The sequence below is a fragment of the Theropithecus gelada genome, chromosome 2 (genome assembly GCF_003255815.1).
Source record: "Theropithecus gelada isolate Dixy chromosome 2, Tgel_1.0, whole genome shotgun sequence".
In the NCBI taxonomy this organism is placed as follows: domain Eukaryota; kingdom Metazoa; phylum Chordata; class Mammalia; order Primates; family Cercopithecidae; genus Theropithecus; species Theropithecus gelada.
The window spans coordinates 105199807-105321961 of NC_037669.1; the positions used below are offsets into that span (position 1 = coordinate 105199807).

Consider the following 122155-nt stretch of genomic DNA (forward strand, 5'->3'; position numbering starts at 1 on the left):
TTAAAAGGTCAGGAAACAACAGATGCTGGAGAGGATGTGAAGAAATAGGAACGCTTTTACACTGTTGGTGGGAGTGTAAATTAGTTCAACCATTGTGGAAGACAGTGTGGCAATTCCTCAAGGATCTAGAACTAGAAATACCATTTGACCCAACAATCCCATTACTGCGTATATACCCAAAGGATTATTAATTATGCTACTGTAAAGACACATGCACACATATGCTTATTATGGGACTATTCACAATAGCAGAGACTTGGAACCAACCCAAATGTCCATCAATGATAGACTGGATTAAGAAAATGTGGCACATATACACCGTGGAATACTATGCAGCCATAAAAAAGATGAGTTCATGTCCTTTGCAGGGACATTGATGAAACTGGAAACCATCATTCTAAGCAAACTATCACAAGGACACAAAACTAAACACCGCATATTCTCACTCATAGGTGGGAGTTGAACAACGAGAACACATGGGCACAGGGAGGGGAACATCACACAATGAGGCCTGTCGGTGGGTGATGGGCTGGGGGAGGGATAGCATTAGGAGATATACCTAATGTAAATGATGAGTTGATGGGTGCAGCAAACCAACATGGCACATGTATACCTATGTAACAAATCTGCACATTGTGCACATGTACCCTAAAACTTAAGGTATAATTAAAAAAAAAAAGGAAAGGTTATTTATGAAACAATGTAGTAAGGAACCAGTAAGTAGGGGAGAGAGATGTGAAAAAAAAAGTTTACATAATAAAATATTCCTTAAAACCTAATAGAAAATTGGAGAAATTTGGCTAATTAACATTTCATAGTGAGAGCTCTTAGTCTTAATTAAAGTAAAATAAGAAATATAAGTATATTTTTTAATATACTTAAGCATGAAGCTGGTTAAGTATGGAGCTAAGTTTCACGTACATGCATGCATTGCTTCACATCGTTTACTGTTTTGCATGGATAGTGCTGGAACTGGAGTACTTATTGGTCATGTGCCTAGAGTGAATTTCTTGATTGTACAGGATGTATGGTGATATTGGTGGACTTAAGGATATTGAATTGTGTATCAGGAATAAAATATTCATTATGTGGGTGTTTGGAGACCCTGAGTAACACTATAGCCTCCAGGGTAGATTGAGTAGGAAAAATTTAGGGTTGGGTTCCTGTTTGTTTGTTTTTGCTTCTAATTTTCATTTGTTTGCTGTTTATTCTTCTCTGGACTTTGCTTGTGGTCACATATTTATAAAACCATTTTTTTGTTTGTTTTTTAAGTTTCTAGTGGAAGGCTTTTATTTGGTTTTGTGAATAGTTATTTTATTTTCTATGCATTTCTACCAAGTCATCATTTGTTCCATTTATCTGCAATTCNTTTTTTTTTTTTTTTTTTTTTTTTTTTTTTTGAGATGGAGTCTCCCTCTGTTGCCCAGGCTGGAGTGCAGTGGCTCAATCTCAGCTCACTGCAAGCTCCACCTCCCAGGTTCACACCATTCTCCTGCCTCAGCCTCCTGAGTAGCTGGGACGACAGGCGCCCACCATCACACCCAGCTAATTTTTTTGTATTTTTAGTAGAGACGGGGTTTCACCATGTTAGCCAGGATGGTCTCGATCTCCTGACCTCGTGATCCACACGCCTTGGCCTCCCAAAGTGCTGGGATTACAGGCATGAGCTACCGCGCCTGGCCAGAGCACAGTAAGCTTTTTAACCTTAAACTAACTTTTGGATATTAGGCTTCCTGATACTTTAAGCGTATACTTTTGTAAAGAGAACTTGAGTCATATTTCTCTCTCTCTGCCCAATATCTTCAAAATTTGTGAATTATTTGTGAATATTCTTAATTCATGACAATGTGTTTGTTTGCATACAGTTGAGCAGGGTCACTAGGGCTGCTCACAGAGAGACTACTCAGAAACCTGACATGCCAGCAATAGGGTAAGAATTTCTTACCAGTTGGACTTCTGGCCCCTCTCTGTACAAACTGGTTGAATGAATGGTAAAAGATTATAAGAAGGCATGGAAATGTAAATTTTTATAAACATTTAACAAGCTTCCCAAAATCAAATTGCAGCTTCAAAATTGTCTTTTCTGACCTCAAATTTTGAGATACTACATCAGGCCCATGAACCATCCAAAAGAGAGATAAACAGGATTATTTGATATGTTTAGTTACATGGGAAGCATTGTGAAAATAAAAAATAACGTTTAATCTTCAGTTTATATGTTAGTAAATGATATTAATATATGTTCCAAAATTGTGTGGAATTTCTAAAATTCTAATATGTGTGAGTGTATGCTAGCAATCATAATTATTATGTTATTGTAGACCACAGAAAACCAAATCTCCTTGTCAATAGTGTTTTTAACTATCACTGTTTAAAGTCATTTGAACTCCATGGTCTAAGTCAAATTAGCTATGAAAACCCATTAGTTATCAGTGCTATGCACCTAAATTGGAGAAACAACTGGTATTCAAGAGGACATAAGTCTAATGTTAAGTATGGACTCATGGAGAACCAAGATGGCCACCTTGTTCTTCCTGAGTCCTTAAAGCTTTTGTTATTAAAGTTTCTGCATTCCATGACTCATCATGGAAAAGACAAAATGATCCAGATTAAATATATATTGGTGTGCCGACTTATAAATTGCTAAAATAGTTTATAATCAATGTTCGGTTTACAATCAAAGCTTCAGGTATATTTGGCTACCTGATGGGCCATTTAAACATTTAAACTGTCGTTTTCTTTTCTTTTTCTTTTTTCCTTTTTTTTTTTTGATGGAGTCTTGCTCTGTTGTCAGGCTGGAGAGCAGTGGTACGATCTCAGCTTACCGCAACCTCCCCCTCCTGGGTTCAAGTGATTCTCTTGCCTCAGCCTCCTGAGTAGCTAGAATTACAGGCACGTGCCACCATGCCGGGCTAATTTTTGTATTTTTATTAGAGATGGGGTTTCACCATGTTGGTCAGGCTGGTCTCGAACTCCTGAACTCGTGATCTGCCCACATTGGCCTCCCAAAGTGGTGGGATTACAGGTGTGAGCCACCACATCCAACCATCATCCTTTATTTACATAGGGCATACACCAAGTAACTAATGGAAAATTCTAGAGGGTATTGAAATCCCAGAAAATTCTGTAACTGGGCCACTGAGCCACTTGCTCAGGCCTGCTCCCACCCTGTGGAGTGTGTTTTCATTTTCAATAAATCTCCGCTTTTGTTACTTCATTCTTTCCTTGTTTTGTTTTTGCATTTTCTTTTTTTTTTTTTTTTTGAGACGGAGTCTCGCTCTGTTGCCCGGGCTGGAGTGCAGTGGCCGGATCTCAGCTCACTGCAAGTTCTGCCTCCCGGGTTCACGCCATTCTCCTGCCTCAGCCTCCCGAGTAGCTGGGACTACAGGCGCCCGCCACCTCGCACGGCTAGTTTTTTGTAGTTTTTGGTAGAGACGGGGTTTCACCGTGTTAGCCAGGATGGTCTCGATCTCCTGACCTCGTGATCCGCCCGTCTCGGCCTCCCAAAGTGCTGGGATTACAGGCGTGAGCCACCGCGCCCGGCGGTGTTTTTGCATTTTCAATTCTTTGGTCAAAACGCCAAGAACCTGGACACCCTCCACCCGTAACAGTTTCACTAGTTGCATGTGATTGTAAGACAAATAAAAATGATGTTGAGGGCCAGGTGCGGTGGCTTACACCTGTAATCCCAGCACTTTGGGAGGCTAAGGCGGGCGGATCACAAGGTCAGGAGATCAAGACCATCCTGGCTAACACTGTGAAACCCCATCTCTACGAAAAATACAAAAAGTAGCCACGCATGGTGGCAGGCGCCTGTAGTCCCAGCTACTCGGGAGGTTGACGCAGGAGAATGGCATGAATCTGGGAGGCGGAGCTTGCGGTGAGCCAAGATCGTACCACTGTACTCCAGGCTGGGTGACAGAGCGAGACTCTGTCTCAAAAAAAAAAAAAAAAAAAAGTGATGTTGAGGCAGGAGAATATGGCCTGGAGGCAGGGAACATAAAGACTTCCTAGAACTAAATCAAATGATGGAAACACTTCAGCTATGACAGGAAATGTTCTCTTCATTTACATAGGGTGTACACTGAGTAAATGACTTTGAAACTTTACTTGGTCCTCTTCATTTACATAGGGCGTACACCCAGTAACTAATGGGAAACCTCTAGAGGGTATTGAAACCCCAGAAAATTCTGTAACAAGGTCCCTTGAACCTCTTTCTCCAGCCCACTCCCACCCTGTGGAGTGTCTTTTCATTTTCAATAAATATACGCTTCTGTTGCTTTGTTTTTTCCTTGCTTTGTTTGTGTGTTTTGTCCAATTCTTTGTTCAAAACACCAAGAACCTGGACAACTTGCAGTCCAGACCCTCCTCTAGTAACAATGTTATATAAGTATTTAGTTGATGTTAATCACTGGATGAGTTCTTCCTGCCTGCTGCACAAACAAAATCAATTCAGGAAGTCTACAGTATTGCAGTAAGGAAATAATTTAATTGATGTGAGGCTGGCCACGCCACATGGGAGATGGAGTTATTACTCAAATCAATCTCATCGAAGGCTAGTAGGTTAGGGGTTTTTCAAAGGTAGTTTGGTGGGCAGGGGCTACAGTATGGAAAGTGCTGACTGATTGGGTTGGAAATGAAATCATAGGGGGTTGAAGTTATCCTCTTGTGCTGAGTTGCTTATGGGTGGGGCCACAGGAGAGGTGGACTGGTCCAGGTGGAGCCATCAGTGTCAGGCATGCAAAAATCCTGAAAAAATGCCTCAAAAGGCCAAACTTAGGTTCTACAATAGCGATGTTATCTGCAGGAGTAAATGGGGGTTGTCTGTTTGGTGGCCTCCGGAGTAATGGCTGGCAATGGTCTCTGTCTACACCTTAGCAGACAGAATTCACACTCCTCTATCCTCCTAGCCTGGTGGTCTCTCAGTTAGCTTTACAGAGGCAGTCGAGTTTTGGGGAATAGCTATTATCATTTAAACTATAAACTAAATGTCTCCCAAAGTTAACTTGGCCTGAGCTCAGGAATAATTAAGGGCAGCTAAAGGCAAGATGGAGTTGGTTAAATCAGATCTCTTTCACTGCCATAATTTTCTCAGTGTTAGAATTTTTGCAAAGGCTGTTTCATTAGTACCCTACTCATTTAGGTGAAATGAACAATGTGTATTTTATGTGTTCCAGATGTGTATCAATATCACATAACTGTCAGGGCCCCAGGTATCTGTCCCTGGTTCAGAAAGATCATGAAGATGAATACCGCGATGCGGACAGCTTGCCCGACTCAGCGAACTCAGAACTTGTCCTCAGTAGCCAGCCCCTATGGGCCAAGGGGTTGCAAACTTCCACTTGCCGGCAATTACACCTGTTTCCATCATTCTCCTTGCTGTACCTTGTGGTGGGAGCAGCTTGGGAGTCAATAAAGAGAAAGCGACAAGCGTCTGGAGAGCGCGGGGTGGGGTCTCTGGAGAGGAGGGCTGGGTGGAAAGAGGAGCGGCGGGAGGCGGCGCCCCGGCTCGCATTGGCCCAGTCGGCGTCCCTCCTCTGGGGGCGGCCGGGCGCGCCCGGAAAAGTGGCTTTGCCTGGCGGCGAGAGGCAGAGGTGCCCTCGGTGATAGAAGAAACATGGCCGAGTATACGCGGCTGCACAACGCCTTGGCGCTGATCCGCCTCCGAAACCCGCCGGTCAACGCGATCAGGTAACGTGCTCGGGCGCCTCCAGCCCGGGGACCGTGCGGGCCTTACCCGCCCTCCGGCTCCGGAGGCTTTGACTCTCCCCCGCTGGTTTAAACCGAGAAGGACACTCAGAGTTGAGCAACTGGTACATGCCAGGAGCCCTTTTTTTTCTTTTTCTTTTTCTTTCTTTTTTTCTTTCTTTTTTTTTTTTTTTAACCTAGATTAGCTTGGTTAATCTTCGTAGAGAACTCTCGTCCCCGTTTTGCTGATAAAGAAACTGAGGCTGAGACAGATCAGCACTCAGGGAGTTGGCCTCGATCTGTTCCTTCATGCAGAGTCCTCCTGGTTACTTGCAACTTTGGCTTTGCAAGTCGACTTTCTAATCCAAAGGTCTTAACTTAGTTCGATGTTGAACTTTGATCCAACTTCACTCCCCAACTTTGAGTCCAGGCTGCCCTTACAATGTTTGGCTAAAGGCTTTAGGAATAGGGCAGTAAAACGGTATAACATTTAAAAATAATAATAAAAGTCCCACTAATGCCAGCGCAGTGATTAAAGCAGAATTGTGCCCTGGTCCAGAAACGCAAAATTATTTCTCCTGATTTGTTTGAACCTCAGGACTTTGGTGCTTCTGAGGAAGACTCACATCAGACTAAGCCTATGTAATAGCATTTTCTGAAAAACTGCACCTTGTCTTCTTTTTCTCACTGGGAAGTATTTGCCTTGTGTGGTGCACTTAAAACATTGAAAAGTGAGATCAATGTTGCTTTTTTGAAAAGTAATGAAGTTATTCGGTTTGGTCATTCTACATCTCTTTAAAAAAGTAGTTATACATCAGCCTTGAAAAAGAATTACCTATCCACAGGGAATAAGATTAGTGGAAATCATAATTTACCAAGAATATATAAAGCATAGAGAGAAAGGTCTTTAGTCAAAATTCTTATCACATACTGCTGAAGCAAAGAGACTGAAATGAGAAGACCTGCTAATTTTAATACAATTTAAAAATCCTACTGTCATCAGATTTGATTTATCATTAGTATTAATATTAATTCAATGTGAATTACTACATTTAATAATGCCAAAAAAATGCAGGACTAAAATCACATAAGGATGACATGTCTACTAACTTGCCATTCCCAGAATAAAAAGCAAAATATCTGTTATGTTGGTTTTGACAAAGAAAAATGTAAGTAATTTGATTACTTGTCCATTTTGGACTGGTCTATATACTGATTAGAATTGCTAGATACTAGGACCTTAGGGGGAAAAGTTCCATACTCTAATACCCATGACTAGGAATGTTTTCTGACAACCGTTCTTTTTTTTTTTTTTTAGTTTGTTTGTTTGTTTTGGACGGAGTCTTGCTCTGTCACCAGGCTGGAGTGCAGTGGCGTGATCTCGGCTCACTGCAACCTCTGCCTCCCAGGTTCAAGTGATTCCCCTGCCTCAGCGTACTGAGTAGCTGGGCCTACAGGTGTGCACCACCAGACCCAGCTAATTTTTTGTATTTTAGTAGAGACAGGGTTTCACCATGTTGGCCAGGATGGTCTCAATCTCCTGACCTCGTGATCCACCCACCTCGGCCTCCCAAAGTGCCGGGATTACAGGCGTGAGCCACGTGCCCAGCCTCTGACAACTGTTTTAAATGTTTCTGGAATTTAACCTGCTCTCCCTGCCCACCCATGCAACTGCCTGTGCCACCCCCAGCCCCTTTGCAGGAGAAATGTTAGGGCCTACCTCATAAAGTTGTGAAGTTTAAATCAGCTGGAAATTATAAAGTGGCATTTAATAGATGTTAGTTATCATTCCTATTAGTCAGAAGACCTATTCAAGCCCCTGACAACAGGCCCTGCTACTCAGGACCCACTTCAGTTTCATCAAGAAGATATTCTCCACTTGGGAATAAGTACTTCTCTGCCCTTTTTCGTCTGTCTTCTGAACTTTTTTTAGGTAGAAATGTACATCCTAGGAGTTCCTCAAGTTTAACAGATTTCTCAATTTTTTTTATTACACTTTTCTTTCTTTCCTCCCTTTCTTCCTTTTCCCCTTCCTATTTCTAATTTTATATGGGAAGTTGTATCTTCCTAGCTGATTGAGAGATTCTTACTTGAGTGTAACACACACACGTACACACACACATATATGTAAATTTTTTCCCCAAAACAAATAGTTTAAATCCTTCATTGCTAGTTTAGCAGCCATGTTTGCTTCCATTCAGATAAACACCAGCCCCCTTTATAAGCGTAGGACAGGCCTGATTAATAGGCCTGTCTCCCAGAACAATGGCTTTCACACTATTGCTTTACTGTAATCCACAGACTAAGAAAGCTCACGTTTTTACATAGCAATTCAAGATACACTTACATACAAACACGTAACTGAAAACAGTTTTCTAAAACAAAACCTATCCTTACTTGGTGTATTGTTTGATATAGTCTTTTTTCTCTTCTTTTCCTTTGAAAAAATCCTGGTCACAAGCCACAAACTTGATTGGATGACGTTTGGTTAAAAAAAAAAAAAACTGTCTGAAAAAAAAAGAAAGACCTCCTATAGTTAAAGAAGCTGAAGAGTTTTGGTCAGTAGTCATGAAATGCTGTCTCTACTCCAGATTCTATTTCCTTATGCCTGACAGTATTAACAGGAAAAATAATTTCGTAACCTCTGCGGCCTTTACATTGCTGTGACTCTCTCTGTCAGCCTGAATCTAGTAAAGTGTGTATCTGTTATAGCTATTTTCATTTTTTTCCTGTTTTTGATATTTGCAAAATTATGAGCATAAATAAAAAAGGAAGATTGGTTGAAATAGGAAAAGCTGGTTTCTTCTCCTCAGTGGCACTGATTGAGTTAATTTTGGCTAGTTTTGTAGGCATTGTTTATTCAGAAGGAAATGTGTGCCTTTTGGATTTTTTTATTATATAATGGTTCTGAATTTGCTTTTCGTGATCAGATTTGGCTTCTAATTAACCAGCTGAAGGCAAGAGGTTTTGTCTGATTTCATCTAGGTTAAGAGGTGAAAAGTAATTAGGTGAAAGGGAACCATTATATACAAGGGCAAGTATCCTTTTTATTGCTTGGGTTTTTAGCTCATAGTTATTGGTCTTAACAATATGGCCTTTACAGAAGTTTGTTGTTGTTTGTTTTGTTTTAAAATTTATTTTTAACCCTGTATACTAAAGAACAGAGATTTTACCCAGAATACTTGGAATTCCAAGGCAAAACTGATTGGAATCTGGTTCTGTGATTTTTCTTTTAAGCAGTTCCTCACCACTTGCCCTAGATTCTCTTCGGTTGCTTGGTACTTATTAATCCCCTCCTTCTTCACGAATTTTCTCTCTTGGTCTTTGTGACTTTGAGCTCACTTGCTGAATCACGCTGCTGAGCTTCTCCCACTTCTTAAATGAAGATATATCCAGAGGATCTGCCCTCAGCTCTCTTTTCCATTGGTAGACTCATTCAGTCTTGGTTTTAGCTATCTCTTTTGTGGATTACTTCCTCATATACTAAAACTTGGCAAAATCTGCTACATGCCCTATCTTTCCACGATCTTGCCTTTATCTCTTATCTAAGATTATGCTTGGCTGTCACTGACAGAATACTCAAGATAATAGTAAATTAGACAATAAAAAGCTAATTTCTCTCGTGGCAGTGTCCTGGAATGATACAGCTGCTCCACAATCAACAAGGGCCTCAATTATTTATTCTGTCTATCTCTTGCTCTACCATCCTCAATACATAGCTTCCGTCTCCTGATCCAAGCTGGCTGCTCCTGATCTAACCATCATTGGTGCCAGGAGTAGGGAGGAAAGAAAAAGGGAAAAGCATACCCAAATCTTTCAGAACTCTTCCCAAAAGTTGCACATACCAAATATGCTTCCATCCCATTGGCTAGAACTTAGTTCCTTGTGCGGACCTTACTGTAAAGCAGGCTGGAAAATGTAGTCTTTATTTTGGGCAACCGTATTTTTGTATTAGTCCATTTTCACATTGCTATAAAGACATACCCAAGATTGGGTAATTTATAAAGGAGGGAGGTTTAATTGACTGCCAGTTCCACATGGCTGGGGAAGCCTGGGGAAACTTACAATCATGGCGGAAGGCAAAGGAGAAGCAAGTACCTTCTTCACAAGGTGGCAGGAGAGAGGCGTGAGTGCAGGGGAGACTGCCACTTACAAACCACTAGATCTCCTGAGAATTCCCTCACAGAACAACAGCATAGGGCAAACCATTGGTATGATCCAGTCACCTCCCGCCAGATCTTTCCCTGATATGTGGGGATTGCAATTCAAAATGAAGTTTTGATGGGGATTAAGAGCCAAAACCATATCACATATATTCAAGTAAAAACCAGGTGTTTTAATACTATGAAGAAGACGGAGAGGAATGGATATTTGAGGTAACTCACAGCCCCTGCCACAGCTCCTAGACTGTTTCTCATTTAATTTTCTTATATTTTACCAATATGAAAAATTGAAAGTCATTTCACCCTTCTCGACTTCAACATCACTTTTTCTTTGTACCTTTGTTACAGCACTCATCTTAGAGCACCTTACATGATAAATTATGTACAAGTATTGGATAACTCCTTGTACAGTATATAGAAGCCATGTAATAATATTTTTAAATTGGTTGGTGCCAATTTTAAGTGGTCAAAGTGAAAGCACAGGGCAGGAAAATTACAGTTTTAAAAAGTGGATTAATTTAATCTGTTCAGTGCTTAATTAATCATAGGCACATATATTATTTGTAGAACAAATATAATAGTCATAGTAGACACATATATTATTTGTTGGAAGCTTTATTGAGAAGTATCTGTAGTTCTTATCCATTATGTGTGTGTTTAATTTTTCATTGGTAGGAAAGGAAAACACTCTGAATGGTAGGAATTTAATTCTGACTAATTTAGTTAGTGTATTTTGTTTTCTTTTAGTACGGCTGTACTCCGTGATGTAAAAGAAGGACTACAGAAAGCTGTAATAGACCATACAATAAAAGCCATTGTGATTTGTGGAGCAGAGGGCAAATTTTCTGCAGGTAACTTAAGTCTAACCCTTTCCCACTATCTCTGGAATCCAACCACAGACTGAGACCAATACTATATTAGCTGTGCTTGTGAGTAATAACTTAGTGTAGGTAATGGAAATGACAGACTTGAGTGAGAATGAGAAACATTGTGGAGAAAGGGACCGGAATTACAAGAGAGACCCAGAGAAGACTTTGGGCTTAGTCTCTTTTATAGTGGATTGGGGTTTTAGAGTATATTTAGTTTCAGACTTGATGGCTGTTATACACTTACTGATATATACCTGCATTGCATGTATCTCCACCACATATGGGCTTGGGCAAATCTCTTTAACCTCCTGAACCTCAATTTCTCTATCTATAAAGTAGGAACAATAATATCTATTTTAAGGGGTTTTTGTGACATTAAATGAGATAACATATCTGAAAGCCTCTACTACAGTACCTATACACAGAAGATGGTCAATAAATGTTACTGTTTAATTCACACAGAGTCTTATAATAGAATTCATTTTTCTTCTGATAGTCACCCATCTCAGTGACAATGGCACTGTTTTATTGGGTTATTGTGTGAAGATGCAAAATTATTGACAAAATATGGCAAAAGTATTTTGAAATGGTGATTTATTCAATGGTATATATGGCATCTTTTCCTTAATGAATACATTATACCCTTTAACAAAAGTCACATGGATATGGGGGCCTATTCAACCTTACTGTAGCCAGAGAAATTTAATGTGTGTTAATGGTAGCCTGAAAAGACACAGATGTTAGAATCATGGCAATAAATAAATATAAAAATGTGAATCATTATAATATTACCATTTATCTTGCCTGTTATGTGCTAGTACCATGTAGCTTATTTATTAATAATAATAAAAGTAATAGTATTTTTAAACACATTCTATTTTAATTCTCAGTTAGTCCTACAATCCTCATTTACAGGTAAGAAGAGATTTTGAGCCTGGAAGAGATTAATATAATGTCCCAAACCTTAACCAGTTATTAAATAGCTTACTCACTGTTTGGAAACTTAAGGTTTGGCACCCAAGATGATGACAATGATGCAGGGAAAGAGTGATCAGAATGATAAAGAACTTGATATTTCTTTGTAAGAAAGAAGGTAGATGAGAGAATGCAATTAGAGTTCGGAGGCAGAAAAAATTATTCTTCTAAAAAAGTATTAGGGATTATGAAACTTGGCCTAATGCGTGTACATAGAACAATGCACCCCAAAATGGGAGAATATAGATTCTTCTGAAATACATCTGGAACATTTACAAAAATTGACTAGATACTGAATTATAAAATCTTATCTAAATAAATTTCATTAAGAATGTATTATCTGACAACAATACAATTAAGCTACAAATCAATAACAAAATATAACTAGTAATTCTCATATGTTTGGAAGTTAATTTCCAATATCCTCTGAGTAAAAACAGAAATAATGGAATTTAGAAAAAATTGGGAACTGAATGGCAGTGAAAACATAATATAAAACTTGAGGGATGCAGCTCAAATAAAACTTATCAGGAAATTTATAGCTTTAAAAATATATATTAGAAAAGAAAAAAGGCTGAAATGTAATGAGTTAAGTATTTATATAAAGGAACTGACTAACAGTAAAATATACCCTAATCAAGTAGAAGAAAGGAAATAATAAAGAGGAGAAATTAATGAAATAGAAAACATTTGAATCAAGAGGAACAACAATGTCAGTTTTTTGAGACTAATACAATTCACAAACTCTGGAGAGATTGAAGGAGAAGATAAGGCACAAACAATGCATATGAAGAATGATGAAAGGGATATCATTGCAGATACTATAGCCTTTAAGAAAGATAATGGCCCTTTGTCTGATGCAAGAGCCTAGTGCAGTGGTGGGAGAGGTATTGGCAGGAGCAGTGCTGCTGTGGGGCCTGGGGGTGACCTGTCTGACTTCTCGTCCATGCTGAGCCCACTGGAGCCGCATCCATGTCTGGGGACAAGATGATTTTTGATCCTACTATGAGCAAGAAGAAAAGATGAAGAAGAAGCCTTTTATGTCAGATGAGGAAGGGGATACCCAAACAGAGGAAATGCAGCCTTCAGAAACAAAATCTGCAGCCAGAGCCAACTGAGGACAAAAATTTGGAAGCTGATGATGAGGACAGTAGGAAAAAAGATGCTTCTGATGATCTAGATGACTAGAACTTCTTTAATCAAAAGAAAAAAGAAAAAAACAAAAAAGATGTTTGATATTGATGACGCTGAAGAAGATGTAAAGGATCTTAAGATTGAAAGTGATGTTCAAGGACCAGCTGAACCAGAGCATGACCTTGACATTATGCTTGGCAAGAAAAAGAAGAATGTCAAGTACCCAGATGAGGATGAGATGCTAGAAAAAGATGAAGCTCTAGAAGATGAAGACAGCAAAAAAGATGATGGTATCTCATTCAGTAATCAGACAGGCCCTGCTTGGGTAGGCTCAGAAGGAGACTACACGTAAGAGGAGCTGGTGAATCATGTGTTCAACATCATAAGGGAAAAGAATTCAGATACGGTTGCTGGGGAGAAAAAGAAATTCATTATGAAACCTCCGCAGGTCATCCGAGTAGGAACCAAGAAAAGTTCTTTTGTCAACTTTACAGATATCTGTAAACTATTACATCATCAGCACACTTGCATTTTTGTTGGCTGAATTGGGTACAAGTGGTTCTATAGGTGGTAATAACCAACTTGTAAAGGAAGATTCCAACAGAAACATATAGAAAATGTCTTATGAAGATTTATCAAGGAATGTGTTGTTTGTCACACATGCAGATCACTGGACACAATCCTGCAGAAGGACATGCAACTCTTATTTCCTACAGTGTGAAACTTGTCATTCTAGATGTTCTGTTGCCAGTATCAAAACTGGCTTTCAGACTGTCATGAGCAAGCGAGCACAGCTCCGTGCCAAAGCTAACTAATTTGCTAATCACTGATTTTTCAAAGCATGTTGTAGAGATGTGGCTAGACTGGTTTGCCATCCGAGTGGATATACCATTGTATTAAAAACAAGATTAAAAAGCTGCCAAGTTCTTTGGCTAGTGGTTGGTTGGTCTGAAATCCTTGCAAGACACTGATGCTCAAGCTGTTGACATACTTATAGCCTACTTTAACACCTGTCAGAGAAACGTGATATGGGGTAATGAGGTACTTTTAAAAAATCGTTCATAGACTTCTGTAAAATGCAAGATAAATCAAAGTTATCATAACAGTGAAAAAAGAAAGATAATGAAAATATTATGAACATGTAAAAAATGACTTCTCAAAATTAGCTCAAGAAGAAATAGAAGGCCGGGCGCGGTGGCTCAAGCCTGTAATCCCAGCACTTTGGGAGGCCGAGGCGGGTGGATCACAAGGTCAGGAGATCGAGACTATCCTGGCTAACATGGTGAAACCCCGTCTCTACTAAAAATACAAAAAACTAGCCGGGCGCGGTAGCGGGCGCCTGTAGTCCCAGCTACTTGGGAGGCTGAGGCGGGAGAATGGCGTGAACCCGGGGGGCGGAGCTTGCAGTGAGCCGAGATCGCGCCACTGCACTCCAGCCTGGGAGCACAGCGAGACTCCGTCTCAAAAAAAAAAAAAAAAAAAAAAAAAAAAAAAAAGAAGAAATAGAAAACCCAAATAGTTCTGTAATTGTTTAAGAAATTCAATCAGTAATCGAAAATCTCACCAAGTAAATACTTGACCCAGAAGACTCCATTGGCAAGGTCTACTGTAAAGTCAAGGAAAACATTCCAATTTTACATAAACATTTTAGAGAATCAAAAAAGTGGGAACAGTTTCTCTATTCGTTTCCTAGAGCACCATAACAAATTGCCACAAACTAAATGGCTTAAAACAACAGAAATCTATTCTCTTATAGCTCTGAGGATAGAAGTTTGTAATCAAGATATCAGCAGGGTCATTCTTCCTCTGTTTTCTTTAGGGAAGAATCCTTCCTTGCCTCTTCTAGCTTCTTATGGTTGTTGGCAATCCTTGGCCTATGGATGCATCACTCCAGTCTCACTTTAATCACATGGCTTGCTTTCCTCCACGTCTAAATTTTCCTGATCTTCAATAGGCCTACCCTAACCTAGCATGACCTTATCTTAATTTGATGACATCTGCAAAAACCTTATTTCCAAATGTCACACTCACATCTTCTGGGTGAACACTATTCAACTCAGTACCCTTCCCAACTCATTTCTTGAGGCAGCATACCCTTGATACTAACACCTGACAAGGACAGTATGGAAAAGAAAAATTACAGGCTAATTTCATTTATAAATGTAGATATAAAAATCTTAGTGTAAATTGAGACAACAAAGCAACTAGGCAACAACATTATGACGGGAACAAAACCTCATATATCAATATTAACCTTGAACATAAATGGCCTGAATACTCCTCTTAAAGATATAGACTGGCAAATTGGATTAAAAAAAAAAAAACTAATCGTTTTCTGCCCACAAGTGATACCCTTTGGTAAAGACACACATAAAGGAGTGGAAAAAGATACATCATGCAAACAGAAAACAAAAATGAGCAGTAGTAGCTATACTTATGTTAGATAAAGCAGATTTTAAATCAACAACAATTATTTATTATATAATGATAAAGGGTTCGATACAAGAAAAAGGTATAGCTGTCTTAAAAATATATGCATCCCAAAATGGACAACCCAGATTTATAAAACAAATACTACTTAACCTAAGAAAAGAGATAGAGGGGCGGAGCAAGATGGCCGAATAGGAGCAGCTCCAGTCTTCAACTCCCAGCGCCAGCGACACAGAAGACCGGTGATTTCGGCATTTTCAACTGAGGTACTGGGTTCATCTCACTGGGGAGTGCCGGACGATCGGTACTGGTCAGCTGCTGCAGCCCGACCAGCGAGAGCTGAAGCAGGGCGAGGCATTGCCTCACCTGAGAAGCGCAAGGGGGAAGGGAATCCCTTTTCCTAGCCAGGGGAACTGAGACACACAACACCTGGAGAATCGGGTAACTCCCACCCCAATACTGCGCTTTGAGCAAACAGGCACACCAGGAGATCATATCCCACACCTGGCCGGGAGGGTCCCACACCCACGGACCCTCCCTCATTGCTATTACAGCAGTCTGTGATCTACCGGCAAGGCAGCAGCGAGGCTGGGGGAGGGGCGCCCGCCATTGCTGAGGCTTAAGTAGGTAAACAAAGCTGCTGGGAAGCTCGAACTGGGTGGAGCTCACAGCAGCTCAAGGAAACCTGCCTGTCTCTGTAGACTCCACCTCTGGGGGCAGGGCACAGAAAACAATAACAAAGCAGCAGACACCTCTGCAGACGCAAACGACTCTGTCTGACAGCTTTGAAGAGAGCAGTGGATCTCCCAACACGGAGGTTGAGATCTGAGAAGGGACAGACTCCCTGCTCAAGCGGGTCCCTGACCCCTGAGTAGCCTAACTGGGAGACATCCCCCACTAGGGGCAGTCTGACACCCCACACCTCACAGGGTGGAGTACACCCCTGAGAGGAAGCTTCCAAAGCAAGAATCAGACAGGTACACTTGCTGTTCAGAAATATTCTATCTTCTGCAGCCTCTGCTGCTGTTACCCAGGCAAACAGGGTCTGGAGTGGACCTCAAGCAATCTCCAACAGACCTACAGCTGAGGGTCCTGACTGTTAGAAGGAAAACTATCAAACAGGAAGGACACCTACACCAAAACCCCATCAGTACATCACCATCATCAAAGACCAGAGGCAGATAAAACCACAAAGATGGGGAAAAAGCAGGGCAGAAAAGCTGGAAATTCAAAAAACAAGAGCGCATCTCCCCCGGCAAAGGAGCGCAGCTCATCGCCAGCAACGGATCAAAGCTGGACGGAGAATGACTTTGACGAGATGAGAGAAGAAGGCTTCAGTCCATCAAATTTCTCAGACCTAAAGGAGGAATTACGTACCCAGCGCAAAGAAACTAAAAATCTTGAAAAAAAAGTGGAAGAATTGACGGCTAGACTAATTAATGCAGAGAAGGTCATAAACGAAATGAAAGAGATGAAAACCATGACACGAGAAATACGTGACAAATGCACAAGCTTCAGTAACCGACTCGATCAACTGGAAGAAAGAGTATCAGCGATTGAGGATCAAATGAATGAAATGAAGCGAGAAGAGAAACCAAAAGAAAAAAGAAGAAAAAGAAATGAACAAAGCCTGCAAGAAGTATGGGATTATGTAAAAAGACCAAATCTCCGTCTGATTGGGGTGCCTGAAAGTGAGGGGGAAAATGGAACCAAGTTGGAAAACACTCTTCAGGATATCATCCAGGAGAACTTTCCCAACCTAGTAGGGCAGGCCAACATTCAAATCCAGGAAATACAGAGAACGCCACAAAGATACTCCTCGAGAAGAGCAACTCCAAGACACATAATTGCCAGATTCACCAAAGTTGAAATGAAGGAAAAAATCTTAAGGGCAGCCAGAGAGAAAGGTCGGGTTACCCACAAAGGGAAGCCCATCAGACTCACAGCAGATCTCTCGGCAGAAACTCTCCAAGCCAGAAGAGAGTGGGGGCCAATATTCAACATTCTTAAAGAAAAGAATTTTAAACCCAGAATTTCATATCCAGCCAAACTAAGTTTCATAAGTGAAGGAGAAATAAAATCCTTTACAGATAAGCAAATGCTTAGAGATTTTGTCACCACTAGGCCTGCCTTACAAGAGACCCTGAAGGAAGCACTCAACATGGAAAGGAACAACCGGTACCAGCCATCTCAAAAACATGCCAAAATGTAAAGACCATCGAGGCTAGGAAGAAACTGCATCAACTAATGAGCAAAATAACCAGTTAATATCATAATGGCAGGATCAAGTTCACACATAACAATCTTAACCTTAAATGTAAATGGACTAAATGCTCCAATTAAGAGACACAGACTGGCAAACTGGATAAAGAGTCAAGACCCATCAGTCTGCTGTATTCAGGAGACCCATCTCACACGCAGAGACATACATAGGCTCAAAATAAAGGGATGGAGGAAGATTTACCAAGCAAATGGAGAACAAAAAAAAGCGGGGGTTGCAATACTAGTCTCTGATAAAACAGACTTTAAACCATCAAAGATCAAAAGAGACAAAGAAGGCCATTACATAATGGTAAAGGGATCAATTCAACAGGAAGAGCTAACTATCCTAAATATATATGCACCCAATACAGGAGCACCCAGATTCATAAAGCAAGTCCTTAGAGACTTACAAAGAGACTTAGACTCCCATACAATAATAATGGGAGACTTCAACACTCCATTGTCAACATTAGACAGATCAACGAGACAGAAAGTTAACAAGGATATCCAGGAATTGAACTCATCTCTGCAGCAAGCAGACCTAATAGACATCTATAGAACTCTCCACCCCAAATCAACAGAATATACATTCTTCTCAGCACCACATCGTACTTATTCCAAAATTGACCACGTAATTGGAAGTAAAGCACTCCTCAGCAAATGTACAAGAACAGAAATTATAACAAACTGTCTCTCAGACCACAGTGCAATCAAACTAGAACTCAGGACTAAGAAACTCAATCAAAACCGCTCAACTACATGGAAACTGAACAACCTGCTCCTGAATGACTACTGGGTACATAACGAAATGAAGGCAGAAATAAAGATGTTCTTTGAAACCAATGAGAACAAAGATACAACATACCAGAATCTCTGGGACACATTTAAAGCAGTGTGTAGAGGGAAATTTATAGCACTAAATGCCCACAAGAGAAAGCAGGAAAGATCTAAAATTGACACTCTAACATCGCAATTAAAAGAACTAGAGAAGCAAGAGCAAACACATTCGAAAGCTAGCAGAAGGCTAGAAATAACTAAGATCAGAGCAGAACTGAAAGAGATAGAGACACAAAAAACCCTCCAAAAAATCAATGAATCCAGGAGTTGGTTTTTTGAAAAGATCAACAAAATTGACAGACCACTAGCAAGACTAATAAAGAAGAAAAGAGAGAAGAATCAAATCGACGCAATTAAAAATGAAAAAGGGGATATCACCACCGACCCCACAGAAATACAAACTACCATCAGAGAATACTATAAACACCTCTACGCAAATAAACTGGAAAATCTAGAAGAAATGGATAATTTCCTGGACACTTACACTCTTCCAAGACTAAACCAGGAAGAAGTTGAATCCCTGAATAGACCAATAGCAGGCTCTGAAATTGAGGCAACAATTAATAGCCTACCAACCAAAAAAAGTCCAGGACCAGATGGATTCACAGCTGAATTCTACCAGAGGTACAAGGAGGAGTTGGTACCATTCCTTCTGAAACTATTCCAATCAATAGAAAAAGAGGGAATCCTCCCTAACTCATTTTATGAGGCCAACATCATCCTGATACCAAAGCCTGGCAGAGATACAACAAAAAAAGAGAATTTTAGACCAATATCCCTGATGAACATCGATGCAAAAATCCTCAATAAAATACTGGCAAACCGGATTCAGCAACACATCAAAAAGCTTATCCACCATGATCAAGTGGGCTTCATCCCTGGGATGCAAGGCTGGTTCAACATTCGCAAATCAATAAACATAATCCAGCATATAAACAGAACCAAAGACAAGAACCACATGATTATTTCAATAGATGCAGAAAAGGCTTTTGACAAAATTCAACAGCCCTTCATGCTAAAAACGCTCAATAAATTCGGTATTGATGGAACGTACCTCAAAATAATAAGAGCTATTTATGACAAACCCACAGCCAATATCATACTGAATGGGCAAAAACTGGAAAAATTCCCTTTGAAAACTGGCACAAGACAGGGATGCCCTCTCTCACCACTCCTATTCAACATAGTGTTGGAAGTTCTGGCTAGGGCAATCAGGCAAGAGAAAGAAATCAAGGGTATTCAGTTAGGAAAAGAAGAAGTCAAATTGTCCCTCTTTGCAGATGACATGATTGTATATTTAGAAAACCCCATTGTCTCAGCCCAAAATCTCCTTAAGCTGATAAGCAACTTCAGCAAAGTCTCAGGATACAAAATTAATGTGCAAAAATCACAAGCATTCTTATACACTAGTAACAGACAAACAGAGAGCCAAATCATGAATGAACTTCCATTCACAATTGCTTCAAAGAGAATCAAATACCTAGGAATCCAACTTACAAGGGATGTAAAGGACCTCTTCAAGGAGAACTACAAACCACTGCTCAGTGAAATAAAAGAGGACACAAACAAATGGAAGAACATACCATGCTCATGGATAGGAAGAATCAATATCGTGAAAATGGCCATACTGCCCAAGGTAATTTATAGATTCAATGCCATCCCCATCAAGCTACCAATGAGTTTCTTCACAGAATTGGAAAAAACTGCTTTAAAGTTCATATGGAACCAAAAAAGAGCCCGCATCTCCAAGACAATCCTAAGTCAAAAGAACAAATCTGGAGGCATCACGCTACCTGACTTCAAACTATACTACAAGGCTACAGTAACCAAAACAGCATGGTACTGGTACCAAAACAGAGATATAGACCAATGGAACAGAACAGAGTCCTCAGAAATAATACCACACATCTACAGCCATCTGATCTTTGACAAACCTGAGAGAAACAAGAAATGGGGAAAGGATTCCCTATTTAATAAATGGTGCTGGGAAAATTGGCTAGCCATAAGTAGAAAGCTGAAACTGGATCCTTTCCTTACTCCTTATACGAAAATTAATTCAAGATGGATTAGAGACTTAAATGTTAGACCTAATACCATAAAAATCCTAGAGGAAAATCTAGGTAGTACCATTCAGGACATAGGCATGGGCAAAGACTTCATGTCTAAAACACCAAAAGCAACGGCAGCAAAAGCCAAAATTGACAAATGGGATCTCATTAAACTAAAGAGCTTCTGCACAGCAAAAGAAACTACCATCAGAGTGAACAGGCAACCTACAGAATGGGAGAAAATTTTTGCAATCTACTCATCTGACAAAGGGCTAATATCCAGAACCTACAAAGAACTCCAACAAATTTACAAGAAAAAAACAAACAACCCCATCAAAAAGTGGGCAAAGGATATGAATAGACATTTCTCAAAAGAAGACATTCATACAGCCAACAGACACATGAAAAAATGCTCATCATCACTGGCCATCAGAGAAATGCAAATCAAAACCACAATGAGATACCATCTCACACCAGTTAGAATGGCGATCATTCAAAAGTCAGGAAACAACAGGTGCTGGAGAGGATGTGGAGAAATAGGAACACTTTTACACTGTTGGTGGGATTGTAAACTAGTTCAACCATTATGGAAAACAGTATGGCGATTCCTCAAGGATCTAGAACTAGATGTACCATATGACCCAGCCATCCCATTACTGGGTATATACCCAAAGGATTATAAATTATGCTGCTATAAAGACACATGCACACGTATGTTTATTGCAGCACTATTCACAATAGCAAAGACTTGGAATCAACCCAAATGTCCATCAGTGACAGATTGGATTAAGAAAATGTGGCACATATACACCATGGAATACTATGCAGCCATAAAAAAGGATGAGTTTGTGTCCTTTGTAGGGACATGGATGCAGCTGGAATCCATCATTCTTAGCAAACTATCACAAGAACAGAAAACCAAACACCGCATGTTCTCACTCATAGGTGGGAACTGAACAATGAGATCACTTGGACTCGGGAAGGGGAACATCACACACCGGGGCCTATCATGGGGAGGGGGGCGGGGGGAGGGAATGCATTGGGAGTTATACCTGATGTAAATGACGAGTTGATGGGTGCAGCACACCAACAAGGCACAAGTATACATATGTAACAAACCTGCACGTTATGCACATGTACCCTACAACTTACAGTATAATAATAATAAATAAATTAAAAAAAAAAAAAAAAAAAAAAAAAAAAAAAAAAAAAAAAAAGAAAAGAGATAGACAGCAATACAATAATAAGGGAAGACTTCAAAACCCCACTGACAGCACTAGACAGATGATTAAGGCAGAAAATCAGCAAATAAACTATGGACTTAAACTAGACTTCAGACCAAGTGGACCTAATATACATTTATAGAACATTCTATGCAACAACTGCAAAATACACATTTTTCTCATTTGTGCATGGGACATTCTGTGCATAGAACATTCTCCAAAATAAATCATATGTTTGGCCATAAATCTCAACAAATTCAAAAAAATCTAAATCATATCAAATATCTTTTCATATTATAGTGGAATAAAAGTAGAAATCAGTAGCAAGAGGAACTCTCAAAACTCTACAAATATATGGGAACTAAACAACTTGCTCCTGAGTGTTCATTAGGTAAATGAGGAAATCAAGGCAGAAATTTTTTTAAAATATAGAAAGATCTTAAAGTTGCAACCTGATGTTGCACCTCAAGGAACTGGAAAAACAAGAACAAACCAAACCCAGAGCTAGCAGAAGAAAAGAAATAACAAAGATCTCAGCAGAACTGAATGAGATTGAGACAAAAAAAAAAATAATGAGGATTAAGGATCATCATGGTGGACGGGAGGCAGGACTAGATTGCAGCTCTGACTTGGATGGACAGAGCAGCATGCAGAGGCTCACATTGTGAATTTTAGCTCCAGAATGACTACAGGAATAAATCAGGAATCCCAAGAGGACCCACAGACCCTCTGAAGGAAGCAGACTGCTCCTGCAGGACACAGGAGACATCCCAAATACTGTGAGTGCCCAAACTGCAGAAATGGGAAAGGGAGATCCTCCATTCCCGAACACACACCCCCCACTGGGAAACTGAAGGTCTAGTTTGTGGGAGAACATCCTTACCTTACCTGGAGCTGAGTCAATTTAGAGAGCCTTATGAAATACAGGGGTAGAGGATGCAGCGGGAAAGGCCCTCGGAGCTTGCTGGGTCCCTAAGCAGGCTGTTCCTGCCTGACATCATAGAGATCCTTTGAGAGGGTGGCCAGAGTCATGGGGAAAACACCACAGAGAGAAGGAAGTCTCCAGCCGAATTTTGTAACAATTTGAACTAGTCTAGAAGCCTCCCGGCCAGAACTTGGGGGAGGATGTGAATCTGGAGTGCAGACTCCACAGGCAGGGGAAAAACTAAAGCCCTTATGCAGCTTGGAGGTGGGTAGCCTGGGGCAAGTTCTTAGCCCTGCTTGCCCACTGCCTGGAAACAGACTTGGTGCTGTTATATGGGGAGTGAGACCGGCTCTTGGATTGTGTGGGAGCTGGGTGAGGCCTGAGACTGCCAACTTTCCTCCACTTCCCTTACAACCTACATGACTCAGCAGAGGCAGCCATAATCCTTTTAGGTACATGACTCCAGTGACTGGGGAATCTCACCTCAATCCCCCACAGCAGCCACAGAAAGACCCGCCTAAGGAGAGTCTCAGCTCAGGACGCCTAGCTCTGCCCCCACCTGATGGGCCTTCCTTTTCTACCCTGGTAGCTGAAGACAAAGGGCATATACTCTTGGGAGTTCTAGGGCCCCATCCACTACCAGTTCCTCTCCATAATACCACAGCTGATGCTCTCTGGAAAGTGCCACCTCCCAGCAGGAGGCCAACCAGCACAAAAATAGAGCATCAAACCACCGAAGCTAAGAACCCTCACAGAGTCCATTTCACCCCCTCTGCCACCTCCACCAGAACAGGTGCTGGTATCCATGGCTGAGGGATATCCACAGACAGTTCACATCACAGGACTCTGTGCAGACAACCCCCAATACCAGCCCAGAGCCTGGTAGATTTTCTGGGTGGCTAGATCCAGAAGAGTGATGACAATCTCCAGCTCAGCTCTCAGGAAGCCACATCTGTAGGAAAAGGGGGAGAATACTACATCAAGAGAACACCCCATGGGACAAAAGAATCTGAACAACAGCCTTTAGCCCTAGACCTTCCCTCTGACAGAGCCTACCCTAATGAAAAGGAACCAGAAAACCAACTCTGGTAATATGACAAAACAAGGCTCTGTAACACACCCCAAAATCACATTAACTCACCAGCAACGGATCCAAACAAAGAAGAAATCCCTGATTTACCTGAAAAAGAATTCAGGAGGTTAGTTATTACGCTGATCAGGGAGGCACCAGAGAAAGGTAAAGCCCAATGCAAGGAAATACAAAAAACAATACAAGAAGTGAAGGGAGAAATATTCAAGGAAATGGATAGCATGAAGAAAAAACAATCAAAAATTCAGGAAACACTGGATGCACTTATAGAAATGCAAAATGCTATGGAAAGTCTCAGCAATAGAATTGAGCAAGTAGAAGGAAGAAATTCAGAGCTTGAAGACAAGGTCTTTGAATTAATCCAATCCAACAAGACAAAAAAGAATAAGAAAATATGAACAAAGTCTCCAAGAAGTTTTGGATTATGTTAAACAACCAAACCTAAGAATAATGAGTGTCATGGAGGAAGAACAGAAATCTAGAAGTTTGGAAGATGTATTTGGGGGAATAATTGAGGAAAACTTGCCTGGGCTTGCTAGAAATCTAGACATCCAAATACAAGAAGCACAAAGAACACCTGGGAAATTCATTGCAAAAAGTTCATCACCTGGGCATATTGTCTTCAGGTTATCTAAAGTTAAGACAGAGGAAAGAGTTTTAAGAGCTGTGAGACAAAAGTACCAGGTAACCTATAAAGGAAAACCTATCATATTAACAGCAGGTTTGTCAGCAGAAACCTTACAAGCTAGAAGGGTGTGGGGCTCTCTATCTTCAGCCCCATCAAACAAAACAATTGTCAGTCAAGAATTTTTTATTCAGCAAAACTAAGCATCCTATATGAAGGAAAGATACAGTCTTTTTCAGACAAACAAATGCTGAGGGAATTCACCATTACCAAGCCACCACTGTAAGAACTGCTAAAAGGAGCTCTAAATCTTGAAACAAATCCTGGAAACACATCAAAATAGAACCTCTTTAAAACATAAATTACACGGGACCTATAAAACAAAAATACAAGTTAAAAAGCAAAAAACAAAACACCAAAGAAACCAAGGTACACAGGTGACAAATAGCATGATGAATGCAACGGTACCTCACATCTCAATACTAACATTGAATGTAAATGGCCTAAATACTCCACTTGAGATATCCAGAACTGCAGGATGGATAAGAACTCACCAACCAACTATCTGCTGCCTTCAGGAGACTCACCTAACACATAAGCACTCACATAAACTTAAAGGGGTGGAAAAAGGCATTTCATGCAAATGGATACTAAAAGCAAGCAGGGGTAGCTATTCTTATATCAGACAAAACAAACTTTAAAGCAACAGCTGTTAAAAGAGACAAAGAGGAACATGATATAATAGTAAAAGGCATTGTCCAACAGGAAGATGTCACAATCCTATTGTACATCTAACACTGGAGCTCCCAAATTTATAAAACAATTACTAATAGACCTAAGAAATGAGATAGACAGCAACACAATAATAGTGGGGGACTTCAGTACTCCACTGACAGCACTAGACAGGTCATCAAGACAGAAAGTCAACAAAGAAACAATGGATTCAGACTATACCTTGGAACAAATGGACTTAACAGATTTACACAGAACATTTCATCCAACAACCACAGAATACACATTCTATTCAACTGTGCATAGAACTTTCTCCAAGATAGACCGTATTATAGGCCACAAAATGAGCCTCAATACATTTAAGAAAATTGAAATTATATCAAGCACTCTCTCAGACCACAGTGGAATAAAACAGGGAATCAACTCTAAAAGGAACCTTCAACCATGCTAATATATGGAAATTAAATAACCTGCTCCTGAATGGTCATTGGGTCAAAAACAAAATCAAGATGGAAATGAAAACATTCTTTGAACTGAATGACAATAATGATACAACATATCAATACCTCTGGGATACAGCAAAGGCAATGCTAAGAGGAAAGTTCATAGCCCTAAATGCCTGTATCAAAAAGACTGAAAGAGCACAAACTGACATTGTAAGGTCACAAAGCCTCAAGGAACTAGAGAAACAAGAACAAACCAAACCCAAACCCAGCAGAAGAAAAGAAGTAACCACGATCAGAGCAGAACTACATGAAGTGGAACCAACCCCCCCAAAATATATGAAAGATAAATGAAACAAAAAGCTGGTTCTTTGAAAAGATTTTAAAAAATGATAGACCATTAGTAAGATTAACCAAGAAGAGAGAAAATCCAAATAACCTCATGAAGAAATGAAACAGGAGATATTACAGTTGATACCACTGAAATACAAGGCTACTATGAACACTTTTACATACATAAACTAGAAAACCTAGAACAGATGGATAAATTCCTGAAAAAATGCAACCCTTCTAGCTTAAATCAGGAAGAATTACATACCCAGAACAGATCAGTAAATTACCAACTAAGAAAAAGTTCAGGACCAGATGAATTCACAGCAGAATTCTGCCAGACATTCAAAGACAAATTGGTACCAATCCTTTTATTATTATTATTATTTCTTTTTAAAAAAATGAGCTATATGTGCAGAACGTGCAAGTTTGTTACTTAGGTATATGTGTGCATGGTGGTTTGCTGCACCTATTGACCTGTCCTCTAAGTTCCCCCCCTTCACCTCCCAACCCTCCAACAGGCCCTGGTGTGTGTTGTTCCCCTCTCTGTGTCCATGTGTTCCCAATGTTCAACTCCCACTTATCAGTGAGAACATGCAGTATTTGGTTTTCTGTTCCTGTGTTAGTTTGCTGAGGATGATGGCTTCCAGCTTCATCCATGTCCCTGCAGAGGACATGATCTCATCCCTTTTTATGGCTGCATAGTGTTCCATTGTATATATGTACCACATTTTCTTTATTTAGTCTATAATTGATGGGCATTTGCATTAGCTCCATGTCTTTGCTGTTGTAAATAGTGCTGCAATAAATATACATGTGCATGTGTCTTTATAGTAGGATGATTTATAATCCTTTGGGCATATATGCAGTAATGGGATTGCTAGGTCAAATGGTGTTTCTGGTTCTAGATCCTTGAGGAATTGCCATAGTCTCTTCCACAATGGTTGAACTAATTTACATTCCCACCAACGGCATAAAAGTGATCCTATTTCTCCATAGCCTCACCAGCATCTATTGTTCCCTGACTTTTTAATAATCACCATTCTGCATGGTATGAGATGGTATATCATTGCAGTTTTGATTTGCTTTTCTCTGAGGATCAGTGATGTTGAGCTTTTTTCATATGTTTGTTGGCTGTGTAAATGTCTTCTTTTGAGAAGTGTCTGTTTATATCTTTTGCCCACTTTTTGATGGGGTTGTTTGTTTTTCTCTTGCAAATATATTTAACTTCCTTGTAAATACTGGATATTAGATCTTTGTCAGATGGGTAGATTGCAAAAATTTTCTCCCATTCTTTAGGTTGCCTGTTCATTCTGATGGTAGTTTCCTTTGCTGTGCAGAAGCTCTTTGGTTTAATTAGATACCATTTGTCAATTTTGGCTTTTGTTGCAATTGCTTTTGTCATTTTTGATGAAGGCTTTGCCCATTCCTATGTCCTGAGTGGTATTGCCTAGGTTTTCTTCTAGAGTTTTTATGGTTTTTGGTTTTACACTTAAGTCTGTAATCCATATTGAGTTAAGTTTTGTATAAGGTGTAAGGAAGGGCTCCAGTTTCAGTTTCCTGCATATGGCTAGCCAGTTTTCCCAGCATAATTTACTTAATAGGAGATCCTTGCCCCATTGCTTGTTTTTGTCAGTTTTGTTGAAGTTCAGATGGTTGTAGATGTGTAGTGTTATTTCTGAGGTCTCTGTTCTGCTCCATTGGTCTATATGTCTGTTTGGGTACCAGTACCATGCTGTTTTGTTTACTGTAACCTTGTAGTATAGTTTGAAGTCAGGTAGTGTGATGCCTCCAGCTTTGTTCTTTTTGCTTAGGATTGTCTTGGTTATATGGGGTCTTCTTTGATTCTGTGTAAAATTTAAAATAGTTTTTTCTGAATCTGTGAAGAATGTCAATGATAGTTTCATAGAAATAGCATTGAATCTATAAATTACTTTGGGCAGTATGACCATTTTCATGATATTGACATAAACAGAACCAAAGGAAAAAAAACCACATGATTATCTTAATAGATGCAGAAAAGTCCTTTGATAAAATTCAACATCTCTTCATGTTAAAAACTCTCAATAAACTCAGTATTGATGGAACATAACTCAAAATAATAAGAGCTATTTGTGACAAACCGACAGCCAATATCATATTAAATGGGCAAAAGCTGGAAGCATTCCCTTTGAAAACCAGTACAAGACAAAGATGCCCTCTCTCACCACTCCTGTTCAGTATAGTATTGGAACTTCTGGCCAGGGCAATCAGGCAAGACAAAGAAATAAAGCATATTCAAATAGGAAGAGAGGAAGTCACGTTGGCTCTGTTTGCAGATGACATGATTTTATATTTAGAAAACCCCATCATCTCAGTCCAAAAACTTCTTGATCTGATAAGCAACTTCAGCAAAGTCTCAGGATACAAAATCAATGTGCAAAAATCACAAGCATTCCTTGACACAAACAATAGGCAAGCACAGAGCCAAATCATGAATGAACTCCCATTTACAATTGCTACAAAGAGAATAAAATACCTAAGAGTACAGCTAACAAGGGATGTGAAGGATGTCTTCATGGAGAACTACAAACCACTGCTCAAGGAAATAAGAGAGGACACAAACAAATGGAAAAATCTTCCATCCTCATGGTACCAATCCTTTTGACATTATTCCACAAGAAAGAGAAAGGAGGAACCCTCCCTAATTCATTCTATGAAGCCAGCATCACCCTAATACCAAAACCAGGAAAGGACATAACCAAAAAACAAAACTACAGACCAATATCCTTGATGAACATATATGCCAAAATCTCTAACAAAATACTAGCTAACTGAATCCAACAACATAGCAGAAAGATAATCCACCATGATCAACTGGGTTTCATACCAGGGATGCAGGGATGGTTTAACATACACAAGTCAATAAATGTGATACACCATATAAACAGAATTAAAAACAAAAATCACATGATCGTCTCAATAGATGCAGAAAAAGCATTTGACAAAATCCAACATCTCATTATTATTAAAACTCAGCAAAATTGATGTACAAGGGACATAACTCAATGTAATAAAAGCCATCTATGACAAACCCACAGCCATCATAATAATGAATGGGGAAAAGTTTAAAACATTCCCTCTGAGAACTGGAACAGGACAAGGATGCCCACTCTCACCACTCCTCTTCAACATAGTACTGGAAGTCCTAGCCAGAGCAATCAGACAAGAGAAAGAAATAAAGGGCATCCAAATCTGTAAAGAGGAAGTCAAACTTTCATTGTTTGCTGATGATATGATTGATTGCCTTGAAAAACCCTAAAGACTCCTCCTGAAAGTTCCTAGAACTGATAAAAGAATTCAGCAGTTTCCGGATACAAGATTAATGTGCAGAAATCAGTAGCTCTTCTATACACCAACAGTGACCAAGCAGATAATGAAATCAATAACTCATTCCCTTTTACAATAGCTGCAAAAAATAAAATAAACTATTTAGGAATGTACCTAACCAAGGAGTCAAAAGACTTCTACAAGGAAAACTAAAAAACACTGCTGAAAGAAATCTTAGATGATGTAAACAAATGGAAATACATCCCATGCTCATGGATGGGTAGAATCAATATTGTGAAAATGACCATGCTCTCAAAAGCAATCTACAAATTCAATGAAACCCCCATCAAAATACCACCATCATTCTTCACAGAATTAGAAAAAGAATTTTAAAATTCATGTGGAACCAAAATAGAGCCCAGATAGCCAAAGAAAGACTAAGCAAAAATAAGAAATCTGGAGGCATCACACTACCTGATTTCAAACTATACTATAAGGCCATAGTCACCAAAACAGCATGGTACTGGTATAAAAATAGGCACATAGACCAATGGAACAGAATAGAGAACCCAAAAAATAAACCCAAATACTTACAGCCAACCAATCTTTGACAAAGCAAACAAAAACGAAGTGGGAAAAGGACACCCTTTTCAACAAATGGTGCTGGGATAATTGGTTAGCCACATGTAGGAGAATGAAACTGGATCCTCATCTCTCACCTTATACAGAAATCAACTCAAGATGGATCAAGGACTTAAATATAAAACCTGAAACTATAAAAATTCTAGAAGATAACATTGGAAAAACCCTTCTAGAAATTGGCTTAGGCAAGGATTTCATGACCAAGAGCCCAAAAGCAAATGCAATAAAAACAAAGATAAATAGTTGGGAGTTAATTAAACTAAAGAGCTTTTGCATGGCAAGAGGAACAGTCAGCAGAGTAAACAGACAACCCACAGAGTGGGAGAAAATCTTCACCATCTATACATCCAACAAAGGACTAATACCCAGACTCTACAACGAACTCAAACAAAGCAACAAGAAAAAAACAAACAATCCCATTAAAAAGTGGGCTAAGGACATGAATAGACAATTCTTAAAAGAAGATATACAACTAGCCAACAAACATATGAAAAAATACTCAGCATCACTAATGATCAGGAAAATGCAAATCAAAACCACAATGAGATACCACCTTACTCCTGCAAGAATGGCCATAATCAAAAAATCAAAAAACAGTAGATGTTGAGGAGATGCAGTGAAAAGGAAACACTTGTACATTGCTGGTGGGAATGTAAACTAGTACAACTACTATGGAAAACAGTGTGGAGATTCCTTAAAGAACTAAAAGTAGAACTACCGTTTGATCCAGCAATCCTACTGCTTGGTATCTACACAGAGGAAAAAAGTCATATGAAAAGATACTTGCACACACGTTTATAGCAGCACAATTCGCAATTGCAAAATTGTGGAACCATCCCATATGCCCATCAATCAACAAGTAGATAAACAAACTGTGATATATTTATATGATGGAATACTACTCAGCCATAAAAAGGAATGAATTAACAGCATTCGCAGCAACCTGGATGAGATTGGAGACTATTATGCTAAATAAAGTAACTCAGGAATGGAAAACCAAATATTGTACATTCTCACTGATATGTGGGAGCTAAGCTATGGGGATGCAAAGGCATAAGAATTATACAATGGACTTTGGGAACTTGGGGGGGAAGGGTGGGAGTGGGGCAAGGGATAAAAGATTACAAATATAGTGCAGTATATACTGCTTGGGTGATGGGTGCACCAAAATCTCACAAATCCCCACTAAAGAAGTTACTCATGTAACCAAACACCACCTGTACCCCAATAACCTATGCAAAAATTAAAAGAAAAAAACAGAAAAAAGAAATATACTTATGAAAATATTACAAATATAAATTGGTAATACAGTATAAAAACATACAAAGGATAAATGAGATGAAAAGTTGGTTCTTTGAAAAGAGAAACAAATTTTATATACCGCTAAGTAAACTAATCAGAAAAGACAGAAAATTCAAGTAAACACAATTAGAAATTATAAAGGTGATAGTACAGCTGATTCCACAAAAAGACAAAAGATGCTCAGAGACTACTGTGAGTATCTCTACATGCACAAACTAGAATACCTAAAAAAAAAAAAAAGGATAAACTCCTGTAAACATACAACCTCCCAAGATTGAATCAGGAAGAAATAGAAATCCTGAACAGACCAATACTGAGTTATGAGATTGAATCAGTAATAAAAAATTTTTTCAGCCAAAAAAAGTCCAAGACCAGATAGATTCATAGCCAAATTTTACCAGATGTACAAAGAAGAGCTGGTACCAATCTTTACTGAAACTATTCCAAAAAATCAAGGAGGAAAGATTCCTCCCTAACTCGTTCTGTGAAAGTAGTATCACCTTGATACCAAAATCAGGCAAGGACACAAGAAAACAAAACAAAACAAAACAAACAAAAAACTAAAGGCCAATATAACTGATGAACATAAATGCTAAAATCATCAGCAAAATACTATCAAACCAAATCCAATAGCACTTCAAAAAGATATTACATCAATATTAGATGGGCTTTATTGCAGGGTTTCTAGGATGCTTCAGTAACTGTGATTCACCAGATAAACAGAATTTAAAAACAAAATCCATGATCACCTCAATAGATGCAGAAAAAGCATTTGGTAAAATCCAATATTACTCCTAAGAACTGGAACAAGACAAGGATGCCCACTCTCACCACTCCTAGTCAACGTAGGACTGGAAGTACTAGCCAGAGCAGTCAGGCAACAGAAAGAAATAAAAGGCATCCAAATTGGAAAAGAGGAAGTCAGATTTCCTCTGTTCACTGATAATGTGATCTTATACCTAGAAAACCCTAATGACTCCTCCAAAAGACTTTTCCACTTGATAAATGATTTCAGTAAATTTCAGGATGCAAAATCAATGTACAAAAATCAGTAGCATTCTATACACTAATAATGTTCAAGCTGAGAACCAAATCAAAAACTCAGTTCCGTTTACAATAGCCACAAAAAAATAAAATACCTAGGAATACCTTTAACCAATGAGGTGAAAGATCTCTATAAGGGGTACTACAAAGCACTGATGAAAGAAATGATAGATGACACAGACAAATGGAAAAACATCCACGCTCATGGATTGAAAGAATCAATATTGTTAAAATGGACATGCTGCCCAAAACAATATACAGATTCAATGTAATTCCTATCAAATTACCAATGTCATTTTTCATGGATTTAGAAAAAACAGTCCTAAAATTATGGAAACAAAAAAGAGCTCAAATAGCCAAAGCAATCCTAAGAAAAAGAACAAAGCTGGGGGCAACACATTACCTGACTTCGTATTGTATTATAAGGCTATGGTAACCAAAACAGCATGGTACTGATACAAAAATAGACACATAGATCAGTGGAACAGAATAGAGAACCTAGAAATAAAACCACATACCTACACCAACCGATCTTCAACAAAGTCAACAAAAATATGCAATGGGAAAGGACATGCTATTCAGTAAATGGTGCTGGGAAAATTGGAGAGCCATATGCAGAAGAATGAAGCTGGACCCCTATCTTTCACCATATATAAAAATTAATTCAAGATGGATTAAAGATTTAAGTGTAAGATCTGAAACCAAAAAAATACCTGGATGAATACTTAGGAAAAACTCTTTTGGACGTTGGCCTAGGCAAATAACTTTTGACTAAGGCCTCAAATGCAACAAAAACAAAAATAGACGAATGCGACTTAATTAAACTAAGAGCTTCTGCACAGCAAAAGAAATAATCAGCAGAGTAAACAGACAACCTACAGAATGGGAGAAAATATTTGCAAACTATGCATCTGACAAAGGACTAATATCCAGAATCTATAAGGAACTCAAACAACTCAGCAAGGAAAAACCAATTTACCCCATTAAAAAGTGGACATTGTCTTTTGGTTATATATACTTAAAATTTTTTTTTGAAGTACACATAGGACATACACATTTGCCAAAACAAGACACACAAGTGGCCAATAAACATGAAAAAATTCTCAACATCACAAATCATCAGAGAAATGTAAATCAAAGCTGCAATGAGATCTCTCACACCACTTAGAGTGGCTATTATTAAAAAGTAAAACAAGAACATGTTGGCAAGGATACAGAGAAAAGGGAATGCTTATACACTGTTATTTGGAATGGAAATTGGTACAACCTTTATGGAAAAACAGTATGGAGATTTCTCAAAGAATTAAAAACAGAACTATCATTTGACCCAGCAATCCAACTACTGGAGATCCATCCAAAGGAACATAAATTATTATATCAAAAGATAACTATACTCATATGTTTATCACAGCACTGTTAATGATAGCAAAGTCATGGAATCAACCCAAGGGTCTATCAATGGTTGATTAGATAAAGAAAACCATAGCATACTACACAGCCATAAAAAAGAATGATATTACGTCTTTACTTAGGCCATTATCCTAAGTAAAATAGCTCAGAAATAGAAAATCAAATACCACATATTCTCACTTATAAGTGGGAGCTATTATGAAGGAATAATTGTCAGGGAAATAAAGGGAGAGCTAAACAATGGGAACACATGGACATACAGAGGGAAATAATATACATAGGCACCTTCAAAAGGGCAAGGAGGTTGGGGTGAGGGTTGAAAAGTTACCAAGTGACATAACGTTCACTGTTTGGGTGATAGGCACACCAAAAACCCAAACCTCACCATTATGCAATATATCTGTGTAACAAACCTGTACATGTATCCCCTGAATCTATACAAATAATTTTAAATAATCTTAGTGTATTGTGAAGCTGAATCTAACAACATATAAAAAGTATAATATATCACTTTTGTCCTAGAAATATCAGATTGGTTGAACACTAGATTAATGAAATTCATCCCATTAAAAGATTAAAAAGAAAAATTATATGATTATGTCGAGATGTAGAAAAAACATTCTGTAACATTTGACATGCATTAAAAAGAAACATTCTTAGTAAATGAGGTACATAAAGAAAATGTCTTAATCAGGCAAAAGGTATCCATTTTGAAAAATCTACAGGAAACAAACAAAATGGTGAATTGAAAGCTTTTCTTATGAGAAAGGAACAAGACAAAGCTGACTGCTCTCACCATTTCTTTTGCATTGTATTCAAGGTTTTTGATAACCCAGTAAAGCTAGTAAAAGAAACAAAAGGTATAAGGAATGAAAAAGAAGGAACAAAACTTAATTATTCAGAAGATACAATAATGTTTGTAGAAAATCAAAATAATCTATTAAAAATTGTTAGAATTCATAAGAAAATGTAGCTGTTTTGCTGGATATAAAATCAATATCCCAAAATTAATTGGATATTGATGTGCTGGAAATAATTAAAAAGTGAAATCACTACACTGTGCTTTGGTTTTCCAAAAATTGGGATAATAATGATACTAACCTTCTGTTATAAGTAGAAGAATATAGTATAGCTTTTAAGAATGTGGGGTTTGTAGTCAAATTACCTAAGTTTAAATCCCTATTCCACAAGTTATTAGTCATATGTCTGAAGTAGTCACTTGCCTCAAAGTATTAACTTCCTTACCTGTAAAATGGGAATTGTTATGCTGCTTTACTTAGGTGTTATGAAAATTAAATGAGACAGTATATGAAACTGCATAGCACAGTGCTTGATGCATTTATCCAATAACTGTTTATTTCTGTTATTATCTAAAAAACCATCTCAATCTAAAGCTACAGGAATGATAGGCTTGAGACTTAGATTGAAATTGATTTTGTTTCTCTAGAACAAAAAGGAATTGAAAACACAAAACAAAACACTGTACTAGAGAGTGAAATATAATGAATTGGTGAGAAAAAAGCATAACTCCTGGATCGCTGCTAGATGAGGAACAGGTAGCGAAAAGAGAAAAAAAGATGAATAGGCTAGATATAAAATAATTAATTTTTAAAACTTGTACCAAGCTTAGTGGTTTTTTTTTTTTTATACTTTAAGTTCTAGGGAACATGTGTACAACGTGCAGGTTTGTTACATATGTATACATGTGCCATGTTGATGTGCTTCACCCATTAACTCGTCATTTACATTAGGTGTAGCTCCTAATGCTATCCCTCCCCCTACCCCCACCCCACAATAGGACCCGGTGTGTGATGCTCCCCTTCCTGTGTCAAAGTGATCTCATTGTTCACTTCCCACCTATGAGTGAGAACATGCGGTATTTGGTTTTCTGTTCTTGCGATAGCTTGCTGAGAACGATGGTTTCCAGCTGCATCCACGTCCCTACAAAGGACACAAACTCATCCTTTTTTATGGCTGCATAGTATTCCATGGTGTATATGTGCCACATTTTCTTAATCCAGTCTGTCACTGATGGACATTTGGGTTGATTCCAAGTCTTTGCTATTGTGAATAGTGCCGCAATAAACATATGTGTGCATGTGTCTTTATAGCAGCATGACTTATAATCCTTTGGGTGTATCCCCGGTAATGGGATGGCTGGGTCAAATGGTATTTCTAGTTCTAGATCCTTGAGGAATCGCCACACTGTTTTCCACAATGGTTGAACTAATTTACCGTCCCACCAACAGTGTAAAAGTGTTCCTATTTCTCCACATCCTCTCCAGCACCTGTTGTTTCCTGATTTTTTAATGATTGCCATTCTAACTGGTGTGAGCTGGTATCTCATTGTGGTTTTGATTTGCATTTCTCTGATGGTGAGTGATGATGAGCATTTTTTCATGTGTCTGTTGGCTGTATTAATGTCTTCTTTTGAGAAGTGTCTGTTCATATCCTTTGCCCACTTTTTGATGAGGTTGTTTGTTTTTTTCTTGTAGATTTGATTGAGTTCTTTATAGGTTCTGGATATTAGCACTTTGTCAGAAGAGTAGGTTGTAATAATTTTCTCCCATTCTGTAGGTTGCCTGTTCACTCTGATAGTAGTTTCTTTTGCTGTGCAGAAGCTCTTTAGTTTAATGAGATCCCATTTGTCAATTTTGGCTTTTGTTGCCGTTGCTGTTGGTGTTTTACACATGAAGTCCTTGCCTATGCCTATGTCCTGAATGGTATTACCTAGGTTTTCTTCTAGGGTTTTTATGGTATTAGGTCTAACATTTAAGTCTCTAATCCATCTTGAATTAATTTTCGTATAAGGAGTAAGGAAAGGATCCAGTTTCAGCTTTCTACTTATGGCTAGCCAATTTTCCCAGCACCATTTATTAAATAGGGAATCCTTTCCCCATTTCTTGTTTTTCTCAGGCTTGTCAAAGATCAGATGGCTGTAGATGTGTGGTATTATTTCTGAGGGCTCTGTTCTGTTCCATTGGTCTATATCTCTGTTTTGGTACCAGTGCCATGCTGTTTTGTTTACTGTAGCCTTGTAGTATAGTTTGAAGTCAGGTAGCATGATGCCTCCAGCTTTGTTCTTTTTGCTTAGGATTGTCTTGGCAATGCGGGCTCTTTTTTGGTTCCATATGAACTTTAAAGCAGTTTTTCCAATTCTGTGAAGAAAGTCATTGGTATCTTAATGGGGATGGCATTGAATCTATAAATTACCTTGGGCAGTATGGCCATTTTCACAATATTGATTCTTCCTATCCATGAGCATGGTATGTTCTTCCATTTGTTTGTGTCCTCTTTTATTTCACTGAGCAGTGGTTTGTAGTTCTCCTTGAAGAGGTCCTTTACATCCCTTGTAAGTTGGATTCCTAGGTATTTTATTCTCTTTGAAGCTATTGTGAATGGAAGTTCATTCATGATTTGGCTCTCTGTTTGTCTGTTACTGGTGTATAAGAATGCTTGTGATTTTTCCACATTGATTTTGTATCCTGAGACTTTGCTGAAGTTGCTTATCAGCTTAAGGAGATTTTGGGCTGAGACGATGGGCTTTTCTAAATATACAATCATGTCATCTGCAAACAGGGACAGTTTGACTTCTTCTTTTCCTAACTGAATACCCTTTATTTCTTTCTCTTGCCTGATTGCCCTAGCCAGAACTTCCAACACTATGTTGAATAGGAGTGGTGAGTGAGGGCATCCCTGTCTTGTGCCAGTTTTCAAAGGCAATGCTTCCAGTTTTTGCCCATTCAGTATGATATTGGCTGTGGGTTTGTCATAAATAGCTCTTATTATTTTGAGATACGTTCCATCAATATCGAATTTATTGAGAGTTTTTAGCATGAAGGGCTGTTGAATTTTGTCAAAGGCCTTTTCTGCACCTATTGAGATAATCATGTGGTTTTTGTCTTTGGTTCTTTTATATGCTGGATTACGTTTATTGATTTGTGTATGTTGAACCAGCCTTGCATCCCAGGGATGAAGCCCACTTGATCATGGTGGATACGCTTTTTGATGTGCTGCGGATTTGGTTTGCCAGTATTTTCTTGAGGATTTTTGCATTGATGTTCATCAGGGATATTGGTCTAAAATTGTCTTTCTTTGTTGTATCTCTGTCAGGCTTTGGTATCAGGATGATGTTGGCCTCGTAAAATGAGTTAGGGAGGATTCCCTCTTTTTCTGTTGATTGGAATAGTTTCAGAAGGAATGGTACCAACTCCTCCTTGTACCTCTGGTAGAATTCGGCTGTGAATCCGTCTGGTCCTGGACTTTTTTTGGTTGGTAGGCTATTAATTATTGCTTCAATTCCAGAGCCTGCTATTTGTCTATTCAGGGATTCAACTTCTTCCTGGTTTAGTCTTGGGGTAGTGTAAGTGTCCAGGAAATTATCTATTTCTTCTAGGTTTTCTAGTTTATTTGCGTAGAGGTGTTTATAGTATTCTCTGATGGTAGTTTGTATTTCTGTGGGGTCGGTGGTGATATCCCCTTTATCATTTTTTATTGCGTCTATTTGATTCTTCTCTCTTTTCTTCTTTATTAGTCTTGCTAGTGGTCTATCAATTTTGTTGATCTTTTCAAAAAACCAGCTCCTGGATTCATTGATTTTTTGAGGGTTTTTTGTGTCTCTATCTCCCTCAGTTCTGCTATGATCTTAGTTATTTCTTGCCTTCTGCTAGCTTTTGAATGTGTTTGCTCTTGCTTCTCTAGTCCTTTTAATTGTGATGTTAGGGTGTCAATTTTAGATCTTTCCTGCTTTCCCTTGTGGGCATTTAGTGCTATAAATTTCCCTCTACACACTGCTTTAAATGTATCCCAGAGATTCTGGTATGTTGTATCTTTGTTCTCATTGGTTTCAAAGAACATCTTTATCTCTGCCTTCATTTCATGATGTGCCCAGTAGTCATTCCGGAGCAGGTTGTTCAGTTTCCATGTAGTTGAGTGGTTTTGATTGAGTTTCTTAGTCCTGAGTTCTAGTTTAGTTGCACTGCGGTCTGAGAGATAGTTTGTTATAATTTCTGCTCTTTTACATTTGCTGAGGAGTGCTTTACTTCCAACTATGTGGTCAGTTTTGGAATAAGTGTAATGTGGTGCTGAGAAGAGTGTATATTCTGTTGATTTGGGGTGGAGAGTTCTGTAGATGTCTATTAGGTCTGCTTGTGCAGAGTTGAGTTCAATTCCTGGATATCCTTGTTAACTTTCTGTCTCGTTGATCTATCTAACGTTGACAGTGGGGTGTTAAAGTCTCCCATTATTATTGTATGGGAGTCTAAGTCTCTTTGTAAGCCTCTAAGGACTTGCTTTATGAATCTGGGTGCTCCTGTATTGGGTGCATATGTATTTAGGATAGTTAGCTCTTGCTGATGAATTGATCCCTTTACCATTATGTAATGGCCTTCTTTGTCTCTTTTGATCTTTGATGGTTTAAAGTCTGTTTTATCAGAGACTAGGATTGCAGTGCCTGCTTTTTTTGTTTGTTTGTTTTCCATTTGCTTGGTAGATCTTCCTCCATCCCTTTATTTTGAGCCTATGTGTGTCTCTGCATGTGAGATGGGTCTCCTGAATATAGTAAACTGATGGGTCTTGACTCTTTATCCAATTTGCCAGCCTGTGTCTTTTAATTGGACCATTTAGTCCATTTACATTTAAGGTTAGTATTGTTATGTGTGAACTTGATCCTGTCATTATGATATTAGCTGGTTATTTTGCTCGCTAGTTGATGCAGTTTCTTCCTAGCATCGATGGACTTTACATTTTGACATGTTTTTGCAATGGCTGGTACCTATTGTTCCTTTCCATGTTTAGTGCTTCCTTCAGGATCTCTCATAGGGCAGGCCTGGTGGTGACAAAATCTGTAAGCGTATGCTTTCTGTAAAGGATTTTATGTCTCCCTCACTTATGAAACTTAGTTTGACTGGATATGAAATTCTGGGTTGAAAATTCTTTTCTTTAAGAATGTTGAATATTGGCCCCCACTCTCTTCTGGCTTGGAGAGTTTCTGCCAAGAGATCTGCTGTTAGTCTGATGGGCTTCCCTTTGTGGGTAACCCGACCTTTCTGTCTGGCTGCCCTTAACATTTTTTCCTTCATTTCAACTTTGATGAATCTGACAATTATGTGTCTTGGAGTTGCTCTTCTTGAGGAGTATCTTTGTGGCATTCTCTGTATTTCCTGAATTTGAATGTTGGCCTGCCTTACTAGGTTGGGGAAGTTCTCCTGAATGATATCCTGCAGAGTGTTTTCCAACTTGGTTCCATTTTCCCCGTCACTTTCAGGCACACCAATCAGACGTAGATTTGGTCTTTTCACATAATCCCATATTTCTTGGAGGCTTTGTTCATTTCTTTTTACTCTTTTTTCTCCACACTTCTGTTCTTGTTTCATTTCATTCATTTAGTCTTCAATCGCTGATACTCTTTCTTCCAGTTGATCGACTCAGTTACTGAAGCTTGTGCATTTGTCATGTATTTCTCATGTTATGGTTTTCATCTCTATCAGTTCTTTTAAGGTCTTCTCTGCATTGGTTATTCTAATTATCCATTCATCCATTCTTTTTTGAAGGTTTTTAGTTTCTTTGCGCTGGTTACATAGTTCCTCCTTTAGCTCTGAGAAGTTTGATTGACTGAAGCCTTCTTCTTTCAACTCGTCAAAGCCATTCTCCGTCCAGCTTTGTTCCGTTGCTGGCGATGAGCTGCGTTCCTTTGGAGGGGGGAGATGCGCTCTGATTTTTTGAATTTCCAACTTTTCTGCACTGCTTTTTCCCCATCTTTGTTGTTTTATCTACCTTTGGTCTTTGATGGTGGTGATGTACTGATGGGGTTTTGGTGTGGGTGTCGTTTCTGTTTGTTAGTTTTCCTTCTAACAGTCAGGACCCTCAGCTGTAGGACTGTTGGAGTTTGCTTGAGGTCCACTCCAGACCCTGTTTGCCTGGGTATCAGCAGTGGAGGCTGCAGAAGATAGAATATTGCTGAACAGCGAGTGTTGCTGTCTCATTCTTGTTCTGGAAGCTTCATCTCAGGGGTGTACCCCACCGTGTGAGGTGTGAGGTGTCAGTCTGTACCTAGTGGGGGATGTCTCCCAGTTAGGCTACTCAGGGGTCAGGGACCCACTTGAGCAGGCAGTCTGTCCGTTCTCAGATCTCAACCTCCATGCTGGGAGATCCACTGCTCTCTTCAAAGCTATCAGACAGGGGCATTTACCTCTGCCGAGGTTTCTCCTGCTTTTTGTTTAGCTATGCCCTGTCCCCAGAGGAGTAGTCTACAGAGGCAGGCCGACCTCCTTGTGCTGTAGTGGGCTCCACCCAATTCGAGCTTCCCAGTGGCTTTGTTTACCTACTTGGGCCTCAGCAATGGTGGGCGCCCCTCCCCCAGCCTTGCTGCCACCTTGCAGTTAGATCTCAGATTTCTGTGCTAGCAATGAGGGAGGCTCTGTGGGTGTGGGACCCTCCGGGCCAGGTGTGGGATATAATCTCTTGGTGTGCCATTTGCTAAGACCCTTGGTAAAGTGCAGTATTAGGGTGGGAGTTACCCGATTTTCCAGGTGTTGTGTGTCTCAGTTTCCCTTGGCTAGGAAAAGGGATTCCCTTCCCCCTTGCACTTTCTAGGTGAGGCGGTTTCTTCAGCTCTCACTGGTCGGGCTGCACCAGCTGACTAGCACTGATTGTCCGGCACTCCCCATTGAGATGAACCTGGTACCTCAGTTGAAAATGCAGAAATCACCTGTCTTCTGTGTCACTCACACTGGGAGCTGGAGGCTGGAGCTGTTCCTATTCGGCCATCTTGGGTGCGCCCAACAGTGTGTTTTTTTTTAATTTTAATTTTAATTTTAATTTTTTTTGAGACGGTGTCTTGCTCTGTCACCCAGGCTGGAGTGCAGTGGCGCAATCTCGGCTCACTGCAAGCTCTGGCTCCCGGGTTCCTGCCATTCTCCTGCCTCAGCCTCCTGAGTAGCTGGGACTACAGGCGCTCGCCACCACACCTGGCTAATTTTTTTGGTATTTTTAGTAGAGACAGGGTTTCACTGTGTTTGCCAGGATGGTCTCGATCTCCCAACCTCTTGATTCACCCACCTCGGCCTCCCATAGTGCTGGGATTACAGGTGTGAGCCACCATGCTTGGCCTAGTGTTTTCAAGGAATAGATAATGCTGTAGGAAAAAGTTTACTATGTATAATATTATATGAAAATAGGAAAATATAAAAATGATTTTACAGTATGCTCTAAATCAGCTGTCCTCAACCTTTTTGGTACCAGGGACTGGTTTCATTGAAGACAGTTTTTCCATGGACAGGGGTAGGGGGTGGGGGTGCAGTCCTGGGAGAGTGGGGGCGCAGGGATGGTTCGGGGATGAAACTGTTTCACCTCAGATCATCAGGCATTAGATTCTCATAAGGAGAGCACAACCTAGATCCCTTACTTGTGCAGTTCACAATAGGGTTCACACTCCTGTGAGAATTTAATGCCACTACTAATCTGACAGAAGGCAGAGCTCAGGTGGTAATGCTCACTCACCCATGTGGGAAAAAACTAAGAATTCCCCAAAATATTAAATTATGACTGTATGGTGATATTTAGGGTGATCTTCATGTTCTTTTTAATTTTGTGTGGTTTTCAAGTTTTCCATAATACATGTTATTTTTATAATCAGGAAAAGCAATAAATATTATTTTTATTTTATTTATTTATTTTCTTGAGACGGAGTCTTTCTCTGTCACTCAGGCTGGAGTGCCGTGATGCAATCTTGGCTCACTGCAAGCTCTGGTTCCCAGGTTCACACCATTCTCCTGCCTTAGCCTCCTGAGAAGCTGGGACTACAGACACCCGCCACCACGCGTGGCTAATTTTTTGTATGTTTTAGTAGAGACGGGGTTTCACCATGTTAGCCAGGGTGGTCTCAAACTCTAGACCTCAAGTGATGTGCCCGCCTCAGCCTCCCAAAGGGCTGGGATTACAGGCATGAGCCACCACACCCGGCCAATAAATATTATTTTTATTGAAGATAAAAATCTATTACAAAAACATAATTCTAAGCTGATTGACTAACATATAACTCATAAATATGTATATATGTTACCCTGATATTTGATATTGTAATGACTCATGCCCTTAACAAAGATATGGAGCTAAGTTGCTGTGAATAGGGTTGATTAACAATATCACATATATGAAAATGAGAGGGGCTCACTCAATCTCAGAATAATGATCTTTGGAGGAGAATCTCTATTCCCCCTTTTCTGAGATTCTTAATTTTTTTAAAGATAGAATTACTACTTACTATATGGAAAGATAGATTTTAGAAAATTACAGAATTTCTGGTAAAGATTGGAGGATTTTCTCTCATAGCATTCTACATTCTCCAATCTACTTGTTTTCAGCCAAGGATGAAGTGTAAGGGCCCAAAGAGGTCTGAGACTTTTTAAGAGTCATCAGGAACTCTTAAAAAAAAATTAAGAAATAAATAAAAGAAATTAAAAAAATTTTTAAAGAGTATCAGGTAACTTATTGCTAGATAACAATGCCCATGTATTTCTCAACTCTGTTTTCTCCTTGTCTTTGTGCCCTTAGGTGCTGATATTCATGGCTTCAGCGCTCCTAGGACATTTGGCTTAACACTGGGACATGTAGTAGATGAAATACAGAGAAATGTGAAGCCTGTGGTGGCAGCAATCCAAGGCATGGCTTTTGGAGGGGGACTAGAGCTGGCCCTGAGCTGTCACTATAGGATTGCCCATACAGAGGTAACAACCAAGGCTCTATATAGTGGCTGATGTGTGGGGTTTTCTTTAGGGCAAACTCTAAATGTAGTCATACGTATTAGAGGTTATTATTTTATTTTATTTATTTATATTTTGAGACGGAGTCTCACTGTCTTCCAGACTGGAGTGCAGTGGTGTGATCTCGGCTCCCTGCAACCTCCACCTCCCGAGTTCAAGCAGTTCTCCTGCCTCAGCCTCCCGAGAAGCTGGGACTACAGACACGCTACCATGCCCAGCAAATTTTTGTATTTTTAGTAGAGACAGGGTTTCACCATGTTGACCAGGCTGGTCTCAAACTCCTGACCTCAGGTGACCACCTGCCTCAGCTTCCCAAAGTGCTTGGATTACAGGCATGAGCACTGGACCCAGCCCAGAGGTGATAATTTTGAATGCTCAGCTTACTGATTAACCACTTCAGCTGTTATGTACCAGTACAATGGTACTAATTGTTAAAATGTTCAAACACTTCACTTCCATTCTGGTAAGTAAACACCTGCTACTGTGAGCCCTCTGTCTCCTTATTTCCCTTAACCTTAGCCCTAGGGCCTTTCTATGATCCATCAACTATAGGGGAACTCCTGAGTCAATAGAGAGCCCCAAGACTCTACCTCCAGTACTATGACCCATATCAGGTTTCACTGATGCAGTGCTCATGCAGTATGACGTATTAAATATGTTGGCTGTCACTTCTAAGTATACATTTAAATACTTCTTTGATAACTCAAAGATTTCTGTTTCATGGTCCCTTATAATTATCAGTACCTAATAAGATGAATTTCTATTGGAAAATAGCACAAAACTAGTAAATATGGGGAAATTTCTGGAAATAGGTTTAATTTAGGCTATTAGACAAGTCAGATGAGGTCTATGATACCACTGCATATCGCGGTATATATAATGGTAGCATTTTTGTAATTAATATATTTTTCTAATGATAAAAATAATGTTCATTATTCTACTAAACTAGAAAACATAAGAAAGTATACAGATGTAAACTAAAATCATAATAAACTCACAGTTCAGAAATAACCCCTATTAACATTCTATTTCATTCTAGTCTTTTTTGTATGTAATTTTTTTCTTAGTTTCTTTTTCCTTTGAAAAACATCCTTTAAAAAAAAAGGACATTGGCCAGTGCGGTGGCTCGTGCCTGTAATCCCAGCACTTTGAGAGGCTGAGGTGGACAGATCACAAGGTCAGGAGATTGAGACCATCGTGGCCAACATGATGAAACCCCGCCGCTACTAAAGATACAAAAATTAGCTGGGCATGCTGGCATGCGCCTGTAGTCCCAGCTACTCAGGAGGCTGAGGCAGGAGAATCACTTGAACCTGGGAGTTGGAGGTTGCAGTAAGCCGAGATCGCGCCATTGCACTCCAGCCTGGTGACAGAACGAGTCTCCATCTCAAAACAAACAAACAACAACCAAAAAAACCACATTTGGGTTTTTATTGTATTTAGTTTATACTGTATTTTTATACTATCATATTTAACCCATTATTACATATTCTTTACTCTGCCAATCTCTGTCTTTTGATTAGAGAACTTAATATACTTATATTTAATGTAATTATTGATAAGGAAGAACATACTTCTGCCATTTTGCTATTTGTTTTCTATGCTTTTTGGTTTTTTTGTTCAATTCTTCCGTTACTGCTTGCATTTGTGTTAAATGGAAAAGTGTACCCTTGTAACTTTCTTGCTGTTTATTTTACTATATATATTTTTAGTTATTTTCTTAGTGGTGGTTAACTTGGTGATTACAATTAGCATCTTAATTTATGACAATCTGGTTCAGATTATTACTGAATTTTAATAATATACAAAAAATTTGCTCCTCTGTAGCCTCCATGACTTGCCCCTTTATGCTATTATTGTCACAAGTTATATCTTTATAAGTTGTGTACCGCTTAACATAGATTTATCATTATTGCTTTACACAGTGGTCCTAAATCAGATAAGAAAAAGAAGAATTACAAATGAAAAATACATTATTACTGTCTTTTCTGTTTACCCATGTAGTTACTCTTTATCAGTGTTTTTTTATTTCTTCATGTGAATTCAAGTTACTGTCTCATGTCTTTTCATTACAGCCTGAAGTATTTCTTATAGGGCAAATATACTAACAACAACATCAGTTTTTCTTTATCTGGAAATGTGTTAATTTTGCCTTCATTTTCAAAGGATAGTTTTGTTCAATATAGAATTCTTGACTGACAGTTGTTTTCTTTCAGCACTTTGTATATGTCATTTCATGCCTTCTGACCTCTGTGGCTTCTGAAGAGAAATCATGTTAATCTTCTGGTAAATATTTTTTAAAAATATCATTATAGGCTGAGCACAGTGACTCACGCCTGTAATCCCAACACTTTGGGAGGCTGAGGCGGGAGGATCACCTGAGGTCAGGAGTTCAAGACCAGCCTGACCAACATGGAGAAACCCCGTCTTTACTAAAAATACAAAATTAGCTGGGCTTGGTGGCACATGCCTGTAATCCCAGCTACTCAGGAGGCTGAGGCAGGAGAATCACTTAAACCCGGGAGACGGAAGTTGCAGTGAACCGAGATTGCACCATTGCACTCCAGCCTGGGCAACAAGAGCGAAACTCTGTCTCAAAAAAAAAAAAAAGAAAAATCATTGTAAGTGGTGGTATAATATTCTATCATATAGCTATACAAGTATTTATTTAACCATTTCCCAATGGTGTTTTAAGTTTTATAAATGCTTATAAATAAATACACATATATGTCCTAAGTGCTCCTTTTCTGTATCCCTCTTACCGTAACCTTCTGTACCCTGAGTGCAGATCTGAGTTTCTAGCAATAAGTAAAGAGGTAGAGATGGGCAGTGATAGAAAGAATGGTGATTGACTGTTAGGAAAACCTCATGTAAGAGAGACCTCACATATGTGAGGTGTTTTGGAACTGCTGAAATTACAATCTGGGCAAATGGCAGTCTGCATTTAAGTACCCTCTTCTCACCCTTGTACCTGTAAATGGCTAACAGATCCTTAGCCACTTTTAAATGGAATGGCCAAGAAAGGCAATGTAATGAAGGACTCAAGCTCACCTTCCTGTCCGGACTGAGATTACTGTCTGACTTTCTTTTTTAAAAAAACAGCCTTTTTGAGATGTAATTTGCATACCATACAAGTTAAAGTGTACAATCCAGTGGTATATGAGTATATTCTCAGAGTTGTGCAACCATTATCATAGTAAATTTTAGAACATTTTGTCACCCCAAAAAGAAACCTTGTAACTTTTAGCGGTAATCCTCCATCACCTTCTCCTGCTATCCTAAGCACCCACTAATCTACTTTCTGTCTCTATAGATTTGCCTATTCTGGATATTTCATATAAACAGAATCATACAATATGTGGTCTCCTGTGATTGACTTTGTTTTTAGCATGTTTTCAAGGTTCATCCACGTTGTAGCATGAATCAGTTCTTTATTAATACTGCTGAATAATATTCCATTGTATGGATGTACCACCTTTCATTTATCCACTAATCATGGATGAACATTTGGGCTGCTTCTACTTTTTTGGCTTTTATGAACCACGATGCCATGAAAATTTGTATACAAGATTTTTGTAGGCATATGTTTTCATTTCTCTTGGGCATATACCCATGAATGGATTTGATGGGTCATATGGTAACTTTGTGTTTAACATTTAAGGAACTGCCAGATTGTTTTCCAAAGTGTCTACTCTGTTTTATATTCCCCCTAGCAATGTATGAGGGTTCTGTATTCTCCATATCCTCTCCAACACCTGTTATTGTCTGTCATTTTTTTAAATAGCCGTCTTAGTTGGTATAAAGTGTTATCTTGTGGTTTTGATTTGAATTCCTCCGATGGCTAATGATATTGAGCATCTTTTCAAGTGCTTACTGGCCATTTGTAGCTCTTCTTTGGAGAAATGTCTATCCAGATCCTTTGCCCATTTTTAACTGGTTACTTGTCTTTTATTATTGATTTGTAAAGTTCTTTATATATTCCAGATAGAAATCCTATATCAGATATATAATTTGTAAGTGTTCTCTCCCATTCTGTGGGTTGTCTTTTCACTTTCTGTTGTTTCCTGATTCTTGCAGGACTCCAGAAAGTTGTTTCCAGAGAATATTATTTTTGTTGGCTGAGACAGGTCATAATACAGTCAGAGAATAAATGTGTAAGAAGCTAAAAATGTGTTTCAACTTGAAGAGTTAGGGACAGCACAGCTCTGTTTATGCTGTTAATTAAAGAAAAGGATGTGCACTGATTTGCCCTGTAGAAATCTTGCTGAATTCAATGAAACTATGCTTTTGAGAATACAGGAAATGCAGGGAAATGCTTGCCTCAACTCTGAACATACCATCTCATTCTAATGGCCTTTATGCCTTCAATCTTTGATAGGCCCAAGTTGGCTTACCAGAAGTTACACTGGGACTTCTCCCTGGTGCAAGAGGAACCCAGCTTCTCCCCAGACTCATTGGAGTTCCTGCTGCACTTGACTTAATTACCTCAGGTCAGTATAGACCTTGGGAACAACTGTCTAGATTAGTGTGAAGAATTGGACTAGGATTTAGAAAAATTCTGGCTTGACCACCGACTCCCTATGTAACCGTGAAAGGATTCCTGGACTTCTTGGCCTGTCAATTTTCTGATTTGTAATATGGAGAAATGCCTTTCTGAGCTTCTCAAATGTTATCATGAAGATCAAATGTGAGAACCTTTTAAATGAAAGTGCATGTGAAGAGCAAATCAAATTTAGGATTTTATTTCGGTTCAAGTGACTATTCATAAACACTGGTGTTCACATAGAGTGTATTATATTCAGAACTAATTTAGAAATTGTAATATAGGCCGGGCACGGTGGCTCATGCCTGTAATCCCAGCACTTTGGGAGGCTGAGATGGGCAGATCACTTGAGGTCAGGAGTTGGAAACCAGCATGGTGAAACCTCATCTCTAATAAATACAAAAAAAATTACCCAGGAATGGCCGCAGGCACCTGTAATCCCAGCTACTTGGGAGACTGAGGCAGGAGAATCGCTTGAACCCAGGAGGCGGAGGTTGCAGTGAGCTGAGATCACACCACTGCACTCCAGCCTGGGCCACAGAGCAAGACTCCATCTAAAAAAAAAATTGTAATATAAATGAGAAAATCATAATTTTCAAGGTATGTTTTCAAATTTTATATGAAAATGATTAAATTTTTCATTTGCAAGTATTAAGATATTAGTTAGAAATGCAAGTTGTTCTTTTTATTTTCTTTTTTTTTTTGTGACGGAGTTTCATTCTTGTTGCCCAGACTGGAGTGCAGTGGCATTATCTTGGCTCATGGCAACCTCCGCCTCCCGGGTTCAAGCGATTATCCTGCCTCATCCTCCTGAGTAGCTGGGATTACAGGCATGTGCCATCTTGCCCGGCTAATTTTGTACTTTTAGTAGAGATGGGGTTTCTCCATGTTGGTCAGGCTGGTTTTGAACTCCTGACCTCAGGTGATCCGCCCGCCTCAGCCTCCCAAAGTGCTGAGATTACAGGCGTGAGTCACCGCACCTGGCCGGCCCAGTGCTTTTTAAGTTGTTCTTTTTCATAGAGAATGTGAACACTACAACACTAGACAACACTTAGAGACCCTGGATTTACTATATATGTGTGTGTGTGTGTGTATATATTTTTTTTTTTTCTTTGAGATGGAGTCTCACTCTGTCGCCAGGCTGGAGTGCAGTGGTATGGTCTCTGCTCACTGCACCCTCTACCTCCCAGGTTCAAGTGATTCTCCTGCCTCAGATTTACCATATATTTGTTTGTAAGATGTGAATGAAACTTTCAGTTGAGGTAAGTTTAGAAGAAAGAATGTATACAACATTATACTTCAAACAGACATAACTAATAATAAGAATTTAGGTCAGTCATTTTACTTTTCTGTGCCTTATTTTCTTTATAAATGTGCATAGGAATAGTACCTACCATGTGGTGGTGTGGTGAAAATTGGAAAAGTTAATACATACAATGTCCTTAGGACAGTCCTCCACATGGTAATAACTCCATAATTGTTAGATATATATTATTATTATTTATTATTTATTTGAGATGGAGTTTTGCTCTTGTTGCCCAGGTTGGAGTGCAATGGAGCGATCTTAGCTCACTGCAACATCCACCTCCCGAGTTCAAGCAGTTCTCCTGCCTCAGCCTCCTGAGTAGCTGGAATTACAGGCATGCGCCTCCACATCTGGCTAATTTTTGTATTTTTAGTAGAGACAGGGTTTCACCATGTTGGCCAGGCTGGTCTTGAACTCCTGACCTCAGATGATCCACCTGCCTCAGCCTCCCAAAGTGCTGGGATTACAGGCATGAGCCACCACACTTGGCCTGGAGGATCTTCTTTCAAGATGACCCAGTCACATGGATGACTGGATGGTGCTGACCTTGGCAGGAGGCTTCCTTTCCTATGTACGGGGACCTCTCCATAGAGCTTCCTGAGTATTCGCACAACGTGACAGCTCGCTTCCTCTAGAATAAGTGACCTAAGAGAGAAAGCAAGGCAAAAGCCATAGTGTCTTTTATGACCTAGCGTTAGAGTCACATGCCATCTTTTCTAAACGCTCCTATTGGCTATGCAGGTCTTGTCTATTCAATATGGGAGGAAACTTGAATACCAAGAGGTTAGACTTGCTGGCGGTCACTCTGGAGACTATCCACCACAACTGAATACACACACATATGCCTACCTATTATATAATTTTTATATATATATATATATATATATATATATATATAAAATCAGGTGGAGATAAGTGCTAAGAAAACACAAAACAGGAAGGGGGAGATATAAAATGTTAGGAATGGGAGGTGAATTAATATTTTAGGTAGGATAGCTAGAAAAGCCTTCTCTACAAAATGACACCTGAATAAAGATCTGAAGAAGATAAGGAAGCTTGTTATGCCAATATCTGGAGGAAGGAATCCCACATAGAGAAAATAGCAAGTACAAAGCCCTGAGGCAGGGACATGCTTAGAATGTTCAAAGAACAGCAAGAAGGTCAATGGTCAATGTAGCTGGAATGAAATGAGTCAGGGGAAAAGTACTAGGGGATGAAGCCATATCTTATTGGGCTTGTAAGGTTATAGAAAGAACTTTGACTTTTCTTGTGACTGAGGAAGAAAGGCATTGGAGTGTTTCAAGCAGAGGAGTAACATGCTCTCACTTAGGTTTTTTTTAAAAAAAATCACTCTGACTGTTGAAAATATACTAATCGGAGACAAGGACAAAAACAGGAAGACTGAGGGCTGCTATCATAATCCAAGGGAGAGAGATGGGGGCATGGATCTGAGTGGTAGCAATGTAACTCGTAAGATATGGTCAGATTCTGGAGATATTTTGAAGGTAGAGCCAATAGGATTTTGTGACAGAGCAGATACGAGATGTGAGAGAAAGAGGAGAGTCAAGGATGATCTAATGGCTGGAGTGAGTTGCTGGAAGGATGGTGCCATCACTAAGACTGGGATTTCTGCTGATGGAACAGGTTTTATGGAAGTATCACAAGAGCTTCATTTGGGACATGTTAAGTTTGATAGGCATGTTACACATCCAAGTAGAGATGTCAAATAGACAATCGGATAGACGGGCCTGGGGTTTAGCAGAGAGAGGTCTTCTGAACTCCTCTAAGCCTCTGTTTTCTCATCAGTAAACAACCACATGGTTGTTTTAAGGAATAATGAAATAACATGACATGCTTCTGATATAGTGCCTGTTAAACAGACCATATTTCATAAATGGTATCCAAATGGCCCCCAAAGATGTCCACATCTTAATTTGCAGAACCCGTGAATATATTATGTTACATTCAAAAAAGTCTTTGTACGTGTGATTACATTAAAGATCTTGAGAGGGAGATTACCCTGGACTGTCTAGCTCAGCCCATTTTATCACAAGCATCCTTATAACAGGGAAGCAGGAGGTCAGAGAAGAGAGAAGACGCTATGTGCTGGCTTTGAAGACGGGGGGAGAGGTCACAAGCCAAGTAATGTAGGCAGCTTCTAGAACCTGGAAAAGACAAGGAAAACATTCTTTCTTACAGTATCCAGAAGGAACACCTTCTGCTGACCTAGACTTGTGACATCTTAAACTATGATAGTAAATGTGTGTTTTAAGCCTCTAAGTTTGTGGTAATTTGTTGCAGCAGTAATATGCTACTAATATGAAAGCTGTTAGTAATCACGATATTCACAATCCTGCTTTGGTTTGGAAAATATTTTTTTCTTTTTCTCTTTTTTTTTTTTTTTTTTTTTTTGGTGACAGGGTCTCATTCTGTCTCCCACGCTGGAGTGCAGTGGCATGATCTCAGCTCACTGCAACCTCCACCTCCCGGGTTCAAGTGATTCTCCTGCCTCAGCCTCCCTAGTAACTGGGATTACAGGCACGTGCCACCACTCCCAGCTAATTTTTTGTATTTTTAGTAGAGACAAGGTTTCACCATGTTGACCAGGCTGGTCCCGAATTACTAACCTCAGGTGAGCCACCCGCCTCGATCTCCCAAAATGCTGGGATTACAGGCGTCAGTCACTGTGCCCGGCTGAAAATTTTGTTTTTCTAAGAAAGGATGTTAAAGAAAAAGATTAAATTGTGAAAGTTGAAGATTCCCTACTGATATGAATGAGGGAAAAAAGTGCCAACTTTGTAGGCACTGTTCCCATAGGAAATTAATAAGTAAATAGATTTAGGTGGCTAACCCTTTCTGATCTTCTGAAATCCGTAAGAGAGGTAATTCTGGAAAGTAGAGTGATTACAACAGCAATCTTCTCCACAATTTCCTTAAAATGCCATCTGAAAATGAAGGAATCTTTAGCATTAACCACAGAGGATATGCCTGATCATATTGCAGTTGATTCCCTGATGTTCTCTGTCCAATCAGCTGACAGGACTACAGTGTCCTGCTCTTCTTTCTGTTTTATTTTCTAGGCGCTGTCCTCTTTGTTCACAGAAAAGCATAGAAAGCTCTGCTGTATTCTCATAAAGCTTGGCCCCAGCCCTGATGAGTTACTCTATACTCATTCACAGGACAGGCTTTGAGCTCTAGACTTTGGTGGGATACCTCTGACTACCCAGAATACTTGAGAGGGGAAGAGGAATTGGGAGTAACATCTTTATCCTGCTTGCCTTTTAGCTGTAGGTCCAGGTGGGTTTTCTCTGTATTTTTTTTAGTACTAGCACCTCAAGGCTCTCAGGCAGAAATAATTAATATCAGCAAATATTGTTAAAAGAAACAGACACACAAAAATTATTAAAACTAAAACAACTGCAACCCTAAAACCTACAAAAATATTTTATGACTTAAAAAAATGAAATGTAAATGTGAATCTACTTAAGCGTTAAAGAAAACAAAAAAGTTTAGAAAACTCACATTATTCTAAATTAGAAGATATTTTATTAAATAAGAACACCATATTTAAAATCAAAACCTTAGCCAAAATAATTTCTTTTTGAAGTAATAAAAAGATGTGATAGGATAGATTACAAAATCAACAACATAGAGGATAAAAAGAGACACATCTAGAGAATTCAGAAGAATTTAGCAAAAAGATAAATAAAATGTAAATAAAGATAGCAGACATGGAAGATATATAACAGAGGTCTCTGCTTTGAATAATAAGTGCTCCCAAAGCACAAGGCAAAATGAAAGCAATAACCAAAAGAAAAAAATAGAAGAAATTCTTCAGACATTGAATAGCATCAGAGATTGTACTTTAACTAGCATGCCATTTTCTTGGAAAAACTGATGAGGAGATAATTCTTTGATATGTCTTGGTAAATATTTTAAACATCCAGAAAATGGAATCCTGCAAGCTTCCAAAGGATAAAAACAAACCAAAAGGTTACTTTCAAAGGAACTAAAATTATACCAGCCACAAGTAAATGCTATGGAACATTCACATACTAGGATGCTATGTAATATTTATGAAGAATGATTATCTAAATCGCAAGATTCTTAAAGTGTGGTCCAGGGACTCTTGGGTATGGCCTAAGACCTTTACAGGGTCTTTGAGATCAGATCTATTTTCATAATAATAAGACATTACTTGCCTTTCTCACAAATGTGTAGTGGAATTTTCCAGAGACTGTAATATGCTGTGTGATATCACAACAGATTGAATGCAGAAGCAACAGGAGAATAAGAATGCAGCTGTCTTCTGTTAAATCAGACAGTAAATAACTTTGCAAAAATTTAAAACAATTATACTCTTCTCACTAATTTTTAAATTTTTATATAATTATTATTGCATAAAAACATGTATGCTAACATGCAGTGAGTTTATTATTTTAAAATGAACTAATAAAGAAACATTTTTAAAGCTTGCAGTGATTTTTGTTTTTGTTTTTGTTTTTTTTGAGATGGTATCTCCCACTGTCGCCTAGGCTGGAGTGCAATGGCACGATCTCGGCTCACTGCAGCCTCCGCCTCCCAGGTTCAAGCAATTATCCTGCTTCAGCCTCCAAAGTAGCTGGGACTACAGGCTCGTGCCACACCCAGCTAATTTTTGTATTTTTAGTAGAAACGGGGGACGGGGGGCACCATGTTGGCCAGGCTGGTCTCAAACTCCTGACCTCAGGTGATCCGCCCGCCTTGGCCTCCCAAAGTGCTGGGATTACAGGTGTGAGTCACAGCATCTAGCCTTGTAATTTCAACACCCAGACAAAAGCTTGCAGTTTTAATTTCTAATACAGTAAATATTGATAGATATAACCTATATAAACAAAAGCTTTTTGGAGTTCTCCATAATTTTTAAGAGGGCAAAGGGGTCCTAAGACCCCTTCGAGAACTGCCAGTAGAAATCCACACCTTTTGACATAGAAACCATGATATAAAATTGTGCATACATTAGCCAAATTAGAAAATAATGTGAGGCGGGCCAGGCACCATGGCTCACGCCTGTAATCCCAGCACTTTGGGAGGCCAAGGCGGGTGGATCACCTGAGGTCAGGAGTTTGATAACAGCCTGGTCAACATGGTAAAACCCCATCTCCATTAAAAATACAAAAAAGTAGCCGGGGGTGGTGGCATGCACCTGTAGTACCAGCTACTCGGGAGGCTGAGGCAGGAGAATCACTTGAACCTGGGAGGCAGAGGTTGCAGTGAGCCGAGATTGTACCACTGCACTCCACCCTGGGTGACAGTGAGACTCCGTCTCAAAAGAAAAAGAAAAAAACAAAAGAAAAGAAAATATTGTGAGGCTATATGCATTAAAAATGGCTTTTTTCTTTTAAATGAGGGGATGATTTTATAAATCTGTAGTGTAGCGTATAAAAGGAGAGAAAGTCCAGAAATATGACGTTTATTTCCTTCAATAAATCAAGTAGATATTGTTTTCATTTACAATGGTATAATAAGTACAGTTTAAAGAATGTGAACTATTTTAAGTATTTAATGTCAAATTCATAAAAGGATGCTTAGGATCTAACATACTTCAGAAATTCAAAGCACATGAGACAATTTATTGTGCAAAAGATAAAATAGGAAGCAAAGAAGCCTAAAATATAGGAGGAAATCATAATAGTGTGAAATGAGTCCGTAAATTTGAGGGTTTACAGAAACTTAAAGCATGTGGGGGAATACTGCATAATTTTGTGGCCCTATTTGCAGTATTGCCTGAAACCAAGATTATTGGAAGAAATCAGGAAAACTGGCTTTGACAAAAAGAAATAAAACGAACTAGGATTGGCCTTTTCCCAAAGCACTGCTTAAAGAAATATCACTATTTTTAACATGCAGAAAAGAGGTAGAAACAGTAAGAATATGATGGGGTTTTGATTTGCATAGAAAAGGTCACAGTGAATTAGAAGAGAGCTAACATTAGAATTATACACCTGTCTTTTTGAGTAGTCTGCACAATTTTAGGAAAACCTGAATATGACATTTGGAAAGAGTTCCATGTGGAAAAAAATTTTAAAGGTTAGGAAAGAAGCTATCAAGAAAATTGGAGAAAATTGAGATTACTTAGGTTGGAGAAGAGAACTCTCAGCCTCAGTTCCCTTAGGGCACACAGGGTTCTTATCAGAGCACATTGGACAGTGGTTGTCATCTACACTTACGGTGTCATAAGAAAAAACAAATTTAAATTACAGCCTAAGAATCTGGATTGGATATACAGAGCCATGTCTTTAGATCCTTAGTTCTTCGAAACAGGATAAAAGTCCAGCTACGCATCATTTAACAACGAGATATATTCTGAGAAATGATCATTACATGAGTTTGTTGTTATGTGACCATCATGGTTTACTTACACAAACCTAGATGGTATAGCCTACTACACACCTAGGCTATATGGTGTAGCCTATTGTTCCTAGGCTACAAACCTATATAGCATGTTACTTTACTGAATACTGTAGACATTTGTAACATAATGGAAAGTATTTGTGTATCTAAACACATCTAAACATAGAAGAGGTACAGTAAAAATATGATATTGTAATCATATGGGACCACCATCATATATGTGTTGTTGACAGAAATGTTATTATATGGTATATGACTGTACTTGGAATCCCATTGACTCTGTTAGAATAGTAGTGATACTCTTCCAATTTTGTGAAATCCAAGCCAGAAGAAATCATTACAGCTAAAGAAATTTTTAGTCCATCTGGGAGTAGCTCACATTCTCCCTGCTTAGTTGACCTCAAAATCCTTTTGTAATACTATCCAGGTTTCCATGTTCCATTTTGTGTTTGCTTGGTTCCCTTAACCTGGGTAGGCTGTTCACCCTCTACTTACCAAAGTGATTTTATACACAGGATACCTGACCCCGGAAACTACTTATGTACTTCCTACCCTACTCCTTACTCCAGGAGGAGGTCTGAAAGCCTGTTTTCAGAAATACTTCCAGAAAACTGCCCAAATACTGCTTTTCAAAGAGACACCTACCAAAACAAAAAAAAAATCACCGGACTTTCTATCCAATCAAGAAAACTCATTTGTAGTTCTCTGAAGCACTAATAAGAACCAGGAATGGAAGGTTTGTCTCTGATGGCATCCACCAACACTGTAAGTGCAGTGAAGACTGTGGAACTGTTGCCACCAAGATAGATTTGATGGTTGCTTTTCAGAAGGCAAGATGGTACTGGCAAGAAAGCAAGCGGTGTGTCACTGTCTCCTTCCCTCTGACCCTGGGATAGGGGATGCTGATGTCCCCTACCTCTTACCTCAGAATATGCCGATCAAATTACATATTTACAATGGGTGAAGAACTGTCAAGGCAAATTTAGGAACGGCGCAAACCTTCATCAAACTTCTATATCCCCTATTGCTGACATTCTGTACTGGAGGATGCCAATGGTATGACTGGATGCTAAGTGTACCAGCACCACCACTGCCAGACACTAGATGTTGGCAGCTGTAAAATGAGGTTAACCTGTTGCTGCTGCTTAGTGTCACTAACTGCAAGCTAAAAACCCTCAACAGAGCACTAGGTTCACTAACTGGGGTCATGGGCCACACTCCAGCTGCCACAGTCAAATTGTCAATTGTCTAATCACCTGTGTCCTTTTCAGCTTCTGTAGTAGGAGGCAGGGCTTCAAAGCCTACACAATAGCAATTCCACAAACTAAGGGAAGAGTTGAGATGCTGGGTAGCCAAAAACTGGCAGAAGTCCATCCCATTTGTCCTATGTAATTTTAATTATACCTTATAGGATGTCAACTTATATTTTTTCTCATTGAGCTAACTATATTTATGTCTGGGAACTATCTTTTTTTATTTTTTCTCTCTTTTTTATTGTTTTTGTTTTTGGAGATGGAGTCTAGCTCTGTTGCCCAGGCTGGAGTGCAGTGGTGTGATCTCAGCCCACTGTAATCTCCACCTCCTGGGTTCAAGTGATTCTCCTGCCTTAGCCTCCTGAGTAGCTGGGATTACAGGTGCCCACCACCATGCCCAGCTAATTTTTGTATTTTTAGTAGAGACAGGGTTTCACCATGTTGGCCAGGCTGGTCTCGAACGCCTGACCTCAGTTGATCTGCCCACCTCAGCCTCCCAAAGTGCTGGGATTACAGGCATGAACCACCGTGCCTGGTCTTTTTTTTTTTTTTTTTTTTTTTTTTTTTAAACCAACCACAGCCAGTGGTGTATGCTAGGGATAAGACAGACACTATATATTACTCTGCTGCTACTACTTCTGTTATTATTATCAAAAACTAAGCATCTCACTTTTCTATAGAGTTCTATAGAGATTTGTAGTTCATAAAGTACTTCTGTAGAGAGTTATAGAATATAAAGAGAATCTATTATTCTCACTTAATACTCAGAATTACTGAGATAAGCATAATTATTGCCATTTGCTGATGAGGAAATGGTGGTCCTGGTGCAGTTCTTCATGATCACACAAATAGTGGAAAGTAGAGCTGGAGCTTGAATCCAAGTTTCCTGGTTACCTTGGTGGTGATCTTTCTACTCTCAGTCAATGTGGTTCTTACTTACCTTATTCAATAGTAGATATTTACATCCAGACAGACAGCCTTTCCTACTAGAGAGAGTAATGCTTTTTGCTTTAATCTTACATTGTTCTTTGATTGTTTTGTTGTTGTTGTTTATTTCAGGAAGACATATTTTAGCAGGTGAAGCACTCGAGCTGGGCATTCTAGATAAAGTTGTGAACTCAGACCCGGTTGAAGAAGCAATCAGATTTGCTCAGAGAGTTTCAGGTAAGAAAATAATAAAAATAGCCAAAGACTGTAAACAAGATACATGTTCATTTAAATAAGGAACTCCTAAATATCTTATAGTACATCCATGTGATGAAATATGATACTGCTTAAAAATGAATGAGAAACTGTTTGTACTGATACGGTATGAAGCCCATGATACATTATTAAGTGAAAAAAGCATTATTGTATATAGTGGTTTGCCACTGGTATAACACAAAGGAGAGGTGGGATAGAACATAGGGAAAATGTATATATCTAACTGTTTATGCATAAAACATTTCTGAAGAGATTCACAAGAAATGTTTAATGGCTGCCTCTGGGAAGAGGGCTGGTCAGCCAGCAGAAGCTACTGGAAGGAGACTTTTCACTGTTTACCTTGCTGTAGCTTTTTAAATTTTTTATCACATGAATGTTTTTCCTATTAAAAAAGAAGGACTCCTCCATAACTCATTTTATGAGGTCAGCATCATCCTGATACCAAAACCTGCCAGAGATACAACAAAAAAACAAAACTTCAGGCCAATATCCCTGATGAACATTAATGCAAAAATTCTCAATAAAATACTGGCAAACTAGGCCAGGCATAGTGGCTCACACCTGTAATCCCTTGGGAGGCCGAGGCGGGTGGATCACTTGAGTTCAGGAGTTCGAGATCAGCCTGGCCAACATGGTGAAACCCTGTCTCTACTAAAAATACAAAAATTAGCTGGGCATAGTGGTGCACACCCTGTAATCCCAGGTACTTGGGAGACTGAGGCACGAGAATTGCTTGAACCCAGGAGGCAGAGATTGCAGTTAGCTGAGATTGTTCATCCAGCCTGGGTGACAGAGTGAGACGCCATCTCAATTAAAAAATATATATATATATATTTACTGGCAAAATGAATCCAGCATCACATCAAACAGCTTATCCACCACAATCAAGTTGGCTTCATCCCCGGGATGCAAGGCTGGTTCAACATACACAAATCAATAAACATAATTTATCACATAAACAGAACTTGACAAAAACCACACGATCATCTCAATAGATGCAGAAAAGGACTTTGATAAAATTCAACATCCCTTCATGTTAAAAACGCTCAATAAACTAGGTGTTGATGGAACACACCTCAAAATAATAAGAGCCATTTATGACAAACCTACAGGCAATATACTGAGTGGGAAAAAGCCAGAAGCATTCCCTTTGAAAACCGGCACAAGAGAAGGATGCCCTCTCTCACCACTCCTATTCAACATAGTATTGGAAGTTCTAGCCAGGGCAATCAGGCAAGAGAAAGAAATAAAGAATATTCAAGGGCTGGGTGCAGTGGCTCCTGCCTGTAATCCCAGTACTTTGGGAGGCTAAGGTGAAGTCAAGAGTTCAAGACCAGCCTGGCCAACATGGTAAAACCCTGTCTCTACTAAAAATACAGAAATTAGCCGGGCATGGTGGCAGGTGCCTGTAATCCTAGCTACTTGGGAGGCTGAAGCAGGAGAATTGCTTGAACTTGGGAAGCAGAGATTGCAGTCAGCCGAGATCATGCCACTGCACTCCAGCCTGGTTGACAGAGCGAGACTTCTTCTCAAAGAGAAAAGGTATTCAATTAGGAAGAGGGGAAGTCATCTCTATTTGCAGATGACATGATCCTATATCTAGAAAACCCCATCTTCTGAGCCCAAAAGTTTCTTAAGCTGATAAGCAACTTCAGCAAAGTCTGAGGATACAAAATCAATGTGCAAACATCACAAGCATTCCTATATACTAATAGTAGACAAGCAGAGAGCCAAATCTTGAATGAACTCCCATTCACGATTGCTACAAAGAGAATAAAATACCTAGGAATACAGCTAACAAGGGAAGTGAAGGACGTCTTCAAGGAGAACTACAAACCACTGCTAAAGGAAATCGGAGAGGGCACAAACAAATGGAAAAACATTCCATACTCGTGGACAGGAAGAATCAATATTGTGAAAATGGTCATACTGCCCAAAGTAATATATAGATTCAATGCTATTCCCATTAAATTACCATTGACATTTTTCACAGAATTAGAAAAAAAAAAAAAAAAAAACTACTTTAAAATTCATATGGAACCCAAAAAGAGCCCATATAGCCAAGATAATCCTAAGCGAAAAGAACAAAGCTGGAGGCATCACACTACCAACTTCAAACTATACAACAAGGCTATAGTAGCCAAAACAACATAGTACTGTACAAAAACAGAAACATAGACCAATGGAACAGAATAGAGAACTCAGAAATAAGTCCGCACATCTGCAACCATCTGATCTTCAACAAACCTGACAAAAACAAGCAATGGAGAAAGGATTCCCTATTTAATAAACGGTGCTGGGAGAACTGGCTAGCCATATGCAGAAAATTGAAACTGGACCCTTTCCTAACATCTTATACAAAAATTAACTCAAGATGGATTAAAGACTTAAGTATAAAACTCAAAGCTGTAAAAACCCTAGAAGAAAATCTAGGCAATACCATTCGGGACACAGGTATGGGCAAAGATTTCATGATTAAAACGTCAAAAGCAACTGCAACGAAAGCTAAAATTAACAAATGGGATCTAATTAAACTGAAGAACTTCTGCACAGCAAAAGAAACTATCATCAGAGTGAACAGACTGCCTACAGAATGGGAGAAAATGTTTGCAATCTATCCATCTGAAAAAGGTCTAATATCCAGAATCTACAAGGACCTTAAACAAATTTACAAGAAGAAAACAAACAACTCCATTAAAGAGTGAGCAAAGGACATGAACAGATACTTCTCAAAAGAAGACATTTATGCAGCCAACAAATGTGAAAAACAGCTCAACATCACTGATCGTTAGAGAAATACAAATTTAAACCACAATGAGATACCATCTCATGCTGATTATTAAATGGTGATTATTAAAGTCATGAAACAACAGATAGATGCTGGTGAGGCTGTGGAGAAATAGGATTGCTTTTACACTGTTGGTGGGAATATAAATTAGTTCAACCATTGTGGACGAACAGTGTGGCAATTCACCAAAGACCTAGAACCAGAAATACCATTTGACCCAGCAATCCCATTACTGGGTATATACCGAAAGGGATATAAATCATTGTATATTATAAAGATACATGCATGTGTACATTCCAGCACTATTCACAATAGCAAAGACATGGAATCAACCCAAATGCCCATCAATGATAGACTGGATAAAGAAAATGTGGTACGTATACACCATGAAATACTATGTAGCCATAAAAAGGAGTGAGATCATGTCCTTTACAGGGACATAGATGGAGCTGGAAGACATCATCCTTAGTAAACTAATGCAGGAACAGAAAACGAGATACCGCATCCTCTCACTTGTAAGTGGGAGCTGAGCAATGAGAACGCATGGACGCAGGGAGGGGAACAACACACACTGGGGGTTGTCAGCGGGGGGGAGGGGGAGGAAGAGCATCACGATAAATACCTAATGGATGCTGGGCTTAATATCTAGGTGATGGGTTGATAGGTGCAGCAAATCGCCATGGCACACGTTTACCTATGTAACAAAACTGCACATTCTGCACAGGTATCCCGGAACATAAAATAAAATTTAAAAAAGACATTAAAACGACCAACCAGACAAACACTTCAGTAGATTGAAGACAGGCTGTGCTAGTCTGTTGTATTGCTATAAAGAAAATCCTGGCCGGGCGCAGTGGCTCACGCCTGTAATCCCAGCACTTTGGGAGGCCGAGGCGGGCAGATCACGAGGTCAGGAGATTGAGACCATCCTGGCTAACACGGTGAAACCCCGTCTCTACTAAAAAATACAAAAAATTAACCAGGCGTGGTGCCGGGCGCCTGTAGTCCCAGCTACTCGGGAGGCTGAGGCAGGAGAATGGCGTAAACCCGGGAGACGGAGCTTGCAGTGAGCCGAGATCGCGCCACCGCACTCCAGCCTGGGCGACAGCGAGACTCCGTCTCAAAAAAAAATAATAATAATCCTGAGGCTGGGTAATTTATAAAGAAAAAAGGTTTAATTGGCTTCAGTTCTGCAGGGTGTACAGGCATGGTACCAGCATCTGCTCAGCTCCTGGTGAGGTCTCAGAGCTTTTACCCATGGTTGAAGGTGAAGCAGGAATAGACACGTCATATGGCAACAGAGCAAGAGAGAGAAGTGTGGAGGTCCCAACCTCTTTTTTTTGTTTGTTTTTTGAGACGGAGTCCTGCTGTGTTGCCCAGGCTGGAGTGCAGTGGTGTGATCTTGGCTCACCACAACCTCTGCCTCCTGGGTTCAAGTGATTCTGCCTCAGCAGCCCGAGTAGCTAGGACTACAGACGCACACCACCATGCTGGTTAATTTTTGTATTTTTAGTAGAGACGAGGTTTCACCATGTTGGCCAGGCTGATCTCAACTCCTGACCTCGTGATCTGCCCATCTCGGCCTCCCAAAGTGCTGGGATTACAGGCATGAGCCACCATGCCCGGCCTCAAACTCTTTTAAACAAGCTGATCCCTCATCAACTGAGTGAAAACTCCCTTATCACCAAGAGGATGGTACTAAACCGTTCCTGAGGGATCAGCTTCCATGACCCAATAACCTCCCACCAGGCTCCCACCTCAAACAGTGGGGATCACATTTTAACATGAGATTTGGAGGGGACACACATCCAAACCATATCACAGGCTCTGTAATTTACTGCAGCAAAGCTGTGGACCTTGAGAACTTCTGTCTCTGCAAACTGAATTATGTCCTTCTCTCAGTGATTTCTTACTTTATGGACTCCGGATGTTCCTTTCAGAGTTCTTTCAGTGGCACTCCTAGAGTTTGTTTGTTTGTTTGTTTGTTTTTAAACAGTTTATTTTCAGTCTATGGAGGTTGTCAGCTTTAAATGAGCAAGAAGGAGACGGTAAAAATGGCCGGAAAAAAATAATTGGGAAGAGTATTGGGTCACAGGCAGAACAGAGTGCTGATCTCCTGCTTGGTGGCAGGCGATGGCCCAGTGTCATTCAAAGGCATTCTTTTGAAGGAGTCATTCTTTTGTTGACCCTGGCAGAGACCAAACACTTTCCTGAAATAATCTTTCTTTCTTGTGGCTCTAGCCAGTTACTGTTTCAATGTGAAAGTAAAAGCTTGAACTGGAGAGGTGAGGAACAATGGGGAGAAAATAATGGAGGCCCCTAAAGAGAATCAGCAAGTCCTTGCCCAAATAGAAATAAATTTCCTACTGTTTTTCTCTGCCTGTCAGGCAACCTTTACTGTATTTTCATCACCGTGCTTCCCGAGGGGGCTTGTTGTTTTGTTAGAAGTCACTTGATAGACACACAGCAAAGGCTATTTGCATTTGGAGGTCCCTAAATGATTCTTTGGTTTGCTAAAGATAGACCCATGTCTGTCATTCACATCTGTAGTTTTAGTTTGTAAAGGTCTCAATTTAAACAGGAAGTTCTTTTCCTTAAGTGATTTCCCTAGATTCTGATTTGAGAATTAAGTTACTTCAAGAAATAGATGAGGTTCATGATCTAGGAGACCTGGATTCAAGTCTCAGCCTTAGCTACATTTATAAAATGGTCTGATTGCACTTTATTTTATTTTATTAACAATTTTAAATTAATTTTAAACATTAAATTAAACATTTTTACTTTATAAAACTTACCAAGTAGTGTTTAATCTTAATGACATTACACAGTTTGTCCACTTGGTGGCATCCAAATATTGAGGCACCATTTGCTTTAAACCTGTAATTCGCCTTTTAACACTTCAGGGCTTTAGACAATTATGTATTACTATTTTAAATTATAATCATGAAGACCATGTAGAAAAATGTAAAATTGTGATATAAAAATGTTTAGAATATAAATGTACATGTATTTGCAATTATATAGTATATAGTCATGTATAGAGTAATGATCATCATGATCTAGAGTATGTATGGTCACAGATACAAATGGAAAGGAAATAAGCAAAAATGAAAATGTTAGTTTTTCTCCAAAATTTCTTAAGTGATTTTTGCTTCTGTTTTGTTTTATTCCCCGGCTTAGGATAAGTTAGTTTTCTCAAACATTTCTAAATTGTTTTTGGTTTTGTTTTTATTTTTTCCAGCTTTATTGAGGTGTAATTTCTACAAATAAAATTCATGCATTTTAAGGGGGGAGTTTGGTGAATTTTGGTAATTGTTTACAGTTATGTAACCATTGCCACAATCAAAATATAGTTCTATCACCCTCAAAAGGATTCTCATACCCCTTTCCCATAAATCCTTTTTTCTTCCCCTTGGCCACAGGCAACCAGTGACCTACTTTCTGTCATAGTTTTACAGTTTTTTTTAGAATTTCATATGGATGAAATCATGCAGTAGTATATAGTTTTCTGTGGCTGGCTTTATTTTGCATAATGTTTTTGAGAGCCATTCCTATTGTTGCATGCATTAATATTTTCTTCCTTTTAATTGACTTGTGTTCCACAGTGTGGGTAAACCACAATTTGTTTATCCATTATCAGTTGATGGACATTTAGGTTGTTTCCACTTTGGTCCTACACAAGTCTTTGTAGACATAGTTTTTCCTTTTTCTTGGGTAAATACCTGAGAATAGTGTTGCTGGGTTGTAAAGTAAGTGTACGCTTAACTCTTAAATGCTTTTAAAAATTTATTAACAAAAAAAAGTGATTTAAAAGACACTAATTTTTGCCAAGCAGATCAGAACAGATGGAAAAAATACAGTGAGATTGAGTTTAAATAAGCTCTCATTAGAATGCTTGTAATACATCCTATCTAGAAAGCAATTGGACAAATCACATATAGAGGCTTAAAATTACTCATACCTTTTGACTTAGTTTTTCTATTCTTAGGAATTTACCATAGAGAAATAATCACATAAATACACAAAGATTTGTATATAGTAATGCTCACTAAAGCTTTTCGATTATCATAAAATATTGGAAAGTCAAATATTTAGTTTTGGGAAATTAATTATGTAAAAACGATAATTTCAATGAACTAACTTCATTCAGCTATTACAACTTCCATTTTTAAAGAAAGTTGAAGAACTTGGAAAATTGCTTACATATAGTATTAAGAAGAAAACAGCCAGATAGAAAATTTTACAAGTGTGTGCGTGTGTTCTTATACATATTTGCATAAGGAAAAAACTATAAGGCGATGTAACAAATTTTCAGTAGTGGTTGTACTTGGGTAGTAGGTAATCTAGACTCTTGACTTGAAAAAAAATGATCTTTTCCTAATATCTGAGTCATTAAATTTACCTCCCCCAAAAAAGAGATGCCTTTGGGAGGCCAGTGTGGAAAGGATGCATTCTGTTAGAGAAAGGGGCTCGGGACTCGAGGTCAGGAGGGACAGAGCTCTCAGCCTTAGCTACATGGACCTTAACAAATCACCTTTGGGGCTTTATTTTATGTATTGGTAAAAGAAAGGGTTCAACAAAATTAGTTGGTTTCAAATCATGTTCTAAGACCTCACAGGCTACAGTGGTTGGGTGCCTAGTTATTTGTCCTTGCCACAACTCAAGCAAGGTTTTGGGGTGTAATGTCTGTTTTGGGGTTTAGTGATTAGAATCCTACGGAAACCCTAGGACTCTTACTGTTTTTCCTTTTTTAAATGAGTTCCACTGTTTGAAATCCTATGATTTCTTGGTGCTGCTTTGTATTAGACAAACGCTAGAGATCAAGGTAGAGAAAAGGACAGATCAACCAAGGATTAACTCAGAATCTTATCTACATTTGCCATTTATTCTCTTACCAACTTTGTAGTTTAATGAGGCCTATTTATTTTGCCCTTCATTTTCATTTGAGGCCTTGTGCCTATCTTTTCTTTTTGTGCTTCCCCACTTTCCTCTTTTTTCTCTTTATTTTTCTTTTTCCTTTTTTTTTTTGGAGACGGAGTTTCACTCTTGTTGCTCAGGCTGGAGTGCAATGACATGACCTTGGCTCACTGCAACCTCTGCCTCTCGGGTTCAAGCGATTCTCCTGCCTCAACCTCTGGAGTAGCTGGGATTACAGGCATGCGCCACCACACCCAGCTAATTTTTGTAATTTTAGTAGAGTCAGGGTTTCACCACGTTGGCCAGGCTGGTCTCAAACTCCTGACCTCAGGTGATCCACGGCCTCTGCCTCCCAAAGTGCTGGGATTACAGCTGTAAGCCACCACACCCAGCCTCTTTGTTTTAAATATAGTTTTTAGTGTGTGGTCATTTAGCAGAACAAAATTGATGGATTAACTTGAAGGAAAGTTTCCACAAAAGTTCAATATGTTAATTACATTAAATATATATGCATTTATTAGAAATCTATAGTTATGGAAAGCTAGAGCAATTGTCTTGATCTAGAGCCATGGTCCTCAAACCTCACTGTGCATCAAAATTGCTTTTTGGTGGTCTTATTAAAACATAGATAGGGCCCCACTCATTACTTTCTGATTCATTTAATCTGGGGTGGGGCCCAAGAATTTGTATCTCTAACAAACATGCTTAGGTGATGTTGATGCTGTGTTCTGGGGACCACACTTTGAGAACCATTGATACACAGAGAACAAGGGTAAGAAAGGAGATAATTTTTGCTAGTTTTGATTTTTTTACACCTGACATGCAAACACTACCTATAGTCTTTTTTTTGAGACAGAGTCTTGCTTCTTCGCCCAGGCTGGAGTGCAATGGTGCAATCTCGGCTTACTGCAACCTCCGCCTTCCGGGTTCAAGCAGTTCTCCTGTCTCAGCCTCCCAAGTAACTAGGATTATAGGCACATGCCAGCACGCCCAGCTAATTTTTGTATTTTTAGTAGAGACGGGGTTTCACCATGTTGGCCAGGCTGGTCTCGAACTCCTGACCCCAAGTGATCCACCTGCCTCTGCCTCCTAAAGTGCTGGGATTACAGGTGTGAGCTACCGCACCTGGCTGCTATAGTCTTAAAGATATTTTTGTAAATCAGTTATGAAAGGCATGGCTAAAATACATACACATATGGTTGCACAACCTTGTGAATATTCTGAAAAACACTGAACTATACACTTTAAAGTGGGGACTTTTGTGTTATGCAAAGTCTGTCTCTGTTTTAAAAATACATGTAAAATTTTTGTGTTCCCTTTTCCCATTTGTAACAATATTCCAATTATTCAACCTATTCTCACTGCCACTGCTCAAATGTTTGCTTTAAAAAAAAAGAAGAAGAAGAAGATGAAGAATGTTTATTTAGTTTCTACTTCTTATACAAAAGGAGGGAGAAAAGGGAATTTTCAGTGGTCAGTGTCCCAATCAGCACTTTTGGAACCAATTGTAGGTGGGAAGGGAGTGTACAAGGTTAACATACCTAAAACGCAATTTGGGACTTAGCTGCACATTCCTCTACAAACTTAACACTGTATCCTGGTGAGTTGAGTGTGGAAGTTCATTGGCTTTATGCATTTTAATGTTCGTATTCTATGAAGCCTCCCAGACTACTGCAGTGCAATGCATTCAGTAGTGCAATGCAGAATTACTTGGCCAAACCAGATTGCTTTGACTAAACCAGGGAGGGGAGGATCTGTAAAATGCTATATATTTGCACATGCCTGTGGCTAGCAGCCTGCCTGTTTCTGAACTAAGAACTATTCTCATGTGCATGTTTCTGGCATGACACTGAATGTGTGTGCTGTTATTCAAAAACCAAGAGACTACAGGCTCTCTCTTTCTCAACCTTCCCCAGCTGGAATCGACACAGGGAATTATCTAACTGGGAGTCTCAGCTCTGGAACCTAATGCTCCGTTTTTGTCTCTGTAATGAACCCTGGTCCTGTTCCTGTGGCTGTGCTGGGCTGTGTTAGCCACTTTTAACAATTCTAATTCTGCCTAAAGACCTTGGTCTATTTGTCCTTTTGGAGTTGTGGCTTTTAAAAAACCTTAGTGGTTTTATTTGTCTTTCTCTTCATTTTATCTTCTTCACTTTGTAATTTATTTTTGCTCTCTGTGAACATTTATATGAACATGTTTCAAAAGAGCAGAGTGACCTGTCTTACATAGGAGGCCTACGCACATGTCTAAATTGAGCTTCCTTTTTACTTGCTAGACAAGTTCTGTGGGTCACCTTCTTGAAGCCTGTTAGGGTACAGTTATTCTGTCTGTCCTTTGCAAAGCTTTTATGATGGACACAGCTTTCTGTTTATCAGGGTTAGAGAGAGAGAGAGAGAGAGACAGATTCCTTTATGTCTGTGTTCACGATTTCTGTGAACCCCTTGTTGAGTCTCTCTTTAGCCTAGGCAGAAAAAATCTTTTCTTGCCATTACAGCAGAAGAAGGGAAAATAATCACCTCCTTTTCTTCCTTCAGAAACATGACTCACTTATCTTTTTTATCAAAAATGTCGTAGAATACCTCATAGAACTAAGACAAAATATGAGTGGGTCAAGGAAAGAATTCAATTAATAGTGTATTTGAATCACTGATTAGTTCCTTTCCTCCCCATTTCCCTGGGCAGCTAAGGCTGATGCTAACATGCTGATACTTGCCTCTCTTACTGTGTAGGTACTGCTGAGTGACTTGAAAACTACCAAGTATACAAGAAATACACTTTGAAAACAGCTGTGCTTACAGACCCAAAGGGGAAATTCTGAATATCTTATAACCGAAGTTGTAAGATAACAGCCTCCTTAGTTATAGCTGCAGCAAAAAAGAGATAGGAAGTTGAGCAGGGAAAACCCATCTATAATTATGCCCGGATCCAAAATTTTCCAGTGGATATGCTTAGTTTGGCCCTAGGGCTGGTCTAGACAAGTGCCTTGGATAGCTCCCAAAATGCCCATATGCAGTCTGCAAGGTTTTCAGTGTCCCCGGGATAATAGGATTATGCTGATCAGAAATAATTACTGCACACCATTAAGCAGGCTTTCTTTTCATTTCAGTTTTGTTCTCTCCTCTCTTTTTTCCCCCTTCTTTTCTTCTCAATCTCTGGCCTAAAACGAAATTGCCAGGAACTGCAGCTGTCCCTGATTCAGTGGTGGACAACACTCTCTGCTCTTGGAGCTCCCAGAGACTATACCTTAAAATCAACTTCTGGACTTTTCAAGAATAGTCTTACTATGCCCCACCTTTAAATATTCTTTTCTTTTCTTTTCTCTCTCTCTTTTTTTTTTTTTTTTGAGACAGAGTCTCACTGTGCCACCCAGGCTGGAATGCAGTGGCATGATCTCGGCTCACTGCAACCTCTGCCGCCTAGATTCAAGCGATTCTCCTGCCGAGTAGCTGAGACTACAGGCACCTGCCACTGTGCCTGGCCAATTTTTGTATTTTTAATAGAGACGGGGTTTCACTATCTTGGTTGAGCTGGTCTTGAACTCCTGACCTTGTGATCCACCCGCCTCGGCCTCCCAAAGTGCTGGGATTACAGGCGTGAGCCACCGCGCCCGGCAAAGATTCTTAACTGAATCGATGGTGAGGCCTGGGCATGACTACGCTTAAAAAATTCAACAGTTAATTTTGAGGTATGATGTGGGCATCTGAACTTCTTAAACTCTTCAAATAAATCTGATGTGTGCTATGATGTTGAGAAGCACCCCCAGGAATGCTGGGAACAGAGGTAGTATCACAAGACAGAGATCCAGTTCTAAGATATCCCAACGCTGTCTATGCCCTGTTACGTGGCATAGATTGCACCAGCCGCCCAGGCTGCCTTCCACTTGCACCTCCATGCTCTTGTTCTCTCCTTCCTCTCCCCATCGTCCGTTCTTGCCTTCCTTTTAGGTCACCGGCAAATTAAATCATCTGTAGACCCTGGGGGAGTTCCCCATTCTTCTCTGCTGAGTTTGCTTTCCCATAAATTGAGGATTGGGCAACTCTTTGGGTAATCCAACAAGTAATTGGTGGGCCTATTGGATACAGTTCATGTTTTTTCAAAGTAGTAGGATGAGAGGGACCACATGCCTTTAACCACTGTCTTCTTTCCATTCCTGAATCCTATTCTTTAACACCGTATGGGAAATCATTAATTTAGAAACTCATTCTTTCCAATACTACTTACTAATCAAGCATTAAGAAAATATTCCTGTCTCTTTGATTAAAAAAGGAGGTTGAGATTATACAATATATTTGTATTACCATGTGCACATTATTACATCCAAACCTTACGTTCCCTTGAACACGCCTAACACACCCAATGCCAGATGGGCTCAATGCCAGATGGGCTCATGTTCATATGTCTTTTTATGGTGAAATTGCTCTGGTATAAGCCCTGATAGGCTTTCTGTCTAAATAACTAAGATGTACATTTTTGATAAAATGGTTTTATTTTTTAAGAGATGCCAGTACATTATAGAAAACAACTTCTGGTATAGCTGAAGTTTTGGTAACTATAAGTTGTTATGAATTTATTATTTTATGAAAACTTTAGAATCATTCCGTAAAGTTATTTTTTTTAACAGTACCATAAGGATTCTTATTAAAATTTCATTTATAATACATATGGAAAATATTTATATTTTTATGGTATTAAATATTTATATCCAGGAGCATGGGGCTTTTCTGTTTTTATTAAGGTCTTATTTTATGTTCTTCAATAAAATGGTATCATTATCTTCTGAAAGGTCTTGTACCTTTCTTGATAAATTCATTTTTAGATATACTTTAACAGCTTTAATGAGGCATGATTTGCCTCATAGATTGTGCGGCTATCCCCATAAATCAATTTTAAGACTTGTCCACTCCCACAAAAAGTTTCTTCATGCCCATTACCACTAACTTCTACTCACATTCCCAGCCCTAGGCAACCACTGATCTTTCTGTCTCTATAGATTTGCATTTTTTGGACATTGGATCTAAATGGCATCATACCATGTGTAATGTTTTGCATCTGGCTTCTTTTGGTTAGCATGATGTTTCTGAGGCTCATCTGTATCTGTATTGTAGCATGTGTCAACAGTTTGATCCTTTTTATTGCTGAATAATATTCTATTGGATGGCTCTGTCACATTTTCTTTATTCATTCAGTAGTTGATGGATGTTTGAATTGTTTCCGGATTTTGCTGTTATAAATAATGCTGCCATGAATATTTGTAGACAGGTTTTCTTTATGGCATCTGCTTTCATTTCTCTTGTGTAGATTCCAGGGAGTGAAATTGCTGGGTTGAACAATAAGTTTATGTTTATCTTTTTAAGAAACAACTGAACTGTTTTCCAAAGCGATGTGCTGTTTTATACTCTCAGAAGCAATGTATGAGGCTTCCAGTTTCTCTACATCATCACCAACATTCAGTAGTGATGTCTTTTTATTATAGTCATTCTAGTAAGTCTAACTGCATAACAAATGACCTCAAAACTTAGTGGCTTAAAATCAAACATTTATTCCACAATTTCTGTGGGTCCAGAATCCAAGTGTCCTAGGTCTTCTGGCTTTCAGATTTCAAACGAAGCTACAATCAAGGTGTTGGCTGTGGCTGTCGTCATCTCGGGCTGATTGAGAGTCAGGGGGAGAATCTGCTTTCAAACTCACTCAAGCGGTAGGATCCAGTTCCGTATGGGCTGTTGTACTGAGGGCCTCAGTTCCTCACTGACTGTGGGCTAAAAGCCTCCCTCAGTTCTTTGCCATGTGGGCTTCGCCATAGGGTGGCTCACAACAGGGCAGCTGGCTTCCATCAGAGTGACCAATTTGAGAGGGCAAGAAAGTATGAGCAAGACTGAAGCCAGAGTCTTTTTGTAACCTAGTCTAGAAATGACAGCCCATTATTTAGAGGCTGTCTACCACATTTGTTGTGGTTTTAATTTGCATTTCCTTAATGACTAATGATGTCGAGCATCTTTTCGTGTGCATATTAACCATTCACATATGCTCCTTGATGAAATATCTGCTCAAGTTTTTGCCCATTTAAGAAATTACATTGTATGGCCGGGCGCGGTGGCTCAAGCCTGTAATCCCAGCACTTTGGGAGGCCGAGACGGGCGGATCACGAGGTCAGGAGATCGAGACCATCCTGGCTAACACGGTGAAACCCCGTCTCTACTAAAAAAAATACAAAAAACTAGCCGGGCGAGATGGCGAGCGCCTGTAGTCCCAGCTACTCGGGAGGCTGAGGCAGGAGAATGGCGTAAACCCAGGAGGCGGAGCTTGCAGTGAGCTGAGATCCGGCCACTGCACTCCAGCCTGGGCGACAGAGAGAGACTCCGTCTCAAAAAAAAAAAAGAAATTACATTGTTTACCTAATTATTGAGTCATAAGAGTTCATTACATATTCTGGAAACAAGTTCTTTATTTGATATTCGATGTGCCAATTGTATTTTCTATCGCAGTGATAACAAATTACCACAAGCTTAGCAGTTTAAATCATCTGAAATTATTTTCTTCCAGTTCTGTAGCCTAGAAGTATTCTAGAGGTCTCCCTGGGCTAAAATCCAGGTGTCTGCTGGTGCACTCTTTTCTGGAGGCTCTAGGGGAGAAACTGTTTCCTGCTCATTTGGGTTGTCGGCAGAACTCAGCACTTTGCACTGTAGGATCAGCGTCCCCATGTTCTTGCTTGCAAACTTGCGATCTTGTAAACCAAAGGTCAATCCCAGCTTCTAGAGAATACTGCATTCTTTAGTTCTTGCTCTCCTTTCCTCATATTCAAAGCTACATCAGTGCTAACAGGTCAAGTCCTTTGCATGTTGCATTTCTCTAACCCTTCTTCCTTGTTGAATCCCCCTCACCACAGTCAGGAAAGATTCTCTGCTTTTAATGACTCATATGATTAGATGGCACTCACTCAGATAATACAGGGTAATATTCCCCATCTCAAGGTTTGATTTTTTTTTTTTTTTTTTTGAGATGGGGTCTCACTCTGTCACCCAGACTGCAGTGCAGTGGCACAACCTTGGCTCACTCACTGCCACCTGTCAGGCTCAAACAATTCTCCCATTTCAGCCCCCAGAGTAGCTGGGACCACAGGGGTGTGCCACCGTGCCCAGCTAATTTTTTGTATTTTTGGTAGAGACAGAGTTTCACCACATTGCCCAGGTTGGTCTCGACCTCCTGAGCTCTCGGCCTCCCAGAGTACTGGAATTACAGGCGTGGGCTACTGCGCCCAGCCAAGGTCTTTAATCTTAATCTCACCGATACATCCCTTTACCATGTGAGGTAATACATTCACAGATTCTGGGAATTAAGACATGAACATTTGTGGGGGTGTTATTCTGACTACCACACAAATATTTTCTCCTAGTTTATGGCTTATCATTTCTTTCTTTTTTTTTTTTCTTCTTTTTTTTTAGAGACAGAGTCTCACTCTGTCACCCAGGCTGGAGTGCAATGGTGTGATCTTAGCTCACTACAGCCTCCGTCCCACCAGATTCTAGCAATTCTCCTGCTTCAGGCTCCCGAGTAGCTGGGATTACAGGCGCACGTCACCATGTCCGGCTAATTTTTTGTGTTTTAGTAGAGATGGTGTTTCACCGTGTCGCCCAGGCTGGTCTCGAACTCCTGAGCTCAGGCAATCCACCCACCTTGGCCTCCCAAAGTGCTAGGATTACAGGCGTGAGCCACAGCACCCAGCTGTCATTTCATTTTCTGATTGATATCCTTTGAAGAACAAAAGTCTTCAATTTTTATGAAGTCTGATTTCTTGTTTCTTTTATATGTCACACTTTTGGTGTTATATCTAAGAATACTTTGCCTAACCCCAAGGTCCTGAAAAATTTTTTGTATTTTCTTCTAGGAATTTTTATAGTATTAGTTCTTCAATTTAGATTTGTGATCCATTTTCAGTTGCTTTTTATATATGGTGCTAGGTAAGGACCTAAGTTTTGTTTTTTTGTTTGATTGTTTTTGGCGTGTGGATATCCAATTATCCCACCACCATTTGTTGAAAGACGCTCCTTTCTAGGATTTTTTTCTGAACGATTATGATCTAAAGTGTGTTGTTGCTTTAGGGTAACAGTATACTTATGTATGTCTGTTACCATGTCACTGTGCTCCTATGCTGAGTGCCCTTAGGGGACTAGAATCTTTCTAATAAACCACGTTTGAGATAGTATGAGTCAGCGTGCAGTGTAGCCCACACTTGAGAGTGTGGATGTATATGCACAGTCACTTTGCTCTGGGTGGAAGTAGTTTATTGTTGACTTACTTTCTCTGTGCTTGTTCCTACAGCCCCCCTTTTCATATGTTGCTCAATCTCCCTATCCCTTCTTGGTGCTTACACATCTCAGACCCTTGAGCCAAACCCTTGCCAATAACAGTATTTTGGTTCTCAGTTCTGCTCCCTCTGGTCGTGGAGCCTTTGAATAAAAATGCACACAGCTATTCAGTGGGGTTTAGCTGGAAAAGGTGACCTTCCAACTTCACGTCAACTTCTGGCTCCTCAAACAGCAGGTTGGCAGTAAGGCAGGGAAGTTGTTTTCCCATTTCTCAATGAGCAGATTGTGAATATTTCCATATGGATTTTCTACTATTAATGTTCCTCCGATTCTTTGTTTTAAGATAAACATTCTGAATGTGAATTAAAAAAAAAAGAGAGACTCTCCTTTCTTCCATTGAATTGTTTGGGCACCTGTATTGAAAAGCATTGGCTATAATTGTAAGAATTCATTTGTGAACTCTCAATTCTCTTCCATTGATATGTATGCCTATCCTTGCATCAATATCACACTGTCTCCTTTTCTGGTTTTTGTTACTATTAGGAATGGAGTTAAGGCTATTTTGAATCTAAAATATTCACTCAACAATAGACACTAGGGACTCTACTACAGGGAAGGGAGGGAGGGCAGCAAAGGTTGAAAAACCAACTTTTGGGTAGTATGCTCACTACTGGGGTGACGGGAGTATTCATATCCCAAGCCTCAGCATTGTGTGATATACCCATGTAAAAAACCTGCATATGTATGCCCTCAATCTAAAATAAAAGCTGAAATTATTTTTAAAAATTAATAAATAAAATATTAACTCAGAACTGTTTTCCTTGGACAGATTAATATTTAATATATTATAATTAATATTTAATCTATTGATTAAATTGATTGATTAATTAAATTAATAATTAATCTATTATAAAATGGTCTTGGTCTTAGATTAAAAAGAAAATACAACTTTTATGCCTAAACTAGGTAATCTAAAATTGCTTTGAATCTACTAAATTCTATCTTATAAGACTATGTTGTAAAAATATCAGAGATGTTAGTGTACATAGGTTTAGTGTACATGAAATATCTTAATGAATAGCCTTTAGTTTGTGCTTTGAATTTGAATAGGTTAATGTTATTATTATATTTTCATATTTCCTTTGTACAAGTACCATTTCCAAAGCTCTGATCATTCTTATTCCTTTCAGATCAACCACTAGAATCCCGTAGACTCTGCAACAAGCCAATTCAGAGCTTGCCCAACATGGACACCATTTTTAGTGAGGTCCTCTTGAAGATGCAGAAGCAGCACCCTGGGTGTCTTGCTCAGGAGGCTTGTGTCCGTGCAGTCCAGGCTGCTGTGCAGTATCCCTATGAAGTGGGCATCAAGAAGGAGGAGGAGCTGTTTCTGTATCTTTTTCAATCAGGGCAGGCTAGAGCCCTGCAATATGCTTTCTTTGCTGAAAGGAAAGCAAATAAGTGGTCAACTCCCTCCGGAGCATCGTGGAAAACAGCATCAGCACAGCCCGTCTCCTCAGTTGGTGTTGTTGGTAAGAGCATGGGGTAATGAACGGACTCCTCCAAATCCGCTCATGTAATGTGCTACCATTTGCTTAGGGCCACCAGATGCTAGGTTTCACATAAGACACATTACTTGTGTTAGCTAAGCTAATTCTCACACCGCCACATGAGCTCTCTTCTTTAACCTAAGAGGCCTAGAGACGCCAGCCTTCTCAACAGTGAGCTAAACACGAGTAAGGTGAAAGTCGGACCCTAGGTCTGACTCAGACTAGGAATGTTTTATTCTTTTTTTCTTTGAGACAGAGTCTTGCTCTGTCACCCAGGCAGGAGTGCAGTGGCGTGATCTCGGCTCACTGCAACCTCCACCTCCCGGGTTCAAGTGATTGTCTTTCCTCAGCCTCCTGAGTAGCTGTGACTACTGCCACCATGCCCAGCTAATTTTTGTATTTTTACTAGAGACAGGGCTTCGCCATGTTGGTCAGGCTGGTCTCGAACTCCTGGCCTTAAGTGATCCACCTGCCTCAGTGTCCCAGAGTTCTGAGATTACAGGTGTGAGCCACCATTCCTGGCCTGGCATTTTTTATTCTGTGCTACCTCTTCCCTGTATGAATCTCTCATTCCTGGATTTCCTGATGATGATTTGTACCACATTTCAAGGTGTGGCTTGTCGCTCTCATAGCTAGGTATTTGTCATGAAGTCTCTGTCTTTCCGGCCCCTGAGCCATTCACTTCTCCCGTTCAAAACCACTATCCTCAAATCCATCTAAACCCTGAAACCATGACTTCCCTACTTTTTTCCCTCTGGAATTTTCCCAAACAAAATATCTTCTTTCCTCAGAAGCTAGCTGCCTGATTGGCTTCTCTGGGCCACCTTCCTAAGCTTCACTTGCTCTTAGTCTTAGCTCAAGAATGGTCTTTGGTAGATTTTTAAATCCCTTGAGATGGCAAGTGAAACATTCTTTGCACCAGCTCAGGTACAATCTTCTAGGGAGAGGGTCCATAGTTTACTAAAGGCATCAACTTTCTTCCTTTCCTTTTTTTCTTACATTTAAGTTTTTTTAATCATAATTAAAGACATGCAAGAAAGTTACAATAGTACAAAAAATTATCACATACTTTTAATCCAGATCCTCCAAATGTTAACATTTTACTATATTTGTTTTATTTCCCTCTCTCTTTTCTGAACTCTAAGAATAAGTTAAAGACTTATGTGTATTTCCTAAAACTAAATATTCTCTTACATGACCACAGTATAATTTATCTTTAAAAACATGGCAATTAATATAAAAAACTATTATTTAGTCTATAGCCCTTATTCTGATTTTTCTTTCTTTTTTCTTTTTTTTTAAACCATCTTTACGATTTGTAAGTATACAGTTCAGTGGTAATAAATACATTTATATCCTTTTTTTCCCCCTTCATCTCCCTTCCCCCCCTCCCCTTCCTGGCTTTTGGCAACCAGCAATCTACTCTGTATCATTATGAGATCTACATTTTAAGCTCCCACATATGAGTGAGAACATATGATATTTGCCTTTTAGTGTAAAAGCATCAACTTTCTTAACCCTTGCCCAGCTCTTTAGCACAGTGGTCTCCAACCTTTTTGGCACCAGGGACCAGTTTCACGGAATACAATTTTTCCACGGACTCGGGGGTCATGGTTTTGGGATGAAACTGTTCCACCTCAGATCATCAGGCATTAAGTTCTCAGAAGGAGCCGCAGCCTGGATGCCTCGCATGCGCAACCTAGATCCCTCGCGTGCGCAACCCAGATCCCTCCCATGTGCAACCCAGATCCCTCGCATGCGCAGTTCACAATAGGGGTCGCACTCCTGTGAGAATCTAATACCATCACTGATCTGACAGGAAGCGGAGGTCAAGGCTGAAATGCTCCCTGGCCTGCTGCTCACCTCCTGCTCACAGATCACGGACCGGTACCGGTCCACAGCCAGAGGTTGGGGACCCCTGCTCTAGCACCAACCCAACTTGGAGGCAGAGATCTCACTCCACATTTTCTCAGTCTGCTTGTTGTCTCAATTCATCTTTGGTATCAAAGAATCTGTCTTTAATATAAATACATTGTGTTCTTTTCAGCTCTGACTCTGTTGAGGTCTATCCTTGGTTCATCTGTGATTTTTTTTTTTTTTTTTTTTTTAAATGGAGTTTCGTTCTGTCACCCAGGCTGGAGTGCAGTGGCACAATCTCAGCTCACTGCAACCTCCACCTCCCAGGTGCCAGCAATTCTCGTGCTTCAGCCTCCCGGGTAGCTGGAATTACAAGTGCCGTGCCACCAAGCCTGGCTGATTTTTGTATTTTTGGTAGAGACAGGGTTTCACCATGTTGTCCAGGCTGGTCTTGAACCCCCAACCTCAGGTGATCCGCCCACCTTGGCCTTCCAAAGTGCTGGAATTACAGGCATGAGCCTTTGTGTCCAGCCTCACTTGTGATTTTTTTAAGAAGATGGGTAAGTAGAGTGACAAAGAACTATGATTGTTCCTCTTTTTGTACTATTAAATATTTCAGCAATGCCAATATTTATTTCTAGTTGTTGTGCACTTACCTCTTTCTTCTCCCTTCAATTCCTTTAAGCCAAGAATAATTAATGCAAATAATAGCAAGCTGGTAAGTGCATCAGTATTGTGTTTGTCAACCATTGTTTGGGAGAATTTCCCAATTTTGTTGTGAGCCTTTCTTTAAAAAGCCTTCAGGTTTGTTTCTGGCATATAATGTTTAAAAGTTTGAAGTATTTTTTTAAAACGATATCCACATTGTTTTGAAAAATATTGGAAAGGGCGTACTAAATATATTAAAGACACATAGATAGAAATAAAGTAAGAGGATCTGGATGTTTCTGCCCTCTTCGTGTGTATTGCCACACTACCCTGCATTTCATCTTCGTGATGCAGCTTTCTACTGCTCCCTCGTGTCCTCTGAAAGACTCCATGACCCTCCTCTGCTTCCTGACTGAAACCCGGCTTACCCTGAGGACCTGCATCTGCTGCCCTCTCCAGGGAATGCTGCCACTTCTCCCACACTCCATGGGCCTCTGGGTCACTTCTCAGACCATTGCACTTTATGGGACACTGTCCTTTGTGGTCCTGCCCTGTGGTCTTGTCATTCTATCCCTTTTCATTACTGTCATGGCTCCCCCTCCATTTGCTGAAAACTTTAGTTCCTGGCTCACAGCTACCCACTTTGGCCCAAACCCTGCTGCCATCCTGGTTGTCCTCATTGTCTCTATGGACAATCATTCCCTGCTTGTAGCATCTGAGTTTTCTGCCTCCTTAGACTCAGGGACATTCGCCTCACCTCACTTCCACATTCCACACTCATTGCTTCTCTACAGGTCTTGTCATTACCCTGAATATTTCTCCACTTCTAAAATCTGAAACCCCACACTTCACCAATACCTCATATCTTTCCTTATATCTTTCTTAATGGGTTATTTCAACTACATCCATTACTTGATCAGCTCCCCTTATCTTTATTTTCTTCTTATTCAGCTTTAATTTTAGGAGTTATCATTTCAGCCACTCTCAGGCCAAAGTCTCCAAACTCTGTGATTGATTGCCCTTCCATTGTGCTCCCCACAAAATCCTCACCCTGATGATCCCAGTTGTTTGTTGTTTCCATGAGCCCAGGCCCAGGCTTCTCAGCCCCGCAGGAGATGCAGTTCCAATTGGTAACCCTGCAAGTTCACGTTCTCACACCACACGTGGGCTCCCAGGCCTGTCAGGACAGGGGAATGTAGTTGATAAGAAACTGCAAAACTAGCATTTAAAACATCCTTATTTGGTATTTACTTCTCTGAGTAGAAGAGGTTCCTGATCAAATTCAATTCCATGGCAGTCAAATGCAGTAATTTGGCAGGGGAGCAGGACTCCTTGTCCCTGTCTATATGCATCTGTGAGGCAAAATTAGAGAACTATATGAAGCTTGAAACTAATAGCTAGGAGCTAGGTTCAAAACTAGCAGAGTTTTGAACCCCACATTCTATCTTTTAATGTAGAAAAAGTTTATCAAAGCTAAAGTTTAGGATACAAGTTGCTATACAAGTGAGAGTTATTCAGCCTGCTTGTTCTTAGGAGAAGTGCAGGGGGTTAATAAATTTGGAAAACTGTGTCCTTAATAATTTAATATATTTATTATATAGTATTGAGTAATTTAATACACTTGGAAATTAAATAAATATGTTCTGGATAGACTAAATCAGTGATTTCTGATGACTGATACATCCTATCTTCAAAACCAATCCTCCATGCTAGTAAATACAAAGTATAGAGGAGTAATATATAAGTGGCTTTCACAAAGCTTTTTTATCCACAGTGGACTGGTTAGGCAACAGATCATCTCCTGCTGTAACAGGTAACCCAGCGATCTCAGTAGCTTAACACAATAAGTATTTATTTAATGCTTATTCCATAAGGTCATTCTAGGACCAGGGTTTTTTCCCACTAGTGGCTCTGCCATTCTCCATGATAAGGGTCAGCAAGATTTTTCTGTAAAGTTCCAGATGGTAAATATTTTAAGCTTTGTGGGCCATACAGTCTCTGTTGCAACTACCCAAGTCTACCATTGTGCACTAAAACAGCCATAGAGCCGGGCGTGGTGGCACAGGCCTCAGTTGCAGCCACTAGGGAGGTCGAGGCAGGAAGATCACTTGAACCCAGGACATAGAGGCTACAGTAAGCCATGATGCCACCACTGTACTCCATCCTGGGCAACAGAGCAAGACCCTATCTCTAAAACAAAATACAAAACAAAACAAAAACCCAGCCATAGACAATGTGGAAACAAATTAGCCTGGTATTCCAATAAAATATTATTTATGGACACTGAATTTTGAATGTGAAAAAATTTTTCATGTGTCACAAAACGGTGCTTTTTAAGTTTTTTATTTAAAAATGTAAAAACGTGTTTTTGTCTGCAGGCAGTGTAAAAATCAGCAGTGGGCAGGGTTTGACCTATAGGCCACAGTTTACCCCATCACCTACTTTAGGCCTTCTTCAAGGCCTTGGAGTCATTCTCTGCATTCTCTACATCCGCGTATCTATGGAGGATCTTGTGGGAGATTTTAGGAGCCAGTCTGAGAACCCACATTGCCCCCAATCACCACCATAATATTTCATTGATCACAGTTACAGGCCCTAACAGGATGCCAGGAATCTAGAAAGTACAGTCTTCTGTGTGCCAGGAGGAAAATGAATTAGTGTTGGAAACAAACAATAACATATTTTTCATCAAATAATTTTTCTTCATTTTCCATTTTTTTCTTGCCTTTGCTTAAAATATTTCTCCCTATGTTTCTCCCTTCCTCGACCTGGATGGTTCAACGTCCTGAATTTTACCTATTACAGTCTAATCTGCCTTTAAGGTCCATTTCAAATGTCTTTGCCTTGAAGCTTTTCTTGATTCATCCAACTGAATATAGTTTTTTCCCTTTGAATCAAAGAAATTTGAACTTTTCACATCATTTACTTTACCATATGGAATAGATATTTGTGAACTCCTCTTTCCACTGCTAGATCAGAAACTCCCTGAAGGTTGATGCTCCTCATGTTTTTTTTTTTTTTTTAAATAACAGTTTAATTGAAATGTAACTCATGTATAAAATTCACCCTTTTATTTATGTAGGTATTTATTTATTTTAATTTTTTTTTGAAGACAGGTTCTTGCTGTGTTGCCCAGGCTGGAGTGCAGTGGCACAATCTCAGCTCACTGCAATCTCCACCTTCCAGTTTCAAGTGATTCTTTGTACCTCAGACTCCTGAGTAGCTGGGACTATAGGCATGTGCCATTATCCCCGGCTAATTTTTGTATTTTTAGTAGAGATGGGGTTTCGCCATGTTGGCCAGTCTGGTCTCAAACTCCTGGCCTCAAGTGATCCATCTGCCTCAGCTTCTCAAAGTGGTGGGATTACAGGCATGAACCACTGCGCCAGGCCAAAAATCACCCTTTTAAAGCGATTTAATGTAGAATGGTACAGCTGCGACTGGGCACAGTAGCTCACGCCTGTAATCCCAGCACTTTGTGGGGCCGACGTGGGTGGATCACCTGAAGTCAGGAATTCGAGACGAGCCTGGCCAATATGATGAAACCCTGTCTCCAGTAAAAATACAAAAAACAATTAGCCAGGCATGGTGGCAGGTGCCTGTAATCCCAGCTACTTCGGAGGCTGAGGCATGAGAATCGCTTGAACTCAGGAAGCGGAGGTTGCAGTGAGCTGAGATCACACCACTGCACTCCAGTCTGGGTGACAGAGCAGGACTCCATCTCAAAAAATAAATAAATAAATAAATAATAAAATGGTACAGCTGTTATGGACAACAGCATGACAGTTCTTCTAAAAGGTAAAAAGGGCCATATGATCTAGCAATTCCACTTCTGGATGTTTACCCCAAAGAAATGAAAGCAGAGCCTGGGCACAGTGGCTCACGCCTCTAATCCCAGCAATTTGGGAGGCCAAGGCAGGTGGATCACTTGAGGTCAGGAATTCGGGACCAGCCTGACCAACATGGTGAAACCCCATCTCTACTAAGAATACAAAAATTAGCTGGATGTGGTGGTGCATACCTGTAATCCCTGCTACTTGGAAGGCTGAGACAGGAGAATTGCTTGAATCCAGGAGGTGGAGGTTGCCGTGATCTGAGATCACACCACTGCACTCCAGCCTGGGTGACAGAGAGAGGCTCCATCTGAAACAAACAAACAAAAAAAGAATTGAAAGCAGGGACTCAAATAGATATTTATACACTCATGTTCATAACAGCATCATTCACAATAGCCCAACAGTACAAGCAACCCAAGTGTCCACTGAAGGATGAATGGGTAAATAAAATTTGGTATATGCATACAATGGAATATTATCCAGCCTTAAAAAGGAAGAAAATTGTGACACATGTTACAGCATGGGTGAACCATGAGGACATACTGCTAAGTGAAATAAGTCAAGCATAAAAGATCAAATACTGCATAATTCCACTTATATGAGGTACCTGGAGTAGTCAGATTCACAGATACAGAAAATAGAATGGTTGGCCAGGGCTGGGGAGAGGGAAAATAGGGAGTTATCATTTAATAGGTACAGAGTTTCAGCTTTGCAATTTGAAGAGTTCTGATGATGGTTGTACACATTGTGAATGTATTCAATGCCACTGAACTGTGCACTTAAAAATGGTTATGATGGTAAATCGTATGTGTATTTTGCCACAATTTTTAAAAATAAGAAAATGCATAGTAAGAGTATCACCAGAAAAGAATACAATTCAATGGTTGTTAGATATTAATAGAGTTTATGCAACCATTGTCACATCAATTTTAGAACATTCTCATCACTCCCCAAAGAAATCCTCTACCCATCAATAGTCACTCTCCATCACCCTTCCCTCCAGCCCTTGGCAACCATGAATCTACTTTCTGTCTCTATGGATTTGCCTATTCTGGACATTTCATATACATGGAACCATACAATATGTACAATGTGTAGCCTTTTGTGTCTGGCTTTTTTTTTTTCCCCCCCAAGATGGGGTCTCACTCTGTCACCCAGGCTGGAGTGCAGTGGCACAATCTCAACTCACTGCAACCACTGCCTCCTGAGCCCAAGCAATCCTCCCACCTCAGCCTCCTGAGGAGCTGGGATAATAGGCATATGCCACCACACCTGGCTAATTTGTTGCATTTCTGGTAGAGACAGGGTTTTGCCATGTTGGCCAGGCTGGTCTTGAACTCCTGAGCTCAAATGATCCTTGTGCCTTGGCCTCCTAAAGTGCTGGGATTGCAGGCATGAGCCACCGCGCTCGGCCCCGGCTTCTTTAACTTAGCATAACGCTTTCAAGATTCATTCATGTTATAGCATGTATCATTATTTTATTCTTTTGTTTTTTTTTTTTGAGACAGAATTTTGCTCTTGTTGCCCAGGCTGGAGTGCAATGGTGTGATCTCAGCTCACTGCAACCTCCGCCTCCCAGGTTCAAGCGATTCTCCTGCCTCAGCCTTCCAAGAAGCTGGGATTACAGGTGTGCACCACCATGTCCAGCTAATTTTTGTATTTTTAGTAGAGATGGGGTTCACCATGTTGGTCAGGCTGGTCTTGAAATCCTGACCTCAGGTGATCTGCCTGCCTCGTATTTTATTCCTTTTTATGGCTGAATAATATTCTCCATTTTGTGTATCCATTCACCAGTTGATGGACATTCAAATTGCTTTTATTTTTTGGCTAATTTTTTAATGTGAGAAGATGAAATTTATTTTTATTGTATAAATGCAAAAATTAGGCCGGGCACGGTGGCTCAAGCCTGTAATCCCAGCACTTTGGGAGGCCGAGACGGGCGGATCACAAGGTCAGGAGATCGAGACCATCCTGGCTAACATGGTGAAACCCCGTCTCTACTAAAAATACAAAAAACTAGCCGGGCGAGGTGGCGGGCACCTGTAGTTCCAGCTACTCGGGAGGCTGAGGCAGGAAAATGGCGTAAACCCGGGAGGCGGAGCTTGCAGTGAGTTGAGATCCGGCCACTGCACTCCAGCCTGGGCGACAGAGCGAGACTCCGTCTCAAAAAAAAAAAAAATAAAAATAAAAAAATAAATGCAAAAATTACAGGAAAATATTTTAAAGCTTAAAAAAATGCCAAGTGACATTGATACAGGAAAATCACAAAGCAGGAGAGCTATACTAAATTAATAGATTTCATTTTAAAATGTCTCATTGTATCTCAGATTTTGAAAGATTCCATTTCTGTGGAAGACAGTTGATTCTGTTGAACTTATAATGACCCCCAGTTTAATTAATAAGTACTGATAGCCATTGATCTATTTCTTTTGGGGAGGAGATAAGAAAGATGTGTATACATTCTGTGTACATGTAATAGACACAATTTTCTGGATCCAGCCTTAGCTCAGGGTTTCTGAAATTTTTTTTTTTACTTTTATTTTAGATTCAGGGGGTACATGTACAGGTTTCTTACATGGGTGTATATATTGCATGATGCCAAGGTTTGGGCTTCTAATGTTCACTCAAGTAGTGGACATAGTACCCGATAGGTAGGTTTTCAACCCTTCTGTCTTCCCTCACTCCCCCTTTTGAAATTCCCAGTGTTTATTGTTCCCATCTTTGGGGTCATGTGTACCCAGTGTTTAGCTCACACTTATAAGTGAGAGCATGCAGTATTTGGTTTTCTGTTTCTCTGTTAATTTGCTTAGGATAATGGCCTCCAGCTGCATCTGTGTTGTTGCAAATGTGTGATTTTATTCTTTTTTATGGCTGCATTTGGCTATTTTGAATAATGCTGCTAATGAACATTCATGTACAAGCTTTATGTGGACATATATTTTCAGTTCTCTTGGAGATTTAGATGTCAGTGGAACTGCTGGATCATATAGTAACTCCATGTTTAACATTTTGAGTAACTGCTAAACTCTTTTTCACAGCAACTGTACCATTTAAAAAATTTGCCAGCAATGTATCAGTGTTCTAATTTCCCCAGATCCTCACCAAAATTTGTTATTGTCTGTCTTTTTCATTACTGCAATCCTAGTGGGTTTGAAGCATTATCTCACTGTGGTTTTGATTTGCATTCTCTTAATGACTATTGATGTTGAACATTTTTTCATGTGATTATTGCCTATGTGTTGCTTGTGCTTTGGGTGTCATATCTTAGAAACCATTGCCTAATTCAAGATCACAAAGATGTATCCATCCATCAGACTTACTCCTAAGATCTGCCTCTAAGAATTTTATAGTTTTAGCTCTTACATTTAGGCCTGTGATCCATTTTGAGTTAGTTTTGTATATGGTGTGAGGTAAGGGTCCAACTTCATTCTTTTGCATGTGGATATCCAGTTGTCCCAGCATCACTTGTTGAAAAGACTATACTTTCTCCATTGAATGTTCTTGGCGCTCTTATTAAAAATTAATTGGCCATAACAGTATGGGTTTACTTTTGGCTGTAAGTTGTATTCTGCTGATCTATATGTCTATCCTTTTGCTATGATCACACTGTCTTATATACTGTAGGCTTTTTTTTTTTTTTTTTTTTTGAGACAGGGTCTCACTCTGTCACATAGGCTGGAGTGCAGTAGTGTGATCATAGCTCACTGCAATCCTCAAACTCCTGGGCTCAAGATATCCTCCTGCTTCAGCTTCCCAAATAGCTGTAACTGTAGGCACGCACCATCATGCCTGGCTAATTTTTGTTGTTGTTGTTGTTGAGATGGAGTTTTGCTCTTGTTGCCCAGGCTGGAGTGCAATGGTGCGATCTCGGCTCACTGCAACCTCTGCCTCCTGGGTTCAAGTGATTGTCCTGCCTCAGCCTCCTGAGTAGTGGGGATTACAGGCATGCACCACCATGCCCAGCTGATTTTGTATTTTTAGTAGAGATGGGGTTTCTCCATGTTAGTCAGGCTGGTCTCGAAATCCTGACCTCAGGTAATCCGCCCGCCTCAGCCTCCCAAAGTGCTGGGATTACAGGGATGAGCCACTGCACCTGGCCTCCTGGCTAATTTTTAATTTTTTATGGAGTTGGAGTCTCACTATGTTGCCTGGGCTGGTCTCAAACTCCTGGTTGCAAGTGATCCTCTCACCTTGGCCTCCCGAAGTGCTGGGATTACAGGCATTACACCTCACCCAACCTTGAATAGTTTTGTCATACAGTTTGAAGTTGGGAAGAGTGAATCCTCCAGCTTTGTTCTTTTACAGTATTGTTTTGGCTCTTCTGGATTTCTTGCATTTCTGTGTGAATTTTAGGATCAGCTTATTGATCCTGCAAAAAACCAGCTGGGGTTTTTATAGGAATTGTGTTGGTTCTTCACATCAATTTGGGTAATATTGCCACCTTAACAATATTAAGTTGTCTGATACATAAACATTTAGTGTTTTTCCATTTATTTGGTCTTATTTAATTTCTATTAACAATGTTTTATAGTTTTTAGTGTACAGATCCTCCTATTCTTTGTTAAATTTCTTCCTGTGTATTATTCTTTTTGGTGCTATTGTAAGTAGAATTGTTTCTTTTAATTTTATATTAAGGTTGTTGATTGCTAATATATAGAAATATGCTTGATTTTTGTATATCAATTGTATACCTACAACCCTGTTGGACCCATTTATTAGTTTGTATAGCTTCTATTTGTGTGTATGAATCCAACTAATTTTTATATCCTCTGAAACACTTAACAGAGTGCAGAGTCTTAATTAGTACTCAATCCATTTGTGTTTCTTGAATCAATCTCTTTAAATGCCACATTGTCACATAAGCCTTCCATCCAGTGAATAATTTCTCAGTTCCCAATACCACTGAATCATTCTTTTTCTCCTTTAATTTTTATCTGCAGGCTTGGGAACAATGGGCCGAGGCATTGTCATTTCTTTTGCAAGGGCCAGAATTCCTGTGATTGCTGTAGATTCAGACAAAAACCAGCTAGCAACTGCAAACAAGATAATAACCTCTGTCTTGGAAAAAGAAGCCTCCAAAATGCAACAGAGTGGCCACCCTTGGTCAGGACCAAAACCCAAGTTAACTTCATCTATGAAGGAGCTTGGTGGTGTGGATTTAGTCATTGAAGCAGTATTTGAGGAAATGAGCCTGAAGAAGCAGGTCTTTGCTGAACTCTCAGCCGTGTGCAAACCAGAAGCATTTTTGTGCACTAATACTTCAGCCCTGGATGTTGATGAGATTGCTTCTTCCACTGATCGTCCTCACTTGGTCATTGGCACCCACTTCTTTTCGCCAGCTCATGTCATGAAGTTGTTAGAGGTTATTCCCAGCCGATACTCTTCCCCCACTACCATTGCCACTGTTATGAACTTATCAAAAAAGATTAAAAAGATTGGAGTCGTTGTAGGCAACTGTTTTGGATTTGTGGGGAATCGAATGTTGAATCCTTATTACAATCAGACATATTTCTTGTTAGAAGAAGGCAGCAAACCAGAGGAGGTAGATCAGGTGCTGGAAGAGTTTGGTTTTAAAATGGGACCTTTTAGAGTGTCCGATCTTGCTGGGTTGGATGTGGGCTGGAAATCTAGAAAGGGGCAAGGTCTTACTGGACCTACATTGCCTCCAGGAACTCCTGCCCGAAAAAGGGGCAATAGGAGATACTGCCCAATTCCTGATATGCTCTGTGAATTAGGACGATTTGGCCAGAAGACAGGTAAGGGTTGGTATCAATATGACAAGCCATTGGGTAGGATTCACAAACCCGATCCCTGGCTTTCCAAATTCCTATCACAGTATAGAGAAACCTATCACATTGAACCACGTACCATTAGCCAGGATGAGATCCTTGAGCGCTGCTTATATTCACTTATCAATGAAGCATTCCGTATCTTGGGAGAAGGGATAGCTACTAGCCCAGAGCACATTGATGTTGTCTATTTACATGGATATGGATGGCCAAGGCACAAGGGCGGGCCCATGTTCTATGCTTCCACAGTTGGGTTGCCCACAGTTCTAGAGAAGTTGCAGAAATATTACAGGCAGAACCCTGATATTCCCCAACTGGAGCCCAGTGACTATCTAAAAAAACTGGCTTCTCAGGGAAACCCTCCCCTGAAAGAATGGCAAAGCTTGGCAGGCTCCCCTAGCAGTAACTTGTGATTCAGCCTTCCAGATTATGCCTCACATGCTAGCATCAGGTAATGCTCACTGAATTTCAGTGAAATTAAATAAAAAATCCAAAGTAAGATTGTTCTAAAATACAAAGCAAAAGAAATAATCAGTAGAGTCTTCTGTGTGACGACTCTAATGGTCAAATATTTAGGAATGTGCTTCCTATGCCTCTGAATCTGTCCTTATCAGATAAATTCAATGCATGAACTTGTGTGAATGTAATATCATAATCGCTGATGAAAGAGGCTCAGGCATAAGTTGAGATTCTCAAATGTTTTGATTATTGGATAAATGTGTCATCAATTAATAAATGATAAATGCAGCTAAGTCATACATTGATTTTGACTCCTTTCAATGTCACACACATAGTATTGATCAGAAATCTTATGAATCATACATACACTCAACAAACATTGAAGTCATAGGAAAAACACGGTTGGAAATTGGTAAGGGAACTGAGTACTTCAAACCAGCACAGGGAACTCAGATTAGTATGGCAAGCCTTTCCTCTTCTGGTCTTTCCTCTTCTGTTTATGAAGAAATAATAGAAAGGAGTAAGTCGTTAACTTAGTGTAAGAAGGGTCTTAGAGAACATCTAACCTTCTAGAATTTCCCAATTCTATGATAGAGTAATGACGCCAGTTTCCCTGTCATGACAGGCCTCTGTGATGTTACATATGGAAATGGTTGAATCTTGAAAAATCTAAAATTGTTGCAAAACATATTTTGTATAATTTTGTTATAAGAGTTCTTCTCTTTTTACTTTTTGCGTTGTGTAGTCAAAAATTAAGGGGCTGGTCAATACAAAAACTTGTACACAAATATTTATAGCAGAATTATTCATAATGGCCAAAAGTTGGATACAACCCAAATGTCTATTAACTAATGATTAGATAAATCTGGTATATCCATACAATGGACTATTATTCAGTCATAAAAAGAAATAAAAGACCAGGCACAGTGGCTCACACCTGTAATCCCAGCACTTTGGGAGGCTGAGGCAGGAGGATTGCTTGAGGTCAGAAATTTGAGACCAGCCTGGGCAACATAGCAAAACCCTGTCTCTATAAAAAATACTTCCTGTACATTAGTGGTTGCCTAAAGCTAGAATTAGGGATGATGAATGGGGAGTACATCTAATAGGTACAGGATTTCTCTATGGTTCATGAAAATGGTCTAAACTTATTGTGGTAATGGTCACATAACAATATATTAAAAACCATTGAGTTATATATTTTAAGTGGGTGAATTATATGGTATGTGAATTGTATCTCAATAAAGTTGTTAGTAAATAAATGGGGCTGAAGATGTTATCTTTCATTGTGGTAGAAATGAACTTTCACAATATTTTCACCTGTGAACCCAAACAAAATGAAAGTTCTGATGGAAAAATCTTGAATGAATAGAGTATAAGTTTTCCGTTGTTAAAGAGCAAACAAAAAACCAACAAAAAATCCAAGTGTGCCTTGAATTGTACAGAGCACAATTATTACGTTTGAAATATATACTACTTAATTTTATATAATTTGGTTTGTGAAATTAAAGACATCAATGAAAATGATTCCTGAAAGTAGTAATTTTGTCTCCAAAGTTACTTGTTTTCAAATTAATGTTAAAAAAAAACCCACTAACTTTTTCTTCAATCCTGGAATTAATTTTGAGTTCTTGCAACTTATTTTCACCCTACACTAGCCTCTAGATTGAGGTTTTGAAATTAGAGCGTCTATGAATAGATTTTATCAGTCAATAACCCCTGAAATGTTATGATAAAGTTTGTGTATATGTATCTGAGCACATTTCTTGGAAGAGGTACCATATCATATTCTAAAAAGTATCATGACCCGGCCGGACACAGTGGCTCACATCTGTAATCCCAACATTTTGGGAGTCCGAGGCGGGCAGATCATGAGGTCAGGAGATCGAGACCATCCTGGCTAATACGGTGAAACCCCATCTCTACTAAAAATACACAAAATTAGCCGGGTGTGGTGGCACGTGCCTGTAGTCCCAGCTACTTGGGAGGCTGAGGCAGGATAATTGCTTGAACTCAGGAGGCAGAGGTTGCAGCGAGCTGAGATTGCGCAGCTGTACCCCAGCCTGGGCAACAGAGTGAGACTCCATCTCAAAAAAAAAAAAAGTATCATGACCCAGTAAAGGTTAAGGACCAATAGAAAATGGGAAGAGCAGCCCAGCACGGTGGCTCATGCCTGTAATCCCAGCACTGGGAGGCCAAGGTGGGCAGATCACTTGGGGTCAGGAGTTTGAGACCAGCCTAGCCAACATGGTGAAACCCCGTCTCTACTAAAGATACAAAAATTAGCCAGGAGTGGGGGCGCGTGCCTGTAGTCCCAGCTACTCGGGAGGCTGAGGCAGGAGAAACCCTTAAACCCAGGAGGCGGAGGTTGCAGTGAGCCGAGATCTCGCCACTACATTCCAGCCTGGGTGACAGAAAAAGACTCCGTCTCAAGAAAAAAAAAAAAAAAAGAAAAGAAAAGAAAACAGGAAGAGGAAAATATGAGTTCATTCCTTCTTATTTTACATCAAATGAAGCCAAACTAATTCAAATTTGCTGGGTCCTACATATAATAGTAGTTAATATGATGCAAATTTTCAGGATATCCTCTCCTGTCCTTGAAAATATACTTGCTTAAAAGGCTGATTTTGTTAATAATTTTAAAACATTTGTTTAAGAAAAACCTCTGGATTTCATTTTTAAAAATATGTTCTAATGATAATTGACTGTGACGGGAATTATATATTGGAAACACCCTTGAAGCTGTAAGACTCCCAGCTTGAAAGACGCTCTTAATGATACTCCTTAAATCAGTGAAGCCGCCATGCAGCTGCAGTTGCTCTCTGTTTATTTATCTCCAGCAGGAACAGGTGTGCATGAGAGAGATTAAAGTGAGGAATTCTAAATTCCCCTGATTAATGATGTTACAGAATTGTTTATGCAAATCACACTTCACTGCACTGTAGGAACCTAGAATTTCTAGGGCCTTAGATTTGTCTTTAAAACAGACACCTAGAAATCAGAAATATTGCAGCCTCACTAGATTATCTGAACCCTTTTGGTAGCCATTGATAAGATTAAATCAAGTTCTCTGGACTATGTTTAAAAGCAGCTTTTTGCAAGAACAGAATAGTTCTGGACTACTCCTGGGACTGTCAGTACCATCTGCTTATCTTAACAGCTTATACGTATTTTGAGATTAACAGACAAGTTACACTGCTTCCAGGCAGGACAGCAGCATTGCACAACTCCAGCGGACACCATTCATACTGTGTACCAAGGGACTGTCATCCACATAGAAATGATATGAATGACATCCCCAGGAATTGTATAATGCCTAGTTTTGTTTCCAGGACACTCTGTGTAGCGGTTTCAAGCCAAAAACTCTTCTGGTTATTGCTGTATCTTTCTAAATAATAGTTGACAAAAGTGGTTCAGAAAATTTCTATTTAGACTGGATCACCAATGGGACCAAATTTGGAACAAAATGGGACAAAATGTTTGTGTTTTGTTTGTTCTTTTTTTTTTCCTAGCACCCTGAGAAAGAGGAATATGAGAGAGATGAACAGAACTTTAAATTCTTGTCCAAAGAATACCAGGGCATTTAATTTATTTTTTGTTTTTTGTAGAGACTATGTTGCCCAGGCTAATCTCAAATTCCTGGGCTCAAGTGATCCTCCTGTCCCAGCCTCCCAAAGTGCTGAGCCACTGCACCCGGTCTCCCAGGGCATTTCAATTGAAATATTTATTTGTTCTCTTTCACCCAAACTTAAATTAGCCTGGCAGAATGAGTGCCTGAAAGCATCTCATAAGCTGACATGAGCAGAGCTAATGCAGTCACTTGTGCACGCATATTTTCACTGTACTTAGGGCTATTCCACACTCTGTAAAGACACACAAACAGTTGCTAATTCTAGCCATAGTGTGATATCCCTAGGATGAACTTAGGGCAAAACCTTCTCCAACCAGATCCTAAATGCACATGGATTTCCAAAGCGGGCCGAGGTCTAGAGTGTTGTTGATTTGTAAACTGACCATTGGCTGTCCCCCAACGTTTCTCTTCTTATGTAGGAATGAATGTCCCAATTGTTAGCTAAGCATATAGTGGCCCAGAATACACAACGTATTTGTCAGCTTCTCTTACATGAAATTGTGGATATGTGACTAAGTTCTAGGTAATGGGATGTCAGAGGGAATGTCACATGGCCGCTTCTGGTAACTGGCCTTCACCGTCAGATGATGAGCAGCCTTTGCGCATCATTTTTGTCTCTTCCTCCATCTTCCTGCCTGGAACACAGATGTGATGGCTGGAGTTGCAGCCACTAGACTAGACCACGAAGACAGAGGCCAGGCCCTGGAATGAAGAGCAGTAAAGAACATGGGTCCCTGAGGAGCTCGTGGAGCAGCATTAGCCACACTACCTCCAGCAGCAATCAACTCGTATCATGGAGAACTTGGTGTTATTTTTAAGTCTTTACTCATGACTGACCCTAAAATCTGAATGAATGCAAGTGGGATCCAAGAATTGGTACAGTTTGGGGTTCTTTGTTTTTTGTTGTTGTTGTTTGTTTTTTTTCTCAGTGCTATAGGCAATTCTGATACACAGGTAGTTTTATTTATTTATTTATTTTGGGACAGAATTTCACTCTTGTTGCCCAGGCTGGAGTATAATGGCGCGATCTCGGTTCGCTGCAACCTTTGCCTCCTGGGTTCAAGCAATTCTCCTGCCTCATCCTCCCAAGCAGCTGGGATTACAGGCACGCGCTACCACACCCAGCTTATTTTTCTATTTTTAATAGAGACAGGGTTTCACCATGTTGGCCAGGCTGGTCTTGAACTCCTGACCTCGGATGATCTGCCCACCTCGGCCTCCCAAAGCGCTGGGATTACAGGCACGAGCCACCAGGCTCAGCCACACAGGTAGTTTTAAGAATCTTGTCTCATTAAACAAAATTTGTTTTTTTAAAAAATGTTTTTGCCAGTCTCATGTGTTTTTCAACTTGATATTGAATTACTCAGAAATTTTTGTATGTTCCACATATAATTGTTGTGGGCAGACGGAGATGCCCACTAAGAACCTGAGAACAGGGCTGTAAATAAACATTTAGTAGGAAGTAGTCTCACAGGCCTACTTGAACCTCAGCTTGACTGTTACTTAATTAGAAATAAAAAAACATTCATGAAGAAAATATGTATTAACAGAAGGAGAAGTGATCAACAATAGCATAAGGGAAAAAGAAGAAAAATTGGAAAAGCAGTATCTCTCAGCACTGACTAAAAGTACTAAATCTGGGGTGCATAAACTTTCTGCTCACTAGATCAGAGATCTCCAAAATGGGGTGCCTCTACCCAAATGAGTATGAAAAATGATCCATAGAGGTATAGGCAGAAAATACTAGAACTACCATTGCTACTTATTTTTGCCTACAAAATAAGAACTTAACCTTGATTAATATTTTGTGTGCTGATGTACACTGTTGCCCTCAACAGGTTGCATCTCAGACAGCTATGAGGTGTCCTGAGCAAAGCAGGCAACATCCAAAATGCAGAGGCTGACAGTGGTATCCTCCCACTTTCATTTGTTTTCAGCGTATTCAGAAATATTGCAGATTCTATGTAATGGGGTAAGTGGATATTCAGACTAAATTATTGAATTTAACTAAACTAACCCTCACAAATTCCTTGAAGGGAAGCCCTCTTAAAAAAATTTCCTTGTGAATGGATAAAGAAAATGGGGTACACATACACAATGGAATATTGTTCACCCATAAAAAATAATAAATCCTGTTATTTCGTGGTAACATGGATAGCACTGGAAGATGTTGTGCTGAGTGAAATAAGCCAGGAACAGAAAGCTAAATACCACATGTTCTCACTCATATGGGGAAGCTAAAAAAAGCAGATCTCATAGAAGTGAAAAAAAGTAGAACAGAGGATACTAGAGGCTGGGAAGGGTAAGGGGAAAGGAGGGATAGGGAGAGAGCTGTTAAAGGATACAAAATTACACCTAGATGGGAGGAATAAGTTCTAGTGTTCTATACCGCTGTAGGATGATATAGTTCACAATAATATGTTATATAGTTTCAAATAGCTGGAAGGAGAATATTGAATATTCTAGACTCAGAGAAATGATAAATGTTTGAAATGATGGATATGCTAATTAACCTGATCTGAACAGTATACGGTGTATGTATCAAAACATCACCATAAGCCCCATGAATATGTATAGCTATTATTTGTTAATTAAAAAATAAAATGATAAAAAAAGGATTCCTTCAAAGAAAGCACAAGGGAAGATGAAACAAAGCAAGCAAAGGTGAGCAACGAGACAATGGCAGAGCTGGTAGTTCTGGTGTCAGCTTTTAGTCAGCTGCATTACAAGGTAGAATGAGTTAGTCAAATCTTGCAAGAAGTTGGCCAAAAAATGGAAATTATCAAGAAGATTATTAGAAATTTTGATTGATGGCCGGGTGCGGTGGCACACGCCTGTAATCCCAGCACTTTGGGAAGCTGAAGCAGGTGGATTGCCTGAGATCAGGAATTCAAGACCAGCCTGACCAACATGGTGAAACCCCATCTCTACTAAAAATACAAAAATTAACTGGGATGGTGGCACACGTCTGTAATCCCAGCTACTCAGGAGGCTGAGGCAGGAGAATCGCTTGAACCCAGGAGGCAGAAGTTACAGTGAGCCAAGATCACACCAGTGCACTCCAGCCTGGGCAACAAGAGCAAAACTCCATCTCAAAAATAATAATAATAAATAAATTTTTTAAAAAAGAAATATTTATGTACCTGCCATAAATAGTGAAGTTTGCCCTAAAAGTATACTGTCCGATATTAGCTAATAATAATATGAAACCATCACATATTAGTAAGATGTTTTAATATATTATTTAATCAATATCTCATCATTTCTAAATTTCTTTTTTGTGTTGTATAATGTACATGTACATCAATATAATAGGGAAAGTATATGATTTGTAAGTCAATAAGCATTCTGCATATTAGATATATATACTAAAATTTTCTGTGATGTGCTACCCACATCCTCTTTCAGGAATGAAAGATTAATTCTCCCAGCTTCCAGAAGTGCTGCCAGAAGACGGCCTTCTTTAGGGACTGCCTTGCTCAAGGTCACACCTTCTTCCAAAGGTAATTTGCATCCACTGCCTGCTCCGGGCAGGAGTCGTCTTGCCCCAGCTCTGCAGGGCTGACATGGTCTAGAGCTCCTGGTGGGCCACATTGATTGGAATGAGGTCTTCCTTCGTCCTGCAATGCCCCTCAACTTCTTCCTCTGCTCATTCCTGCTTCTCCCGCCTCTCTTTCAAAGGTGTTAATTCTGAGATCACTCTCTAAACATTTTGGGGTTTTTTTGTTTATTTGTTTATTTATAATTTCAACTTTGATTTTAGATCACAGGGTACACATGCAGGTTTGTTACATGGGTATATTGTGTAATGCCAAAGTTTGGGTTATGACTGAAAATTTTGCACATGAATCTCAATCTCAGACTCTGCTTCCCAGGAAACCTAACCTACAACAGTGAAGGTGCATGATTAAAAATGCTTGGCAGGCTGGACGCAGTGGCTCGCGCTTGTAATCCCAGCACTTTGGGAGGCCGAGGTGGGTGGATCATCTGAGGTCAGGAGTTTGAGACCAGCCTGGCAAACATGGCAAAACCCTGCCTCTACTAAAAATACAAAAAATTAGTTAGGCATGGTGGTGTGTGCCTATAATGCCAACTACTTGGGAGGCTGAGGCAAGAGAATTGCTTGAACCAGGGAGGCGGAGGTTGCCGTGAGACAAGACCGTGCCACTGCCCTCTAGCCTGGGCCGCTGACTGAGACTCCATCTCAAAAAAAAAAAAAAAAATGCTTAGCAATCGTCAACCTACAAGCCATCAACTCTTCAGTATTTGTTTAATAGACTTCTTTTGATCTCACATGCCATCAGTTTTTATAAATATTCTATATGTGCTAGAATTTTCATTCTCTATTTCGTGAATATGGAATTCTACTATTAGATCAAGCTTGTTAATTATGTTTCTCTAGTTTTCTATATAGCCTGGCCTATGTTTTATCTGTACTCTTACCTCCTTCTGATGAGCAGGGTCAATTACCCATGCCAGGGTGGTTACAAAGAGCCAGAAGTGACTGGGGGACAGCCATCGCTTAAGGGATTCTTACTGTATCTCTGGTGGAAATATTTCCCCGCTAGGAACCAGGACTTCTAGATACAGAGTGTTAGTTGCTCATGCGGGAAAGAAAATTCCCCAAAGGGGCCACTTCTACTTCTACTATTTGGTGCCTATAGCCCTGTATTCTATCTACTGGGAACATAGTGCCATATGTGATTATTGATTTAGAGTATGAACTATATCCTGGAGAATGATACCCCATTTCACGGGCATCATTTCAAAACTGGCACCTCAACAGTAAATGCAAAGATATATCCCCCTGCTCTAATAGGAAGGCTAGTGGCTTCTATGTAGTACAATATGTGATTGAACTAGATGATCCCATAGTCGTCCATCCACTTCTATACCTCTTTTGTTCCAAAGTATGTCCTTTTCCCTGATGCAATATTATGTGAGGTCTTGTACCACTGATTCAGATTCTAAGTCCTTGGAGAATGGTGCTGAAACCCTGTAGTCAGAAAAGAAAAACCTGTATCTGGAATATATGTCAATTCCAGTCAAGATGGATCACCGATCCTCCCAGGGTAGAAGAGTTCTGATGTAGTCGACTTAACACCAAGAGGTTGACTGGTGTCCTTGAGTACCAGCCCCTGGGGTGCAGCATTTACTAGTCTTTGGCTAGTAAATTGTACATTCAACAACTAGATCAGCCTTGGTGAGTGGGAGCCCCTTCTGTTGGGTTCATGCATGGCCTCCATCCCTACAACCATGCCTACTCTGCTCATGGGTCAGTCATGCCAATGCTAAGGTGGGCAGTGATCATGACTAGCTGATGTCAGCTAGCCTGGCCGCTCTGTCTACTTGGTTGCTTAATTCATCTTCTGTGGTAGGTGTCCTCTGGAGGTCATTAACATGTGATACACCACTTTTCACTTTTCATGCCCACTCCCACAGGTCATCCATCTCTAAATTCCCCAGTTCTCACTGTTCCCTGGCTTCCAATATTCCTCCTTCTAGGCCTTGACCAACCATCCAAGCTGTTTACCATTGCCCACGTATCCTTACCTCAAGCTACTTCTCTGAGTCTTTGGATCTCTTCCTCCACCGTCTGCCATAGCAGTGTCAATGGTTAACCTAGCAGTGTATTAACGACGTCTCCTAGAGTGCCTAGGCACTGAGTCCTGTGTCTTGAAGAGTGTTTCCATGTTGATAAACTCTACCTACCAAAGTTTATGTGTTCTGCTGCTGACTTGCTCTAACACCCTCAGGTCTACTCCCACACAAGCTCTCCTGGCTTCTGCTGATAGGTGTTGGCTACGTCCCACAGCACCTTAAGGGTATGATCCCTGTTCTCCCCTAGTGATCTCAGTACTTCCCTGGATGACTTAACTCTAATTATTGTTCTAGGGGCATTTTCTGAGCTGGGCATGTGTTGTTTTATAGGACAGAAATCTCTTATCTTCAAGCAAGTGAGGAGCATTAGTGTTTAGCAGGGAAAGGCAGGTCACTTCTGCAGGCCCAGAGCATTTAGGGGAATCTCAGAATTTGAGATTTTCAGATTCATTGACCCGATGTCCCCATCCCAAGTTACAGGGTCCCACTTCTTCCTAACCAAAGCCCTAACCTTATCATAGTGGACTTAGCATGAAAATTCGGCCTTTTGCAGAACTCCACTTTCCTTATAATTAAGTCCCAGGCCTGACATTCTGCTTTTTCTCCCCTGTGACTACAGGAGATGAGCTTCTTCATATGCTGCCAGGGAAGTCCTGTGATGTTCACAGTTCATCTTCAATTGGCAATTAATCACCTTCACATCTTTTATTATATTTTTCCAGTGCAGCAATAGCCTCCAGCAGCCACCATCTGACTCCATAATCACAATTTCTGATAAGCCTCTCAAATGCCTGAGATACTGCTTTCATTACTTCCTACCGATATCCCATCACAACTTCTCCATGGGTAAAAGTTTTAACTTTTGCAGCCACAGCACGCCAGGTGGTATCAGTACTCCACTTACTACGAGGGATGATGTCCTCATTGCCAGGTGGCTGGTTGCTGATCCAGTTCCAAAATTCCATTTTAGCAGTTTGCCTCCTAGGACCACTTCTGTTAAAATTGCCATAGAATGGGAAGGAAACCCGAAGCAGAGATTTCCATGCAGGTCTACTAGTGAATGCCCTTGGCAACAACAGCTGTAAGGGAGTGAAGGAAACAGGATTGAGCAGAGGGAGGGGTTGACACAGATTTAACAGGGGCTTCAGTGGACCCATGGGGAAGTCAGGGGCTTGGATAGCCCTTCAGAGATCCTAAATTAAGGCAAAGGGGATGGACCTTTGTACCCCAACCTTGACTTTCTTTTGGCTGTGGGTTGCCCCTAGGGAGGAAGGCATAGCCTTGGATATACCGTCAGCCAAAGTCAGTATCCTGGGATGAACTCAGGTCCTTACCTTCTCCCAGGGGCACCCAGTACTCGCAGCAGCTGGAGGAATCTGGTCGGTGCAGCACAGCTTCAAACACAGCCCTGCCTTGTAGACCTTCATTATTGCTCTTCTCACCCTCATTATACTTTTAGCTCCTGTTTTTGTAATTTGCTCAAGAAACCTGCAACTCCCAGCATCCCTCCTCACCTGGACACTCATCCCTGTGTGACCCTGGACTCTTTTCATCATATGGCATCTAATCTGATGTCTGATGTTCCTCAACTCTCCAAATCCTTCTCCTGAGTCCTCTCAAACCCAACATTTGCATCAACATCTCCTCTAGTCTCAAATGTTTATTGAACACTTCTGTATCTCCCTGGGGTCTTCAAGGGAGTCTCTAACAAATGACTGCATCAGCCAGCTTTTGAATACATTGAAAAATAAAACAAAAAAGTAACTCTGGAGGCCAAAATGGCACCTTTATTAGAGATAGAGGACGGGTAGGAGGATGTGGTTTGATGTATATTAACCCCACGGACTTGATAACACTGCCCTGGAGAATTAGACGGACCGCCCTACATAGTCACAGCAGCAGGGGGCCACACGTATATTCTCACATTTCCTGAAGCCCTCAGTTCTGTGGTTTTAAATGATTCCCTATGGCACGTTACTTGTCTCAGGCCCTAACAGGTGAGGTATAATCAGGAAAAACAGGGAGATGGAACTCTCAAGAACAGATAAACAACAATTGAATGTAACGAGTGTCAATTGCCAAATGAATGATGTAGAATATTAATACTGGAATTCAGAGAATAAGGCAGTCACTAAAAAATGTATGCTCCTTAACCTTAAGGAGGCCATGCTGCCACATGTCTTTAGACCATTCATTCCCCCATTCTTCTAGATGATTCTGTCATACCTCCTATTCTTCCAAATTCTGTCACCTCCTTCTCCATCCTCCTCAGCTGATGTCCTTGCTTCTTTCACTGAGAAAATAGAAGCAATCAGGAGAGCTTCCTCAAGTACCCACCAACACATCTACCCACCTCCCTGCATCTGTGCTCACATATTCTGCCTTCCCTCTTGTTTCTGTAAATAAACTATCTGCCCATCTATTAAAAATCAGCTCCTCCGCTATATTCTGGATACCATTTCCCTTCACCTACTCAAATACCTTGTCCCAGCAATTCTCTACCCTTTCTTCTGCCTCATCAACTTCCCTCTCTCTGCAGCTTCTTTCTAATCAGTACGTAAAGTTGTACTTTCTTCCACATTAAATAAAATCTTATTTACAAATCCTTTTTCTATTAGAAAAAAATTTGATCCCGTTTCCCCTTCCGGCTACCAACTTGCTGCTTCTTCACAGCGAAACTTCTCTACTGATTTTTCTCATCGTTTCCTATAATTTCCTCTCATTCTTCCTTAAACCTTCTCCAGTCAGGTTTTGATCCCTACCAGTCTACCAATACTGCCTTTGTCAAGTCCACCAGTGACACTTTTTTTTTCTTTAGATGGAGTCTCGCTCTGTCACCCAGGCTGGAGTGCAGTGGCACAATCTTGACTCACTGCAACCTCCGCTTCCCGGGTTCAAGCAGTTCTTTGCCTCAGCCTCCCAAGTAGCTGGGATTACAGGTGCTCTCCACCACGCCCAGCTAATTTTTAGCAGACACGGGGTTTCACCATCTTAGCCAGGCTGATCTTGAATTCCTGACCTCGTGATCCACCCGCCTCGGCCTCCCAAAGTGCTGGGATTACAGGCGTGAGCCACTGCGCCCAGCCAACTAGTGACACTTTTATTGCTGAAACCAATGATCAATTCCTGGTTTTCATCTCACTTAACTCATCGAGCATTCCCTCTTCCTTACAAAGCTTGCTTTGCCTGATTCCAGGACTTCACCAGCCTCTTTATTTCTTCCACCTCATTGGTCTCCTGCTCAGTTTCCATTACTGGTTGTCTATCTCCCCCACCTCCAAATAGTGGAGAGCCCAGGGCCCAGGCCTTGGATCTCTTCTTTTCATGCTCCATACCTGCTCTCTCAGTGATCTCATTTAGTTTCATGGTTTTCAGTATCAACTATATACAGAGAACTCCTAAATTCATACCTTCAGCCTAGACCTCTCTCTTGTCTGTCTGTCTGTTTGACATTTATGTTAGGATGTCTAGTGAATACTAACACTTAATATGTTCAAATTGAGGTACTGATATTCTCCATCCCCCTTCCTGTCTTTCCCCAAAGCAGACTTCTGTAAATCTGCCCCATTTTCTGTAAGCGATAGCTCCATTCTGCCATTTGCTCAGGACATACACCTTAGCGTCATCCTCAGCTCCTCACTTTATGTCACGCTCCACATCTAATCCATCAGTAAATCTTGGTGGCTCTACCAGCAAATATATTCAGAATACAACTATTTATCACTGCCTCCTCTGCTATCACTGGGTCCAACCTATTATTATTGTTTCTCCTCTGGGGCAGTGGTGTCCTAACTGGACTCCCTGCTTCAGCCCTTGTTTTACTATGACCGTATCAACACAGCAGCCAGAATAGCTCTTCTATTCAAAATACTCAGTGGTTTTCTATCTTATTTACCCATCTTTACAATGTTACAAGACCCTACATGATGTAACCCCATTACCTCCCTGACCTCATCATCTGAATGTTTGGCTCATTCTTTGTCCCAGCCAATGTGGCCTCCTTGGTTTTTTCTGAACATGCCAAGCAAACTCCCACTCCAAGGCCTTTGTATCTCCTGTTCTGTCTACCTGAAACTGACTTCCCTCAGCTACTGCATAGATTTCTGCCTCACTTCTTTCTTTCTGCTTTGATGTCACCTTGTTAGAAGGGCTTTCTCTGATGATTCCATATCAACAGCAACCATTCCCTTCCCCAATATTCCCTATCTTCTTGATCTTGCATTTTCTTCAGAGCACAGTTACTGTCTGACAATACTTTCTATGCTTCCCCCTCTAAAATGTCAGCTCCTCACAAGCAGTCATTTTGGGTGTTCTGTTTGTTGTTGTGTCTGGAACCTAGACCAGTGCCTGGACATCGGAGATGCTCAGTATATTTGTTGAAGAAATAAAAATCTTAGTTTATATCTTGTCTTAGACTGGCCATTTTAAAAGATCACACCTTGTGTTCTGCATACTGGAGATTAGCCCAGGCTATGTTAGAACATTGAAGGAAGGCCGTAGAAAGATTGCTCATCCATCATCTGTCTCAAAACTACCTAGCACAGCTTAACATAAGAAATGTAAAAGCCAAATTTCCACTGGTAACCTAACTTTTGCCTTGTCTACCCACCCCTAATTATAGAACAAATGCTCCAAAAAAATTTTCCTGATTTGTGACTTACATAAAAAATATCTCATAGTCCCAGCTACTCAGGAGGCTGAGGCAGGAGAATTGCTTGAACCCAGGAGGTGGAGGTTGCCATGAGCCAAGATTGTGCCTCTGCACTCCAGCCTGGATGACAAAGTGAGACTGTCTCAAAAAAAAAAATTTTAAAAATTAAAAATCAAATTACATTTCATTGTACAATTTACAAATCCACGTTTTCGAGACAATAATATTACATAACAAAGAATATAAAATTCAATAATATTTGTTATTAGAATGTATGAATATTTGAAATATGAACTGTTACAGAAAATGACTTGGCCATACCACTAAATTGTCAGTTACCCAACTGGTCCTCAGGAACATCTCATAATGTAGACTCTACATTGGAAAACAAACTTAGTGAAGCGCAATTGACAATCACTTCCGAGAACTGAAAGTATGGAGTGTGGGTTTTGTCTTGCTGTGTTTTTTGTTGTTGTTGTTTTGGTTTTTTGCTGCACTGCCCACCAGATGGTGCTGTTGAGAAGTTTTCTTAAAAATTCCGAGTTGGGGGTCAACTATTAACCAAGTAATAGAATGTAATTTCTATGTTCAATAGCGGTTCTCTAATATTGTTTTTATTACTTTAGACAAAATGTTCTGTAGGCTCCTGGAACTTGTGCATGGGTGGGATGTGGGTCAGTTTCATAAATAATAGGCAATGTGAGTAGGTGGAAATTGGAGATAGAATTTCAGCTGCAGCAGCATTTGAAATTAGTAGATTTTCAGTGATCATTATGTACTTGGCTTCCCAGAGTTAAAAAATTATGTAAAATGTATTTTATTACATATTAAATTTTATTACATATTAAAAAATTATGTAAAATGTACATTTTACATAATTTTTGTAGCTCTTGTTCAACCTACAAGAGTGAGCATAATAATACCATTTCAATTTTAAAAATCCAATTGCTTATTCTTACATGGTTCCTGAAAAGCTAGCTTTATTAATTCTTTAAAATACGGGCAAGAGTTTTAAAAATAATAATTTAACAGTTGGATTTATGGCTCTTTCTACACAGATATTTTGTCTATTAGTAAATTCAGGGATTTTTTTTGAGTGTATGCTATATACCGTCTATCACTGTAATAATAGCATGAGCCATTCATACAGTATAGCAATTAGTCTACCTGGTCATTTCCTAAGAGCCACTAATTTTGATGAGAAAATTGGTGAATATAGGTGGTCAGATTTTACCTGATTTGCTACCGTTTTGGAGCTTTCATGGAAATTTGAGAGTCAATGACCTCTTTTATTTTATCCTCTGTGCAAACGGAACCTTGCCATGAAGTAGCCATTACACTTGCTTTTCCTGATTAAATTCCAGCTTCTTTACCTTTTACATGTTGACTCTATTTTCCATCTTTTAATCATTATTGTTACCAGAATTGGGACGAGAAAAGGAAGGGATCATTTACATAATCATTTGCCTAATCATGTACATTTATTTACATAAGTTACACGTCTATCTGAGAGAATGAGAAGCAGACCCAGGGGGAGCAAAGAGCCTGGGGTGGGGGTTGGGACTTCCCCAAGGTCCTTCAGGGAGAGGGAATCTGAGATGTTAGCTTTCAGGAAGTCAGAAGAGCATGGACAGCAGACATCTGGGCTTGAGGGCTCTGGGGCCTGCCTGCAGGGAAACACAGGCCATGAGATTGTCTCTGGGGAGAGCAAGAAAAGAAAGCAAAGCAAGCGGCCTAAGCAACACTCAATGTACTGCTTTCTTCTTTCCTCTCCAGCTGATGTTCCCACTTCCCAGGGCCTCCGCCTGGACTTGGGGATGCAGGGGATCGGCAGCTGTTCTGCTGGGCTGCTGGCAGGGGGGTGGCTCTAGCACAGACACCCCTTTCTTCTTCCTCGGAGGGAGCAGGAAGTTGCTGAGTGAAGCCTTGTTTCTCAGCCTCTCCATCCCCCAGTTATCAGAGGGAAGGCTCTGTGTAGCAGTCTGTCTCCTGTTCCTGGGCAGGGCTGGGCCAGAGGACAACACCAAGACAAATAACCCCAGCATATTAGGGCCCTCTTCCACCGCTTGTGGAGTCAGGCAACCTGGCAGTGCTAGCCCAGATTCCAAGGCTAGAGGCTGGCTTAAGCAGAAGCGGCAATCTGGGGAGTGGTCTTGCTCTGATGCCCCAGTGTCATTTGTTTTTGTGCCTCTAGTTAGTAGAGTTGTTAGAGCCATAATTGCAAAATGTGTAAAACCACACTCTTTTTGGGTTAAAGAGAGAGACAAGAGAAGGAGACATACAGAAAATGCATCTTTAAAATACTTTAAAATATGTATATATGCAAATAATAATTGTTCTTTTTTTTTTCCCTAAAATCAGAACATGACAGTTAGCACACTATCTCTGTCCACCCGTCAATATGTTCATCTGTGGATCACTGTCTTTATCATTAAAAAAACTACACCACCCCTAATATTGCAGAGCACCATTCTAAATATTCTGCTTGTATTAACTCATTTAATTCTTATAATACCCCTATGCAGTAGGTGTTCCAGTATTATTATCACCATTTTACAGATGAGGAAACTGAAGCACAGAAAGATTACTTTCCCAGGGACACACAGAGATAAACCCAAGGTTTTTATTTGTTTGTTTGTTTTTTGTTTTGTTTCTGTTTTTGTTTCAAGACGGAGTCTTGCTCTGTCGCCAGGCAATCTTGGTGCAATATTGGCTCACTGCAATCTCCACCTCCTGGGTTAAAGCGATTCTCCTGCCTCAGCCTCCTGACTACAGGCGCACGCCACCATGCCCAGCAAATTTTTGTATTTTTAGAGACGGGGGTTTCACCACGTTGGCCAGGATGGTCTCCATCTCTTGACCTCGTGATCTGCCCGCCTCAGCCTCCCAAAGTGCTGGGATTACAGGCGTACGCCACTGCACCCAGCTTTTTTTTGTTTTTTTTTTTTTCTTTACTGTAAGTTCTGGGATACATGTGCTGAACATGCAGGTTTGTTACATAGGTATACATGTGCCATGGTGGTTTGCTGCAGCTATCAACCTGTCTCTAGGTGATAAACCCAAGATGTTAACCTGGGCAATCTGGCTCTAGAGTCTATGCTCCTAACTATTATGCTATGCAATTTGTACTTATTTATAAATCACACACATATGCTACTGCAATAATATTAATATATACCTCATGAAACACAAACGTACATGGACATTTTAAAAGGCAATGTTAACAATAAATATAAATAGAATTTCTGATATTTTCTTCCTTGACTCCAATAGATTATCTTGTAATCCCCCATTTTAGAGACCACTGTTTAAGAATTTGGAGCCCTGTGGAAAGAGCCTGTACCACTTCACCATTAATACAGTGAGCTTCCAATACTTTCCAGCACCATGCTTCCTTTTTAACACAAACAAGTTTTGCAGATGCTCATATAAGAGTTGTACCTTTAGGCCAGGTGCGGTGGCTCACGCCTGAAATCCCAGCACTTTGGGAGGCCGAGGTGGGTGGATCACCAGAGGTCAGGAGTTTGAGAGCAGCCTGGTCAACATGGCAAAACCCTGTCTCTACTAAAAACACAAGAATTAGCTTGGGATGGTGGTGTGCACCTGTAATCCCAGCTGCTCGGGAGGCTGAGGCAGGAGAATCACTTGAACCCAGGTAGTGGAGGTTACAGTGAGCCAAGATCATGCCATTTCACTCCATCCCAGGCAACAAGAGCGAGATTCTGTCTCAAAAAAAGAGAAAAAGAGTTGTACCTTTTGTATCTGTTGATTGAGAAAAGACACTGTAATTAAAGCTATTGAGTAACACATGCTTTTAAATGACTTGATTAATTATGGCAGCACCTACATAATGTAAAAAGTGGCCCACACATATGAAAGTCACATTAATTTTTCACTCTACATAGAATACTCGGTATATATATGGATTTGCTGGTTTCTTCTGGGCCCCTGGCATGCATAACCTTTGTAGATGCTGGAATTTGTTAGTGTGGTGGAGAGATTCTGAGTTCACAAGCCAGTCAGAAATGAGTTTGAATTCTAGTCCCACATGTGCGACCTGAAAAAAAAAAAAAAAAGAATGTTTTCCAAGACTGAGTTTCCTTGTTTGTAAAAGGAGGATAATATCCTTGCTTGTTTGTTATAAGCACAGCTATATATAAAAAGTCTCAGATACGTATTGACACAACAAATGATAGCCATTATTCTCAGAAGCAGATCTAGTCTGAAGCTAGCAAAGCTTGCAGCACTTGGCACAGGCTCTTTCCAAGACTTCAGGAAGGCCCTGGCAATTTTGTGATTTGTAATCCTGTACTCTTTTCCTTAAAGAGGACCCCCAAAATTATATACCTTTCAGGTTCTCATTGGATCCTCCGAATTACTGCTGTGTTTTCCTTCCACCTAAAGGGAATCTGAGAAGTGAGGTACTCTAATGACAGGTAAAGTGTTCCGCCCCTCTGATTAGAGCCAGTGATGAGAGTGCATGTGAATTGCTGAGGCACGTTCAGAGCCAGTTCCCAGAGAAAGGGTTTAAACAGCTACCCTCCAAGGAGAAGTGAAAGTGATCGCACTAAACATTCAGCCTTATGGGGGTGGGGGTGGGGGTGGAGAGAGGGCACTGAGAGGGAGCTGGGATGCTTCCTGACTCCCCTAGGCTCTGCATAGCAACCATGTCAGCAGGGTGCGCTTCCCATCTGCCCTAGTCAGACTCAGAATTAAAATCTCTTAGTTGGGCTCTGAATAACATCCTAAGTTGGTGGTTCTCAACTCCTGGCTACACAGAAGAACAATCTGGGGAGTTCTGACAAAATTCAACCCTGGAGATTCCGACTTACTTGGCCCGGGGAACTGGTATTTTTATGCACTCCCCAGGAGGTGTCAATGTACAGTCAGGTTGGAGAACCACTGCCCAAACTAGTACGTGCAGTTTCAGTAGGACAGGCAGTGGTGTCAAAGCTAGTGCCCAGCAGTGAGACAGACAGCAGCAAATGGCACAAACCTTTCTTAGGACTACTGTGGGCCAGGCACCGTGCTTGGAACAAAGATGCCTAAGAGCCGTGACTGTCGCTGGCACACAAGGAATTTATAGTCTAATCAAGGTGTACCAGCTGCCTTGATTCTTACAAGAGAGACTCTGAGCTCAGCTAGGATGTGTCAAAGAAGGCTTCCTGGAGTGACTTGAGTCATACAGGATAAAGTAATTATCCAGATGAAGAAGAAGGGAAAAGTGGGGTTTAGGGATATGAATTATGATGTTGCATTGGGTTTATTGACTGGGCTGGGGCTGTCGGAATGACATGAAATTCCACATTAGTAGAATGAAAAAAACAGTGAGGCAATGAACATTCATCAGCTAAGGTAAAGGAGTAAAGAGACATTGGACCACTGGGCAAGCTAAAGGGGCCACTGGATTGGCTGGAAATGTGCCAGAGGAGCTGCCCTGGGAGCAGAGGGTGATGGTACAGCTCTCAGGTGACCAGTGAGAACCACAAGTCCATCCAGCCCACATGAAGCGCCTGTGCACCCCAAGCTGGAGAAGGAGGGGCCACAGGGCTCTGGACAGACCTAGCCAAAGAGGATGATAGAATGGGAAGGGGGACCACTTTCACTGGGATTGATTGCCTTTGGGGTCACATGAAAGGTCCATGAACTGTCCATGAACTTTCCTTCTCAGGCACAGCTCTGGAAGGGCTGTTTGACAAATAGTGAGATTTCAGGCCATCCTGAAACTTAGCCCATCTCCACCGGCCTGCCACTGCTCTTTCCAAAACTACTTCATTTAGGAGCTCAACAATTTGCGTTTACTCTCAATAATATGGTTTGTTTATACAGTTTTTCTTTCTTTTTTTTTTTTTTTTTAAGATTTTGAGCATCCATCTTGTCTAGGATACTGTCCTGCATGCTTCCATAATCAGAAATTTGTTTCCCTTCTTTCACTGGGAACATGTTTTCCTGTTCGTGTTTCTAGAGCATTTAACCAGTTGGTTCTAGTTTATATTTAGCACCCTGACTCATGATAATAACTGTTTACTATGTTCCTGGCATTATGCTAAGTGCTGTATATACAATATCTGAGTTATTCTGCAAAATTACCCTCAAGCTAGGTAGCATGGGTCCCATTTTACCACTAAGGAAAGGGAGACAGAAATTTTAAGGAACTTGCCAAAGACTATCTGATTCCAAAATTCCGTTCTTAATTGTGCGCACTCTCTCTCTCTCTCCATATATATATATACACACACACACACGTATGTATAAATATATATGTAAATGCTTCTTTATACCAATAGCATTTTGTCATGATTCTTTTCCTTACTGTACTCCATTTTGTCATATATTAAGCCCTTAGTGTTTGAATTAATGTGTTAAATCTCTATTTCAGATTAAGTAACTTATTCTCTTTTTAACTTAATGCTCCACTACTTTTATAATGATCACTTTGTAACATTTATTAAAATTTAGTATGACCAAAAATGTGCAATAGGGTAAGTCAATAATCATTACATCATCTAAAATAAGTATTCTTTGGCATTCTTCTTGTTATTATCCAGCTGAATTGCCCTCTTATTTTGTTAGATACTTGAAGTTAGCCTGCTGAGGCTTTAACTGGTAAATCTACATGTTAACCTAGGAAATAATATTTTATTTACTTTTCTAATCAGATATGGAACTTGATTTATTAGCAACGTCCTCTGTAATTTCTCTGAAAAAACCTTACTATAAGTTAAATCAACCCCATGTGTTTAATCTGTTTTTTGGTTGTACTAGCAACAATAACATTTATTTTTTGTATTTCCCTATTAGATATCAGTTTAATATTGGCATATATACATAAAACAGTATACATACATACAATATATAATATATATACACACATACACACATGTACCTACATACAAATGTTTTAGAAGTATTAGGGTTAAGTCCTGCAACTGAACTCATTACTTTCAGTAATTTTCAGTTGATTTCCTCAGATTTCTAGGTTTGTAGTCATGCCATCTGTAAAACAGATTATTCCTTCTCTGGGAGTAAAGGATATATTATCATATAAGCAAAATGGGTTTGAACAAGGCAGACCAGGCAATCTGCCTTTCTGGTGCATTACTGAAGTAAATCCCATAGGACAAAAAACAATCCAGAAATTACTAACACCTGATTTTTTAGAATTTAATCAAGGAGAGAATGAGAATTATAGCAAATACCTTATTAAAATATCTCTGGATGGCCAGGCACCGTGGCTCACACCTGTAATCCTAGCACTTTGGGAGGCTGAGGCGGGTGGATCACTTGAGGTCAGGAATTCGAGACCACCCTGGCCAACATGCCGAAACCCCATCTCTACTAAAAATACAAAAATTAGCCGGGCGTAGTGGCAGGCGCCTGTAATCCCAGCTACTCAGAAGCCTGAGGCAGGAGAATCACTTGAACTCCAGAGGTGGAGATTGCAGTGAGCCGAGATCACAGCATTGCACTGCAGCCTGGGCAACAGAGTGAGATTCCATCTCAAAAAAAAAAAAAAATCTCTTTGGATAATTATTATATGTATACATATATTTGTTTTTCCTGTCAGTGGGACATGTTATGTTATCGCTTCTTCTGTGTACCAGTTTTGTGTCTTTAGAATAAAGTATAATGTACTCCAAATAAACCTTGCTATGAGTTAAATCAACTCCTTGTGTTTAATAAAGTATTTTTCTTTTTTTCTACCAAGTTGAAATCTTAACGTTAGTGTTCATAAATGAGATTTGAGTTCAGTTTCCTATTCAGATTTGAAATGAATCATTTTCTCTTCACCAAACGAACTGGGTAACATACAATACACACGAGCACTCACATACTTTCAAAGTTTATATAACAGGAATTTTTTTCTTGTTCTTTGAAAGTTTACAAAATTTTTGTAAATCCATAAGGACCAGGCATCTTTTGGGGTGTAATTTCTTGTATTTCTTTTCCGGTTATTTGATCTGTCACAGTGCTTTATATTTTTATCAGCAAGTACACATTTGGGTATCAAAATTTACTTATATATACATATATAGAAATAATATTTTTTTAAATGCCAAGTCTATTTTGTGTTATTCAAATCTTATTAACATGTATTCTTTCTTCTTGTTTTGACTGAGACAATAGTCTTTTGTAGAAAAATTACTTTTTACTGTTTCAATATACTAGTCTGGTTTTGTTCCTCATTTTATTTACATATAATCTTGTTTTATCACTCCTACTTTAGACTAGCCACTTTTATCCCACTAAATATTTTAAGTGGAATTTTAGTTCATCAAGTTTATCATTTTTTTTAATTAACAAAAGTATTGACCGGGTGCGGTGGTCATGCCTGTAATCCCAGCACTTTGGGAGGCCAAGTCAGGTGGATCACAAGGTCAGGAGATTGAGACCATCCTGGCCAACATGGTGAAATCCCATCTCTAGTAAAAATACAAAAATTAGCTGGGCGTGGTGGCACACGCCTGTAATCCCAGTTACTCGAGAGGCTGAGGTGGGAGAATCGCTTGAACCAGGGAGTTGGAAGTTGCAGAGAGCCGAGATCACGCCACTGCACTCCAGCCTGGTGACAGAGCAAGACTCCATCTCAAAAAAATAAATAAATAAAATAAAATAAGTAATTTTTAAAAAAGTATTTAGGATGATCTTCTCCTATAATAAGTATACCCTAATGCAATGGTTAAAGGCATGGGTGCCAGGGTCAGGCTGCTTGGGTTCTAATCCCAGCTTCAGGCCTTACTAGCTATGTTGCCTTGAACAAGTTCCTTAACCTCTGTGTGCCTCCAGCATCCTCATGTGTGAAGTAGGGGTAGTTACCAGGATCTGCCTCATAGATTATTTTCATAAAAATTATGTGAGATAAAGTGAGCTTTTAACATAGTACTTGGCACATAGTAGGCTGTTAACAAATGTTAGTATATTAGTTGTCATTGTTATTAATTAGAAAATATGAATTCTCTATAGGAGGACTCAGAGGAAAGGGGAATTTCTATTGCGTGGCAGGATGAAAGAGAAGCCTTGGCTTTGGCGGTTGGTCTCTGAGCGAGGGGTGCAAAAGGGTCTGTGATCCCCAAGCTGATACTGTGGGTTTACACCTGGGAAAGCATGGAAACTACTTACAAAGACCAACTCTTGGTCAACTATAATACAGGTGATGTTCCAGGTAATTATAGCTTCTGCTGTTTCTGCTGTTCTCTTCACCTCTACCCTGTCCCTTACCAGCCTCTCCATCGCCAGTCACCCTTTCCCCCCGATTTCAAACCCAAATGAATTTCCACTAAGGTGATACATGATTCATAAGATAGCACTTCTATTTTATTTGAATTTAGCATTTGATGCAGTTTTAAGACAAATTTAACTTTCATGCAGATTTTTGTGGCACAGTAAAATGAAGTGTTAGATTGTAGTTTTGTTTTATTTTGTTTTGGAAAATGGTTGATTGGGTAGGGGTCTTTCCAGAGTATCCACATATGTACCTTCTTACCCATCAACCTAGTCCTATCTCAATATCAAAACCAGAGAGTTTGCAGGCCAGGCATGGTGGCTTATGCCTGTAATCCCAGCACTTTGGGAGGCTGAGGCAGGAGGACTGCTTGAGTCCAGGAGTTTGAAACCAGCCGGGCAACATAGTGAGACCCTGTCTCCACAAAAAATTAAAAAATTAACTGGGTGTGGTAGCTCTCGCCTGTGGGGAGGCTGAGGTGGGAGGATCACTTGAGTCCAGGAGGTTGAGGCTACAGTGAGCTGTGATCATGCCACTGCACTCAGCCTGGGCAATAGAGTGAGACCCTGTCTCCCCCAAAAAACAAAACAGAAAAAAACAGTTTGAATTTTTGTCATGGGTCAAGGAAGGTAAGAAAGTTAAAAAGAGTGGAGTGGAAAGGAGTCTCTAAATGAATAACTGTAAAAAAAAGGTAGGGGTGGTATGAGAAAATAAAATTTTAGGCACTCTTCCCAGCCATGCGTATCTCAGGTCCCAGTCCTTCCTACCTCCTCAGTGAGGAAGAAGTTTCTGGGCTGGGCACGGTGGCTCACCCCTGTAATCCCAGCACTTTGGGAGGCCAAGGAGGGCGGATCATGAGGTCAGGAGTTCAAGACCAGCCTGGCCAACATGGTGGAACCCCATCTCTACTAAAAATACAAAAAATCAACTGGTCATGGTGGCAGGCACCTGTAATGCCAGCTAGTCGGGAGGCTGAAGCAGGAGAATCGCTTGAACCCAGGAGGTGGAGGTTGCAGTGAACTGAGATCACACCATTGCACTCCAGCCTGGGGACAGCAAGACTCCGTCTCGAGGAAAAATATATAAATAAATAAGGAATACATTTCTAATCTGAATGGTCAGAGTCCTAAACATTGACTAGGCTATGTGGCAGATGGTATTTTCCAAAAACATCTCATTTCTCATGCTGTTCTTATGATATGATGCTAACACATTTCTGTTGTGAGGTGGGGTCTCCCTCTGAACCTAGGCTGACCTTAGTAACCGCCTCAACGAATCCAATTCCAATGTAGTCATGCTGCCTGACTTTTTTTTTTTCTGAGAGGGAGTTTTGCTTTTATTGCACAGGCTGGAGTGCAATGGCATGATCTCGGCTCACTGCAACCTCCGCCTCTTGGGTTTAAGCAATTCTCCTGCCTCAGCCTCCCAAGTAGCTGAGATTACAGGCATGCGCCACCACACCTGGCTAATTTTTATATTTTTAGTAGAGATGGGGTTTCTCCATGTTGGCCAGGCTGGTCTCAAACTCCCGACCTCAGGTGATCCGCCCACCTCAGCCTCCCAAAGTGCTGGGATTACAGGTGTGAGCAACCGCGCCTGGCCTATCATGCTGCCTGACTTTTGAGGCTGGGTCCTAAAAGTCAATATGACTTCCACTCGGCTCTCTCTCAGGACCCCTCCTGTATTCTGAGGAAGCCACGTGGAGGGGCCATGTGTTAGTGTGCTAAGCAACAGCCAACCACCAGACGTGTGAGTGACCGCTTCCTCAGGCAGGTCCAATTCCCAGCCTCTGAGTCTTCCAGCTGAGACTCCAGACATGGTAGAGCTAGGCCTGATCCACCTAGGGCAGAGAAAAGCCATCTTTGTGCTGCCTTGTGTGAATTCCTAACCCACAGAAACTGCAAGAGAGAATAAATGATTACTATCGTAAGCCACTGAGTTTTAGAGTGATTTGTTATGCAGCACTAGGGAAATAACACGTTTACCAAAGCATACATTTACTAAAGGGTGTGAACCTATATGCTTCCCTTTTGTGGATTTGGTTTTTGTTTTTGAGACAGGAGCTCGCTCTCTCACCCAGGCTGAGTGCAGCAGCTTGATGCAATCACAGCTCACTGCAGCCTTGACCTCCTGGGCTCAAGTGATCCTCCCACCTCAGCCTCCTGAGTAGCTGAGGCCACCAGCATGCACCTCCACGTCCGGCTGTTTAAAAAAAAATTTTTTTTTAGAGATGGGATCTCCCTATGTTGCCCAGGCTGGTCTCAAACTCTTGGATTCAAGCAATACTCCCGCCTCAGCCTCCCAAAGTACTGGAGTTACAGTTGTGAGCTACCGCACTTGGCCCTATATGCTTCTTTCTTGTGCTTCCTACATCATTTCTAGGTGGATCAGGCCTAACTCATTCTCTCTTCTGCTTTCCCCCTAACATGCATTTAGGTGAACAAATAAGCCAAGGCCTGCTATGCAATCCTGGCCACACAGTTCCCCTGTTTCTTAGACTTCCTCCTCTTTGCATATGGTCAGACAGCAGGAAGATCCCGAGAGGTAGGAGGCCCCTACCTCTCTCACCAGAGAGCTCTACATTGGGGTATGGGTGCTTGGATCATCTTCATAAAGAAGTACCTGTTTCGTCCAGGCGTGGTGGCTCATGCCTGTAATCCCAGCACTTTGGGAGACCAAGGTGGGCGGATGACCTGAAGTCAGGAGTTCTCAACATGGTGAGACCCTGTCTCTACTAAAAATACAAAAAAATAAAAAAATAATAAATTAGCTGGGCATGGTGGTGCATGCCTGTAATCCCAGCTACTTGGGAGATTGAGGCAGGAGAATCACTTGAACCCGGGAGGCAGAGGTTGCAGTGAGCCAAGACTGTGCCACTTCACTCCAGCCTGGGTGACAGAGTGAGACTCTGTCTCAAAAAAAAAAAAAAAAGAAAAAAAGAAAAAGTACCTGTTTCACAGTCTACAATCATTTATTATGCTTAGCTTCCTGGGGGGGATTAATGGGAAGGGGAGAGCAGTGTGGCAAGCAGGGCTAGGGTGTTGCTGGATCCTTGCCTATAACAGCATAGCCTCAAAATATCACCCTCATGACCAACAATGGGCAGGGAGTGAAAAGCAGTCATCAAGATTTAAAATGTGTACAAGCATCAGCCAATTTCCCTTCATACCACTAAGGGAGCAAGCAGAGCAGTGTGGCTTCGGAATCACTAAATATGGACTCTTTCATTCTCCACCACGAATAGATGGTGAGATGAGTGGTTTTATGACCTTGAGCAGGTAACCCTATCACCTTTCTGTAATTCCACTTTCCTGAATAATAAAAGGGACATTTTACTTAACCAGTCATGTTACTCTATGAATCCACAAATCTCTCTGTCAGTTTCACAGCTATTTACACCTTCAGCTTCAGGAAGGAACATACGCATTTGGATACCCACAGGTAATGTGAGGAGGGCGGGGAGTCCCCAGCCCTGTGCCTCCTGGAAATCACAACAGCTGTTACTGGGGCTCTGCTCTCTCCCTCCAGGAAGCGGAGATAAAACTCTCCCTGACAGCAGCTCCCTGGGGGAAGCCAGCTGCAAGGGAGGGAGAAGAAGCCTTGGCTCCACCCTCATTTCACCCCAGGTGAACTAGCTTTGTTCTGAACTAGGGTAACAACAGTGCACCCAAATCCTACACAGGTATACACCCAGGCCGAGTAGGTGTGAGTAGCAGAGAAAGAGAGCAAGCCTTATCCTTGGGTTTTGAAGCCAGGGCAGGAAAGGGGTTCGTTTTCCAGATAGCTATATAAAGAACCTAGCACCACTGACATCATTGACATTACCGTTGAAGCTAATTGCTTTGATGGTTCTTTGTACCTGAATGTCAGGAAAAGGGAGAGGGACTTTTGGAGGAAGCTTCTGGTTTTGTACTGGTTACATGTCATCTTCCTGCAACAATTTCATACTGACGTTTAAAATAAGGCCAGGTGCTGTGGCTCACACCTGTAGTCCCAGCATTTTGGGAGGCCGAGGTGGGCGGATCACCTGAGGTCAGGAGTTCAAGATCAGCCTGGCCAATATGGTAAAACCCCGTCTCTACTAAAATTACAAAAAAAATTAGCCAGGCACGCCTGTAATCCTAGCTACTCAGAAGGCTGAGGCAGGAGAATCGCTTGAACCCAGGAGGAAGAGGTTGCAGTGAGCCGAGATTGCGCCACTACATTCCAGCCTGAGTAACAGAGAAAGACTCCATCTCAATATAAATAAATAAATAAATAAATAAATAAGAATATGATATTTCTTTTCTTTTCTTTTCTTTTTTGAGATGGAGTTTCGCTCTTGTTGCCCAGGCTGGAGTGCAATGGTGCGATCTCGGCTCACCACAACCTCTGCCTCCTGGGTTCAAGCTATTCTCCTGGCTCAGCCTCCTGAGTAGCTGGGATTACAGGCATGTGCCACCACGCCTGGCTAATTTTGTATTTTTAATAGAGATGGATTTCTCCATGTTGGTCAGGCTGGTCTCGAACTCCCAACCTCAGATGATCCACCTGCCTCAGCCTCCCAAAGTGCTGGGATTACAGCTGTAAGCCACTGCGCCCGAACTAAGAGTATCATATTTCTGATGTGCCCTACCACTCCCAGCCTCCTAGCCTCCACTGGACACACACATATGCACTATCCGAGGCATGTCAATCATGGGGCCTCCTTGCCCACAGTCCCTTCTATGGGAAATTATCCTCTCATAGCTCATGCTAAAGGAGCAGTTTAGGTGGCCTTTATTGACACCACATGACGTGCCATCTCTTCTTTCAGCTGTGGATGACTGCTAAGATAGGGGTTGAAACAAATTCTAACTCTCGGGCATTTAATCTGGGAGGGAAGAGGAAAATGCAGGTCATATCAAGAGCTGAATTGGAAAGGATTTACAGTGGAAAAGAATAAGATGGAGTTGGGATTAGATGAAGTCAAAGTAGAAGGAAACAGACTGATACTATGTGTAAATAGAAGCTACAAGGTAGACAAAATAGGAAGAATAGAGGTGTTGGTGTTATGGAACACTTACCCGTGGGTAACAGCAAAATCACATATTCTGGAGCACACCAGTGAAGCCGCATTAACTTCTGCTGCTGCCAGTTCAGGCTGCCTTGGATCCAGCCCCACTTCCTGGAGTCCTGGATGTACTGTGACTTCTGTTCTTGGAGTCTTCTATCGCACCATGTGCCTCCTGACATTAAACTTTTCATCACTTGAAGTACCACAACCAAAAGACAGATCCACACACCCCTCGCCGACACTGAGTTCTGACAGTTCCAGCACAGCTGTTCTAGGATGACTCCTCTCTGAATAGAATGGCGAGGACATTCGCTGTGTGCTGGAGTCCCGCCTCCTTCAGTGGAGATAATGGCCATTATTATATTACTATCAGAATGTCAGCTACCACTTCTCAAGCACCTCTTTGGTGCCAGGACTGTACTTGGTACTTCACAAGCACTATCTCATTTAATCACAACAACCTTCCTAAAGCTAGTATTATTAGTCTCTTACACAGCTAAAGAAACGCTGGCTCAGACAGCATAATTAATCGTCCAGGGATACCAGCTAGCACGTGGCAGAGGCAAGATTAGAACTCAGTGCTGTCTTGACTCCAAAACTCTCGTCCTTTTCATTCTGCTGTGACACTTCCCTAAGGAGTGCCACTCAAGCCAGCTTCTTTTGAAACTGAATTCAGCATCGCACACAGCACAGAGTTTCAAACATGTTTGGCTTTGGTGCCTCTAAGGAAGGCAGGCACTCTGCAATTCAACACAGTCCCTACTACTCCCAAATACAGGACTCTTTACCCAGGACTTATACCCAGGACTCTTCACTCCTTTATGTTATTTTCTTGGCACAGAGGCATTGGAGTTTGCAGCCTCTGTGAGTGAAGCGCCCTGAACGTATAAGGGCAACTTCTGACGCAGCCTCCTCTTTCAGACTGCTTTGAACTGCGTATTGACTATTTGCACATTTGCATGCTTCATATGAGTGACTCGCAGCCACTATGATTGCCACACATCCCAAACTGAACATTTTTTTCTTTCCCTCCAAATATGTTCCTCCATCCTTGTTCCCCAGGTAATGACTGGCATTGTCCTTGAAACTCCTCCCCTCCCCAGAAACAATCCCAAGCCTTATTGATTTTACCTTCCCAGGATGTCTACCATTCTTCTCCCCTCCTTCCTACCCCCACCATTCAGCCCTCTTCGCCTCCCTCTTGGACTAGTAGTTGCCTTATCTCTGGTCTTGTTCTGTTCAATTTATTCTCCTGGGTCTTTCCTGAGTCAGCATTTAAAATGCACATTTGATCCCTTCGCTCTGTGCTCAGCATTCCTCAGTGGGTCCTGTATTCGTTATTTATTGTGGCAGAACGAATTGCTCCATAGCTTAACAAGTTAAAACAAGAAGTATTTATGATCTGATCTTACAATTTCTGTGTGTCAGGAATACAGGTGCAGCTGTGCTGGCCGGGTCTCTTACAAGACCGCAATCAAGGTGTTGGCCAGGACTGTGGTTTCATCTCAGGCTCTACTGGAGGGATTTGCTTCTAAGCTCACTCACATGGTTGTTGTCAGGGCTTGGCTCCTCACTGGCTGTTGGCCAGAGATGTCAGGGCCTTACCATGTGGGCCTTTCCCTGGGGCCACCCACAACATGGCACCTGGCTTCCCCTAGAGTGAAGTCCCTGAGAGAGACCAACACGAAAGAAGTGACTTTCCTTGTCAATTAATTTTGGAAACAACTCCCATCACTACTTTTAGGATTGTTAAGTCCAGTCTATACTCCAGGGGAGAGAATTAACACAAGGAAATCGTGGGAGCCATCTTAGAGGTTGTCCATCGCAACTTCCCACCTCCTGGAGCAGTGGCTTTGCTCTGGTGTTGTGCGGTTACAAACAAACGGGGTTCCAGCCTTACCCCAGCAACATGCAACAGCCTCAGCTGGAGCAGCTGGACTTTACAGATGTTTCATTTATGTTTTCTGAGGAGTTTTTTAATTGAACAAAGTGCGCCCAGCTGAAAGATATACAAAAACTATGGGTTTAGAGGACTCAGTCTAAACTTTACCAGGCTTTCCATGATCTGGCCCCTGCAGATCAAACAGTTCTGCCTCTTGTTTGACTGCTCCCACATGACTTTCAGGCAAGACAGATCCACGGAGCAGCCTTTGCCTTTCTTGCCTTTCTTTCATTGTACCCCACCCCAGCTTGTCTGCGTCACCAGTGCCGACGCATCCTTCCTAGGAAATGTTTTTAGATGGCTCCAGGCAGACATGTTTCTCCCTCATTCTCCTATAGTGCTTTGTTTAAACCCCTTAATCAAAGCAGTTACCTTTTATATTCCTATGGTTGGTTTATGTCTTCCCTTGAAATTTTCTCTAGCATCCAGCCCAGCGCCTGGCACACAGAAGACACTCACTAGCTATTTGTGGAGTGGATGAATGAGCCCAGCATTGTGAGCAAGATGCTCTCTGAGTGCATGGGGCCCTGGGTGTGCTTGGAGGGCTGACCGCAGCCTCGCATCTTCACGGTTTGCACATGGAAGCTCAGCTGCCTCATTTATAATCCATGAGTCAGTCATTGTACTCCAGATTGCTCTCCACTGTCATTTTAGCCTCTAGCTGCTTCCTGAAATGAGATAAAGCTGAACTATTTTAATTGCTAATCATCAAGAGAAAAGATTTTTTAAAAAATGAAAATGGTAGAACGTGTGTGTTATCCTACCATTAAAAGAAGCAAGAGTGTTCTTGTTTCAAAATGATGAGAGATCCATTGCTTCCCGAAGTAGGTGCGGACTGTCGAAGTATAAAAAACGGGTTGTGTAGTGTGGAGCACAAAATCGACCTGATCCTACACCTATTAGTGTCACATCGCATCACTCAAGAGAAGCTCTCTGCTTACTGGTCCCGATGAGCATGAACACTGAGGGTGTTTACCGAGGCCCACCAGGGGCCAGATTGTTAGGAGGTTAAAGACTGGCCTTTTTGCCTTCCCCTTCCATGTTCAAAACCTACTCTGGAGGTTCGTTTTTCCACTAAACATTTTCATAGATAAAAATACTTCTCTGGTTGATAAAACAAACTGGTACAAAACTGCTGTGTTCTTTTCAAAGAGCAGCTGAGGGAGATAATGGCAAATTTAAAAAATCATATTAAGGTGATCCACAATCCACCACTTAAAAAATACAAGAAATGCAATTTTGGACTGGCTCAGCGTTGTATGGCTTTCTATTTTGCCTTTGATGGTGGCCTAATGGTATGTTTTGTGGGAAAGCTGGCCTTCGTGATGCAATATCAAAAGGTTAGAGGGGGAACCATGAATATTTCTCTATTACGGGTCTGTTATTCACGCAATTTATAAAATACTGCTTTGGTCAGGTGTGGTGGCTCATGCCTGTAATCCCAGCACTTTGGGAGGCCAAGGTGGGCAGAGCACAAGGTCAAGAGTTCAAGACTAACCTGGTCAAAATGGAGAAACCCCATCTCTACTGAAAACACAAAAATTAGGCAGACATGGTGGCGGGTGCCTGTAATCCCAGCTACTCAGGAGGCTGAGGCAGGAGACTCACTTGAACCCAGGAGGCACAGTTTGCAGTGAGCTGAGATTGTGCCACTACACTCCAGCCTGGGCAACAGAGTGAGACTCCATCTCAAAAAATTAAATGAATAAAAAAATAAATAAAATACCGCTATGAATTTGTGGTTATTTCAGCCTGGGTCACCTACAGAGCTAAGATATTCAGTAAGATTACAAGCCAGTTGTTTAAGTTAGGCTTCTTTTTAATTTCAAAGATTTCAAAGGAATCTCCTAGTGCTTGGGGTCTAAGGTTTGCAAAATAGGAATTTGAAATACAAATTCCATCCTATTTGTGAATTTTCAGACACAAATCTTTCAATACATCCATTTAAAACTATTTGTTGAGTATCTTCTGTGCACCCTTGCCTCGCTACTTGAGGCACCAAGTGGTAGGTGCAGAGTTCTGGAGTATGGAGGAGAAAGTGAATTAAGAAAACGTTTCAAGAAGCATTTGAGCTAGAACTTGCAGGAAAGGCAGGATTCCACATGTGTAAAAGGGGGTGGCCGGGAAACTCAAGACAAAGAGAATAGGATGAGAGAAGGCACCGAGGCAGGCAGGAGAGGATATTACATATCTAGAAACAAGACAATAATCCAGGGAGTTTCCAGATACGGAGGCATACGGAAGAAGAGGTGGGGAAGTTGGGAGGGCTTTGTGTATCCTATGAAGGACCTTCATTTTTTCAAGTAGGCAATGAGAAGCATCAAAGGATTTTAAGCCCAAGTATGATATAATGTGATCAGACTTATGTTTTAGGGAGATCTCTTCTCAGCCTCATGAAGGAAGGATTGGAGCTAGGAGAGTCTGTGGACATGGAGGCATTTGAAGGTGCTGGGAAGAGATGGACTAATTTTACTGAGCATCTGCAATGTGCTAGACATAGGATTTGGCTCTTCAAATATGTTATTGTATTTAATGTTCACAGCAAGTGTATGAGGTAGGAATTACAATTCTTATTTAAGAGATAAGGCTAAATAACTTGCCCCAAATCACCCAGCTAGGAAGTGGTCGACCTGAGCTTTGATTCTACTCTGCCTGATTCCAAAGCTGCTGCTCTTTTCTTTTCCTTTGAGGGGATGATGAAGGTCTGAATACTGCCGGCAGCAACACTGAAGAGGCATCCTCCCTCCCAGCAGAAGACTCCTAATTTACTTTCACCTCATTTGGAAGCTTCTCCATCCACTTCATCATTCTAATTGCTTTAACATGACAAATTGACCAATTACTAGCAGGTTATTTATAACCATGGTGGAATTAGTTGCTTAGTTCAATCAAGCAACCAAAAAGTAACTGAATTGTAATGACTCGATTTATCAAAGTGTTCCAAATGGTTGGTGTGCACATATATAACTCATATTAGCGTTAGACCAATAGATGCAATAGAATAGTGGGGGAATATTTGAGTATTCACAAATGACAGCTGAACCAAAATAATTCTAATCCCAGCTCTGTAGTCAAGTGGAGAAGTCTTAACTTTGAACATTAAAAGATGTGCTAGGGAAAGTTCTGGGCTCTTTTTTGTTGATAGAGAAACTGAAGCCCAGAAGGCATAAGGGATTTACCAAGGTCTCCCAGCCACAAAATGATGGAGCTTAGACTTGAACTATTTGTATTGTTCTGATGCCATTTTCCTACCATGCCTGCTGCACCATGACATGGAGTCACTTAGCCTCTTGAATCCTCAATTATTTTGTCTACAATATGAAAGGAATGGTGGATGTATCAGTTAGCTTTTGCTGTGTAAGAAACCACCCAGAACCTAGCAGCCTAAAATAATGGCCACTTTATGGAGCTTGCGATTGTGTGGGTGATCATGGTGGTTGTCCTGGTCTGGACTGGCTCAGCAGATCTCTGCTGGACTCTCATGCTTCTGTGACCAGCTGGTAGGTCTACATGATCTGCCATAGCCCCATTCATAGTTCTAGTGGTTGACAGACCATTGGCTGGGATTGGCTGCTCGCCAACTGGAGCACCTCATTCTCTTTCACAAAGCATTTTATCCTTCAGCAGGCTTGCTCAGACTTCTACACATGGCGGTCTCAGGGTTCCAACACAGAAGGAAAGGGCAAATACCAATGAGAATGCTCTTTGCAAATCTTTACCATCTTTGCTATTCTTTCATTGGCTAAAGCAAGTCACATGGTATAGCAGGCAGCTTCTGAAATGGCTCTCAGTGATTCCTGCCTTCTGGCATTCCTGCCCTCATATCATCTCCCCTTGCATGGAGCTGGACCTAGCAACTTGCTTCTAATGAGTAGAATATGACAAAATTGATGGAATATCACTCCTGAGAGTAAGTTATAAAGGATTGGGGTGCTCTCTCTGACTCTTGTTAAAGACATACTTGTTCTGATAAAGCAAGTTGCT

General features: G+C 40.4%; 1 protein-coding gene, 1 non-coding gene and 1 pseudogene across 4 annotated transcripts; 2 read left to right on the plus strand and 1 right to left on the minus strand.

The window, feature by feature from the left end:
- Positions 1-5542: 5542 nt before the first annotated feature.
- On the plus strand, positions 5543-89631 carry EHHADH (enoyl-CoA hydratase and 3-hydroxyacyl CoA dehydrogenase). Of its 2 annotated transcripts, none has more exons than XM_025377741.1 (7): positions 5543-5813; positions 10599-10702; positions 43034-43206; positions 47621-47732; positions 57797-57901; positions 75140-75481; positions 86781-89631. In XM_025377741.1, the coding sequence occupies exons 3-7, from the start codon at positions 43144-43146 to the stop codon at positions 88040-88042; spliced, it is 1884 nt and encodes a 627-aa protein (XP_025233526.1). In that variant the 5' UTR covers positions 5543-5813; positions 10599-10702; positions 43034-43143; the 3' UTR covers positions 88043-89631. The 2 variants fall into 2 exon arrangements, with proteins under 2 accessions (XP_025233526.1, XP_025233525.1); XM_025377740.1 differs by having other exon boundaries at positions 5549-5691.
- Positions 12535-13644, plus strand: LOC112619648 (annotated as a pseudogene). The gene has a single exon (XR_003118268.1). The product of XR_003118268.1 is annotated as a eukaryotic translation initiation factor 2 subunit 2 pseudogene (transcript).
- A 14693-nt stretch (positions 89632-104324) lies between the features above and the next one.
- LOC112619915 lies at positions 104325-104384 on the minus strand. The gene has a single exon (XR_003118393.1). It is a non-coding gene; the product is annotated as a small nucleolar RNA SNORD43 (small nucleolar RNA).
- Positions 104385-122155: the final 17771 nt, after the last annotated feature.

Bases quoted from the DNA above. Each gene is read 5' to 3' on its own strand.
- EHHADH (XM_025377740.1), top strand. From the start codon at position 5,618: ATGGCCGAGTATACGCGGCTGCACAACGCCTTGGCGCTGATCCGCCTC. The intron at 10,703-43,033 runs GTAACTTAAGTC...TTGTGCCCTTAG, and splicing joins AGAGGGCAAATTTTCTGCAG to GTGCTGATATTCATGGCTTC. The intron at 75,482-86,780 runs GTAAGAGCATGG...TTTTATCTGCAG, and splicing joins CTCCTCAGTTGGTGTTGTTG to GCTTGGGAACAATGGGCCGA.